A 144,179-nucleotide genomic window follows, 5' to 3' on the forward strand; every position below is an offset into this window, starting at 1 on the left:
GTAAAAGTAAAATTTATTTTTTTAAACTTAAATAATTGCTTACATTTTATAAAATACTATTTCTCCTTGCAGTTACTGAGTGGCACAATATAGGAATGGGATACCAATACTGATTTGGACTTCCTTAGCTCAGGCTTGCCTTTGAAAAAAATGCCATGTACTGGTATTTAAGAAATGAATAGGACTTGCTGAAGATGTGTTTTTGTAGCGGTTGTGGGAGAATAGGTGTGATGCTCTGGGGCACCTCATACACCTTTAGGTGCCTATATGCAGGGCAATATATCAAAATTTAAGGTTTGTTGAATATAACCGTAACTTTAGACACCACGCACATATACAGGTAGAAACCTGAGTGTAAGTGTCTCCATCTGGAACTGATACCCACCCTAGACACCTTTCTACAAGGACAGTATAGAGCTGATGTAGTTTCCCATACTACTAGTACGTCTAGTACTGTTTCATGTATCTTAGAGTGTTTGACCTGGTTTCTACCTGCCATTCCACAATGGCCTGGATCACCAATGTCATATTTGATGAACATGTTCAATTCTTTCAAATACCCCAGGGAATCTCAAAAAGCTCTGGATGTTTATGTGTGAGCAAGTGAGCAAGGAATATTTTGTGTTTATGAATTCTTTTATGACACAAAATGGCGCAGCAAGCACCTGACACCTGTAATTTTTCCTGGCACTAAGTAGCTTTAAGATCCAATCTTTTATTTAGTTAGTTGGTTTCCCTCTCTTGTGGAATTTCTTACATAGTCTGGTCTCTGCTTTCAGGCAGTTTAAATGGTATTCATCTGACCTATTTTAGACATCTTCATCTGATCAGGTCTCTGTAGACTAATTTTATAGTCAAGGAGACCAAGACACATTTCTAGACTGCAATTAAACTCATCCTAAAGTATGTGGCTAAAATAGGTCAGATGAATCACATGCCCCTTTCTCTTCGTCGTCGATAAAGTATGGCTAGCCTAGATGTAGACATCTAAAGTTAGGTCAGATGAATCATGTTATATGGTATCCCTCAAGGACAGAGTTAGAGGGAGGAGTTACATTCCTTCTAGTGACTTGTTACCACAGTGTCTGGGGATGTCAGAAGTCATAATGATTAATTCTACTCACATATTGGTGTAAAGTATGGCTGTTGTTTCCCAGGTTCTAATGATTTATAAGTCTTAGCATATGAAGAGTTTCACAATGAGACAATAGGTACAAATTGCATATACAAAATTTAGTTGGCTTTATGTCTTTCTGTCATCTTTATGTTGACCATGGGAAAATGGCAAGCATCTGATGCAGCGTAAAGTGGAACAGAGAGACAATGACTTACCCTGCATAAAACCTACCACTGCAAGGTCCACGTTTCAGAAAAGTTAATCAAAGAGATTTGAACTCACACAGATGGTTTATATTAGAATAATGATTACCATCATTTTTCCATGATATTTTGATCTGGCACTAGGAGTTCTAAAACTGAATTTACTATATTGCCTAACCGAAGACTCAGAGTTGAATAAGGCCATGTTGGGATGAGTATTTTACTAAATGCTTAGTTCAGCATAGAAGAGAACTTAAAGAACATCATATTTCTAAAACTCAAGGGGGCGAATAACCAATGACAGAAAAGTCAAAACTCCTTCCCGGATCAATTGAGGAACAAGAAAACCATAAAGAAGGAAAAGACGGGGAGAACTGAGTCTGAATATCCTCCAAAGACAGTTCTGAAGAACTGTACCAGAGTTCAGATCTTGCTCAGCCTCAAGTTTTAATATTGAGGGAGGTACATATCCTTAGCTAGAGGACTGTGAAGCATCCATCAGTTGGCCAGATGAAGGAGAGAAAGCTTTAGAATCTAAATACTACATAAATACATGTGTTCTTATATTTACATTAAAACTGTGTTTAATAAGCTTTTATAGCACTATTGTTTATCTTTGTTCATATGCCTTCATAATGAGAAGACTGCTCTCTTCAGCATCAAACAGTTGGGTGATCTGTTTCTGTTCTCCAACCCCTCAACCTGGAACTTGTAACAACTAAACATTGCAGTAATGGAACAAAGTTGAATTATACTTAACACCTTGCTGTTTCACATGAGTTGAAAACAGAGACCCAGAAGCTGAAGTTTCATAGAAAGGAAAGGTGAGATAGAGAAGACATCTGGTGTTTTGCAGTAGTCAGGGAGGTGTGGATTAGTATTAAAAGAAATTTTACATAGCTTCTTACTTTTTTTTAAGCTCTGTTTTTAAAGCAAATTAGTGATATATTGTAATATGCCTTTTTATTATACCTCCAAACATTCTGTATCATCTATAAGTACTGTAACTCTGGTAAAATTATGAATATTGTAATGTTTTTGCTGTCTTGAATTTTGCATCCAAGATTTTCCAAGACAAACCAAGGGAACAAAGAAAAAAAATAAACAGAAGTATTCAAATGAAAGATGGCTTCTATTAAAAAAATCATTCTGAAATAAGCCAGTAGACCTCCCAGGAATGTTCTTTTACAAATATTGTTGCAGTTGGAATGAATATCTCTTGCAGCCTAATCCTGCTACCATAACTGGATTGACTTCATTACAAGGCATCCCCCCCCCCAAAAAAAAAAAAAAGGTAGCAACATTTTAGACGTTCAATGACTTAATTTAAGAGCTATACTCGTTGACTATGACACAAATATCTAATGTTCCTAGTGTCACTTCCTACAAACAGCACTTTAGTATGTGCAGTGATTATTATTATTTTTTAAAGAAGATCCTATTTCACTAGATCTTTTGTAGGAACTTTTTAGAACTGCTTGCATAACAACTGCCAATACCTATATTTGCCAATTCTTTGGACAGATAAGCCTTCTCTCAAGTGACCTCTGGTTGCAGTTGAGATACCAGCCACACGTTTTGGTACTTTCTTTTTGCACACTTACATACAAAAGCTAAATGAAAGCATGTATCTGTAAAGAATAAAAGCCATGCAGGGCTTGATCAAGACCTGACCTGTATGTTTACAGATGTTTACAAATATTTGACTTGTGGTAGATCCCATGCATAGCTGCAGGCTACATGTGGGTCTCTGAGGCAAAAAGCCATCAGACTCTGTTGATGATTCAGAACAGACTTGTACTGAAAAGGATCATTGGATTTTTAAATATCTGTTAAGAAAATAATTACTATTTTCTGACATAGCCAATGAGAAGACAGGTCAGGATGCTATTCCAGGGAAAAGGAGGCACTCTTGGCTCCCCATGTCCCTGCCCTTTCCCGTCACCCTGTCCCTGCTGCTCCCTGACACCTTATTTGAAGTGCAGAAACTCCCAGTCCTTCCTTCCCCTGGTGTCTTCTGCAGAAGTGAATGAGAAAAGCTCCATACTCCATACCCTTTGAGCAGGACCTCCAAGAGCAGCTTGCTCACAGAGAGCAGCCAGAATAGATTCTGCTTTTTGTTCCTTGCCATTGACATCGATCAGCCCCGCATTGACCATTAGTGCTCCTCACATGACTGAATCAGAGTGCTCAGCAAAGGCTCAAATCAAGGCCTTAGGAAACACTACTGATGAAATTTTGAGGCATCTGTGAAATAAAGTGGGGATTTTGAGAGCTGTTTCCCAAATTAAGCTACCACATATCAGCCTTAGTCCCAATTAAAACAACTTGCATTCATCTCTACAAGCATCACCTGTATGTTTTGAGATGACAGCTGCTATAGAAATGTAAATTTCTATAATGGTGCTACATTTTTCTCAAATATATTGTAATACTTCTTTCTCTTTCTTTATCTTTCTCTTATGCAACACATAACACTTATACAGCTATGTCAATATTCCTGAGCTATTACTGCTTGTCTCAGCAGCTTCTTCAGGCCACGATTGCCATTACAGCTTACTGAATTACACATACTGGAGCACAGTCCTAACAAGTCAGGTTGTAAATGGGAAAGCAGGGATAAAAGCTACATTTTTTCTTCTTGCATGCAGGTAGTGTCTCTGTAATTAAAGCTACCAAAGATGTTCTTCATAAGATTCTTCCATGGCTCCCTGAAGGCCCATTCCTAAACTTCACTAAAACACAATCCATGAAATATTTTTCGTGTGTGCTGTTCCATATAGTGGCATGAATAGATATGTAATGTTAGAGAACAATTCTTTATGAAATGATGATGCTTTGTTGTTCTGTAAGATAGTCCTGATCTTTCTGTATATACATGAACATGGGTTACTTTATACATGAAAGCACTTCACAAGTAGTTCCTTTAATTTTTTTCAGCTACACCAGCTTATGATAAAATGAACAGACCCTTGACAGTACTCTGTAGCTACAGTATTATAAACCCTGTGACTTCAAAGATGAATTGTTATTATTAGAGGTTTTTTACGTTCTATTATATGCAGAAGAAAAGGCTTCAGAGTGAAGGAAAGGAAATCAGAATGCTTGAGCTTATGTAAACTTATAACTATCACTGTAAATTTTCAGCTCTTACTTTACAACTTCATGCTTCATGTTTTTATATAGATCCCCTCTTGGCATATTTGTGACTATTCACAAACACTGCAATCTAAAAGTTCAGTGCCAGCTAACTTTGCCTTGTATTATTTTTTTCAATGACAAGAACGTGTGCACATGTGTTTCCTGTTGGAGGCGAGGTTCATATTTACAGGATATGGAAATTTAGCATGACAAAAGTAATGACTGTGTAGAAGGAAATTCACTTTCATTAACAGGCATCCTATTTACTCTGCTGTCACCTTGCATGATATGCTGCATACCATTTCAGACAGACACCAAAGTAATTTTAGTGAAAACTTCCTGCACAGAAAATGGAAACTTTGACCAAAAAACAAACAAACAAACAAACAAACAAAAAAAAAAAGGCAAAAGAGATACGGCTGAATTTACCCTGAAAAATAAATTCATCAGTTAGATCCTTTCCACAGCTACACCCACTCAAATCCTGCTGCGTCCATTGGTCACACACAAAATTGACCTCAGAAGATGATAGTGAATTGTTTGGTTTAATTAAGAATTTTATTTTAAAATTACTTTATTTTTTTACCCACTGCAACCCACTCACTGAGAGGTCGATCTGTTTTCAAAAACTTTTTTCCAAAATCTTTTAATTGTGGCTGAAGCTTAATTCTTCTGGCAATAACAGAGGAAGGCCTCCCAGTCAGCAGAAAAACATCCAAGGAGACAGACTGAGATTGGACAATGATCTACAGCAGCTATCTATAGGATTACTGGATTACTGTGGGATGAAGATATAAAGAAGTAAGTTTGTATTTATAAATCCTCAAAAAAAAAGGACTGAGAGACCCAATGACCAAGTTAGAAATGCCACATTCAGGCCAGCAGATGGATTCCCAATGACATTCTCTGTTAGTGAGGACCACAAGAAAAACTCAGTTAAAGGAAATTGCTTTCCATGTGTTTAACACTATCACAAGCCCTCCACACTTAAAAACTGTGTTCCACATGATTGCAACACAAAGCATTGAAATCAGAATAAAATCCCATCAACTGGTGTAGAGATTTATATTTTAAAAAAATAAAAAATAAAAAAGTTGCTTACGGTTTCTATAAAAAACAATGGGGGAAAATGTACAAGTGTTGACAGTAATGGTACAATTTGCAATTTTATTTTAAAAATAAAATAATTTGGCTGCTGATTTCATGCAAGATTGTAATCAACTGCAACAGTTCTTTTGCAAAGGCTATAACACTGAAATTTAAAGGATGGAGTTTACCCACATCAGAAATTATATTCTGTGAAGAAAGATTTGACCGTAAGTCAGGTCATATTAATGACTGAATTGAGACCCATGGAATAACATTCTTCTCTGCTCTGTGATGCATTAATTTAATATTGCACCAAAATACTGAAAAATATCATTTCCAGGGTTATGGAAAAGCTTGTTACTGATTAGAAATCATAGACTGGATCTGAATTTAGGAGCAAAAAAAAAGGCTGAAAATCAGTTTAAAGACTTGAAGCTTGGGCTTCTGATAAGATAACATATGTGTGTGTGCATGTGCATGTGCATGTGCGTGTGTGTGAATGGTTCACTGGTTACTGAAATACACCCAGTTTTACAACAGCAAGAGCATGTAGACTTTACTTGTCTAATAAAATATGGGTGGTAACAAATTATGTTGCTTTGAAGAGCAGATCAGGAGAGACACCCACTGAAACCTGATGCTGTCTTTGAACTTTAAAATTTTGACTTAATAAGCTCTGCGCTGGTGCGGCTCAGTACAGAGCTGTCACTAAGGGCAGATTTGTTTCACAGCAGAGCTACTTTATTAAAAATCCTCAGCATTTCCATAAAGTCCTGATTCAGAAACAGAAGGAGGAGTTACATTGAACTTGACTGCTGACCTGACAGTGAGAATGGAGCTATTGTATCCAGAACTGAATATGCAGATCTGTGCTGCTTCTTGCTGAGCTTCACACGGCAGTTACCCTTGGAGAGAGAGGAACCCTTCAGAGGTCTGAAAGTTGCTGACTGCCAGAAACCGAAACCCTGAACAAGACCCTGAAGTCAGTAGGTTTCCAAGTCATTAAGAGGTTAAAATACAACTTTTAACCTCACCCCTTTTTTCTCCGTTTGCTGTAGGCTAATCAATGGATTGCAAACCACGTACAGCAGCATGGCCCATGTCGTCATCTTTGTGCTATTTAGCAAACTGCAAGCTAGATGTGCTCAATTAATAGCAAAGATTGTCAGGGAGGCAGAGCTGGAAATGCCTTTTTGGTACTGCATGAATTGAACCTGCTTGTTTGATTAAAGCACTAATTATCTCGTTGATTCGTTTGCATTAAGCCTTCTTTTTATACTGTGTTTTACTTGGTGAAAAGGCATTAAAAAAATCGTTCAGCACAAAATGTGATACAAACTAAAGCTTGGGAAGGAAAAACTCTAATGGCTTGTTTTATGTTGTTCATTGCATGGCGTTCCCTATCACTGTTGAACCTTCAGGGTAAAGAAAACACCATTTGTAATCACTGGATGCACAAAGCAAACACACAGAGGGGAATTTCATGCCCTCATCCTGAACCTCAGCAAAGGGCAGAGCTCCTCTCTGCTCTGCATGCAGGAAGGCCAGCCTCCACCTAGGTTATGCATAAGATTTTAGCTATATTTCAAACTCTGTGATGAAGAGAGATCTCCTTATGATTTGATCTAGTTATGGTGGCATGAAAAGTTATCTTGTTTGTTTTTTCCACTGCCATATTTGAGTCATAGAGGCTGTCTTATCCAAGAAAATTTTAAATGCTTTTCTCTGTCTTCATCCATGGCTTTCTTCATTTTCATTCTGACAGAATTTGTGGCACAGCTTGACATTTTCTTGTTATGGCTGCACTGAAACAGCTCTTAGCTCAGTCCTACAGCTCCTTTTAAAGGTGCTACCTGCAGCAGGAAGCCATCTCTTGTATGCAAAGAAATGCAGAAAATGCAGTGAAAGACTTAAAGCAGAGTATGCTTCAGCCTTACTATGAGATCTGTAAGGATCTGAAAAAAAGCTTTTTATATATTTCATTTTTATGCAAAATTAATTGTTTTATAAGTCAATGCTCAGTTCCTTCTAACAACTGAATGAACATGTTTGTTATCATAGGAGAAATAGCTTTCTGTTGCCACCTATTAATGAGCTAGAAAAGACTGTTTGCATATCATCTTCTCAGAGAAATACTTGGATTGTTTTGCACCATAGTGACAAAGCTGAAACTGTTCAAAGTAGAACTGTGGTATGTCTAACTAGGACTGTTACAAGAAGCAATGCCAAAGCAATGAGACACTATATCTGGCTCCCAGAAACTTCTGGTCACTACTGGAAAGCAAGGAGCTTCTCTCACTAGAATAAAAGCTCAAGGCAACATCATGATTTAAGATGGCTTTGGGGACTTTGCTATACATGGCTCACAGAAGACATACCGGGGGAGGACAGGGGATTAGGATCTGTGGCTTTATTGGGAAAACAGAGGAAGGTGAGGTAGAGTAAGATATTTATTTCCCATTCATAGTAGCTGATAGGAAAAATGAGGCAAAGACTTACTGTCTATTGTATATCACTATTAGGGAGAAATAATAGAAGCTTTCTAATACCCATGAGAAGGTTATCCAGGATAGAGACAAGTTCTTCAGAGTGATGTATGGCCGGAGGAAGGGACTCAATGCACATAAGTTGAAAAAAAGGGATGTTCAGACTGGATATAAGGAAAAGTCTTTTCAGCATGAGGACAGTCAGACAGTAAGCTCAGAGAGGCTGTACAGTTTCCATTCTTGGAGGTTTTCAAGAACTGATTGGATAAATACCAGAGCAACTTGGTCTCAGAGCTGACCCTGCTTTGAACAGGAGGTTGGACTAGAAACTGCCTCAGGTCCTTTCCAACATTAATAATTTTATGATCCTCTGATCCTATAATTGTTCAATATATTGTGGAAACAGGTCTTTTTCCACCCATGTAAATAAACTTTCAATTTATCCTCATAAATGACTTGGTGTTAATTGCTGTTCATTTTTAACATCTTCTTGACTGCTGACTACTGACTTTTCATAATTACGGCTGCATTTATCTTTCAGATAAGTAATACTTTCTTATATTTGTGGATAGATTCAATGCTTGAAAGAAGAAATATAATGGTTATTTAGAGAACTCATGAAAATGTGCTTAGCTTTCCTTGTTCAAATGCAAGAAAAGGCACAGGTAGTTTACTAATAATAATGATATTTACCTTTTTTAATTACTTTTGACATTATCTAGCAGGAAGATAGTATATGGCCTATAACTATTCTAACTCTAGTAAGACAGCAAAAGAGTAATGCACTTTTGGGCAGTGAAGAAAGCATTATCTCAATGTTCCTAGCACTTCTGTTGCTGTGCTGTTTGTATTATAAACTAGACAAGTGATAGACTAAGCTCGGAATGCCTAGATTATAGAGGAATTAATTTTGTTTGTGTGTCTTTGTGTGTTGGCACCCTCTCAAATGGAGTTTTTACCGATGCTGTTATACTTAAATTGTCTTTGAATGTTCAACTAAAAGGCAGAAGCACTTCTTTCTAAAGAGGTAATTTTGATTTTTAAGATCTCAGGTAAAAAAAAAAAAAAGATTTTTTTTTATTTTTTTTCTTTTGTCTGACTAAAACATATAAGACAGTTTTAAACTACTTTATCCTACTTGTTCTCAAATAAAACCAGAAAAGAAAACCGAGATGAGCCAGTCTTCTACTGACTTTCATGTATTATGGGTCATCTACAATTAGTGAAACATGGGTAAATAGAAAAAAACACATGCAAGAAAATCATTAGATTTACACATAGTGATTTACATCTACACTGAGATTTGTTTTGACACAGCAAACAGATAAATCCCGGTGACTTTAGTAAAACTTACAGCATGTGCTTTAAGTTTTCTGTTGTATCAAAAGAACCAAACAATTGTAGAAGGGAGGACTCAGTTTTGAATTCCTCAAGTTTGCTGAGTGATAAGCAGAAGTGCATTCTAGGAACAACCTGCCCACCTCTCTCCACTTTATGCTGGACATTGTCACATTTACTCATGTTTTCTTGCAGAGGTGACAGGGTGAGAATATCCTAGTACGGTTCAGTCAAAATGTGATGACCCAGCAAAGACCTACTTTTTAAACTGTTTCATCTAACCTGTCTCATTTTGACTATATTAGCAAGTCATCCCAGCAATAAGATGGGGAACAATAATCACAGGCAAAAAGTTGACAAGCAGCTGGGAGTGGTAATGTCCTTTATTAACACAGTGGAACCAAGAAGGTAACATCCATTCACAACTTAATGCTTCTGCAAAGGAGAAAACCAATCCTGCAAATCCTTTCCAAACACTCTATGCAAGACAAGGTATTGGATCTTGTTTGGTTTGATGTGTTCCATAAACAATTGTGCTGTATACATAAAGAACGCATTCAATACGGTATTCCATAGAATCGTGGAATGGTTTGGGTTGAAAGGGACCTTAAAGATCACCTAGTTCCTACCCCCCTGCCATGGGCAGGGACACTTCCCACCAGACCAGGTTGCTCAAAGCCCCATCCAGCCTGGCCTTAAACACTTCCAGGGTTGGGGCATCCACAGCTTCTCTGAGCAACCTATTCCAGTTCCTCATATCCCTCGTAGTGAAGAATTTCTTCATTATACCTAATCTGAATCTACCCTATTTCAATTTAAAACCACTACCCCTTGTTCTATCACTACATGCCCTTGTAAAAAGTCCCTCCCCAGCTTTCCTGGGGGCCCCCTTTAGGTATTGGAAGGCCACTATAAGGTCTTGCTGAAGCCTTCTCTTCTCCAGGCTAAACAATCCCAACTCTATCAGCCTTTCTTCATGAAAGAGGTGCTCCAGCCCTCTGATCATCTTCACAACCCTCTTCTGGACTCACTTCCATGTCCTTCTTGGGCTGGGGGCCCCAGAGCTGAACACAGTACTTCAGGTGGGGTCTCACAAGAGTAGAGTATAAGGGGAGAATCACCTCCCTCAACCTGCCGGCCACGATTCTTTTGATGCAGCCCAGGATGTGGTTGGCTTTCTGGGCTGCAAGCACACATTAGCGTGCATACAGTTCTTATTGAACTTCTCATCAACCAAAACCTCCAGGTCCAACACCACCCTCTGGGTGAAGAATTTCCTCCTAACATTTAATCTAAATCTCCCTCTTAGTTTAAAACCATTCTCCTTTGTCCTATCACTATCTGCCCATGTAAAAAGTTGCTCTTCATCTTTTTTATAAGCCCCTTTAAGTATTGAAAGGTTGCAATGAAGTCTCCTTGGAGCCTTCTCTTCTCCAGACTGAACATCCCCAGCTCTCTCAAAATTACTTCACAGGAGAGATGCTCCAGCCCTCTGTTCAACTTCTTTGCCCTCCTGTGGACCCACTCTAATAGGTCATGTCCTGCTCATGCTGGGTGTCCCAGACCTGGATGCATTGCTTCAAGTGGGGCCTCACAAGGGCAGAGCAGAGTGGGACAGTCACCTCCTTCCACCTGCTGGCCACACCTTTGTTGATGCAGCCCAGGATGCAGTTGGCCTTCTGGAATGCAAGTGCACACCGCTGGCTCATGTCGACCTCTTTGTCCACCAGAACCCCCAAGTCTTTCTCTGCAGGGCTGCTCTTAATGAGTTCTCCCAGTCTGTACTCCTGTCTGGGATTGCCCCAGCCCAGGTGCAGAATCTTGGACTTGGACTTGTTGAACCTCATTAGGTTCATTTGGGCCCACTTCTCAAGCTTGTCCAGGTCCCTTTGGATGGCACCCCTTACTTCAGTTGGATCAACCGCACCACTCAGGTTAGTGTCATCTGCAAACTTGCCGAGGGTGCACTCGATCCCACTATGTCATTGATAAAGATATTAAACAGCACCAGTCCCAGGACAGACCCCTGAGGGATGCCACTCATCACCAGCCTCCATCCGGACATAGAGCTGTTGAATGCAACTCTCTGGCTGAGGCCATCCAGACACTTCCTTATCCACTGACTGGTGCACCCATCAAATCCATATCTGTCCAATTTGGAGACCAGGATGTCATTTGGGACTGTGTCAAAGGTCTTACAGAAGTCCAGGTAGATGATATCAGTCAGTCTTCTTTTGTCAACTGATGCAGTCACTCCATCATAGAAAGCCAGCAGATTGGTCAGGCATGATCTGCCCTTGGGGAAGCCATGCTGGCTGTCTTAGATCACCTCCTTGTCCTTCACGTGCCTTGACATTGGTTCCAAGAGGACCTGTTCCATGATATTCCCAAGTACAGAGTGGAGGCTCACTGGTCTGTAGTTCCTCGGATCTTCATTTCTACCCTTTTTAAAAATGGGAGTGATGTTTCACTTTTTCCAGTCACCAGGGACTTTACCTAACTACCAGGACTTTTTGAATATGATGAAAAGAGTCTTGGCCACTACATCAGCCAGTTCCCTCAGGACCCTGGGATGCATGTCATCGGCCCCATAAACTTGTTCCTGTTCAGTTTCTGCAGGTAGTCTCGAACCTGCTGTTCTTGTACAGTGGGAGGGACTTTGCTACCCCAGCCCCTGCTTAGAGGTTCAGGGACTCTAGAGACGTGGGAAGCCTGACTGGCAGCGAGGACTGAGGCAAAGAACTTGTTGAGTACCTCAGCCTTCTCCATGCCTCTTGCTACAAGTTCTCTCTTCTCCTTTATCAGAGGGGGCACGCTCTCCTTGAGCTTTCTTTTCTGACCAATGTACCTATAGAATCCCTTCTCGTTATTCTTTGCATCCCTTGCTAAGTTCAGGTCCCTCCATGTCTTGGCTTTTAAGGTTACAAAGTCTAAATTTCAACAATTAGAAAATATCAGAGCACAGATTTTAACAATAACTTTCATGCAGTCCCATCAGACACCTACCCTGCTTCCTGATCTAGTCAGAGGTTGTGTGCGTTTGTTTATATATATCACACATCCCTGTTTATGAAGTTTGAAAAGATATCATAATGCATACGGATTGGGATCCATACTGAGACTGTATGTGCAGCTCAAATCCTGACTTTTCCTATCATAAAAGCAAAGAATCTAATTCAGCAAACCAACCTTTACTTTAACATACTTGTGTAACTTCCCATAACAATAGCTCATCAATTCATAGATCATCAAATTGGAGTCCTGACCTTTTAACTCTCTAACAAAGATCTCAGACAAAAATTTCAGTGACTGCCATGTAGCAATAGGGAAAAATCATATTGCTGAAATTACTGTTTTCACCAGCTATGTCCTCCTTTCTTTTTAAAAAGCCTGTTGTACCCAAGGAAGGCTGTACTGATTAGCTCATGAAGCATGTTCTGAACATTGTGTTTTGTCAGTATAAGGTAGGAGTTACTTTGAAAACAGTTCCCTTGCTCTTGCTATAGGTACATTTGACTTTGAAACAACGACAGGAAAAGTGACTGAGGACCATTTCAGTTGCCCAGTTTGAATTTATTCTAGATATAATTGAGTTTCACTGCTCGGTAGTGGAAGATTACTATCTCAGAGTGGAACAACAGTATCTTTTATTCACTGAGGAACATCTAGTAGTATCCAGCTTAGGTCTACCAGCTATGCTGCTACAGAAAGCTTCAGTTGTTGTTGCTTTAGAAGGACTATATAGGTCCAACTTCTGGATTATTCATATTCATTGAGTTTGATCCAGGCTGAAAGCTCTTGAACAACATAGGTAAGAAAAAAGTATTAACTATTTTTATAAGTGTTTTGTTCTTATGATGGCATTATACGCTCTGCATTTTTATAAGCAGAGCTTTGTTCCAGCTGAACACCTTAGATCTCCTCTAATCCAACAAGGTTTTGATGATACTAGAACGCACTGAAGATGCACAGGTTGCTGTAACCTAATCCTATAGCAAATGCATTGAAATCATTCACAGATATGCACCGAAACCAAAAGTTTTCTTATGTGTCCTTTCAATGACATTTGCACATAATAAGATAGAAACTCCATATATAGCTTCAGCTTTGTGTTTGCTCTAGATACTGTGCTAACTTATCAAGTTATCAAGTCAGCATGCATAGATGCGGTCAACGGCTAGAGCCTTTGCTCTTCCTCCTCCCTCCAGCTGATTAAACTCTGTATGAGTCTGGGAAACATGCAGCATTTTCAACCCCAAAAAGAACAAAACAGAAGCATGACTGTGGTGCGTGATAATCATTACTTCACAGGACACAGCTTGGGTTGCTACTTCTTTCTATTTTGGAGTAAAAGTATGTGAATTGTGCAAGATAAACCCCTTAGCTGGGTAGGTACACGGAAAGAAATGTTCAATAGATTGTTAAATATATATATATATTATTCACTTATCACTCCTAGTCATCTATATATAGCTCTGAACGATGTTATCCAAGTTATCCATCTTGAATTCTCATGATTCTTGCAGTATTGGTTACCTCATTTGCATAAAATGAATAGAATAAATTGTTACGAATCCAAAAATATACGGTTGCCAGGATACATCTTGCTAGATGCAAATGAAAATGGGTTTGTGCCGACCAGCTTAAAATAGTTTGGTACTTAGACATTTTCTTATTAACATTAATAGTGATAAATGTAACGTTACATACCCGGTGAGCTATTGCAATTATTGCTATTAATTTTTCATTAGGAATATTATTTCAAGAAAATCTGAGCTTTTTTTGTTTTGTTTTGTACAATATAATTCCACTACTCTGCAGTTTCATTGTAGAAGAAGAATACAGAATGAGTAAATATTCCATGTCAGCTACTTGATAAACTTTTGAATTTAAAAGGTAAGTTTCCTGTTATTAATTTTTATGATTTTCAGTGTTATAGTGTTACCAATAAGCATGTATCAGTGTATAGGGACACAATTATTATGCTTTGCCTGTGTATGTTTGGATAAGTTGTATACAGTTGAGAACCGTGCCCAAAAAATATCCTAGGGTCTTACCATGTTCCTATTCAATTACGTAACCAAAGTCTCTTTATTTAATGTATATTATTCTGACTTGGTAAAAAATGAAAAAAATAAAATTACTTTTTACTTTAAGCAATATATTTCATAAATCTCAACTGTTTTTAAATTGCATGCATGCATATCTATACCTTTAAAAGCCTACACCAGAAGCTTAATCATATCACTTTCTTGAGAAAAGTTGTCTAATTTGTGTAAGACTGACAGTGAAGATTGTCTGCATTGAATGCCTAATGAATATACTTAACATATAAAATAAATACATTTTATTGTATACCTCTTTAAGGTGTGTACATGCATTATAAAGAGGATTATATTTCCAACATATTGAGTTTCAAACAGGTAAACAAATACAAGTCAGATTTCCAGCTGTGTTCAGTGGGGACTCCTATATTTTTGTGATCAGTGTAGCTGCTGTAATCTCCAGTAGTTGGCCCTTTGCCAGCAAAGGGCTGTCTGCCCATGCTTCTGCTAATTTCTTTCATCAGCTGATGCGAGAAATAAACAGGGGATTTCCAATGAAGGCTCAATGCATGTTGAGAAAGCAAGCTCTTCAAGCGGAAGATATCCACAACAACCGAGAAGCAGAAGTTTTCTCTGCCCACTTACTAATAGTTGATTCTTTGCGAGGAGAGAAAATAAGCTGACAAACCACAGCAGCACATTTCTCTGGTAGGAAACATTTTCAGACACAATTCAGACTCATAAAATGACAGATTAACTCCTCCCCTCCACCATCTCTTTATTTATTTATTTGGTTTGTTATGTCTCATCTACGGTTTTTACTCCTAATTTTGAGCAGTATAACTCATAACTCAGAAAATTATGTCCCTAAATTCCAGAACAGTACAGAGGATTGTCTTCATAAGTGATGAACAGCTACAATTCCAAACAGTATCAGTGGTACCATGAATTATGCAAGTGATGACAGGATCATACTGAATATTCATACAATTTACTTTATAGAATATATTAGCCTTATCCTTTTTCTTTTTCTTTTTTTTTTTTTTTTTTTGTTCTGCATTAACCACAAAAATAAAGTACTTCCAGATGGAGGAGGTGATTAAGGGGCTAATTCAATGGCCGCTGAAATTGAAGAGACTCTCCTTTGAATTTGGTAATCTCTGAAGTGGGTGCTAAACCCTTCTTTCATGGCAGTCTGTACAGAGTTAAAATGAATATTAAGAAAGATGTCCTTTTATTCCACAAATCAACCCCTACATTAAATACTTGAGAAAACTGCTAGATAAATCTATTACTTCTTCTTGGCAAGTCAAATATCAAAAGCAGAGAACTCACTTTTCCATCTGTTCCAAGGCCACTGTTTGCATCCAGATGATTGTTAGTGCAATTCTGCCTAAAACTATGAGTTTCAAAACTTTTAAGGCACTGTACTCTCTACAGAAGGCTACACTGTCCTAAGTAGATAGTCATTCAAATATTTGCCAACTTTGTGGATGACTTATCCAAAAGCCTTGACATAAATCTATGACATAAGTCTTATGAGGAGCAGGTGAAGGAACTGGGGTTGTTTAGTCTGGAGAAGAGGAAGCTTAGGGGAGACCTTATTGTTCTCTGCATTTACGTGAAAGAAAGGTGTGGGGAGCTGGGGGTCAGCCTCTTCTCCCAGATAATTAGCAATAGAACTAGAGGGAATGGCCTCAAGTTGTGCCAGGGGAGGTTTAGGTTGGAAATTAGGAGACATTTTTTCTTAGAAAGAGTAGTCAAGCATTGGAATGGGTTGCCCAGGGAAGTGGTGGTGTCAACGCCCCTGGGGGTGTTCAAGGAAAGGTTGGACATCATACTTAGGGACATGGTTTAGTGGGTGACATTGGTGGGAGGTGGGTGGTTAGACTAGATGATCTTAGAGGTCTTTTCCAACCTTAATGATTCTATGATTCTATGACTTTATGACTCAATCATTCCCATTTAAAATAAACAAAAAAACAAACAAACAAAAACCTCTATGTTATCTTTCAAATTACAGACAGCATCTAAAAAATGGGCTATTGATGCTATGCTACAATGTTCCAGTTAAGCCATGACTACTGGTTGCATATACATTGTCATAACTGTGCAACAAAATGTGTTAAATTCCATGAGATTTAAGATAGCAAATTGATTTCGATGGGATTCAATGTGAGACTCAAACTTCCAAATTTTTGTTGTCTGTATGCAGTTGTCTTCAGCTAGGGATCTAAATTTCCATTGCAGTGAAGATAGATTGACTTCTGCAGCAGTGGGCATCTTGAGCTGTCTGAGCTACCTGTATGGGTCATAGGACCTAGAAGAGACCTGCATGCTTCCATAAGAGTGGCAGAAAACAAAGCAAGATAACCAAGGGCATCTTGAAATGCCCTGCATATTCCTGCTTACCCCTTCAGAACTTGGCTCAGTGGAGCCTGGGTAGCTTTGAGCTGTGATAACACAGCTTTGTAGTGGCTGGTCCATATCATCGCTCCCCAGTAGGCACCTGACTGCTTCCTGTGATGCTTGAGACACCCATATGAAAGCACCAGAACCAGACACTACTACTGACTTCAGTGGGAGATTAGACACCTGACCAATGTCTAAGATTATTTAAGTGTCTACATACCTAATTTTAGAGGTACAATTTACCTGCCTAAATGCAAGCACATCCTTAAATCAAAAAAAGTTTAGGGTGTTTGAGGTACTGGCATGCAGCTGGTAGATATGAGACAGAACTTTGTAAGATTCTGCTCCTCTTCTGAGCAAAAGCTGGGCACTATGTAAGACACCTCATAGAGTCCAAATGATAAGAAAGAGCTTTATTTAGGAATCTGAATCCTACCAAATGTGTCCCAAATTGAATTTGTCTCACATCTGCATTGGCATAGCAGTTTCACACAGATAGTTACTGTGGCATGGCCAATATGCAAGTAGCTGACTAAACAATTAATTCCTGGTCTGTAACGTCATTGTCCAAAGTTGAGAATCTGAAATCTATCACTCAACTGCCGTTCCCCCTAAAGGCTGTTCAACTTCAGTCTTACGGCAGTATGTGACGCTAAAGCTGGGTAGATGTTCTACAGTTCATTTCATCAATATATAACAGTCCCTTTGTTTTGGCAGAATTTAAAAGTTGGACATATCTAATTCCTAAATACTATCAGTATCCAGAATCAAAATATTCTTCTGGCTAAGTTCCAGCTGCATTCAGTGCAGGCATTCTGAGAGCATATGTAACACACACTAACAGAACGGGAGTATTTACCAGTGATGGGTGACAGCTCTTTCTTTTTGTAACAGCAGACAGTTAAAGACGTGTCCATTATACAGTGGTCAGAACACATGTCCCAGAAAAATAAGCAAGGAAAAGGGGACATTAAGTTGCTAGCTGTGAATCTGAGGTTCAGTTCTCTCTCCTGGTTCAAGTTTTCCACGTGACCATTCTTCCTGCTTGAAAGTGGAGCAATGCTTTTTACTTCTTTTAAAAGGTACTTTTGAGACTTGTGGATAAAAAATGCAAGCCAGCAGTTTAGTGTTCCACTAAGCTGGGTCCTGTAAGGATAGCTGTATTAAATATGTGCCACTGTAACAGAGACTAAGCCTTTTAATAGACCAGTTCTGTCCCTTGAATTATTTTCTGACCAGAAAATTTGGAATTTTCAGACCAAAAGAGAATAGTTCAAGGATATCTGACCACAGCCTGGGTAAAGAAAATAAGTTTGGGCATGTAAGTGTTGCTGCTCTGGGACGCTGACTTGGTGTGAAAGGCCAGAGGATCAGGTCAGCAGCAGATCCTACATGCTCCCAGCTCTACCGAGCTGCTCTGCTCCAGAGCACTGCAAAACTCACCTTGTTCAAGAGCATCACACCTGCTCAGCGCGCAGAGGCCCTTTTTCTCTGACACGTTTTCCCAAGGCATAGCACAGCTGTGAACTCCTGGGTGCACTGACAGTGTTACAATGGCTTTGTGGTCAGCCTTGCAGCATCTCACATCTACAGAGCTCAGTAAGCAAAACCCCGGTGTGAATAAATAACCTGGTATTTCTATGCTGTACTTCCAATAGTTACTTGTAGGCAATTATTTTTTTTTTCTTTCTTCCTGTAAATGACTCATAGACTGGCTTTTGGGGAAGGGGGAAACCAAGCGCCGCATAGCCACTTTTACAACTTTAACCTTACTTAACCCCCCAAACAGTAAGAGGAAGTACAAAGTATTTTCACGAGCTGTGAATGGGCTCAGATCTGGTTTTGACATCTTGAGGAAGTGCTGCCTTCTGCGAAGTCAGAAATGCACACACACACACACAAAATGTCTTTGCAGCCCTGCTGAACTCAAGCATTCACACACACACACCAAGAGTCAAAAGCCCACAAAGGAGAAGGGGACAGGCTGGGAAATGTGAGAAACGGGGCAGATTTGGGTCGAAACGGAGCAGTTTTTGGTCGAAGCCGCCGTTGCTGAGGGGAATAGGGCGGGTGGGGGCCGCTCTTCAGTGGCTTCAGGGGTAACACCACCGGGTGTGTCTACCCTTCTGGGCTGGGCTGGGGGGTACACGTGGAGCACGAATCACCCTAGGTAAGGTCTGTGGAAAGGCAGGATACCCCCCTCACCCTCCTTCTCCCTCTTCCCCTCATCTCAAACCGCGCCGCCTCCTCTGCCCCCGCGCCCTGCCGTCCCTTCCCCACCCTCCACCGGGGGAGGGAGGCTTCATCCTCTCTTCCTTCTCCCTCTTGTGACCCTACACAGCCCGGTGGGGAGACATTGAGGGACTCTCGGCCCCCCTTCAGCAGCGGGAGGCGGGCCCGGGGGGGGGGAACCGCGCCCGGCCGGGGCCGGCGGCTGGCGGCAGCCGCACGCAGCCACCGCGGGGCGGGCCTGCGAGTGTGGCGCGGGGCTGGGCTGGGCTGGGCCGGGCCGGGCCGCGCCGCCGGCTGTCTCTGAGGCTCGGGGGATGGACGAGGGTCCCCGCAGCGGCCAGCGGCGACGGGTAGCTCAGGTAAGGCGGCTCGGGGGCTGCGGCTGGCCGCCGGTGGGGGCGGGCGGCGCCCCGTCCTCTGGGGGGTGGAAGATTCGGGGGGTAAGGGGGGGAGGGAGGGAGGGAGAAGCCGCCCCCGCAGCGCCCTGCTGGGAGACGGGAGGCTCTGCAGCCCCTGTGTTGTTTTGTGGTGATTTTATTTTTATCTTTTTCATCTCAGCTCGGGGGTTGCCTTCCTCCTCGCCGCCGCCTTTGTGCCCCCCTCCTTCAGCCCCCCTACCCGCGGCCGCCCCCCGTTCCCTGCCCTCCTCCTGCCAGCCTCGGGGGGCAGAGGGGTGGGGGGGATGCCGGTGGGGAGGCGGCCAACTGTTGCCTCAAAAACACCGGCTCCAGCGGCCTCGAGTGGGGTTACGGGGCACCAGGGCCACGCTTTGCTTTCCCTTCCTCCGTGGTAAAACGTTTTGCTGGTAGATCTTAGCCTCCGTTCGGGGAGAGGCTTTTTTCCTCGGCCCCAGAAGGAGCTCCCATCGCAGCCTCGGCCCCAAAAGGACCGTGCCTGAGCTCCTATAACTGCCTCGGCCCCTAAAGGAGCTCCTATGTCTTCCTCAGGGACCCCCATCGGGCTGGTGTGCTGTGGGCACCTGGCTCCCTGTAGGCCCAGGTGCCAGGATGAGCTGTAACAGGGCTGAGGGTATCAGTCAAACAAACAAACAAACAAAAAGGCTGTAGCCCTTCTCTGGGTTAAGTACGCCATTGCTCGAGGCTGGGGATGAGGGGGGTTCAAATTTACAACTTCAGTTATTAGGGAAAACTTTCTATTTCAGCTGCTGGAGATGGTTGGATGCAGGGTGCTGTGAGCACCATTTCTAGAAGGATGTGCCATTGTGAAGGCTAGGCATGAGAGAGAGCAGATGGAAAACACGTTCTGCAATGTTAAATTCATCTCATCGTTTGAATCTCTGAACAGATACCACACAAGCATTTCTGCTTTTTTTTTTTTTCCCTAATTTAATTTCAAGACAGTTGAGCTTCAAATTTATTTATCTGGGTTTTGTTATGCTAAGGCCCTGGTAATATATGATGCCAGTGTATAAAATCAAATGTTCCATAATTCAAGAGAAGCACAGAAAGACTTTTAACTTCCCATTCTTTCAGTGTTGTTGCTAATAACTTGCTGAGGGTTGTGATGTGTGTTGGTTTCCAGCCTGTTCTGGTAGTCCTTGATTTCCATACAGGGAATCTTTGCACTCTGTTTTTATTTACCAGCTCCTAAAGGCAGTTTGTATGTGCATGTGGAAAGGGTAAGTTGAGGGGGATAGGGATGTTTTTGCTTTGCTTTCCTTCTCCTATTCTTGCCATCTGCAAGGTCAGAAAAAAAAATAAAAATGACTTTGACTGTGAACGCTTAGGTGGGGAGATCTGGAATGAAATGCAGTTGTGACAGGAGGTTGCCTTGTGGGCAAAGAATTTTACATGCTCAGCATTGGTCTACAAAAATACCCCAACTCATATTACACAGAGAAGAACTAAGTTGATACTTCCCTTTTCTCAGTTATGCTAACTTTTATATCGTTGTAAGATATAAAGAAGATTTATACATCGGCAAGATATTTTATTTTTTTAGGGAATAAACTTTGTAATTTCTCATGCTGGATTCTCCTTACTGCATTCTTATAAACCACCCCCCACACACACCAGGCCTGAAATAAAAACAAACAAATCATAAAGTTCAACAACTCACAAAATGTTTTAATGAAATTACAGATTGAGACTAGCGTAAAGGGTTTAATTTAAATATATAAAAAGCATAAAGTAGCAACTAAGAATAAGATTCTTAAGCTGCATTTTGAACCACTGTAGTATAGTGTATCTGATCATTAAGGTTTCACTTGAATGTAAACTATGGCAAGCATAAGAGAGGCTTTCTGAATTATTTGCATGGTTTCTTAATGACTGTCCATTATTTTATTGCATACTGCTCTGTACTTTTTATCATCTACTGTTTTTGCAGTCACATATGCCTGTGAACTTCTGTTCTTTATTAAAAACAGAAAATAAACAAGTCACAAGTCATTAAAAAGACAACGTATGCCAGTAATTAGAATGAAAAATACTTGGTTAATTCACAAAAGAAAAATGGTGAAGATCTTGGGTACTACTGTATAGTTACTGTCAGCAGATGTCATTTTGCCATAATAGTGAGCCTGTTAGTGAATTTTACAGTGCTGGGAAGGTAATTCATTATTAGTGTGCTTCGCTTGTCTTCATGACATCGTTTTTGACACTGTTTTGTCAGCCTAAAATATCTTGTCCTCAGCACTATGGTAGTCTCACAAAGATGTCAGGGATTTGCATATGCAGTGTGTTGCAGATTTACATGGGTTATGTGTTATACAAAATGAGTGGTTAAAATGTATATAAAAATACTAGACATTATTTAGATGAATAACAATTCTCCTACCTTAACGGAAACTATATTTCATAGGTGTACAGATACTATAAATAAGACTTCTTGAATTGATCATATGTATTTCCAAATACCCTTTTGGTTGGAGTTTTTAGAGAAACTGTAAAATAGTTTTGTGGAATCACTGACATTCTTTAGTACTAGATGCAGTAGCACATTAACTTGATCATTCAGTTCACATTATATACAAAACAGAAAAATATATTCTAAATCCAAAACCTGCATACAATCCAGACATCATTAGGTCGCCTATTAAATCCTTGGAAACAAACTTACTATGTCAATGTGAGCTATAGTATCAGTGGGCAGAGGAATGTGCATAGTAATAGTATGTATCAATTTGAAGGAGCCAAAACCTCATAGTATTTCCTGTGTACTGAATTCAGTATGTATTTGGATCTGTTTCAGTATTATCAATCATTCTTTTAGCAGTGCATTCTACTTACGTTATCTATGAATGCAAAACAGTAACATTAAATCTGAGAAAACAGTTTGAGAGACATGAATTAAAATATTTAAAATACAGGACAGCTTGAGAGCTGCAAAAAATGGAGTCATAAATTTGAATTTTGCTGTTTAAATTAAAATTGTAATAGAAGCTGCTATGCATTCATGTATGAATGATGATGAGAGCAATGTGAATGATGGGAGTTGTATAGGTCCTAATTCTTGTGAAGTACTGATTTTACCATTCTTCTGTTTTCACAAAATTCCAATCTACACTTGCAATTAAAATGAAATATGTGTGTCTTATTTTCCGTCCGTATATACTGTTTGATACAAATTCTTGATTTGGTAACAGTAGTTGCTTGTACATGAAAAATAGCAGATACAAGACAAATATAGGATGGATATGAACTAGGGCAGCAGTGACACGCAGGTGCTTAAAAGATTTGTATTTATTATTATGGATTTAAAATGTTTAGAAATAGTCTCATGAGTGGTATCTTCACATCTTCCATATCTTATGGACTTAATTTAGGAACCGTTACCTTTGCTTACCAACAGCTGAAATATTCTTGTCTACTTTACCAACTTGTCCATAGAGTACATAACTAGTGCGCTATGGGAACTTTCTGTGTGTTTTGGCCTGTTTTTTTCCCCTGTCAATGATAATACTTCCGAAGGAAGGCCTGTTTGAAGTGGCAGTGTACAAGTTGACTTTTAAGATCATGAGTTGGATGAATGGCAGTGGAACAGGTGAAGCTAATGCCTAAGTCTGAGAGTTATTTTTTTCAATAAATCTGTGTAAGGAATTTATCAAGTTTGTAAAATGTGAAAAATTCATTTTGAAGGTTCCACTAGCAATGCAACTTGTGGTGTTATCTATGCCTATCGCAACTGCCAATGTTTTTGTCAGAGTTTTGAGTTAATAAATGTGATTCATAAACTTGTTGCCCTCAGATCTGTTGAATAGCATTGACATGTCCTGGGAGGTGTCATATATGGAACACGGAATGGAATATATTGGGATGTTGCGTTTGGTCACCTGTTTATCTGTGGTGAGCTCTGAAAGATTGAGTCATATCTGGGCATCGGAGTTTGCACAATTTAATAATGCTGTGGAGGTAGTTTGGTGTTTTTAAAGGGATCTGTGGACTTACGCTAACATTTTAGATAACAGCTGTTCTGTACTGTCCTATAGCTCTCTGATATACATAGGCTTTACTTAAAATTTAAGTAGCTGTTAGAAGCTTTGTATTTATATATATGTATAATTTATGGTATTTTGGAGGGAAAATCTTTCTCCCTATTGAATTGCAGCCTGAATTCATAAATTATTTGAGTGGCCTATTTTACAATTAGATGCCTCAAAGCCAACTATGGTGTTCTTAAAACTCATTTCTGAAAGCGCACTGCTGTCTGTATTTTTACTGTAGGGAAAATTAGGTACACTGAGCTACACGTCTGCATCCATCCAGCACTGTTACTCCCGTGACTGTTCAGTAGAGTGGCATCTCTCTTGTGCCTAACTGTCTTTGGCATCCTTAGACAGGAATGATCCCCCTGGATTTGAAAACCTTGTTTTGCTTATAAATAAATAAGAAGTGTAAACTATTTATTCAAACTCAGGGAAGAAATGTTTGCAGTGATGTTTCTCTCTCCCTCTTCTCTTTATATTCAATGGTGCATTAGTTGCATCAATTACCTGTGAAGCAGGAAGCTTGTTTCTATGTCCCCTTGTCAGCTTGAAGTAACTTAAGCTCACATCTCTCTCTCCCCAGGAGAGTACAACAGTCAGCATCTCATAAAGTGTCCCGTAGTGGTAGGAAACCTTTATTTCACCTGCAATTGTGTTACTTGGGGAAAAAAAATTAATTAGGCCGAAGGGAGGGCGACTCCTGCCCTGTGATCAAGACATTCATCTGAGGTGAGGGAAATCTGATTTCTATCGGTGTTTCATTCTTTCATCCAGTAAATATTCTTCAATTTCATACCTTCACTGGGAATGGTCTGGGAGAGACTAGTCTGTTGGCTAGGGCAGTTCCCTGTCAAGTGGAGGTGTGGTTGTGAGCCAGCATTTTAGCCTGAAAAGAGCTTACCACCCAGCTCTTTTACTTCCTCGTGGTTGCCTTACTGATGCTCTTGAATTGCTAAATGGTGCTCGGGGGTGTGCTCTCGTCTTCTCATCCGAAACTTCAAAATTGCGTGACTCCTTCCCTCATCTCTTTGTGAAAGGGATGTCTTTGTATTTTGCTCCCGGGGAGGCTTGAAGGTTTTAAAACCCTTCTTAATAACATAGGCATCTCTTGAGCTTCCAGGATAATGATGTTTAAGGTATCGACTTCTCAACGTTGTTTCCTATTAGGTTAGAGGGCTTCCTGGTTACTATCCCAGTTACTTTAAGTTCCTAACTATTGTAGCCATCTTCAGAATTTTCATGGGAATCCAATTTTGTGCTTCTGTTCTCATATGAAGTGGTAAATCTAAGGAAAGAGTAGATTTCTGGGGGGATGAAGTCCAGAATTTGGCAAGAGTGGACTGCAGTTGCCTTCCAAAGAACATCTTTATTTGGGGATTAGGACACAATGGAGCATGGTTTGATGGAATTGCCCAACACAGGCATCATGTCCTATCCCAGATGCCCTACGACTTCCACTGCACCTGTGCTTCACTGGCAGATGCAAGATGTACAAAGACCCATGCCCTGCCTGGAGTAATGTCTGCGGGGAATGCAGGGGGGTCGAAGTTGGTGCTGAGAACAGCTGGTTCTAGTATACAACTGAACTGAGCCCAGTAGTGTACCAAGATTTCTGTTGTTTAGGCTGAATGTGTTTAGGTTGAGAAGTGAGGGGAAGAGGTGTTTTTCTTACTTCTCAAAGGCGTTTCAAAGAAAACCTACTTTCTGTTTTCCTTTCTTAATTGCCAAAGTATTTGGTACATAACCTGATCATCCTCATTTTCATTTTGCAGCAACCCCACATTAAGTCTGGGAGGTTAGCTGGAGTTAATGGCTTCCTGGGAGGGGAGCAGAAAGTACATCTTTGGGTTTCTCTTATGCATATTAACGGCGGTGTGGAGCTGTGGGGCAGAAATTCATTACTGTCAGCTGTTAGCTGGTACGGAAATGCTGAGTGATGGTGCCACTGATGGAGCTGGATTGGTTTTGGAGAATAAGGAAAACTCTCCCTGGTAACTGATCCGTATGATCCTATCTCAAGTAAATTGATTCCAGAATTGTGTTTAAATAGCCATCATAAGAGATGTGCAGTGGTATTTATCATTTGGTTTGTTATTTGGTACAGATGATTTGCTGTCCCTAATTTTTGGGGAGGTTCTTCTAATGCTGTGGAAATTGGGAGAGGGGAAACATTTATAATAATATTTCTCTAGGTTGTTCAAACCTCTTTCTATTTTAGAAGTCTAGATTGTTAAATTTGTTACGCTTCATTTCAAGAACAGTCTTGATTTTTTTATCAGTTACAATTTTTCCCACCCGCATATACGTAGTCTGACTTCTTTTACTGAATTGTTTGGTAATTTTATGATGTTTTGCTTGAAGGATCGTCTGTAGACTGCTGGTGACTCCTGTAGATAAGGATTTCATGATGGATGTGGGCATCTTTGGAAGTTTCTGGAAATAAGACTTTAGTCATCTCCCTAATAACTGGTTGGGTTTTTCATGGCAGCAGAGGAAATGGGAGCTGATACTTTGCAACTGTTTTTCCTATGTTTTTATTATTAAAGCATAAATACCCTGTAGGACTGGAACACTTTCCTCACCCTCTCAGAAGACCGTATTACAGCAGAGCGCTGTAATATCAATTACTGTGGGAACGGTTTGCGAGTCCAAATGAGATCATGATTGGGAAGCTGGAAAATGAGTCTCTCTTAAAATGTGTTTCATGCTCTGAATACATGAAAGATTTTGTTGGGAGTGCAATACTTAGGTCTACAGGGTTTATATTTTTAATTAGGGAAGGTGTTAAAAAATCCACTTACTGTTTTGTATGAACACCTCTTGTACTCAAGAGGAAAATAGAAAATAATTCCTGATCTTGAAGTATTCTGGGGATATGCTGCCTGCAGAACAGATTTGTAGTTCTGCAACTAGATAATTTTACTACTTTTATTGTTTTTTGTATCCAAAAGACGTTGAGAGAGCATACATATTAGAGGCCTTAGAAGTATAGATAATCTTCTTGTCCATTTTTATACCGTGAGACAAAAATTATTGTGGTCTGACTACTTACGCCTGTGTTTAACTGAGGTTTTGATTCATTATGGCACAGACAGTATCATGTTGTCCTTTACTGAACCAAAAGAAAATCCGCCTAAAAAATCCCCTTTTGTTCTGCTGCTGAGGAACACTGTGGGCTGCCAAATCCTGGCAGTCTGACTCACCACAATTGTAATAAAGTGTTTGTACTTTTGCAATTGCAGTTATTCAGTGCTTTCTAATTTATTTATAAGGCAAAGGGACACCTACAGGTTAAAGTACTACTTTTTAAAGAAATATCCCTTGTTTATACTGAAATAACATTTGTCAAAAGAGAGTTAAAGACCCACTGGTAACAGTTGAAAGCTTCCCAGGAGCAAATCATAATCTTTACCGATAACAAATACAGAGATATATAGATATATATATTTAATGAATTTGATTTTCCATGTAATAGCAATGCTAGACTTCAAAAAATGGTGGGATTATTTTAAACTCCTTCCAGAGCTCTGCTGTTTTGGCCATCTAATCTGACCCGATAATGATCTGATAAGTGGGAAGACTGTTTCCTTCCTTTAAAAAAAATGCCTTGAGGACAGAGACTCTGACCAGGCCAGTGATTATCTGTGTTTTAACTTTGATGCGTGGGTTGCAACCCAGCAAGCGTAACTCATGTAATTGAATTTAGTTGTTTGCAGGATGAGTCCCAAAGCAGTCGAATATTAAGTTGCAGCACTCAAATAAAATGCTGAATGACTGCGCATCAGCAGCTGAGGAAAAGCAAGGTGGCTCTTGATCAATGATAGGTATCTATACGGCTGACAGATAAGTACCTAGTTCGTGCAAGGTGTCTGCAGGTGCCCTGCAGGTCGCTGTATGTATGTGCATACATTGTGTGTGGTCTGGCTGATGCGTCTGACCGCCTGTCATTGGAGAGGAAATGGGAATTCTTACAATGTTGTCGTCCCATCACCTGTGCATGGTGAGGAAAAGGGCTTTCTTGTCTCTCGATTCTTTAGCTTTTTATAGGTAGGAGTCCCCTCATATGATTTAGGGGTTTAACTATTGAGGCAGAAACAATGATTTCTTTCTTCCTATTGATAAAAGAACAACAAGGCTTTTATTCTTTTTTGCCTGATACATAGGGAATTTTCTATATCATTTACCTTTCCCGAGTTTTGAGCTAATGACGTTCTGACAGTTTTCTTGAAAAGGCCAAGGTATGTTAAGTTAGATCGTTTGTAACTTTCTCTGACTGTCTTGTAGACCACAGCTTGGTGCTGAACAAAAAATAAACTCCCACGGTACTGGGAGTGGGTGCTGGGCACCGAGGCAGCGTGCAACTGGCAGAGAAATATATGCAGGAGAAAGTACTATAGTTCACAGGAGTGCATTTTAATTGCTGCTCTGAGTCATACTATCACTACAGCTGCTTCCAAAAGAAGAGATTCGCATCTAGTGATAGGCCATTCACATAAAGAAAGAAGATGTTAGATAAGCAAATACAAATATGTTACATGCCCTTTCTCCTTTGGTTTTTAGTACGTTCTCTAGTTCAGCAGGCATGAAATATTTCGTGACATAATTATATACGCAGTAAGTGCCTGCCAACTGATTCATGGTATCCCTCTTCCAGGGTGTGTGTTCTCATTTCACCAAGGTAGGCACGAGCATGTAGTCTTACAGCTTTGAGCTGCTCGATTCACGTGGCAATGCAGTCCTGCTCGTGGTGCTGACTTCCTTTCTCCTTTTTTTTTGCCCATAAAAGGAGAAAAGTGCTGCCATATGACTTGTTTTGGAGCGGATCTCAAAGGGGAGCACGGGGAGAGGTTACTTAGGTAGCTATTTCTTGCACTAACTCTTCCACACGGCATTAGACATTCTGCTCTCTGCGTTTAATTTGATATAACTGTCAGAGTATGTGGTAGTACTTCCTTCAACTGACATTGAAGTAAAACATTTCATTCTTAGAATAACTTTTTTTTTTCTTTTCTGCTACATGGATGAGAGATTCTGAAGGGAGGCTGGATATAAACGAATTTGGAATAAAGAAAAAAAAAATACCAGTTCTCTGGGATTAGGCTGTCCTCCAAACCTGCAGAAACTTTCCTGCTGGTGATTAAAAGAATGACTGTGTGTGGTATTCTCCCATCTTGTGCCAGTGACTGTAAATATGCAGGATAAGTTTAGTGCTTGATGTTGCACTGTTAAAAAGTTTCTTCTCCAGTTTTCAAGAAACAGACTATTCAGGTGATTCTCTGAAGGCTTGCCCAGAAATCAAATCTGGAAGTCTCGGTGCTTTTCCATGACTGGGGGCCTCGTGCCCACTTGCTCTGCAGTTGTAATTGCTGTACAATGAAAGACACTGTAAAGCACGAGTGTCCTGACTTTCTTTTGACATATTCTGACAAAAAGCATTGTCCTCGCATTGGTGAGTGTCACATTTTTTCCACAGAGTGAAGACAATTAACAGCTCTAAATAAGTGCCACCCGGCTTCTACCATGGCTTACCAGGTAGCGTGCAACTGGTTTATGTTTCAGCATCAAAGTGTGCAGCCAGCACCAGGACAGTCTTAATCTGTCAGATCCAGCCATGCTCGCTGCTGATGTCCTGAACACACCTTCAAAACCATCTCCAAGTCAATCCACAGTAATGATGAATTTGGTTTTAGTCAGTCTTCTACATTCCCTACTTACTGATGCTATGAAACAATGTGACTTGGAGGCATATAAATCAGCTGTCTCTCTTCCAGCTCAATCTAACACAACAGGTTTTAGAATGATAGCAGAACGTATCTACCTTTGGAAACCAGACTTTTTTTTTTTTTTCTTAAACAACTGTGAAAAGTAGAGATCTTTGATGCAAGAATTTACTTTCATATGAAACGAAGTATTTTGTCAGGGAGTCCAAAGGAAAACGGAGAAAATGGAGATGACAGTATTGACCAGTTATTTCCTAGCTTCATCTTTTTCTAGTGTTACTGTATGTATTCTGGGCAGCATGTCAGAGAAAACAGAGAAAAAGGACCATAGTAATTCTGGATCTAAAGTCATATTTTCTCTTTTCAACAAGCTGGTTTATTACTTTTTTTTTTTTTTTTTCCACATCAGAACTAGGATTTAGGCCAAGATCTGTGCGAAACATATGCTTGTCTCATGCCAGCAATGTTATTGTTGCTGAGAGTTAAGAAGTTTGTTACTTCACTTATGTGGGAGGGCATTTGTATTTTAGTTTTTTTGGTTGTTTTTTTGTTGGCAGATCTGATAGTTTTCTGGTTAACTGGAGTGATCATCTTTATGCATGTGCTCATGTCACTTTTTGAAAGACAGAAATTGCACATATAATTCAAGGGGCTACGATTAAAGTACTCCCAGGCAAATGTGGGTACAAGAGTTCAATGGCTGGGACTGGTACACTGGGCAAGGGACAAGGCAGCATTGTTTGATATTTTAATTTTTCAGAGCTCAGTGGAACAGATCGGCAGCCAATACTCCAACAGTTATCAAAGGCAGGTTGAGGTTTCGCAGAATAATACGCAGTTTTGTCAATACCATTACCTTTTAAGGCTATTTCAAGGTAAGCCTTGGAGAAGCATGTATTGAGATAACTTACAGGTATGCATTTATGAAAGGAGTATATGTTTTTGTACTCAGTTTTAATTTTTCTATTTTTTCATTACCCTGTGACACTGCATAATCACATCTACACGAAGTTTAAGAGACAGTATTTCTTACTAAGTATAAAATTTGCATCCAGTTTACACCAGGGTAGTTATGTTTTCCTTTGGAAAAAAAACACATGCCTTTGTTGTGTGCACAAAGACTTGTTACTTATGTTTATTTTTGTACAAATTAAGTGTAAATTCTTTTGATCTGTGTTTGCAGGAAAAGTAAATAGGTGAGGATTTCTGATTTAGAACAAATTTATGAAGACACAGATGAGTTTGTTAATTACAGAAAGAAAAAAAACACAGAAGACACTAACCTTTTAAAGTATTTGAATTTTGTCCTTGCCCACCACCCTGATGCAGGTAAAGTTTGAGGAAGAGTCTCATCTGCTGTGCATTGGCTACTTGTCACTAGAGCTGTGCCCACTTTATACCAGCTGACAGTCTGGTCCAGTACAATAGCGACAGCAATCCAGGCTTGCTAAAATGAAGAAGTCAGATGACAGATGCTCATCTTCTGTCTATCTGAATACACTAAAAAAAATCTAAAACCTAGAGAGTACAAATTTTCACCAACAGCCTAGTTTAGGATGTGTTATTAAGGCTAGAAGCTCTCGTGCCTGGAAAAGGTGACCTGTTAATTCTGAAATGCATTGGCTACTTATGGAATTCACTTCTTAAAATGATATTCTCCAGAAGCAACTGGGAACTATAATCATGATACATGTTTATAGTAGGAACTAAATAAGGAATGGATATGGCATGCAACTGTCTGTACTGTTACAAATTTAGTACTGTTCGTGACACAGTTTTGTCTTGTGCCAACTAACACTCTCCCACATTATGCCCAAGCATAGTTCTGGGGTTAGTATAGACTGTGGACCATTTCCAAAAGGCTGTCTGGATCTGGCCATGCTGTTTTGGAGGGACAGGATTTTAGTTGTACAGCCACAAGCTATACCATGCTAGCTGGTGCCAAGCCCAGAGTGTGGCCATTTGCCCTGCTCTATTTTATTTTTTATTATATATGCAGCTGCAGATCCTGCTTTTCAGGAAGCTGGGATTCAGGAGCTTATTTGAGAAAGCAAAGGCAGTATTCTCTTTGCGTGCTTAGAAGGGTTGAGAAAAAACATCGATCAAATCTGAAGGTAAGAATCTGTGTCTAGAAAGCTGGAAAAATAATCCTGAGCAACTTAAAATCATAGAATAATTAAGTTTCATATTGTGTGTATGAGAAAAGCCCCAGGGAATACACAGGCAATTACACATTTTGAAAGTTCTATTAAAAATATATATATTTATGATGAATAATGGTCTGGCGTTTTAAATCAAAAAGTAAAATAAAAGAAAACAGATGGCATCTACAGTGTCCTCTGACCAGAGGACATATATCCTGGTACTAGTGTAAAACTTACCCCTTTCCTAAGCTTTGCCTTCTGTTATCAAAAGTAACAGTAGCAACCTGCTAACACCAACCCTAATTGGTATGATCTTTAGGGTTTCCCTGGGGAGTCTGTCTCAAGCAAATATTTCAACCCTCTTTAATTGTCTTACTGCCTACCATCAAGGAGATGTAAGTCTAACTTTATATTTTGCCAAAACTAGTGGGTTGATTTTTTTTTTTTTTTAAAGCAGCATTAAAGCTATTAGCAACCTGATGTCAGTTGAGCCAGACTCTCTTTAGACAACTTAGGGGTTGAATCTGGTCTGTGGAGCGCTCCCATCTGTTTCCCAGCCTCTTCTGTAGGGGATGAGGAATAGGTGTACAGGCCATGCAAGCTGCCTGCTGAACCAGGCGTGTGTCCCTCTGTCTGGGAACAGCCCTGCAATCAGAAACCACGTCCTGGGTTGAGTGGTGGATTGGGCTGGGGATGTCAGGTGCAATCGGTGACGGGTTGTGTGTGAAGGGAACCAAAACCAAGAGCAGGTGCCACTGAAGTTAAAGCTCAGCAAGATCTGCCCTGAACAAAAGAGTCCAGATTTGCCATCTCTCTCTCTCTCTCTCTCTCTCTCTCATCTTTCCACATAATATTTAAATAGTACCAGCTTGGTACTAAACATTTGAACAAGCCTTTGTTTTTCACTATATACATCAATAAGTGTGTTCTGCTGCTTTTCCTTTTTTTTCCCTGTATCTTAAATCGAAATAGAGATTCATAACTTCATTTTGGAATATGTGCCGCCTTCTTTTTGAATAAAAGAGTTCTAAAATGTGAAGTAACATCGTGGTTGCATTGTTATAATTCAGAGTCTGGCCTCTCTATTACACATCACATCTTGCTTAACTCTTGTTTCGCCTTTAGTCTGTTCTGTGATGCAACGTTGCTTAACTCTTCATTTGCAGGTAGAATTAACTTGCCCTCTCTGCTATAAATGCTTTCTTGAATACCGATCATACAGCCTTAATTATTTCTTACACAGCAGGAAACGTTCAAAGTAGCAGCTGTGTTGTGCCTTAGGTTTGAGTTGGTGGTGGGCTGTGATGGCCCAAATCCCTGGGTGTATAATAAGCTTTACTGCCAGCAGGCCCCCCAGCTGACTGCTCTGAGGGTACAGAACTGACTCCTGTGCTTCATTTTCTAAATGCATTTTAACGAGGGATAAGTGGACTTACTAGGTGTTACCGAAGCAGTAACAGAATTGTCTCTTTTACACTAATCTGTGATGGTTTTCCTCCTTGTTGACATCCTTCCTTTAAAGCCGCATTAGGGGTTGAATTTTTTGCTGAGGTTTCCACAGTAAGCAGCAGCGTGTGTATTTGCTTCTGTCCATTTTCATCGCACTGGTGTTTTCCTTGCTGAAAGGTGCCTTTCCTTTCTCCCTGACACAAGAATTCTCAGTTGCTCATAAATGTGTTTGTTCACTCCCTGTCTGGGTCAGTGTTGTAGGGAGTATACTGGTATTTAGTTATTTTATAAATATTTTAAAGTGTCGACCCTCTTGATTCTTCTGGCTCTCCTGTGGAAGACTGATATCAATCTTTGCTTATCTGAACTTTTAAAGGAATATTGTATTAAAGGCTAAGATCTGAAAACTGGAAGCTCTTTCAGTGAGTAGTTTATCTTCTCTGTTCCATGGCACTTGCTTTCCCGCTCAATGGCATCTCACTCAGGCCACGTGTTTTACCTCAGTAAACTTGCCTCCCAGGCCATCCAGGCATTTATTGCTAGCTGAACAAGAAGAGCCTCCCGGCGTCTGGTCGTTGTCTCTTTTAAATGTCTGTTCCATCCCTCTTGGTCGTATCAGCTTTACTAAACTGGGCTGGCATTATTTTTACATGCCATTTGAATTTTGTATATATATGTTTGTTTAAGTTTGAAAGATGTTTGGATATCCAGAATAAGTTTTTTAAAAGGTTAAAAAGACTTCCACAAGGCGATGTACAGTTTTTTAAAAACTAAATCCAGTGTCAGCTGGTAGCTAGGTTGTGTTAGGTTTATACAGAAACAAGTATTCTGTGGAAGTAGCAACGTTTGTGTAGTTTCGTGATTCTGCTGTGCTGGAGCTACTTCTTTATAGTTCATTCTGCTGGGTTTTGTTGCCAAAACTTAGTTTTTTTTCTATATAAAAACATGTAGGACTCCCTAAGTAACTGTGCTAGCCTACTTCCAGACAGTCTATAAGCTTTTTGTGAGTATACTTTACACCTGTTAAAGAAGAGTTTACTCTTGCCCACACTCTTCATTTTTGTCCAAATAAGACAACAAAACAAATCGGTCAAGCATGAACATATGGAAACAATCAATATAATTCAAGAAAATACTCATTTACCTTTCTGTAGATCTACATTAGATTTCAAGTTTTTCATTTAGCGTCACTAATACTATTATAGAAGGCTCACGTGATATGAACAGAGATTTTTTTTAAACAATTCAAATGTCTTGTTTTACAAGATACAAATTCTGAAGTTTCTGTCAAGTATATTTTATCTTTTGTGCTTGCATCATGACATTCAAACTATTTCATTTTTTATAGCAGTTCTTTATTCCATAGAGTTATAGACTGGATTTTTTTCTGTCCCACTCGCAATCTGTTTAAAGGTTTCCAGCAATTCTTTGCCATAATTAAACATGTAAGACTGATTCTACAGTTTGAATTTTGTAGCCCTATTTTCATTTAAAACTTTCAAAAAGGTGGAAATTTAGTAACTTTTCTAGTGCCCTCACTAAGGTATTTTTAGTTCTATTTTCTTTCTTGTGATATTAGATTATGAATTCAGTTAAACTGTATTGCCTCTGGCTTCAATGACTGAAAATTTCTGATCTTTTCAAATTGATTAACTTTTCCTGATTATGGATCAAATAAATTCAGTTCTGCAGATGCCCACTTTGGCATGAGATTTTTAATGGATTAATTCATGTATTTATTTAAAGTTAAAGGTATCTAAAATACTAAAATGCTTTCCTCCCCTTTCTCAAACTGATTTAGGGTCTTTTTTTTTTTTTCAGTTGTGAGCACCCTCCAAAAACAGTTAATATGTGTCAGAATAGTCTGTGCTGGACTTGCTAAACTCCTTTTTTTTTTTTTTTCTTGTTGAAAAGCATCAAGTTTCACAGGCCTTTTTCTTTAGCTGCACTGATATATATATAATTTTTTTAAAATTTCCATCTATTCTGTTCTGTTCTACCAACCTCACTTTCTCTCATTCATTGTAGTAAATCTGCTTTGTTTCTGTTTAATATGAATCTCAGTGCATTGTTGCTTGACCACTCTTTCCAGTTATTAACCAGCTATTAACCCTTAATTACATGAATTTAGAAAAATACCTAGATGCTTAGTAGCTTGGGAGTTAACATGGTGCTGTAAGTGGGATACCCTCTTTGAAACTTTCCCACTGATACTCATTTAATTAGTGCTGAGGTTACTGAATCCTTCAGATTTGTCATTTGTGATGGGTCAAGGGGGAAGAGGTGATGGTTTGATGCATATTTTATCAGTAAATGTTGTAGAAAAGTATGGTAGCCAGTCCTTTGTTTTCCAGGACTGGAGGGTCGAAAATTGTCTGTTGCTATTTCACTACTCTGTAAGAAATCAATAGTTTTCTGGGTTCTTTGGGGTGTTTCCAGTCCTTTTTCCATCCCTCTTTTGCCTGTTCTCTGATGCCTCCTTCTTGGCTTCTTTCCCACGAGTAGTGAAGTTAAAACAGTTGAAAGGTTTTAACAATTCCTTTTCTTCAATTCTTTGTAACTCTCCATAGAGACAGTTAAAGCTGCTGAGAGTCTAGTTAAATTTAACTCTACAGGAGCTTCCTAAGCTGGGTCTGAACTTTCCCTTGCTGTTCTAACCATGGGAACAGTAGTTCACTATCCTGGTGCACTGTACTATGAGATAATTGACCTTTTACTTTGGGCATAATATTAAAGAGAAGATACCTTGCAGCAGTACTCACTGCTTTTTAAAAATGGGAAATTACTATAATGTTTTGAAGGCATTTTGGTAACTTTTCTGATTTTTACTTAGTAATCAAAACTTACATTAATAACAATTTTTCAAACAAATTTTAAAATTCACAGATTGCAGTCTCTCTCTAATTATCAGGAACGCTCTGAATCGTCTTCAGCAAGGTAAGAATCAACCCATGTACTTTTCATCTTGCACAGAACAGCTGTTTAGCAGATTCAGATGTCATAAATAATAAATGAATACTCAGCCTCCCTTGAATGATGTCCTGTGATACAGTTTTACTGTTGCACCTAACTGATGCTTTCAAAATGCTGTGTGGGCGTAATATTCTCACCCTAGGGTTTTTATTTGTTTTCTTATAGAATAAAAGCTGTAAATTCTCCTTCCCTTGTACTTTCTTTCACTTATGCTACTGTTTGAGTCATCTCACTGTTACTGTAACGTGTTTTTTTTGTTTAGACTTTGGGGCAAAATTGGCCTAGATGGAAAATAGGATTTGTTCTCATCCCTTTTGAAGTCCTAATACCACGATTATTTCGGTCTTCCACTGCTACTTTTTTTTTAATCTTGACTATATTCCCAGCAAACTGTCCCAAAATTAAATTCTAAACACCCTCCATTACTACAGAACTAGAGAGAATTTGTAGCCAGCAGCAAAGTAAAGCAATGCTGAAAATAGACATTTTTCCCTAGAGAAAGGGAGTTCCCTGACTTGACCAGCTACTAATTGGTATAAAGGTTTGTTTACTCAAAGGAGTTATTCCTAATTAGTTCCCTATATGGGTGCTCTACTTGAGAAATTAGTGTTTCATTCTAATTTAATTCAATCTGCTTTTATAAGAATTGTTATAATTTGTAGCAAGGGACTTAATTTTAGAAAAAATATCTGCGCCATATCACTCTCTGATTTTCAAAAGAGAATTTCTCTTCAGGAAGTGATTAAACATGCTTACTTTTTTGAAATTAGATGAATAAAAATTCATAGTTAGATTAGGCCCATTTCCTAGTCATATCTTTATAAGTACAGCAGCAGAAACCATGGGATTTTCAGAGCCCAAACTTAAATCAACTGATTTATGAACCTGATGACTTAACCTCTGTTTCTCCATAGTCATGAGAATAGTGAAACAGAATATTTGTGAAGAAGAGTGTTTGCGGAGCCAAACTAGCAGTTCTGAGGATATGGTTGAAAAACAAGTTCACTTCCAATCTTTTCTTTAGCAGATTTAATTCTCTTAAGTTGATTTAACCTTGTTATTGGAGCAAACATGCATCATTATAAGTTCTTTCATTTAGAGAGTTGTAGAAGTGATATAACATCCAGATCTTAAGAACAAGTCTACCTATGGATCCTTATAAAGGGCCTGGTTGGTCTACTTGTGTTTCTCTTAGCTTCCCCCACACACTTCAAGAATGAAATGATCACTGTTAAGCATTTCAATTTCATTCTTTATTTTGGAAGTTTCAGAAGACAGGAAACTTCATTTGTGAACTTAGAATCAATTTCACTAGACTACTTTCGATGTAAATACTGTTTTAAATAAATATAACCATTATAATAAGTAGCTATTATAATGTTTTGGAAATATGTTTACACTTTCGTTATTTCTTTTCATTCTTAATGCAATACATACCGGTACCAGTGAATATTATTTTGCTATGGCTGTACAATCTTGGCAATGCTCAATATAAAAATCAAAATTAAATATAATTTGTTCTGTAGAATTATATGGGATGAAAAATCAGTTTAAATATCTGACCACTTCAATCCAGTGCGATTTTTTTGAATTCAATTACTTTAAAAATTTCTTGGATGATCCAAACTTCACTTTTAAAAGACTCATTTTCAGTTTTCAGTTTATACAATCTGGTGTATTTGCTTCCAAGCAAAAAAGTTTTAACTGATAACTGAAAGAGGAAAAGCACAATGATCTCATGTGTAATCTTAAATGTTTTTCGTGACAGACGGACGGTGAATGTTTAGCATCAACACTTTGGATTTTTAAATGTGAATTGGAACTACTCTATTTCTAGGTAAGACATAAGTAAGTGTTTGTGTTTAAGTATCTCCTCAATTTTGCACTGATTATGAGAAAGCTAAAGAATGCAATATGCTAGACTTTACTGTGTATATAGAGTGTTTATCTTTGTTGAATGAGTCCACTTTTATTTGAGATTGAATAAGAGGTCAGTTGTCCTAAAATTTTATTTTCCTGAGAGAAACTGCATTAGCAACTCTACATGATCTAACTGTGTATAGGATTTAATTTTGTGATCGAGTAAGTAGTTGTTTGGTTAACTTGTTGCTGTAAAAAGTGGTGGTTCAGTTCTGTCTGCCCCTTCTGTTGCATCACCACCTGTATCCATCTTTGTGCTGGTTTGGGGAATTTGCTGCTGAAACTCTGTGGGATTTTAAAGATGTATTGGAGGGTTTTCTGACAGGTTAGACCTCTGGATCAGCCTGCTGTGGAATCCAACAAGTACTGGTGTTGACACACACAAGTAAATCAGTGCAAGTACTTGTGGCAACAAATTGTTGTATCAGCTTTAGTATGTCTTTAAACTTCTTGCTTACTCTGCTCCAAGAACAAATTTGATGCATGAGAAATAAGAAGAAGGATTTGTGAACAGCTGGAGACTTTGGAGACTTCAGTATCCGGGGAGGAAGTAGAGGGTGATAGAGTAGAGCTGGAAGGTTTTAATAGGTATATGTAATTACAACAGTTGTCCCTGGAGATTGCCTTCTTCCTCATAGTGAAATACTCAAGGTCATGCCAATTTGGCTGCTAGTATTTACCACATAGATTATAAAGATGAGAATGGAAAACTCAATGTAACACTTAGCTGACACTAACTTGGCCATATGCTATGATTCCTGAGCCCAAAGGCTACAAGTTGCAGGAAATGGTTCTGTTGGTTCTGACCCAAACACGCTGCTGGTTGCCAGCCCTTTCTAGGCTGTTGGGAAATGCGAAGCAGACATGACATTTGAGCTGTGCTGTTGCAGCATGTAACACTTAAAATCTGAAAGAGACTTAATATCTTAGTTCGTTAAGGGAATTAAGGCCCTGCGAGATGCTACCTTTTTTTTTTTTTCCCAGAAAGTGGTTTCTGGGAGAGAAGGAAATCGTGAAATATGGAGAGGAATCTTGAAGCTGGCCCTGCTTTAGTGAATTCTATCATTAGTTCAGCTGCTGTGAGAGTCATCCAGCAAGGGATGCTGCAGGCAGATGACCACAAAGACTTCAATTTGTTGTACGTAAAAAAGCAAGCCCAACATGGCAGCAGTCTGACTGGCAATTTATCAAAGCAGGTTTGCAGTTCCCAAGTGACCCCAGGAATCTCAATGGCAGTCTATCAAAGTAAAAGTATTTGCTAATCATGTGGATGTTTGTTCAAAAGCAACAAAGCCACTTGCAGAGGACTTCGGATGGTTTAAAGATTCATTAATTTAAGACCACAAAGGTTTCTGCTGAAAGTGGAACCGGTATAGTTGAAAACCAGCAGTATTCCTGTTTTGTTTCACTAGATGGTTGAACAAACCCAGGTCCAAGGAAGAAGTGGATGTAAGGGGTAGACGGAAAGTTAGTTAAGATTGAAGGCTATAATCCTAACTTTGATAACTTCTGTAGTGTAAGTAATTATTCTTTTCTACCTTGTAAGCTAATGAAGTGACGCTTGAGAGGACTACGGACTAAATCAGTGAAGTGTCTGTGTGTATTTTCTTTTTACACTTTTTCCTTTGAAGGGCCTTCCATCCTTCTATTCTATTAAAGGCAAGTGGAATTTAAAATAATTATTATGTATATGATATATATAATATGTACAAATAAATACATTTGTATATGATATACCTATTACATTTTATAAAGATAGAATTTAAATTCAAACTTAGGGCCCATTCAGTTTTTTTAGTCGAAGAAGGTCTTTCTGAGCTGGAGATGAGAGGATCTCAAAAATGACTGCTCTTCATGGTCTTATCTGTCCTAGTGGAGGGAGTCTGAGATGAGCTGAAGCACAGGGCAAGGAGATCTTAAGAGACAGGAAAACTGAAAAGAAAGAATAAAGGGAAAAATGGTAGGAATGCTGATGAAGACTCTAACGTGTTAGAACAAACAGGAAATTATAAGAACCAAGGAATGTAAAATAAAGAAATGGAGATTTACTGAATTAAGGATTTTTTTTTCTTTAAATCTAGTTCATAGAAGGTTAATCATTACTACAATGTAGTTCATTGTTTTTATTAATTCCTTTGCTAGGAACTACAACTGGTAGAAAAAAAAATCGGTAATCTCTTTATTAGCTGATAAATTTTTGAAGTCCTATTTTTTTGCTATTAGAAACCTTTTACAGATATTAAGATTTTTTTTTTTTCAAAACGTGCCATTAATGACCTTAAAGATTGACTGTGGCAAAAGACAATGACAAAACATGGACTATAGAAACATCTAAACACTTTTCCCTAAAATAAGTTTCTTAAAACCATATAACAACAGCAAGCCAAAAAGAATTTCTAAATATTAATGCAGCAGAAGAAATTCTTTGTGTCTTTGTGGTCATAGCTGTGAGCTGTCTGAGCTGTGCTGGAAGTCTTGCATGATAAGATTTTCCACTTCTCTTAGCGCAAAGAGGAAGATTGAGTCTCTTAGGCTGTTTTTAAAATGATCCATATCCCTTAGAAAAGTTTCAAAACGTATGACTTGAAATACTGTTCTAATTCTCTGGAATCAGATTAAACATTTGTATAACTGTTCTCAGAAATGTTTTTGTGTGTATATATTCATGTGTTTGGGGATGTAATAACATTTTCCACGTGGGGTGGGAAGAGAGTAAACTAGTTTTCAATTTCCTGTTTTCAAAGAATACATAATAAATTCTTAATTAAATAGTAACATAATAAGCATATGTTGAAAGATGAACTATGATGATATTGTTCAGGTCTTTGGATGGTAAGTATATTCTTGAAATAGTAGCCAGTTGACAAAACTTAGGCATTATCATTTTCTACCAAAACTAGTGTGAGTTGTCACTAGTGTGAAGAGAGCAATGCAGGGAGAGTACCTTCATAAATTTTGCTTAATTCAGACAATCAAGTTAGATGCCTATAGTACATTTTGGAATCTTCATTCACTGTCTAATGAGTCTGGATTGATGCTTAGGTGCCAAAAATAATATCTAAAACTGAGTATCTGGTGTAAATTTTTGCTTCACATGCAAATGCATTCTTAGCACCTCAAGTATGGTAACTTTCACTGACTTGACAGGTACCATGATAAAAGGAGGGCCAGTAGTCACAGAACTTTAGAATACATTTTAGACATTTTCCACAAAATAATTCAAAGTTCAGAAATAAGGTGATAATGTTTCGTGTCTGTTAGTGTGAAGTCTTTGAGAGATTGTTCTTTATTATGCTAGTGGAATGTCTTGGTGTGTACTGCATCAACAGAATCATGTAATGAATAGTTTTCAACTCAGATTACTTTAATTCGTTGTTGAATATTTGTAAAGCACACGCATGCTTCAGGGAGAAGCGTGAAGAAAGGTACTGTAGAAAACATCATTCATGGTCTTGGGGGTTTTGCCAGATGTGTTTTACAAAGAGGTGGGTGCACTCTCAATCTGGAACTCAGCTTTAGATCTGATTATTGTCAGTAATAATAGAGTATGACTCAGTCAGAGTCCAAAATTTAAATGTCTTTCCTGAATTTTGCATTCTCAAAGGAGGACAGTCTCCCAGCAGGTGTTAATGATGAGGTGTTTGCTAATTTACAGTGATGAAACTTTATGAAATTCCTGAAATTAAGGGTTGAATTTTTTAAATGTAACAAAACCTGAACTCTTTATTGACTTTTCTAGAAACAAAGGTTCTAATATTTCACCACTAGCAAAAAGAAAGGCTTTTTAATACCTTTTTTCTTTAAATAAAAACTGCTTCAAAGATATTTTTCTTATATTAAAAAAAAATGCAAACATCTTTTTGCAATGTTCACCTTCATTAACACAACTTGCTGACTTCCTTCCTCAGCTACAGTTCTTCCTACACTCAGAGGTCAGAAAAGAGCAAGATCAACAAGCCACACATCTGGCTGTCTCTCTTTCCAACTGGAACAAAGAAACAATTTTTTAAATGGCTTTTTGAGTTAATTGTAAACAATTTGGTTTTGGAGTCGCTGACTTGCAGCAAATGTTTGTCGTAGGCGGATGTAGGGAAAAAGGACTATGTCCTAATGCAATTCCTCTGTGACCAGTGAGGAAAAAAAATCCCTTTTTTAAAAAAGAAAAAAAAAGTAAAAGGAAAACAAAAAGAATGTCTTGATTCTTCTAGCATTGTATGTTCACATGAGTACATGTATAGGACATTTCACAAGCTTAAAATACATGCTTTGAAGTGGTAAAGAGAGACAGAAGTAGTTGCTTATTTCATTTTCCTAGACTCTTATACAGTGACACTAGTTTTTTCCTTTTTATTTTCAGCAGTTCTACGTATAAAGTGACAGTGATAAAAGATGAGGGACTAACAACAGGAATAGAATAAACCTATTTTAAAATGAGAGTTTTGATCTAATACATTTTTCTTCTATTTATATTGTTTCTAAATGCTTTTGCTCCAGTAAACTTTTCTCAGAAAGCTATGTTTTCTTTCTTTTATTATTAAGTAATATTTTGAAAACTAACCCTTAAATAATTACTGAAATGTTATAAATACTTTTCTTACTTTCAAATTGTTGGTATTTTTTAAATACCTTTTAGCATTGATTAGCAACAATCAATTAGTTTACCTGATGTATTAGATTTATTTTTTTTTAAAAAAGTATTTCATCTAAAGAAAAATAAACATCTGGAGTGACTTCTGGTGCCTTTGTATTTTACAGTAGGAAGTACTAGAACTGTTGATGCACAACAGTTCTGAAATGCCAGCTACTTTTTAAATACCTTATAATACCTTTATTTATCTAATTTGAGCTCATATTACTGTAATATTTTTGGTTTGTTTAATATGTCTATCATGATAGTTTTATTTCTGACCTGACTATTCTGCTAGATATTTGCAAATGTTCTTGTTTCTATTCTGCTAGATATTTGCATGAAGAATAAGCTGGTAATGTTGGTTTTCTAATATATTTGCCTGTTTGGAACTCTGTCAAAAGATCTGACGAACTTAAATAAAATGAAACATCCAAATAAAATGTTTTCCATGAATTTGTTTCTAGGAGGAAAAACGAACTGTAGTATGATTATTTTTTGTCAAATTTACATGTTTGAGTTGATAATGCCACTTAGTGGATAATAGCCTTAACTACAGTCTTTTGCAAAAACAAATCAAGTAGCATAAAGTTATCCTTTTCTATATTGTAGTTTTCTTCCTGGCTAGAATATGGTGATAGTAGCATGTTTTCAAAGAACCTTCTGTTATCAGTATTTTATGAAGTTCATGATAGTCAGTGCAGGTTCTGGATGAAATGTGTTAAAAAGTTGGAATGTCATTTAATACAGAATGTTAAACTTCTTAGAAGAAAGTAAGGATCTTCTCATTTGTATATTTCACTTGATTTGAAAGAGTAAACATTCTCAGTCTTGTTGCATTGATCCCTTAGGCTAGTGAAATATAATTGTTAGTAAGCTAAAGATAATGGTGGTTCAGGTAATGAGTTCTTTTGGGCATTTATGGTTGAAAGATTGGGTGGCTGGGCAAGCCATGACCTCGAACAAGCCAATTCTTCAAGAACTGAATTGAAGAGGACCTAATTGAAAGTAGTCAGTGCCTTTTCTTGGACGGCACTGAAGAGAGTATATACAAAAGGAGAGAGTATAGCACTGGGCTAGATCCTGTTTTAACTGGAATCTTCTGTAGACTTCAAATAATTCTGCTTTGGAATAACAGAAAGGTGAGATAGATGCAAAAGGTCTATTCAGTCACTACTTTACAGTTACTACTTGAAGTATATTCTTTCCATTCTTTCCAAGGATTTTTTCTTTGCTTAGTAAAGATGACAGTGCTAATAACTTGGTGTATCTGATAGAAAATTTAAATACATAGAAATTCATACTTTGTATCTGACAGAAATAATCTATTTTGATGGAAGAAATGGTTTCCCCTGTGGAAACACACTGGTTTAGGACTGATTTAGGACTCTTTCAGTCTGTAAACTGTGTTCTTTGAACTTTTTATTCCCTAAGTAAATTTCCATTGCTTCCCATCAGCCCCCCAAATCTTCAACCGTCATTTCATTTGAGCATTTTTTTACTAAATCTCTCATTTTTTTCTGAAGTTTTCAGCTGCACTACTTTTATTAATGTCAGTTGAATAAACTACAAGTGAAATACTGATTGGCTCTGAGGAGAAAGAAGAAAACATAATTAAATTTCCTGTCATCTTCTAATGCTTTATTACAGACTGGTTGTACTACTGATGAAGATTGAAAGAAAACATTGATTTTGATTTGCCTAAATAAAACTTTTTTTTTTTTTCCAGAAAATTTATATCTTCCAATCATTATGTTTGTTTATTATGAAATTGGGAATAATTGAGTTTTTTTCTTCTGTCTCACCCCATCCTCTGAAGAACTCACATCATCTAAGTAAGGAGCTGAAATTTACCTGAGTTTTATGACTCTCTTAGAGCTGAAATCACAGAGATATTCTGCTGTGTGCTTTACTGCTGTACAGCGGTTTGTGTCTCTGGACACAGAATAGATAGCTTTGAGTCAACAAATGGAAGGCTTTGGTTAAGTAGATTATTTTAATCTTGATTTACATTATTTTGTTACAATTTAAATCTTAATTCGTATTCTTCCCCTTTAACAAGCAACTAATTCTCAGTTCTAGGTTAAATATGCTGATTTGCAACTTTGTGTGTAGTATCTATGTATATATGTTATGTTACATCTGTGTGCATGTATGACTTACATACTGAATTTAACATTTTTAATGAGTTATGTATCTGTACCTAAAATATTTTTAAATGAACTATTTAAGTAATTTATAGTTGGATTTTTTTGTTAGAGGTAATGACTGATGCCTTTACAAGGGTACTTTTACTTTTGATTTATCTCACCTCTAAGTGTGAATAGAAAATTCTTACATCCTTTTTAGGTAAAAATAAACCATACTAAATTTTGCTGTAAACATAATTATAGTGTCTTTTCTATAGTTTCTAGTTCTAAAACTAGAATTGCCTCTCAAACAGCAGTATTCGACAAAGGCAGTAAAAAACTGTTGGAGCTAACTCTACCTACCTACATCCATTTTCGATTGGCATTTTTAAACTAGTGTATGTCATCCTGTGTATTTATTTTTTAGTCGGACTACAAAGGGAAAACCAGATTTCTTCTTTTTCAGGTTGTAGTCTGCTTCTTAACTTCCAGAGAAAGAGTGGTAATTGAAACTTCTTGAATAACTGTAAACAAAAATGGTGTTTCTGTTCACATAGAGGAAACACAACTGCTGCCAAAGACCAATGTAGCACGTTACGTGCTGGGTTGGGATACCCTGCTCAGAACGCTCACCAGCCTCCCAATTTCATTCTCTTCTAAGCCTGGTTAATAATACACCATTGAACGTCTCAGGAAAAATGATGGTTTCTGTAATTTTAGATGCAAGTTTGCAGTCACTTTTAAACTAAATTTTGAGTTTCAGTGGGAGGAAGGGGAAAACAATGTAATGGTTTTGATACTTGTTCTGAAATTTGGTTATTAAAATACTATCTAGGTTAGCTTGGCTTTAGTTACAAAAGGAAGTAAAGGTAGAGGAGAAATTCACCCACTGATAGTGTAGCTGTATTCCCTGCAAAAATTCAGTTTCATATGTGCATATATAAACTCATGGTTAGATCTAAAGTGCTAGTGCTACTTAAGCATAAAAGTAATAAGCACTTCAGATAAAATATTAATTAACTAGATTTATTTAGAGCATGAATTTTCATGTGTTTTGTGTAAAAGCGCTAGTTTGTGCTTTCCACAGTATCGTACTGTGCAATGTTGGGTAAGCTAAAAACACTCAAAAATGTGTCTCGGTTTGAGATTCCCATACAGACAGCAGATGGCACCACATCACCAGCAAAAGGCTTCGTGAGCTTGTGTTGCAGCTACTACTCGTGTGAAGCCATGTTGAATGAGGAAATGTCTATAGGCTGGTCTGTGAGTTTTAAATGTCTCCTTCACAGGAAATCCACTGAGTAGCATTGTAGGGTTGTCAAAACAACTGTACAATGTTCACTTTTGTGCATATGCTTAACTTGCTCACATCATTGAACAATACTCTGTTTTCTTTGTATAATGGGCCACTATAGGCTTGTGCATCTTTTAATGTGAAGGGAATAAGCTGTCATAAATGGGCTTGTGATTAACCATCATGAAAATTAGTCGATTAAGTAAAAATAGATTTTATAGGAAAGTAGGAGGATATAAAGTCACTACTGTGCATCAATTTTACTGTCTTAATAAAAAGTTATTGTGCAAATTTCATTGCTAAATTAAGAACAGCTTCCAGTAGTGATTTGAATTAATTACTAAGAAGCCTGTCAGGGTCAGTATGTTATTTCAATTTTCATTTGCACCATCTAATACAATTTTTAATTAAAAGGATGATTTTTTAATTCAGTACCATCCACAGTGCTCTTCCCTTATTTGTCATAAGGCAAACAGCAGATTTGTTAATGTTGCCAGAAAAGTTTTGGTGGCTTTTAGTAGCTCATATTGGGGCACAAAAACTTGTTTGGTATTCTTTGTACATGAAACATATTAGTTGGAAATAGATTTATGAGGGGATGTGCTCCTTAAAGTATTAGGCATGATGCAAAATTATGAATCTCTTTATGTTTCCATCATTAAGAGGGCTAATGTGCTTGCCTATTAATGGAATACAATTTTCAAGGCAGGATATTTTGCAGCAATGCCATGGTCCCAAGCTTTCTCTGCAAGTTCTAATGAATTGAGTGTCTAATGGGAAAGAGTGAAAGTTAATAAAATAATATCAGAAAGAAATAAAAAATGACACAAGGCTAATGAAGCTAAAAGGAAGTATTACTGGAATTCATCTTTCTTTAGCTCCCATCTAATTACAGATTACACTAATACATTGGAGAAAATATATTCTTCAATATATGGGCCCCCCTTCCCTTTCCTTGACTATAAGCTCAATCTTTGAAAAAATCTGGAGTTTTAACACCTTTCTAGCTTTATGTTTAATTTATTGTCCAGTATAATGGTGAAGTAATTTTTCCTCAGTCTCTCTGCATTCCAGACCATCTGCATTTGTGACTTTGTTTGTTCTTGTTTTTGTGTTTTGTTAATTGTTGGTGTTTTTTTTTTTTTTTTTTTTCACTTGTTCACTGCAATATATTACATTAGTATTTACTGAATTTCTTTTGGATGTTATCTCTAGTTTATCAAAATGATTTTGAATTGTAATCCTGTTTTCCAGAATATTTTTATTCCATTCTAGTTTATTGCATATTTTAAAATGATATTTTCTGCTTCTTTGTCACTGATTAAAAGTATTGGAGAAAAACAGATCTTTACAACAGATACCAAATACAGTATAAAAATACAATAAAAGTGAAAGTCTAAAATAGCCTTTCTTCTAGTAAATTCCTCCATGTTTGAGAAACAACATTTATTGCTAATCAACTTCAGGAACTGGTACAGGTAAATGGTTAATTAAACCTCCTAAAGCTTCTTGCCCAGTTCTGTTACTCAGATGCCTCCATAGTTCAATAAACCTTCTTGGGCTTAGGGGATCTCTTAGAATGCTGTCTTGATGATACCTGTGCTTTCCTCCTTTACCCTCACCTGGGGAGATATTGGAATTTTTTCTCTTACCCTTTTCTGAATTCAAGAAAATAACATATATATATATATATATATATATATATATACACACATATATATTACCATCCAGCCTATTTACAGTGTGTTTTTTTAATATATTTTTCTTCTTTCTAGTAGAATTGTTGCTATTTTTGACAACAGCATTAATGTAACGCAAATGAGTCAGCAAATTTTCTTATTTTCTGTAAGGAGATATTAAGTATGACCAGTATTACACAAATGGAAGTATTTTAAACTAATAGCAACTAATTCCTAAAAGGTCTACATTTCATCTTTAATTCCCAAAATCTTGAGCAATTGATATATACAGTATGTCAGCTATAGCTATCTTAATATACAGTAAAAAACAGTATCAATATACTTCTTTGATCGAAATTAATTGTCTGCTTAGTGTTGTAAGATATCATTTGATTTCTGACTCCTGTTCTAGAAAGGAATATGTATAAAGACTGATTCAGGTCTGTAACTTGTAGATCAGCCCCCTTCAAACTAGAAATACATATTTAGCAAACAAAATGCACTATGCCCTACGTATTGACACATTCAGAGCAGATCACTAGCAAATATGCAGTAAGAAATCCAGTCACTGTAGGATTTATGTCTGGCTTGACTGAGGTTTTATGTGCTGTTTTGGTATTTAAGTATTAAAAAGAGAAGTAAAATAGATAAAGAACAAAGTTAGCATGCAAAGACTTATTCCCATTATCAACTTTCTCAAGAAATAACTTGAAAATAAAAATCACTTTGAGGAAAATCTTTGCTGTTGCTGTACAAAGAACTAGGATATGTTGGGTTTCAGCTTTTTGTTTCGGACACATACTTTGGATTTTCTATGAGCGTAGTATGAAATGTTATGTATGGCATAGTCAGAAGGTTGAATAATTGGCAGTCATTAAAAGGCAGAAAGAGGAACAACTTTTTTTTTTCTTTCTGATTTTTCATCTGAATTCTGTTTCTGATTCTGTATGCAAGACTGTATAGGATCAGTAGTAGATTTTTTGCTTGTAATATCAACAAATGCTGAAAGCAGATGCCCTTTGAAATGTAAGTTCTAAAGCACTAAGTCAAACTGTACCTGGAAAAAATGGTTTTGTTTTGAAGGAAAAAACACTTAAACTAGCTAAACCTGTTCTGTTTCTGTTAAGGATACTTTTAACAGGTATCAGTTGGGTAGACATTAGAATCTTGTTCAGCTTACCTGATTGAGGCTCTATTTCTTGGGCGAGGGGAGGAATTTAACCCCTGTTGGGTGTGTAAGCATCTGTGGATGTGATGCCAGTAGTCAATGAATTGGATTCAAACTGTACTTACTGTATAGTTAGGTGGAAGCGTCAAGTACAACAGTGGTTCCTTCATTTCAAACATAATTTTCTTCTAATTATTTCATTGGCTTCCATTCTTTTTTATTGTGACCTGTAAGTCAGAATCCCAGTAGTTTGCTTGCCTGGTCTTCATTCTTTCATGATGTCTCTTTTTAACATCATGCACTTTGAAAATATATAGGTATTCTCTTCAAAGTGTGTTCAGGTGTGAGGGTTGGTATGTTGAAAAATCCCCCATTAAATAAGTTTTAAGTTCATCTGAGGTAATCCTTTTCTTTACCTTTTGATTTTAGTGAAACCACGAGCCAAGCTCTTTGCTCCTTGGGGCTACAGGTTCTCATATTGTTGGCCAACTCTTTTAACGTTTTATGATTATTTAAAAATGTATTTGTCATTACAAACCATTTATTAACTCCTGCTGATACGCCTCACCTTTCTTGTAGCTTTCAGTTGTGTCCCACAATCTACCTGTCCGTTGACAGTAAAAGCTCTAGGCTCGAAGCATTGTTTTTCTAGGAACTGTAATAAAATAATTGTTCAAAGCAGAAATTATTTTATCTTTGATTACTTTCACCTTGAGCAACGTTCTTCTGTTGTTCCACTTTTCACTTTTCTACATCTGTTTTGGGGGTTTGAGTTTTGTTGTGTTTTGTGTTGTGTTTTTTGTTGTTGTTTTGTTTGTTTGTTTGGTTTTGTCTGTTTATCCTTCACCTGGGCAAGGAATGTGAGGTACTGGTTTTTCTTCGCTTGTTTGGAAGTACTCCAGTCTCTCTGTGTGCCATCACTCTGTGGATGATTCCAAGAACTGCATCAATTCCAGTTTGCTTGGAGTGTCTTACATTAAGAGAGTAAGTGTTAGTATGTTTGTTGCACAGAAGAAGAAAAAGCAAAAATATTAGTAATAGAGTAGGCAGACGCAGCTAAAAGCAATCTTTTATATCCTCCTTCCTCTCCCAAACAAACAAAAAGAAAACGAATGATACAGGGTTTTCTTCAGAAAATGAACTTGGTTATCATTTTCAAGAAATTTTGATGATGTTCAATCAGCATTTTTTTCATTTTGATTTTATTCCTTAATATAATAAGACTGTTTTCTGAGTCTTGCACTTCTGCTATGTTCCTGTAGAAGTGCCTCAAAAAATTTCATAGGTAAATATCACAACAGTTTGGAATTGTGCTTTTGATCTGAGACATCATTTTGTGTTCAGATGCTGCTGTTTTGTTTTGTTTTGTTTTGAAATCAGAGTTAAGTATTCAGGCAGTAAGGTCAGTTCCATTGCTTTAGTGGTATTAATAGGCTTAGTACAGTACAGTTCCCTCAGACTGTGGACTTGGATGCCTGTCTCTATCGATGTAGATGCACCATTAGAAGTCATCATTCCTAATTACTCCTTGCTGCTTCTGAACTTGGGAGTCTCTGTTTCTCCTGAAACTCCCAGTGGAGCTGCTCATGAGAACACTCCCAGCCCCATTTAGTTAGGGTGATCTAAATGAATTTAAGCAGTAGGTATTTGCTGATCTAGCTCATTTTGACAGAAGCCTTTTAGACTGTGTTTATGTAAGCAAGCAGATTTAGGAAACAAAATTTGGCAAAGGAACGCTTATGATCAGCAAAGGGTTGAGCTGGTGAACATGTCTTTTTTCACCAATACAGTGTTTAAATGTTTGTCTCTCTATGTCTACCTTCAACGTAGCTGTAGTGATAGTGATGTTTTTGAGTTTACACTGATGTAAATTACTCCTGTAAAGGAAGAATAAATACATTTTATAAAGTTATTACTTCTTAGCAGTATATAGAATATTATAGTTATCAATTAGAAATATTACAAAACTCCACACATCAAAATTATATAATGACATAAAACAGCAAATACACAAATATTTTTAAGAAAGATTAAATAACATGTTTTTTAGCGTTTGACATGCAAAATTCAGTTGATAATACCCAGTTAGTGAACTTTGGGGAGTGTTTTACGTATCATTATTCAAAAATATATTGATTGCTTTAGTGTAGGAGAAGGAATTTCTTTACCCATCATAAATAGTAACCTGGAGAATGTCCAAACTAAATTAATGCAATTTTAGGAACAAAGTGATGATGCAATAGAAAACCAGTCTGTGTTATTTTTATTTCAAAGCTCAAGACTTTTTAAATACCAGTGAATAGTGGTATATGAAACACAAAATACTAAATGTACCTTCTTGTTTGCTGCTTTTTTATGGTTTGTTTCTATCTGTGCAACTAATGAAATGTTGAGTATCGAATACGGATTAAACTGTCAACAATACCTTAGTATTTTCTGTATGTTTATGTATATTCTTAGGATAAGCTTTGATGGTTTGGAAAAAGTAGAAAACATGAAAATGCAAACATCATTGTCATGTCATTTTTAAAATATACTGATAAAAGTTGAATTTTTAATGGATTTGGACACTAAGGAGAAGCTGCTGTCATTTAGGATCGCTGCAACAGCAATGTTTTTATGCATGCATTGAGTCTTATTTCAACATTGAACTGATTTTACAGTAAGTAAAGGAAAATGGTTTCCAGTTTAATGAAATGGAATTTTAGACTGAAGATTAAACCTTTCTGGTTCATTACTGTGCATCAGCTGCATATTTGCATTTCTGTCACAACTGTAGTATAAATACTGACCTCTTCAGCATTTATGTCATTAGTTACTTTGAAATCTCATTAAGAAATCATGTTGGAAGTGACTTTTGGTTCCTGAGGTTTGAAAAACTATTAGTTTCCAGGGAAAGACAGTTTGGAAGATCCAAGTCATGGGAAGCAGCAAGCTATAAAGAATAAAATAATTCAGCTTGGGGCACGGCAATATGCTTATCAACACTTCTATTATGGTAAAGGTTGTTCTTCTAATATGGAGTTAAAAACTTAATATTGAATGATGACTTATAGTTAAAACCAAAATTTACTTTGAAGTAGATCTTTCTTTTAGTTTTGCTTTTAGGAAAACACTAAGAAATTATTTCAAAACATAAAAAAATGATGCATATTTATCAAACACCCAAACCATGCCTTCTAGATGTTGGTGTTGAATAATATCACTTATTTTTTTTGGTTTTGTGTGTATTGGAAATAGATGACGTCAAACCAGTGCCTTTAAGACCTCTAGAAAATGCAGTTTGATCCTGAAAATTGGTATAAAGTTTGCAGGAGAGTTCTTGTTTAGTACTTGTGACATGAATAGCTGAATCTATTTTCTAAATGATTGAAGGAGAGGGGAATAAAATGAAAGCAAGCTAAGAAATATAGTAAACGTTCAGGAAAAATATTTAGAAATCTCCACAGCCTTGGTGAGCTATAGTTCTGTAAGAAGGATTAGAAAGCAAAGATTGAGCACATGACCTCAAGCTATTCAATGCAAGTAAGGGCTCATTGCTTCAGTTTTTGGCAAAGGAAACAGCTTTTTTGCTGTTCGAAGCATGCTATCAACTATAACAGTCTCTGGATGCAGTGCTAACTTTGGCAGTAGAAGAAATGGTTGGATTCTCTCTGAAGATTGAAGGCAATGAGGTAAGATACAGCTTAAAATGAGCTGAATGTGAAGAATGCAAACTGAATTTAGATTGTGGTAGTATTTCTTGATAATATAATTGTTTCTTTCTGAGTTCTGAAAAGGAAAATAGCTATATGTGTATTATCTTGTCCCTCTTAAATGATGTTGATAAAATGCAATATTTCAGTGTGATGAGATGTTAAATTACTCAAGATACAAGGTTTAACGATGTATGAAGTCGTTTGCCCTGTTTGCATGTCCTTTCCCCTTTTTAGGCTAATCAGAAACTTAGGTTCAGTTCATAAAGTGTAGATCTTGTTGCGGAAGTAAAACTGTATTTCTTTTTTCTGCATGTAAATGAACATGACTTTATGAATAATGGAGAATGTTTCTTCATGTTTCAATATTGTGTATGCAAGATGATGCTAATTGTAAAGGGCTTGACAGTCTGCTCACTAGATCGGTTCTGGAGATAAAATTTTGAAGAAATACTTTATGCAAAGCATTGTGTAACAAAAACCTGGTTTACAGGAAGCTGCATACTCAGAACGGATTGTTGACTAAATTTATATCATTTTATGGGATGACTATGACTGCTTTGAAATCTCCAAGCCTTACATTACCTTCCTAGGTTTTCCTACTATAGAAATGTATCCTTTATATGCATAAAGCAGTTAGAACTTGTGATACTTTTTCTTCTGTAATGCTTGAGGGAAAATTTGGAAAAAAGCTATGTCTCCTCCAATGAAGTTTTACCCGTATACATGCTTAGAATCATTTTTGTGTGTGTGTTCTGATTTCTTAAGTGGGAAAAGTCTTAAACTGAAAAATAGATGAGCATCAGATGTAAGCCTCAAGAGCCATGGTTTAGAGTACTGAGAATGTTTATCTTTGAGGCAAAAAACAGTTTTCAATCTGACTTTAAATCTAGAATTACATTTTTCTACATCCCTCCAGGCAGACCCTCTTTATTCTAGCTTTTCATGGTTTAATTCCTCTCTTCTGAGGAAAAAAAGATTAAGCTTACCCAAGAAAGCTATACTTTCACATAGTTTTAGAATAATGGATCTTTCTAAGGAGCATACCAGTGGGGGGGGGGGGGGAAAAACTTCAAATCTCCTTCCTACTTTTCTCCTATAGCAACTTGCCTTTTTGAGAATTGGTCACTTTTCCTTTTGGAAGTTTTTCTCAATAACTTCACATGTAAATGTTTTTGAGTTGATAAAAGATAGGAATAACAGATAAAAAGTTGTAGAGTCTGAACTTCAGTATTTCTTTCAAGAATACGTAATTTCTTAAAAGTTAAGAAGTAAACTTTTTAGCTTTCTAATACATTATATAGTAATATTTTTTAAAAAATAATTGAGTCATTTTAATAGTGTGAATTTATGCTTAAGAATCCAAACCAAGGATTAAGACCTTATTTCTTACTCTGGAATGCTATTCAGTAATCTGAGTCCAGCAACTTAGAGGATTTACAAATATAGATGCAGTTCTGAGTTTGTTTCTTTTACAAAGTAAATAAACTCATAAATATCTGTCTGTACTTAGGAATGTTTTACTGTTGTTTAAATTCCAATTTGATGAATAGAATTATTTCTGTATTTATCCAAGGTATTACTCTCTCCGTCCCCATACATAAATATCACTGAACTGACCATCAAAATGTTTCTCATGGTCCAGAACTTGCCATAATATTTAATACATGATGCAGACTGTGTCAAGCCCTTAGTTGTAGTATTCTAACTTTACATATATAACTGTTTATGATTTTGTTGCATTTACTAGGTTTGCTGGGATGGGTAATCTTCTTAAGGTCCTTACCAGGGAAATTGAAAACTATCCACATTTTTTCCTGGATTTTGAAAGTAAGTTCAAACAATTACTAGACAATGAGAGAATCTTTTCCCTGACTTAACAGCAAACTGAGGAAAAACTTTTAAAATCTGATTGCTTGCAGTGTATATTTTCCAGCACAACCAGTCTGTCCAAGTCCTTGTCTCTAAGATCATTTGTTCACTCAGGACTCCTTTTCTCTTCCTTTTCTATTTTTCAGGAACCAAATGGGAAATCTTTTAAAAGTTCTCACTTGCACAGAGCTTGATCAGGGGCCAAATTTTTTCCTTGACTTTGAAAGTGAGCAAAGCTTCTTGCCTGGCTTGCCTTCTTTGCTTTTTACTTCCTAATAAACTGCATGTGCTTACGCATCATAAAGCAATTCAAAAGGGATTTGCAAGCAAATCAAATTACACTTCAGTTGAATATTGTTTTTTGATATTTATAAAACCATATAAAATGATTTAAATTCATTCTGAGCAGAGAAGAGGGCAGAATGATAGACATGCAAGTAAAATCTTACCTTAACTTAGTTTCAGAAGATTTATAAGCCATTTTAAAACTTTTTATAAGCCATTTATAAATAATTTTTTATAAAATTTATTTATAAATTTTTTATATTTATATTCTTTATTTATAAGCCATTTTTTAAACTTGCATATGAATGAACTTGACCTCAGCTTCCTTTAACATTCAGTTATGTTGTTGTTGTTGTTGCTTCATTGAATGCAAATATATATTGGAAATAAAAATCTTTTTAAAATGTCAACAGTGTAGGTGGCACAGTTTTTGCCTGGTTCAGTGATGATTTAACAGGATTATTACCGTTTTTAAAAAGTAATGAAGTGGTCAGAGTGTATGTGCTTGATTGCATCTCTCTTAATTGCATGTTTATCAGTTTGCAAACAGTGTTTCGCTTTCTAATGTCCTTGTTGCATCGGTCTCTGAATCAAAGCTACTTCAGTTCTGCTGGCTACAGTTTTCCTGCATGTACTTCTAGACATTGTCTTAAAAACTGGTCATCGAGTCCTTAAATACGAGTTTAATCTTACTCCATTACTTATGTGAAATGCTTTTTATTTGAAATGCTAATAGTGTGTAATGTTTTCTCTCTTAAAATCTTTAAAGAACAAACAAAAATGTTTTGAGAAAAGTCACTTTTTTAATAACTTCATTTTCAAGAATGGTTTGAGAGAGAATTCCAGATGAGTAGGCATCAATTTTATTACTTTGAAATAGCTTTATTGAATAATGTTTTCTGAAAGTATTTTTTTGAAAAAAAATTACATGATGTGAGATTGTGTGTGTGCACACTCAGAAGCACTGGTTCAAAAAGTCATTTAAGCGCATGTAAATCTTATGAAATTGTTCAAACATGCTTTCTTGGATCAGAACTGGAGTGTATGCATATAACTTTGTACATATCTTAATCTTCTCATCTAGATCTTACCATGTTACGAAGGATCAGTTTTAAATTATGGAAAAAGTTAATTGGTTAGTTGGGGTTTAGAAAAAAGGTACTGCAAGCCATCTATCCCATTTTCACCTCTGTCTATATAATTTGACAATTTTATTGTAAAACTGAGATGTCAAATCTTTGTCCAAAGGATCATGTAGTTTTTACTACCAAACTTCAGAATGCTTTAGCGGAGCACTGTGCCAAGCTATTACAAAGGTTTTCAGCTGCTTTGAGCTTTCAGGTTTAATCAGTCCCATCATGTCCTGTATTGTAAGAAAGTCCTAAGAACCAGGAATGTAGACGTAGCAGGAAACAGGTGGCCTGGTGGTGGGAGGCCTTGTAGGAGGGAGAGGGGAAAATACCTATTTCATTGCCTTTCTAAAAGTGCACTGCCAACAAGAACTGAAGTGGGCCAAAGCACCTTCTCCCAAGGGAAGTGCAAGTGATTGGTGTAAGCACACACAAACACTTGTCAGGCACAGCTACCTAGAGATTGAAATAAAGTCATGAAGTTTTTTATGGAATGAAATCTGTGTTCTGTGAAAGGGATGTGAGAGCAGAGGCCTGTGGTTGCACGCCTTTGTCTCCTTAGACATTGAATAATGTAAAAGCGCTCTCAGTTAATGGCTGTAGACGCCAGTCTGCATACATGCTTGCTGGCTGTGTGACTTTCTGTGGACTTAGTTTTTAGTTCAGTGGGTGAAAGTTGTCACTAGAGTTGGTTATTCAAAGAGCTCTAAAAATCCTTCAGCTTTGTATCTCTAAGGTATAGTTGCTAAAGATACATCCACTGTAGTTCCAGTCAGAAGTTGGCCTCAGTTTTTGATACCTTGTTGAACAAGATAGTTAGGGCTATGCTAAAGTACAGAGATGTTCCTCGTGCATTCTCAAACGTACAGCCAAAAGTTAATGTGTGAGCATGCACTGAAATCTCCAGGTATCTGGTAGACAGTTCTGGTGCTGTGTGTGCTGTATGAGGCACAGAAGTAATTGTAATTGAGAAACCAATTGTAAAGTGACAGTATGCTGATTATAATCAAAAACTTGAAAATTTGTTTTTGTTTGTAAATTCAAATATTTCAAAGTACATTCACCATAGCTAAAAAACTATCAATATATGTATCAAACTTATTGAGAAAAGTCAAATAATTAGCTCTTTTAGTGTTTTTTTTTTCCTCACACTTTTATTCTTACATATCTGATATCAGCAATAAGAAGTATTATTAGAACCTATAGAAGTTACAAATGTTTCCTTGTAAATAAGTTTAAAAAAAACTTTCCGAAGCTTTGGAAAGGTGTTTCATTTAATGTAAAATCAAATTTTGATAGTTTAAGAAGTCTCAGATATTTTGATGTTACCTTTTTGTTATAACACAAATGATAAGCTTAGTCATGTTTTTAAGACTAGAACTGCATTACTTACAGTTCTGTAAAAAACCCTTAGTGTGATGAGCTCCTAACACTGCAGGTTGTAAAACCAGAGGCAGCGTGGTGTAGTGCTTCCTTATAGAACAGGACAGATGCAAGAAATTCTGTTCTTTTCTTTCTCCCTGAAAGACTTAATGTGTCTGCAGGCTGAGTTAGGAGTTTTGTTTCTGCTTTCTCCAAAAGTTTTTTTCCAGTCACTGTAGCTGTTGAATATTGTAGGTATGTGTTAGAAGGTAAAGTTTAGATCTGCTGAATTTAAACAGAGTTAAGGTTACTGTAGAGACAATTGTTTTCTTACACAATTCTTTCCTTTTTTCTCCCCTAAATTATATTAGTCTGTAGAGTCAAGTAGCTTGTGCTTTTCATTGATAGGTAAAAAGCAAAATATGTAGAAATGTTCACACACACATACATGTATATATATATATATATGTATATACACATACAAATAAAATCTCTTATGCAGGTTAATACAGACAGGTTAGGTACCTATTTTAAGGAGGGCAAAAATTCCTTTTCTGTGTCACTAAAGCCTTCAACCAAATGTAGTTTCAAGTGTACTTGTATTATGCTCACGATTCGTATAACAGTATCATAGACTTCCTTCATTCAATTTCAAATATACTGCGTAAAAAAGATTAGCTGCCAGGGTCTTTAAATATTTACTAATTTTCCAGCTATCTTCCAACTAGAAGTGTGATGGATCTTAGATGAGACTTAAAGGAAGAATTAGTGTGACTGTAGAAATGCAGTATCCCTTTCTGTCCACAAGGATTTATTCCGACTGTGCCACATCTGTTCTGACACGTTCATCTGAGAAAGAATCATGCCTGTGTTCATTTCTGCTTTAGACTGTGAAATGACTAAACCAAAGTTAAATAGGTAAAATTATAGTTTCAAGTGTTAGTGAAGGAATTGTTGTTCAGTAACTTGAAAACATTGCTGTGCAAGTATAAGTATCCCAGAGAGGTTTCTGTTGAGTTCAACTGCAAGAATTAATACTGAACGTTATAAAAACACAGGAAATACTCTGGAGAATGTCCCTTTTTAAATGAGAGATATGTTGAGTTGATGCGTTTACTATATTTCATTTTTTGCATCAGGATATTGCTTTTTAGTTTTTGTGCACTTTTTCATTAGCAGTAAGCTGAAATGTCAAAGTAAATCTGTCAGCACTACTTCTGAGCTGTTTACAGAATTTTTGGATATTCCTTCCATAGTACGTTTTGCTGCTCTTCATTTGAAATTTATTGTACCTGAAAAGAGGGTGTGTGACATACTTCTTCCTGCTATGCATACAATGTGCCATACAAATATTGTTAAGAAAAAAAAAAAACACCTTTTTCCTACTATGTAGGAGTAGAACAGATATGATCTGTCTTCATACCTCAAGAGTCAGAGGTGTTACGTGCTGGTGTTGGTCAAAAGTAGTATGAGTGCTTATACAAAGGAAGCACAAGAAGAATGTGAAGGTTTTAAATCCACGTGATAATCAGTTTAAGCTGATCTAGCTCTGTGCTGCTCCAAAGGGGTGATCCCCGATGATTTGTCACGTAGTCTCATATCCTTGTACTAGAATTAACATGTACAAATATGGTTGCACCAGTCATGAATGATAACTATGTGGGAAAATGACCCTGCTAGGAACTAGCTGTTCAAAACAAACAAACAAAAAATCCTACCAGTTTACTTCTTTCCACTTCCTACTAAGTATTCTTTCAGTCATATCAGAGTGATCTGGATGACTGCATGGTTGGAAGAGTCCTAACAGTGTCACATGAATGAGAACAGAAATGCCAGAGGGAACGACGAGCAATTGAACAGATCTAGATATCTTAGGTCAGTTAAGAAACTGCACAATAAGGTCATCGTGGTAGTCAGTAGACTCTTATTTTAGTAGTTTCCCTTATTACCTTTAATTTTTAGGCAACATGTTGTAAGGTTGAGTTGTTCTGTGCAACAGAAATAAATTTTTCTTAGAAATTATGATTTTTCCAGAACAGAATTCTGCTTTAATTAAATCCCAGATTTTTTTTAATTTAATCCCAGAAAGCAAACTGTATTACTCTTCTACACTTTGTGTGAGTATTTGTATTCAAAATGGTAGGTATTTGAATTGATTATATACCACTTTGTCTTAATTCCTCCTTTGCTCTTAACTCAAAAGAGATCTTGTTAGGAAGAGTGAGTACATGACAAATCTTGAGAGTTTATGGTCTTCACAGCTAATGAAAGCTTTCGTTGTTAGCACACAGGGTGAATTCTCTTGAAATTGATTTTGTCCCTTCAAGAACTGTTTTGTTCTTTCGACCTTCACCTTGTTTAAATTAGTAACAGATAAATGAATTCTGAGTATTTGAAGCTCTTTCCATAGTAATTTATGAGTGCTCTTTTTTGCAGAAATCTGTTGTCAAATTACTACTGCCCACTTTTCAGGCAAAGTAAATAAGTATTTCATGAATTCTTGGAAATAATTTGATGGTTGATGGTAACAGCAATTTGTTTTGAACTTAAAAGACTGGAGTTTTATAACATGCTTTGGAAAGCTTGTAAGTTTTTGGCAGGAAATGTCTTTAGTGTCACCTTCAGTCCCATCATCTCCCCAAGTATAACTATCTTTTATAAAACCAAAATGAAGTACTGAGTTATAATTGTTCATATATGATTAAAAGTGTCTATTAATAGAACATGTCTGGCAGCGGAGCAACTGCCCATTTTTTGCACAATAGGGTATTAATTAATTCCCTTGCTCTGCAGGCAGGAAGGCTGGAGATGTAATCTGTATCCAGCCTGAGGGAGATTACATTTGTCTCCTGCACTTTAGAGAGTGCCCTAAGCAAGAAGTTGTGGTTTAGTCTCAGAGGTCACACCGCCTCTTCTCCTCAGGCTGTCCACTCCACATCTGTCACAGAACTGAAGGGAACAGCAAACAAGGAAGCCTCAGACTCAGTTGCTTGGCACAGCATCATGCCCATAGCAGATACTAATGATTTAGAGAGTTTCATTTTGTTCTGGCTAATTTAGAAAGGATGAAATTCAAAAATCCAGTGTACAATGGAACTTTGCCTTATATGATTGGCAGGATGCTGTTTCTACATGGTACCATTCTTTTTAAGGTATGGGATATAGCAGGTTCTCATACCCTCTGAAATACATTATTCACTGTAGTTGAAAGTAATGTTTTTTTTGTCTTTTTCAAGGACATAAGCTAACTTTTTATGTAATCATGTGCCAGATTGGAAGAGGGAAAATCATTGGCATGATGACAGACCTATAAGAGGACTTCAGCAGGATGCAGTAATACATATATATGCTGCACTCTGACTTCCTTTTGGTGGCTGCTGGAATTATTGGCCACATTCAGCCATGGGTAGGACAAGAAAAGGTGAAAGTAGAGCCTTTAAAACACCTTGCTTTACTCACTATTATTTTGTTAGGTTGTCAGAGTCAGCTGACCAGGGTATTTAGTGACAAATCTGATTGCACACTTAATGAAATGCAAGAACTATCCAGCCTCACTGGGAATCCCCTTAGCTTGAAATTACTTTGAGGGTGGAATAAATTTCTGTGCTTTTCGTCTGCATTTCAGATACAGAAATGGTGTATGGATTGGAAGTACTCCTTTTAGTACTGACTTGTTATCTCTTCATAAAAATCAATTGTTGAGATATTGTTACACTTGACTTTGTCTTGGTAAATGGTTCATATCCATTTTTCTATATTTAATCTTGTCCTATGAGAGCTAGTGTCTTACATATGTAGCAGTGTCTATGCTTTTTCTAATGCATAAATGGTGAAGGATGAGGTAGGTACCTTTTCATTGTTAGGAATTTTTTGAAACAAATGACATGTTTTAAGAAAAAATATCGATTCCACGCTGCAACCCTACCAAGTACCTGAAATACATAGTGCATCCACAAATGGACTGAAGTTGGTCCAGAATCCATCTTTTCCCGCTTTCTTTCTTTTTCTTTTCTTTTTTTTTTTTTTTTAAATCAGAAGTCCCATCAAAAATATTGAATAGAGCTTGTATAATGATGAAAGGGTTCATTTGTTCATGGAATGGATGAATTACCATATTCTGGTTAATCCTGATGGAGCCAATGGAATAACTTTTCTCTCCAGAACTAATTTTTTTTGCTTTCTGTATGAAAATTTGCTGGTAGAATCTGTATATAGAAATATACAGATTTCATCGAAACATAGAATGATTTGGGTTGGAATGGACCTTTAAAGATCATCTAGTTCCAACTTCCCACCAGACCAGGTTGCTCAAAGCCTCATCCAACCTGGCCTTGAACACTTCCAGGGGTGGGGCATCCACAGCTTCTCTAAGCAACCTTTTTCAGTGCCTCAACACCCTCTGAGTGAAGAATTTCCTCCTAATATCTAAACCTCCTCTCTTTCAGTTTAAACCATTGCTCCTTGACCTTCACAACACCCCCTGACAAAGAGTCCCTCCCCAGCTGTCCTTTAGCCCCCTTTAGGTACTGGAAGGCCACTGTAAGGTCTCCCCAGAGCCTTCTCTTCTTCAGGCTGAACAACCCCAGCTCTCTCAGCCTGTCCTCACAGGAGAAGCTCTCCAGCCCTCTGATCATCCTCATGGCCCTTCTCTGGACTTGTTCTAGTAGGTCTGTGTCTTTGTGCTGGAGGCCCCAGAGCTGAGCGCAGCACTTCAGGTGGCTCTCACAAGAGCAGAGTAGATGGGGAGAATCACCTCCCTTGACCTGCTGGCCATGCTGCTTTTGATGCAGCCCTGGATACAGCTGGCTTTCCAGCTCACGTTAAGCTTCTCATCAACCACCACCCCCAGGTTCTTCTCCTCAGAGTTGCTCTCAGTCCATTCTCTGCCCAACCTGTATTTGTGCTTGGGATTGCTGTGGCCCAGGTGTAGGACCTTCCACTTGGCCTTGTTGAACTTCATGAGGTTTGCACAGGCTCACCTCTCAGGCCTGTAAGGGTCCCTCTGGATGGCATCCCCTCCCTGCAGCATCTTGACCACACTGTACTTGAATACAGTATATTGAAATAATTGAAGAGGATTTATTCAGTTTTCAGAGAGGTGCAAGGGTTTCCTGTTTTGCCTTGCTAAAGAAAGCATACTCTGAAAGATAATTGTGAATTGTAAAGACTCAGACTTGAGGGTACTCTAAAGACTATTAGACTTGAAATGCAGTAAGTTCAGTGATCATGGTACCTTACTGAGAGGGCTTGCATTCTGTGTGTGTGGATTAGTAGTGGCTACAGTTTTATTTATAACTGTGCTCAAAGTACTTAAGCACGTGCTGGATCTCTAGTAATAGGGCGCAAGAGGTGATACTACCAAGCAATAGTTCCAGGCTGTTACTGTTTGATTCACATATGGTATTTTTTCACTCAGTACAGGGAAATGAGCTTTGGCATTGTTGGAATAGAAAAACAATTTTAAAAGCCAAACTCTCAACCATGAATAATTCTTTATTCCTTTTAATTATTGTTGTTGTTATTGTTTGAAGCAAGCTGTATCTTTTTCAGTGATTGATCACAGCTTTTTAGCTGACCATGTTTGGCAAAATCTTTAAGTAAAATCCCTTTTGAAACACGACCATAATTTTATCAGAGCATCTGTTTGCGTAACATACAGTTCATAAATAAGATGCATGTTTAAAAAAAAAAAGAGCCTGATTCATCCTCCCTGCCTTTGCGTTTAAGCTAAACACTTTCAGCATAAATACAAACTGCTTATGCAAGTGCAAGCTAAGCCTATTGCTCTGTATCTTTTGCAGCCCTTTTCCTCTCCCTTCCCTTTTCCATCCATCTACCTTTCTGCTAGTCCTACTTCCCCAGGTGCTGGGTTGCAAAATAGCTCAGTTGGTTTCAAATGTTCACCCTTACCCCAGCTTCCAAAAGATGAATTAGGAAAATTTGAAAAAGATTAACTACAAAGGATTTCTAAGTTCCAAAATGCTGAGCAGTGTACAAAATTTAAATTTTTATTAGAGGGTAAAACTTTTTAAAGCGAATAAACTGTAAAAGTAACATAGAAGTACTTTGCTAACTAACCCATACTTCTGGTGACCTGTATATGCAAATTTTACACTAGTGATTTGTACTAATAGTTTACTTATTCTCTTTTATGCTGGAAATGCTACTCTAATTAACTTTTATTTAACAATTACAATATAAATACTGATTTATAGGTGACTCCTTCCTTCCCCCTAATTTACTGTTCTATGGTATGTAACTTTTTAGCAAGAGTACCACCCTCCTTGTTAAACTCAAAAATGTTTACTGTTTTGTTCCCCTCTTTTTCACAAGGTCAGAGAACCATTACAGTGTATACGTGAGATTTCTTGCAGCTTGGGGAAGGAATCAGTCAGTATCACTGTAAACTTAATATCACTAAGAGTTCAGTTCAACAGCACTGTCTCAGCTGTGATTTTTGTCTTTGGGGTACTTTTCCCTTTGGTTCTCCCTTCCCTCTGAGATGTTTACAGGAGGTAATATCCCTGGAGGCCTCAGGGAGTGAGCTGAGCCGAAGAAGGTACCAGTTTAATATTTAAACTAAATATTTTAACCTAACCCGAAAAGTCATAAAGTCTTCAAAAGTGTCTGCTCTTTCCATACTCTCCAAGTTGAAATGGTTCATTTGCTTCTAATGGGGGTTGAGTAAATGAACCTCATACTTATTTATAGCTGGAGAACTGTCTCTCGTTTCTTAAGGAGAGTGAGAAACTAAATAGAAAAAGTATTTTTGATATTTCTTGCCTGTTAACATAGAGATGTGTACAGTCACTCTTCCTAATCATTGAAAGTATCTCTTTGCTTTGAATTCAAACAAGTAGGCCTTAACAGTTGTCATAAGATTCACCTTCACAGTATTTTTTTTTTTCTTCTTCCATTAAGATCAAAATACTGTCTTTAGGGGAGAAAAAAAAAAAAGTCTCATTGTAGAAATCTGCTAGGACAGTGTGATTGTTTCTACAACTGCTGACTGCAATTGTAAATGTAGGTCATCCTGTCAAATCAGTGTTGTTAACTTAGTTTCAGAGCAAAAGAAGGGAGATCTCTACCTTGTCTTGCAAATTGACGTTCGAGGTCTGACATCACCACTTGACATCATACTGCTTTAAAAATCCCATCACATGGGATTTTAATTGGAAATTTTATCTTAAAATTGTAGAATGGTTTGGATTAGAAGGGACCCTTATAAGGATCATCTGTTTCCAACCTCTGCTGCCACGGGCAAGGACATCTTTCAGTAGATTAGGCAGCCCAAAGCCCCATCCAACCTGGACTTGAATACTTCCAAGGAGGGAGCATCCTCAACTTCTCTGGGCTGCCTGTTCCAGTGCCTTACCACCAGAGTGATTAATTTGTTATATAATCTAAATCTACCCTCTTTCAGTTAAAAATCATCTCCCCTTGTCCTATCACTACGTGCCTTGCTTGCACTTGTTGAATTTCGTGATGTTCATGCAGGCATTTTAATCTCCTTCAAAATGTCACTTCTCTGAATATAAAGGCCTACAGGCCATTCCCACCCTGAAAACAAACTTATCATTGATGGAACTGGTTTTATTTTAGTAGCAGGAATGGTCTTTGACATACAAAGGAAAAATGTTTAATACTACAGTACCTGTGTTTTTACAAAAGGAGGAAAAATTACCCCAGTTAGGGAAGCCTGGAGGAAGTTTAATATTCTACTGCACCATTCACTGAAAGGTTTGATTTTATCCCCAAGCTGTAAGAAACATGAACAATCCTTTGCTTGAGGATTCAAGCTGTGGATCTCATGAGTGAGAGGCATTTTTACTGAAAGACTGAGGCATTATCCTGTTTTCTAATACTACTGCTTTATGATACTGCTTCACTTCAAAATGCTGCTTTTTGAGAAGAGACATTCTGAGCCAGAGCTTACCAAAACTGTACTGGTTTTCCTTCCTTGGTGTATAGAAAAGAAAAACTTTGATGTTAGCAGAGTGGCAGTGCAATATAATTGTGTGTTTAAAAAATGCATTTAACACATTGTCAAGTTGAATATAATTAAGTAGAACTGAGTAATCTTGCCATTTGTACTGCAGCTACCTTTTGACTTTGTGCTTTTTGCTTTTATGTTTCTTAGATGCACAGCCTACAGATGGAGAAAGGGAGGTATGGAATCAGATCAGTGCAGTTTTGCAGGACTCGGAAAGTATGCTTGCAGATCTTCAGGCTTACAAAGGAGCTGGACAAGAAATTAGAGATGTATGTTCGTTAATGTTAATAACAGTTCTCTGGAAGCAAAATCAAGCAAAACTCAATGTGTTCCTTGCTTCTGTTCTATATCTAAGTATGTTCTGTGGAACTCTATGAAAATCTTCATTAAAATTGTTTTTTGAAAACATGTTACTAATTATGGGTAACATAATAAGCCCTAATGTCACATCATCAAATGATGAAATGACTGTTGGAATTTCTTTTGGGTTTACTATTAGAAATTAGTAATTATTTTTCACTTTGATACACAGTTTCAAATGCCTCATTTCATATCTCTTATGGCAGAAGTCACAGTTGAGAATGTGGAAGAAATAATGCTCAGATGTCAGAAATACATAGGAAAAAAAAGTTGAAAATAGTTGTTCTGTATAAGAGAAATAATGAAACATAGTAAATTATAACTTTATATCAACTTTGCAGGTGTCTTTTTCTGTGAAACTAGTCCTGAACAAAATTCTGAACTGTAACTCAAAATTTGTCTCAACTTATGGAATCTTTTCTTTTATTATGAGCTATTGGTTACTTAAGAACCTGAATATGTTGAAAATTTCAAAAGCGTCAAGACTTAAAAAGAAAAAAAAAAAAGTTTCTTCAACCAGTGCTCAATACAAATGTCTTCCCTTACGCTTTCACAATATTTTTTTAATCATCAAGTTAAAAGGGAGAAGGAAGCTGGAAAAGAATGGTATTTTATTTTTTTATTTAATAATTTTCTATTCCTATACAGTGTAATTTCTTATAATTGCTCTGTGTTTTATTATATTTACTTTCTAAAACTCTGTACTAAAAAACTTCCAAACCACCTTTTGGTATTTACTCATGGATCGCAATTCTTTACTGTGATATTTTCATTTCAGGCAATACAAAACCCCAATGATATCCAGTTGCAAGAAAAAGCATGGAATTCAGTATGTCCTCTGGTTGTAAGGCTGAAGCGCTTTTATGAGTTTTCACTCAGATTAGGTGAGCCTTGTGTTATTTTATCTGTTTTACCAGGTTACTTTAAAGAAATACAAGGTTTCTTTTCCCACAAACTTTTGAAAGGTTATTATTCTTTCTTTTTGATACCAACAGAAATTTGCCTTCAATTACATTTTTCAGGGCATACCTTTTAATCTTTATTAGATTTCAAAATTATTACAGTTTATTAGCTTGTCACTTAAGTCTGTATTATCTAAATAGAGGACAAGCAGAGAGTGTGATTGTAACAATATGACGTTTGATGCCTCCCACTGTTCAGCACATCATTGATCTTTATTGTAGTAATGCAATTTGCTTTTTGTAATTTGGATTCTTGAAGAGAGCGGTTTTAAAATGAATTAAGACTATATATATATTTAAATATATATAAATATAGTAAAATATATAGTAATATATGTTTTTTTTAAGGAGGGAGATAAGAGAAAGAAGGGTATCAATAAAGTCTCTTGTAGGGTGAAAATCCAAGGCTGGGCATATTTTAAACTGATTTTGCCATCCCTGCTCTCCCAAAAAATTATGTAGTTAATCTTTGAATTAGAATTCTGGATGGGAATCAGTGTGCAAAAAATGTATTTGTAAAGTGAGAGAGCTACCAATACAAGGGAATTCTTCTACAACCTCGTAAGTGTATCCCTTTTTGAGTAATGCTAGTAATTATAGCCACAGGAGCTGAACTACATTGCTATCAGTACCTAAGAGTACACTTCTAATAACTGAGATGCCAGAATAATCTCTGTACTGTGTTGATGGCTAATTGAGTAAGATGAAAGAGAGAGGGCAGGATATTTGAATACAGGAAAAAATGCTTTCTCCATACAATTTTTGATAGGGATCCCAGATAAAGGGTGTTAGAAAGGAAAAGAAGAAGTAAGGGAAAGGAGCTCACTGATGCAAAATGGAGAGAAAATAGCAGCTTAAAGAGGCAGGTGTCTTTGACTAATGTTTCTCACCTTAGAATAGAAAGGAAGAGCGTTCGTTTTTGGGCTCTGCATATTCAGAGGGTTCCTTCCTTTCTAACAAAGTATATTTAGATACCTATGTAAAAAATTGTCATAATATGGACTGAATAAAAGCTGTGCTTCTATTATTTTTTTTTTAGAAAAAGCCCTGCAGAGCTTATTAGAATCCTTGACTTGCCCACCATATACTCCAACTCAACACCTGGAACGGGAACAGGCTCTGGCTAAAGAGTTTGCAGAAATCTTACATTTTACTCTTCGTTTTGATGAACTTAAGGTAAATAAAATCTTTTATTACATGCTATTTTTTTCCATATATTTTGAATTGAAACTGATTATTTCCTATTTGTCTTTCTCTAAGATGAGAAACCCAGCAATTCAGAATGACTTCAGTTATTATAGACGGACAATAAGTCGTAACAGAATAAACAACATGCATGTAAGTACATAAAATCTGATCTGCTGTTCATGCACATGTATTTGTCATTTTGTGCACATTTACACCATTTGTGGTAATATTTTTTCTTCTGATTAGCTAGCTGTCATGTTCTGTCCTTCACACTGAGAGTTAATCAGCAGTGATTAGGCTGGAACTATTCATGCGGCAATCTGCTTGCTGATATGAGCATCTTGCTGCTGCCAAGATTTTTGAGAGTTTTACTAACTATTTTTTTCTCATGTTTTCATCAGCTAGACATTGAGAATGAAGTAAACAATGAAATGGCCAATAGGATGTCCCTGTTTTATGCTGAAGCCACACCAATGCTGAAAACACTCAGTAATGCAACTACACACTTTGTATCAGAAGTAGGTAATGGGGGAGAAAACGGAGAAATGCATAGACATTCTTAATTTTAATTTTACAAGACAATTTACTGAATAATGTCTATTTTTAACCCTTCTAGAACAAAACATTGCCAATTGAAAATACAACGGACTGTCTAAGTACTATGGCTAGTGTATGTAAAGTCATGTTGGAAACACCGTAAGTTTTACCTTAAATCTTGTTTTTCTTCTATGAGTGAATTTGTACCATACGTATTTGTTTATTTGCACCAGTAATAAACATTTTTTTCCAGATGAATTGCTGTTTACCTTAAGTTGTTATCATATTGGTATACAAAGCATTATCTGTTTTAGAAAGCCTTGCCTCCTATTTTAACCGTCTTAGGATATTTTTCATCAATCAGCATTAAATTTTGTTAGGTTGGGATTACATGGTCAGCCTGTATTACAACAAAGGTTAACATACAAGTGTAATCTTAAGTGCATAGGTTTCAATATCTGTGTCTTGTCTAACCAGAGTCATAGGCTGACTGCCATCTCTCGATTGGCCATTCTGCTGAATTATTAGCAGTCCAGGTTTTGGCTCTTCCAAGTGGCATTTTTGCAGGTGATACACAGGGACTATTTTGAAGATAATTTGAATAGGTCTTTCGTGGATGCAGCCATCTTATTCTGGATATGAGAAAGTTCAACTGTATGGAAACCATATAGTTGCTTTCGTATTTATTTGCATAATTATAGCCAATGGAGTTACTATTGTTTAGCTGTGCTTTTGGCCAAGTATTTTTTAGGTTAGAGGTCTCCTCTGAGTGAAAAACACATACAAGCTAGATTCACAGTAGTCTTCTTGTCTTTGAATTGTTTGCTCATAATGCTATATAAAGGGTAGAATGCCTGAAGTTATTGTGATTGTTCATGAAGATTCTGGAGAAGTGTATATAGGAGGTGGGGCTCATCTCACAATACTTGGACATATTAGAATGAGTCATTGAAAACTAACCTTGTGTTAGCTCATTTTTTGGCAAAATTAGAGTAACGGTAAGTAAAGTGTTGTCTACCAAAACATAAAATTGACTTGAGTATCCAGTTCTTGGGTCTAATTGTGGGATAATCAAACATTTTCACATGTAAATGTCTGTAGCCTTTAAATCAGGTCATGTTATGATGCTGTGTTAATAGTTGTAAACTAAAGAATAAAATCTGAAGTCATTGTAAACTGAGAGATAGTACAGTAAAGCTTTTGGTGTTTTTAATGTTTAAGTATTTTTTTATATGGAAAGCCAATGAATGACAGTAGATGTCTACGTATTATCTATTCAAAATAATACTTGTTAGAAAAATAGCAGTGATTACTGTTTTTCAGACTTTCTAGTTTTCTCTACCGTAGTTAATTCTTTCTTTCTTTGTGATGATTTCAGGTATGGGAGCTGTTAGGGACTGACTTAACTGTGCCATCCATACTCCTATTTTGCAGTTCAAAAGTCACAGAAAATCTCTTTGGAATGAGTTCGGTCAAGTCCCACATAGTGTGCCTCTACATTTTAGATGTTTACAGAACCTGGGTTGTTGAAGTTGCCTATGTACTTAGAAGAGAGCAATGGCTATGATTCACCTAGGTGAAGCCCTAAGCTTCCTAGCTGCTAAAATTAGATCCCACCTAAACGTTAGTTGTTTCAAACTAAGCAAAAAGAGTAGCTTTCCTTTGAGGTCCCAATATGTTGTATTTCTAAGATTAAACAGAAGCTTATTTTTTCTTCATTATATTACATTAAGTATGGAAGTCTTCTGTAAAATTGATGGTCCTAAGTTGATTGCTTCACAGTAGTGAGAATCTGAGCTGTGAAGAGTCAATAGGACAGATTTACATATCTCTGTGCTTTCTGAACTTTTTTCCAAATTGACATGGATTTATGCAATTTAAAGATCTTTAAAATTTTGCTAAAATTCTTCTTCTTACACTATCTTTAAGTACAGTGTTAAGGTTTCACACATTCATAGTCTAGTTTGGAAAGCTATCAAGCTAAAAACGTTCAAGACTTTTTGTTTCTTTTGTTCTGTTTTCAGTGAGTACAGGAGTAGATTCACCAGTGAAGAGACTCTTATGTTCTGCATGCGTGTAATGGTGGGAGTTATTATTCTGTATGATCATGTTCATCCTGTGGGAGCTTTCTCAAAGACATCAAAGATTGATGTAAGAATTACTTTTTTTAATATTCCATAAGTTTGAAAACTCGTTTGCAGATTTTTTTCAGCACAAGCTTACGACTTTGTATAAATCATTTTAATTACTTTTGAATGGCAAAACTTAAAATTTATGCTACCTGCATACTTTCATATATCAGTTTGTTTGAAATTAAAGTAAGGATCGGTATTTTCTCTCAGACACAGATACTCATTTGTCTTTGTTAGCTCCGCTTTTCTACCAACTGTACAGTTACACTAAAATAATTTTGTATTATAGCTAACCTTGAATGAGTTCTGTGGTCATAATTTTTTATTAATCATGTAATCTCTTTATACTGAAATGCTTATCTTTGGCTGTAGCTCTGTTGTAAATAAGCAGATATTCTCCATTGTCTCTGCTTTGTCTGTTATCTAAAGTAACAGAACTGAAATGCTACTGTTGTAATGTTGATAATGAGCCTTCAGTTCTAGTTTTGGCATGAACAGTCACAGCAAAATCAACCTTTTTTTTTTTTTATCTGAGATATTGCAAGCACATACAAAAAAGTGCTCTATTGGTGCTACATGTTTTTACAAGCCTAAATCTCATGAACTACATCTTTCAGAAGAAATAATCTGTAATTCATTAATTCATGAAAAAAGCTAAATGTTTCCTTTTACAAGACAGTCTACTTCAAAAGAAAAAATATATATATATATGTATGTATATATATATATGATGTTGTTGTGCTCCATGACACTGAGTGTTAGCATTTTTTATTTGCGGATACCAATATTTTACTGGATCTCTTTGACTGTGCTTAACAGAGGGAAAGGGATTTCACAAAGAGGTGAATTGATTTGCTCAAGGTCATGCAGCAGATAAAGTCTGGGAATTAAATTCAGACTTCCTGACTTCTAATTCAGTCTCTTGCCTTCAAAGAATACACAAGTAGAAATTTTCACAGGACCAAATATACAGTGTGTGTACTTTGTTTATCATATTTATCCTAAAGCCCTGTAATCTTACAGGATAGTCAGTGTAAATGGGAGGCAGGAAATGTACAACTCAGTTTTTAAAAATTAGTATATGACCTCAACTATTAATTTGCTTAATTAGTTTAGAGATTCTTTAAAAAAAAGTCAACATCAGGGACTTCTCATCTCAGATGAAGTTAGAAACCACTAGTTATGAAACAAACCGTAAGCTATCACCATTTACAACTGTAAATGGAATACTGAAAATTACTTTCGTGTGCAAGTATAAAAATAGAAGTCAAAGTTAAAACATCTCTTTTGATAGTTCCTAACAGCAGTGATATGGAATTCTCTCTCAATCTCTTTGATTTTTTTAGCTTATATCAGCTATTCTTGAATTCTTTTTAAGTTGGAATTGGAGAAATTGTGTGTGAGTTAAAATAAACACTTTTGATTTATAATTTAGTATCAGCAGTTACTTACTGAAGTAGGTGTTTTCTCTAATTTGAAATAAGATACACTTTTCATTGTGCCCTATAAAGCAGCATTAACACTCAGTAGGAAAAAAAAATGCCTATCTTTGGTGAAATTTTTCCTTGCTTTCAGATAGTGCAATTCATATATTATTGTTCAATAGTGGCATGCTTCTGTTCCCAGATGAAGGGATGCATAAAAGTTTTAAAGGAACAACCACCTGACACTGTGGAAGGACTTCTGAATGCTCTCAGGTACGTATCAATTAATTGTTAGATTCAGCCTTAACAAATTCCTCCTTTTTTTTTCCCCTCCCAATTTCTTCATGTTTAAGACTCTTCACCCTAGAAGATTGTTTTATTAAGAAAATTTTACTTTCAGGTATGCGTTCATCACCTGGGATTTTCTTAAGTAATATTAATTTCTCTCAATTCCATTTCACTTTGATAGTCAATGACAATTAATACTGGAAGTCGTAATGTCCTACGTCAGTGATACTTAAGTAAAAGTTCATTTAATTGCCTAAAAATTAGCTATCTAAAAAGTAAACAATATAGTTAAGTGTGTTTTCTATGCTCAGTTAATATTCAGTGGAAAAAAATGGGCGTTTCTGTCTTTGTTGCTTACAAGCATCATCAGAACACTCAAATTAGATAACTGACTTTTATATAAGTAAAGTTAGGTGACATGAATGTGAACTGTTCGCTCTACCACAATCTTCTTGAGACATCTCCAATTGTCTAGAACTATATTAAAAACTTGAATGGTACAGTGCTTCAACAAGCACTTTCTAGAGCCGACTTCAGAGTTGAAGTGACTGCTAGAAATGCAGAGCTAGGTTCCTCAAAGCTGTTTGCAGATAACCAGCAGCCTGTGCAGAGACAGTAAAGGAGAACAGCAGGAAGTCTGAGGACGGGGCAAGAGAGAGACTGCGAATTTCAGGAAAGTTGCAATTTAGAGCACTGATCTACTGCATCTACTCCTGCATTGGACTGTCAGTTTGAGTAGACAGTTTGAGCTTTACTTTAAGGCACAGCTAGAGAAAGATTTTTTTATATAAAATATCTCAGTGGTTAGTACACTCAGAAACAAAGAATTAGAATAGAATATAGAATAGAATTGAGTAGAATAGAATTTCTGTTTCTCAAGCCATTGTTACTTCCCTTTTCTCTTTCCTTGTGATCTAATAAATCATTTTATTTTAATGTTGCTAAATGGTACAACTTAAAGAAGACATCTAACCTAAATCCCAATATTGTAACTGAGCATTCGAGGCGCTGTCTCAGAAAGCAAGACACAATGATCTGACCTCTCTGAAACTGAGAAAGGCATCACAGTAACAAATCTTTTACAGCTGTTTTGAATTTTTTAGCTGTAGAGGACTAGGATAGAGCGAGAACTACAGCCATAACCACCTCCATTTTTGCTTATGTCTTTTGAATTGAAATTGATACGGATTTAAATCCTACAGGTGTCAGTTGTCTTTTGAGCTTAGGTGGTAATTGATTTCCCAACAAACATACATAGTGTCAAATATGTTTAGGCATAAATGGAAGAAACACACTAAAGCTCTTTCAGACCTCCTAGGATATTCATAATAGTGTAACTCAGCACCAAACAAACCCCTGGTTTAAAAATAAATAAATAAATAAAGATTCTCTGTGTGATGGTACATCATAAGAAGCAAGTGTAGAGTACCTTTAAAAAAGCTTCTTAAACTTTTAGGTTCTGCCAAAATTCAATCTAGATTCCTAAATCCTATTTAGGATTCCTCTAGATTCCTATTTTTATCCTATTTCTTATTTCTTTCCATGTGTTATATTTCTTTTGAGGCTTTTAACTGGATAAAAAAAAAATGAAGATGAGCCTGCCAAAAAAAAATAAGATAATGTCATTGACAGTATCAGGAGCTGTTCTTGAAATATGATGATTTGGCTTCAGTTTCCTGCCAGATCGCAGGCACTGTATTTGATTGCGGACCCATCTTTTAAATTAAAACACTTGCTACACTGAAGTTACTATGATTGTTGGCTTGAGGCCAGGATTTATTCACAATTCTCCACCTTTTAACAAGGAATAATTTATTGCAAAGGGTAACTGAAAGATAAAGAGCACCAGACTAATAGTAATTAAATTCCAGTGATCAGTGAGTAAAGGAATATACAAGGGTCTTTGTGTAATTGACCTGTATTGATATCAGAAAAAAAAACAATGAAGTTTTCAGACTTTTATTATCCGTGTTTATTTTATTATACTTACTGTTTTATTTACTGTTTTAACTTGTAATTTCTAGGTTCACTACAAAACACCTGAATGATGAATCTACTTCAAAACAAATCCGAGCTATGCTGCAGTAGTATCCTGAGACAAGTAGATGTTTGTATTGACCACAGAAGATGTGTATGTTTACATAATTTAATACAGTTGGTGTTAATACTTGTGTGTATTTACATAACCATTTTCTTCGCACTGCTAAAATATATGAATCTGTAGTCATAACCTGACTGACTTTATATAGTGCAGCCTAAGTTTTTATGCTAGCCTTTATCTTTTGACTTTTAAAATACCTTTTTTACTTAGATACTTCAGCTACAACAGTTTATCTGTGTACTTTAATCCTTAAATGCCTTCTCTTCCAGAGAAGTAGGTAGTAATGAAGACAAAACAGAAATCAGATAAACTGGAATATCAGAGATGCCATAGAAAAATGAACTTTAAAGGAGAAATTTAGTAAAAGAGAAAGTAAAATTGTATGAATAGAAGAATACCTGAATGATCATTATCCTCATTAAATATGTTGTCTTTCCTGTAATGAGTGGACGTCTGATTTTAAGGATTATTTGCTGGCTGACATCCAAAAATGCATTGCAAAAGAGGTCGCCTTACCTCTAATAAATATAGCCTATACCTTTCCACCATTGAGGAAATTAATACCTGTTTTCAGATTCAATATAAACATGAAGTGTGTTTCAAGACCATTGCTAGATTTTGAAAATTCTGTATAATTTTATTAGATTTAGAAAGGTAAGGGAAAATGCTGATGCCTTGACTTGAGAAGAAAGAGTTTGTCAGTGTAAATATATCATGGTAAACATTATCTGTTAGAGACAGCTCTTCCTGGTAAATAATTTTTTTGCTGATACAAAACTGTATAAAGCAGAACACTCTTCTGTAGCAGTAAAATTCCCTAGTGTCAAATTGCACTCATCAGACTAGGGATGAAATAAAGGAGTTTCAAGACCTGAGCTGTTCTTAGGCACTCCATCAATTTCCTGGATAATAATATTCATCAGCTGATTCAGAATCCACACAGAGGTATGTTTCAGCTGACTGCTCTTCATTGTTTTTCTAGATGTGATTGATGCTTCAAGGGCTTGAGTTCCTTGCTGAGTTGTTTGTTCTTTCTTTCTAGTAATTTTTCCAGTAAATGGAATAGAAATATTTTGCCAAAAGCAGCAAAATGTTCATGCTCTGTTAAGTGTCTTTTCTGAGTGATCTGCAGTTGCTGTACATATTCTTGCACAGGTCACGTTGTGAAAATGTGTTCAATTGTGTACTTTGCTTGCATGTATGTATGAAAACTCCAGTGCTTGTGCACAGATTCAGATTTGTATTTGTTTATTCTTGTGTACATCAATCAGGGTTTGTGTGCTGTCACTGGAATTTTCATGCATTTCACTTCTGAAACATTACCCATAAGACTTTGAAGATGCATTTGGTCTGCTAAAACTCAGCTGCGCTGTTACAAATTTAGTCATTGAACTTGGTCCTTAAACAGTATTACTATCATAAGTTCTTTGGAATAGGAATTGCCTTAGAGTTTATTTCTGAGCAGAACTGCCACAATGAGGTTTCTCAAATCTTAGGAGAACCCGCAGAAGCTAGCGTTACACATGTAATGTTACAAGATACCACTGCAACTGTAGAGTTCATTTCAGAGATCTGCGGTTGTAGCAGATCACTATGTTGTTGTCAGGAACAGAATTAGAAATTGCTAGTAGTTTTTCTTTTTCTGGAAGCAGTGATCACACTGCTATTTTATAGTAGTAAATCCACGGTTTACAAACTCCATTTTTAATGGGGGGACATTTACAAATGTGTATTAGGGAAAATCCTGTTTTGTTCATAACCACTTTCAGTTAGATAAATTTAGGTGGATTAAAGGTAATTCTGTTGAGTTTTGGTAACAAAAGTTGATAGATGCTTACCTGCAATTATTTGTCAAACAATGAAGTCTTTAAGTAGCCCGGAGGAAACTATTTGTCACTTGTATAATAAAAATGTAAACTTTAAAGCATTCTGCGAGTTGTCCTGTGCTGTTTGCTGAAGCCACTGAATTTCTTTGCCTGCTGTGACGTTTTTGTACAGAAGTTTGTTTGAAATAATAAAAAGTTTGGTACAGTAAGCATTGGCGCTGTCTGTATTTAGGGACAACATTTAAAAGTTGAAAAGGATTTTATTAAAGTTTTGAATCTGAGATATAGTAGGCTCACCTTTATGTATCCAGTTTAGTTTCTTTAAAAAGCATTTAAAATGTTTCACTTGCATGCCAGAACAATACAACCTCAAGTCAGTTAAACGGTTCCTGGATTTTTTGACAGATACTATCATTTGTCATCATGTCCAGGGGAAATTGTTGATACTACTTTACAAAGAAGAGTTGAATTCCTTCCATGAAATTTATAACTGTACATTAGTTACCCAAGGCTGTGGTGGCTGTCTCAGGCTGCCTTTATAATCAATAATTACCAGAGGATGATTCATTTAATCTTAAGATAAGTGCAAATGAATTGCTTTCAGAAGAGAAGCTGTATAGACTAATAGTCAAAATTATTGATTTCCATTTTCTCAGTGCTTCTTGTTGTTTTGGTTCATCATTACGTAAGAATACATATTTTGTAGTATGGTAAATATTTAAGCCTCATAACAAGAGCATTGTAAAATGTGCATAAATATGTGTGACTAGTTTGGGACAGAATAGCCCAAAAAAAGCTAAGCTTTCTGCTACTACTAAGTGGCTGTCACAAAGCATAGTTGCTAAGATTATATTTGCTGGTATGTGATAGGCCACAGATAAGCTATCTAATGTTTTCCATGTATACAGACATTTACAAAGCAATAAAAAGTCATCTCTTTGTTGCTTTCTCTGTTGTATTTCAGACAAACTTAAACTGGAAATGCAGTGTAAGTAATATATAAGATGACTCGTGGTTCTTACATTTACTCTGAATTAAACAAAGTAGGCTACATGAAATGATCTTTTCCCCCTCTCCTGTTTCCTTCTTGAGAAGTTTAATGGAATCAATATATTCCTACAAAATACAGCACCAGTAGATGTATGCAAACATTTGGTAAAATACTGCATCTTTCTTTCATCTCACACCTGGTTCTAGCTATATAGAGCTCTGCATTCATGTTTAAATATCTCTACAACCCTTACAGAAAACCTATTTGGATGTAGGCAAGCCTCTCTCTCTCCTTTTTTTTTTTTTTTTTTCCCTTCAGTTTCCAAGTTTGCAAAACAGGTCTTCAAAGATCAATAAGAAATACAAAAGAACAAAACTGTTTAAATAACAATATGATTCAAGGGCTTCATGGAGTCAGAGTAGTTGAGGTTGAGGGGACCTCTGAAGATTTAGTCCAACTCCCCCGCTCAAAGCAGATTCAGCTAGAGCAGGTTTTTCAGGGTCATGTCTGTGTGGGATTTGAATATTTTCAGGGATGGAAACTCACAACTTCTGTGGGAAATCTGTTCCAGTGTTTGACTACACTTACAGGGAAAAAAAAATGTTTTTCATATATTTAGGCACAATTTCGTGGATTTTGATTTGTGTTCATTGCCTCTTGCCCAACACTGGACACCACTGAGAAAAGTGTGTCTCTGTCTTCTTTGTTACCACCCATCTGATGTTTGTACACTTTGGTAAGAGTCCCTTGAGCTTTCTCTTCTCCAGGCTGAACAGTCCCTGCCTTCTCAGCCTGTACTCATATGACAGATTCTCCAATCTCCTAATCATCTTCATGACCCTTTACTGGACTCACTCCAGTAAGTCCATGTCTTTTTTTACTGGGGAGCCTGGACCTTGTACTAGCAGCCCAGATGTGTCACCAGTGCTGAGGAGATGGGATCACTTCCTCAGCTTGCTCATGGTATTATTCCTCATGCAGCCCAGGATGCTGTTGGCCTTTTTTGCTGTAAGGACACATTGCTGATTTATGGTCATCTTCCTGTCCACCAGGTGCCTCAGTTTTATTTTGTTTTCTGACAAGCTGTTTTGCAGCTACTTGGCCCCCAACCTGTACTGGTGGAAGGGGTTATTGCTCCCCAGGTGCAGGACTTGGCAATTCCCGTTGTTGAAATTCATGATATTCTTGTTGGCAACACAAATATCTGGTGTATCGACCACTCCTCCCAGTTTTGTATCTTCTGCAAAATTCCTGTGGGTGTATGCTGTCCCACCCTCCAAATTATTAATGAAGATGTTAAACAGTAGTGGCCCCAGTATCAGCCACTGGGGTGTACCACTAGTGACTGGTATACAGGTGGATTTTGTGCTACTAATCAAAACCCCTTTGAGCCTGGCTGTTCAGCTATTTTTCAGTATAATTCTCTGTCTTTTGATCTCATCCATATTTCATCAGTTTGTCTATGAAGATGTTATGGGAGGTACTGTCGACAACCCTGCTGAAGTAAAGATAAATAGCATCCACTGATCTTCCCTCATTCACCAGGCCAGTCATCTTGTCAAAGAAGGTTATCAAGTTTATCAGACGTGGTATAAGGAAGAAATTCTTTACTCTGAAGGGGGTGAGGCACTGGAGCTGGTTGCCCAGAGAAGCTGTGGATGCCCCATCCCTGGAAGTGTTCAAGACCAGGTTGGATGGGACTTTGGGCAACCTGGTCTAGAGGAGGGTGTCCCAGACCTTGACAGGGGGGTGGCATTAGATAATCTGGAAGGTCCCTTCCAACCCAACCCAAACCATTCTGTGATTCAATGCTTTCCTTATCATCAGTCAATGCTGACTACTCCCAAGCAATTTCTTGTCCTTTTTTATGTTTGGAAATAGTTTGTAGGACTAGTCCCATCAGATTCACGTGGATTTAGGTGAAGCTGACTAGCCTGTAGTTAACTAAAGTCTTTTTGTCCTGCTTGAATTAAGGACTTACACCTGCCTTCATCCAGTCTTCAGTGACATTAGCCAGCTCTCAGCACTCTGTGCTTCCTAGCAGGTCACGTGGGCATGTGTACGTCCAATTTGTTTAAATGCTCCCTAACCTGAACCTTCTCTAGCAAGAGTAAGTCTTTTCTCCAGACATTCTGTCTGGTCTCAGGGGCCTGGGATTCCTGAAGGCAAATCCTACCATTAAAAAGCGAGGTAAAGAAAACATTCATTTCCTTGACTGCATTCTTTATCACTAGGTCCCTTACCCCATTTAGCAGTGGGCACGCATTTTCTGTAGCCTTCCTGTTGCTGTTGATACACTGGTAGGAGCCCTTTTTGTTGCTATTCATGTCCTTCACCAGATTTAACTCCAGAGAGGATTTGGTCTTCCTAACCCTAACCCTGCATGCTCAGACAGTGTCTATATTCTCCCTAGGTCACTTGTCCCTGTTCCCATTTCTTGCATGCTACCTCTTTCTATGTGAGTTTAGTCAAGAATGCCATGTTCATCCATGTAAGCATCCTGCCACATTTGCTTGGCTTTCTGCTCATCAGATGGTCCATTCTTCAGCTTGGATGAGGTGATCCTTGAAAATCAACAAGCTTTTCCTGGGGTCCTCTTCAGGACTGTATCCCATGCAATTCTTCCAATCAGAACCCTGTAAAAAATTGAAGTTCCCAAATTTAATCTTTCCTGGAAGCCATTTTGTGGTTCTATAGTTGGGGATATGCTTTAAAACTTACATGTGTTCTAGAACTATTAGAAGTGCATGATTCAATGAACATAAAAAGTCAAGAAATGTAAAATCTTGCTTATCCGGAAAGTTTGTTGACAGTTTCAGATATTTTTGAAGGCTTTTTTTTTTTTTTAAATTATTATTATTTCCTTGAAAAGTAGGACAGTAGTTACTATTCTCTTGCCTCAGATGAAATCTCTGATGCAAAATTCTAGAATCTACAGACATGAGGCACATTAGATAATGTAATGGAAGCCAGTGAACTGAAACAGTAACACAATTTTTATTCATCAGTAAGTGAATAAAGCCTTGTTTGGTTAAAAAAACACATCTAATAGATTTAGTATTTTAACCTAGTACTCTGTAGTGCTTCCTGCTGTAGACCAATAAAGGTGAATTCCTGACTGCCAAATAATCCAAATTCTGCAAACCTGATTCTTCTTTGCATCAATTTGACATAAATGTAACTCAGTTGATTGCAAAAGATCTGTTTCTGATTGACGTGGGTGTAAATGATACTCTTTGAGTTTTTTTCAGTGGTGGCCTTTGACCCAAGTTGCTTATTACTGAGTAAATTGAGTCTTCTGCTAGTGCAGATCAATGACGTAACCCGATAATCTTGCAGAGATCTGGCTCTTGACTGCTTTGAAATTAAAACTAAAAAAGAACAGTGCAGTAGGTGTTACAGAAAATCAATAAGTATATAGTTAAAAAATAGACCAACCAAGCACTAATCCCTACTTTAACAGGATGATACATCATGAATTTTCAGCTGATCTTAATTTGGAATCCAGATGGAATTATCAAACTCTTGTCTTGCATATTTAGACTGTGACAAATGTACAGACTTGGGTATTAACTTATTGACATTACTCATGCAATTCTAAAATTGCTAAGAGAATTTAAAGTTTAGAAAATTTTTATGTGACTTGGATCAAAACTGCTATTACAGCCCATGTGATTTTTCTTATTCTGATGCTGCATTCACTTCAGAGCAATCCTAGGACTTAAAGAATATTTCCATGAATTTTAGTGAAATGGCAAAGAGATACTTCCTTAGTGCCTTGAAAATTGTGGAAGATTGTCTATCTTTAGATGCACAAAAGAAGTTGGAGGATAGCAGTAGATGATCAACCTCAACAGGTGTTAAGTTGTCCATAGTGAAAAGAGGACAAAGTATAAGACTTGGCATGTGTGCAGGCAATATGCAGTTCAGAAATTACCTTGCCACATGGGTTGTGTGACATGGCAATGTCCCAGGGTCAGATCATGTCATATGGAGATGGGACTTCTTAAGGGCTTGGCGAGGAAAAGACTCTACCCCAAATGAAGAACTTTGTCTCTTTACAGTCATGATTTTAGGATGCCAAGGTTTAAGAAGCTTAAGGGCTTAACTAACCTTACCTCCCTTTCTGTGACAGCAGCACAGCACTGTGTGGAACCTCAGTTTCCTCTCCATTTGCTGCCTGAGGGCCCACCTCAGGCTACAACCTCTGCTACTTGATGCTTAGCCTTATTGTGTGTAAAGCTGCCTGTGAGGGAATGCAAGGTGGCTCACCTTAGCTCACCCATAAACAGCCTCCATCTGCCCTCTATTGTTGTAAATGAAGTCTTCCCAGTGAATTCAGAGACATGGGAACTAAACAGTTTGTTAATTTTTATGAGAAGGTTATTGAAAAAAGTGACCTTGTACAATTTTTACAGCAGAGATAAATGTTTGATAATTTCAGATATATTTCTAAATCAAATGCTATGTTTATATGTTTTTGTTTGCTTCTTGTCAGAATTTTCTATGCATTTCTTAGTTGTGTCTTTGGTTTAGGGTATCTGGGAACAAAATTGTTATAATCCTTTTCATGTATTTTGTTTTGTTTTGTTTTTGCACGCAAGGCTGTGGTTAATTATAAGTATTTTAACTATGAAACTCAGGCTTAAATAGCATGCAGCATCATAGCTCAAAGGCTTTTTAATAGAAACCTTCCCAAATATGATTCCTTACAGTGGACTTGAATTAGGATTCTTAGATGAACTTCACTGAGCAGGTATACATGGTCCTAGCTACTGAGATATTGAATGTACCAATATAAGACCAAACCACAAAGTACATCTCTATTAAAAAAAATATATATATTTAGATAAAGAAAACTTGTTATCTAGCCAACCTTATTAAAGGATTTTGTGGAGATTTGTGTTATGTATATCAGATGAAACATACATATTTGTTCTTCTGATTAATTTTGGATCACACATACTCAGGCATACATTCATAATACTATCTATAATATTTATACAGCGAAAGATTATTTCTAACTAGTGACTTATGCAAGTCTTTCTAACTACTGACTTATGCAATTCTTTGCAGCTGTGTTTTAAAACTTCAAGGTGAATGCCACATTTGTTTTACGTAGTCTGTCAAAGTGACATTTGCTTTATAAAATTTGAAAGCTTAAAAACCTAATGAAGATTTCTTTTGTTCACTAGTTTCACACTGACATTGAGACCCACTATTCTGATTATATGTTGTACAACTGTAGTTACTTTAATTGAGACCAAATAAGACAAATATTTTTGCTTTTTTTTTTTTTTTTTTTTTTTTTTTTTTTTTTTTTTTTTTGCCATTCATGATATAATTGGCCAGGTCTTTAAATAATACAATCCAGCACAGGTTAAATGAAGTCAATAAAAACAGTCAAATGTATGCTATCTGGAAAACAGTTTAAATTAATTTATTGGAAAATATTACTTCTGAAACAAGATTACTTTTCAAACAAAGTCCCTTATCGTATGTATGTTCCAAATGGAAAATGGAGTTTTACTATACATGAATTATAAAAGTATGCAAATAAATTGAATCCGGAGGTATGGTGTAACAGAACGGAGAAAACACAGAACAATTTTGGTAGAGTTTTACATAGCCCAAGCTACTGATAATTGTTCACGTTGGAAAGTTTGATATTCCTCACTTTTTTCATACTTATGAAATAGAATTAAACAAACAAAGAAACAAACTGTCCTCTCTTTAACTCTGACCCCAAGAACAATTTTGAAATGTCATACTTAATAAAAATCAACCAACAAAAGACTAACAAGCAAACATTTTTGGGGTTTTAGCTCTGAAAGGTACAGTCTTCAATTTGATTCAGATTATTTTTATGCCAGGGCGTAGTTGGGCCAGTTCTGTGTAAAATTAAAGGGCCATGAAATAGGAGGTTTTTTTGGAAAGTCAATCTGTTGGTTTTTGTTTGTGTGTGTTTGGAAAGTTCATTTTTCCTCAGGTGTTCATTCAATTGTATCACATTTGTATTAAAAACTTCTGCTGGAAGAATTCCTCTGAGACATCTTTTATTGACCTCATGGGTCAAGAAGCATAAAAATGAAAGACAGCATTTTAGACTCTGCAGTGACAGGTCATTTACCTCCCTGATCTTGAAAGCAGGATGAAAATAATTCATGGTCAGAGTTGCTAAAAAGACATCATCTCACCTTCTTTTTAATGGCATTAATTATATTTCTTCTTATTATTATTTATTTATTTGTCATCCATTTTAAAATTTAGAAAATACTTTATTTTTTTTTTGTGTTTGAAGCAGATAAATTCTTCCAAAGCTTTGCTCAGCTTGGCCTGCCTGATTTGAAGCATAGATTTTTGAGTTCAGCCTGCCACAGACATCTTGACAAATTAGAGGTGGCAGGTGTTAGAACCTTAATTTTCATTTGGTCTTTCAAGGGGTATCACTTAGAGCAGCCCTGGGCTTTGTCTGAGATAGCAAACTGTGACCTCCTCTATGCAGTCCTCCAAAGACTGGGGAGAGACAGACTGCTGAAGAGCCTCATCCTTTCTTGAGCTCCTATGCACTGAATCAGCCCTTTAGAAGTGTCTTTCAGTCTCTCCACTATGGACCATGGGTTGGACTGAAAGGCCAAGATCCTGGCTTGGATGAAATGCCAACTTTTACACTGGTCAGAAGGAGAGGCAACTGCACATCTAAGTGTTCCCAATATGCAGAAATTTTTGCTTTGAGCAATGCCTAGTGCAGTGTCTGGCTGTCCTGTGCTGGGATTTCTGCAACGATGAAAGACAGGAAACAAAAGCAACAATATAAAATAAATTATTTTGTTTTCATACAGGTTTAGTTGATTTTTGAGGCTCTGATTCAAAGTCTGTTCAAGTCATTAGCCTTTGAATTGACAAGCTGAATACAAAGAAAAAACCCTCTTCATTCCTACAAGCTGTAACTTTTTCTTCATGTGCTCTAATAAATCATCTTTTTTTTTCTAGTAGCACTCAGCTACCTGACAGCATAACCAGCAATGCTAATTTCCACCACAGGGTTCAGCAGTTCAACCTTACTGGGTTACTAGGATCTCCTTTTGACTTACTCTCTGGTCTCTTCCATCTGTATCCACTTTGAACAAATGTCCTTTGAACACTATGTTTTAAGACATGTTAACTTGTGTTTGCTAAAATATGAGTTTTGTGCTTTGCCACAGTAGTGGGGAGTTATCCAAAATTTCCTTCATAACATCTGGGTGTGACTCTGCAGTCATTGTACACTGTAATTACAAGAATCTTAAAAATAAATCTTCCCTTTTATTACCATAAATAACTGTTCAACTGAAAATATTCAATAGCTATTCAAATAAAACATTTGCATCAGCAACAGCATGCAATGATTGGTAAAATCACAGAGCAGTTTTATTACATAGGTTCTAAAAAAAAACTCTACTTTCAAAACTGCAGCATGTATTAAAAAAAACTAAATAATATATGTTTATATTATTATATTCTGGGATTGTACTTGCATTTTAAAATAAATGTCTCCACTATTTTATGCTCTGTATTGTGTTTTCTTTCTTTGACATGTGAAGAGTTTGCTGATATATGTGTATTCTAGAACATATGTAGTAAAGATCTGCTTCTGAATCCAGTCCAGAAGTTTTGCTCATTCGAGCATAGAAAAATGAATATTCACCTCAGCTGGAGATCTGAACATCAGAACAAAGCAATGTCAACTGCTTTCAAAGACATGTTGATATTTTACATTTGGATCCACTGAAGAAAGTCACAAATTACTGATGGGCAACTCAGTAGCAGAAAGGGACCTGGGGATATTGGTCGATAGCTGGCTGAATATAAGATAGAAGTGTGCTCGGGTGGTCAAGGCCAACAGCATCCTGGCTTGTATTATGGAGTTACTCAGTGATCCTTGTGGGTCCCTTCCAAGTCAGGATATTCTATGATTCTATGAATAGTGTGACCAGCAGGACCAGGGAGGTCGTTGTCCCTCTGTACTCAGCCCTGGTGAGGCTGTACCTTAAACACCGTGTTTGGTTTTGGGCCCCTCACTACAAGAAGGATATCGAGGTGCTGGAGTGTGTCCAGAGAAGGGCAACAAAGTTGGTGAAGGGTCTAGAGAGCAAGACTTATGAGGAGTTGTTGGAGGAACTGGGGTTGTTTAGCCTGGAGAAAAGGAGGCTCAGTGGAGACCTTACCACATTCTATAATTACCTTAAAGGAGGCTATAGCAAGGCAGGGGTCAGTCTCTTCTCCCAAGCACCAAGTGATAAGACAAGAGAAAGTGGCCTTTAGTTGCACCAGGGGAGGTTTAGGTTGGATATTAGGAAAAATTTCTTCACTGAAAGGGTTATGAAGTATTGGAACAGGGGAGTGGTTGAGTCCTCACTGTTCATGGAGGTCTTCAAAACACATGTAGATGTAGTGCTTAGCGACATGGTTTAATGGTGGATTTGGCAGTGCTAGGTTAAAGGTTGGACAAGATGATCTTAGAGGTCTTCTCCAACTTAAGTGAACTGCATTCAGTAGAAAGGTTACATGCATCTTGGCTGACTTTGGATCAGGTTTAAACTGACTTTAACGATTACTTTTATTTTGAAGACAGATCAATAGCAAGTAAAAGTCATGGCTATTCACTCTTAGACAAAAGTTCTAGTTTAAAATTTGTTGCAATGGTATCAGTGAGAATTTGTCTGAGTAAAACTGAGTGATTGGGTCATTTACCAGAATTTAATTTGCATTAATTTGAATTTTGTGCATTATTCCCTTAATTAGATTTGGCAACTGTGCACTGTTTAGATCTGCAAACATTCTGAAAAGCATAGGCAAAAATGTCTCGGGTGGCATAGCCCTATTAATACAGATGTCCTAGTCATATAAAAAAAATATATATATATAATGAATATGGTATGCTCACATAAGTAAGCAGTCTGTAATGTGCTATTTATACATCAGGAAATGCAAGACAGTATAGGGAAGGACAGAATTTGGCCCTTAGTCTCATCTTATTAGACATTTCAGTTTTTCTTGGTTTTCATTGTGAAACAGATTTCTCCTTTATTACCAGTGCCACTCCATCAACATTTTTTTTTTCTTGTACTTATACTTTATAGATTTTTATTTTACTTTATTTTTTGCTTCTAGTCAGATCTGCTTTTGTCTTATAGGGAAAGAAATAAAAAGGCTGGTCTGTTATCTCACATTTCAGTTAAGTCTAACATATATTTGCTTAGGGTTTGCAAAAGGTTGAAGAAAAAAGGGAAATGTCAAAAATGAATAATAAATGGCATATAAACAGAAGCAGATTTTCTGTGATATGTTACCCCTGATAAACTCGATAATGTTTCCCAAATGTGTTGCCTTGGTTCAGATCCAAATCTACTGGTCAGGTTTTATGTGCTATTTTTAATTTTACTGCTTAAAAAACTTTACATCATCTTGTAGGAATTCCCTCCTACTGCATAGCTGTATCTAGTTATTTGTAAGTTAAAATTCATCTTAATATAGATTCATATAAAACATGTGTTACCACAGAGGCAGCAAAAAGACAGATCTGGGTGGGTAAAACAAGCTGGATTTGCAAGGAAACTCTTTTTTCTTTTTAATGAAATATGTTTTCCTTTGAGGTCACTCTGCTGTTTGATATTGTAGACTCCAAGGTCTTTCCATTCAGTAAACTTTCCTTGCCCTTTAAACAGTGAAATCAGAATGTGAAAGGCGAATACAAACAACTAGGGACAGGGGGACCTGGAAACGCTTAGGGCTTCACAAAAAGCCTATAGATCTAGGCAATAAAATCAAGAGGTACTGCAAAACAATTTAGCCTTTTGGAATACCTAAAAAGCCTCTTTCTGTCCTACAGGTATTGCTGCACATACTTCAGTGAATCTACTCTGGATTGATATTAGTGGAGATATTTTTAGACAAAGAGTCTTTCTCAGCATAAAATATTAAAGACATGGATGCATTAAAACAGCCTGAGGAGAGAGAGGAATGATGTTTGCAATGGTGCATTGCGCTGACAATACCAATCGGAGAAAACACAGCCCTAGTAACCGAAAAGCATTGCAGTGTCTATCAGCTAGTATTTTTTCATGATTGTCTCATAGCAAGTAGTAGATACACTGGAAGTAATATCCTTAAATACAAGGTTCATGCTTCAATGCCGCAATCTTAACTAACTTCAATACTTGTGGTAAACTGGGCCTAATGAACTTCACCATGGAGTATTTAATGAACTGTCTTAGCACTGACTCTAGTTACATGTGATTACTTCTAAAGCAATGGTAACGCAAGTGGCTGTCCTTAAAAATCAGGACGGGGTGTGAAAATAAGAACCCAGTTAGATAATGGGCCATGTCAGACCATGTCAAAGAAGTGTAGTTTCCTTAACAGAGAGGAAGAAGTAGCAGAGGAGAAGCAGCAATGTCAAGTAATTTGCCTTTGGAAGGTTTTTGATGGTACCTCACATTGATTTCCTGTAAGTGGTTGAAGAAATGTTGTCTAGATAAATCTGCTACAATCTTGCATGCAGAGGCTCCAGCTGTACAGCTGCACAGGGTCAGGGCGCTGAGCCTCAGTCCTGATGTGCATCAGTCTGACCCCATCACCCTGTCCTCAAGGAGGTCCACCTGCAGCTCGGGGTTCTCTCCATCTGGTGGTGGTGCCAGGTGTGACTATGCTGTTTTGGGAGCAGAGAAAGAAGGAACATACAGTTGTAGCCAGACCATGCCAGTCAGCCCACTAGCCAGACACCAGACCTGCTCAATTTATTAGCAGAGATGTAGCCTTGAACTAAACCTGAGTCCTTTTCAGACAACCATGTAGGCACTTTGAATCTTACCCCCCAAAAAGGTGGTCCAAGAAGACTCATATGTTGGTTGGGGAAAGAAAATGGATCTTCATCAGACGTTTGCTTTGTATTACACCTTTTCTGCACTTATTCCTTAAATGAACACATTTGTGTTAAGGAAAATGTATAACTTTATTAAATAATATCATATACAACTGTAGCCAGCTGATGAAATATAAACTCTACCATGGACTTGGAAATATGAGGGTTGCACATCTCATTTCTCATCCCCTTCTGAAACACTGGAACTGATTTCAAATAGAAGAATTTACATTAGAAACTGACTGAAGTTTGTGAACATTAAGATAAAATACTAGCATTCTAACAATAACTTTTAAAGCCTCCATTGAATTAATTGATAAGATATTCTCATGCTGGCTCTCACTAGGAAAGCCACCTTTTTTGCCTGCGTTTACCAGTTCATAAAATAGGGATAATTACAGAAAGCTAGGTTATTTAATCAAAGGGTTAACATGGCTTACATGTGTACACTGGAGCCAGACATTACATTTGTGTGGTTATTTGTTTGTTTTGTTTTGTTTTTTCATTCGAGTGTCCTTTAACTATAAGAGTGGCTTGCTAAAGCCATGAATTATAATTAATATCATCCAAGAAAGATGAAGTGTAGTATAATTGAATATTGGTAAAATGCTACTGTCACTGTCTTATGCCTGCTGTATAGCTATTATCTATTGATAACTATTATCTTATAACTATTATAGTTCAAATAAGAAAAGAACAAAAGAAATTTTAATAGTGATAAAGCTGGATTTAATAAACAATCATGCCAGGCAAAAGCTGAATTTTGTGAACTGTTCTTTATCTCTTCCATCACACCTTGATCTCACCTGGGGAAGAAATATCTTCTCTCTTTTCAACACAAGCTGTTAAATACGATGCTTTGTAAGCAACATTTAATCCAATATTAGATGTTTTGTGTTTTCTTCATGTTTTTTATATGTCTGTAGAATAAAACTGGGGGTGTGTGAGATACTGCTGACACAAGCTAAATGCTGAGCCACCGACTTCACCAGCCTGTGGTCACTGTGTGTGCTGGGACCTGTCCAGGGATGCTCAGTGCTTTGGCCAGTGCTGCAGGCTGCTGTAAGAGGGAGACATGACTCATCTGTGGAGAGGTTGGAGTCCAAGCTCCGCTACATCCTGCAAAGAGGCCAAAGAAAGAAGCAAGACACAGCAGCAGTAAGATGAAAGGAGACAAAATGGGCTGCATACAAGATTTGGGGGAATAAGAAAGCAGTGAAAACACAAAAAGCTCTCTGAGTGAGTAGGAACAGGGAACAATACATCTTTATACAAACCATACTGCATAGAGAATGATCCGTGTACAGCTCAGAGAAGGGGTTTCCTCACTCAAATGCCAATGTAAACATGGCTTAGGAGCCTGAGCCTCTTCTTGTACATATCATTTCTATCCTAGTGCAATTCCATTAGTTTTAATAACATCAGAAGGTAACTCTTAAATAAATACTCCATTTTCCTTTTTTTTTTTTTTCAAATGCAAAGAAAAAGATTTTATTATCCCCCTGGTAAAAGCCTACGCAAAAAAATCTTACATGTTAGCTATACACATTATTGCTGAATTCATAATGGGAAGGTAATGAGGGCAATATACGAAACTATGTCATTTTTTTTACCCTATGGATATATGGAAGGGCACAGGAGCATCTTTGGGCTGCCTATCTATAAAAGGAGATTATTACAAAGCCTAAATATAAGAGTGAGTGGTACCTAGAGAAGGAGCTGAGGTCTCTGGTGTGGTTAAGTGCCTTCTTTCCATAAGGTCCTTGCCTGAGCAAGGACTAGTTTAAGACTGAGTAAAGACCTCAAGCTTTGGTTTAACTGTGGCTATACAACATCAGAGACATTAAAGTTGTCTCACCATATTGTTTAGGTTGTTGACTTTTGCTTGTGAGAGCAGTTTTTTTTTTGTTTGTTTTGTCTTCTGCCTTGTTTGAGAAGACAGAAACTGGAGGCTGTAAGTGAAACATTTGTAGTACACAGGGATTACTGTAGATATTATCTATAGTAAGCATTGGCAGCAGGTTGAGTATCGGCTCACCGACTTGTAGAACAGCTTGCTCTCTGGTTTGCCAGAGTAAACCATAAGCAAGCTATGCCAGAGCATTATAACCAAACTGGAAAGGCAAACCAGATTTCACATAGATAACACAGAGAAGCAAGATCAGGATGGTGCACTCAGAAGTCAGCATGGAAGTAAAATGTACTTCAAAGGGGAAACTGCAATCTTGTAATTCACCTAAAATGGAACCAAAAAGTAAAAAAGTAAAAAAAAAAAATTGCTACCACATTATATTACAACATTTATATATGCACACCATGTGGCTGAATTACACTATTATATCTATCTATAAAGTACTTGCTAAGATGTTCCATATTCTTCCAGTTACAAATAAAAGACGCTTTATACTGTTGGGTGGAGACTTTCTTTAGATGTGTGCTCTGTGACAACTCTGAACACATCTGTAAGAAGGATGGTGTGAGCTGGATGCCCATCCTTGTGCATTCAGAGGTGCTGCTGCAGTAGTGCAGAGAGCAGTATGCACCAGAGTAGAGAAGTGAGCAAGAAGGTGATGCAGAAGAAGCAGCTTTTGCCAACCAGAAAAGCACAGTTATCTAATAAAAACTCAATTGTCCCAGTCTTCATCACAGAAAGATCAGGATTTTGAATGTCAATTTATTCTCCAGCCTACTGCAAACTTGAAATCTTACAAATCCCTTTTAGACTTCATTAGGTTAAAGAACATTATTCTTTATAAATATATCTATATTTAAATCCATTCCTTAAGTGGTACAAATTAGCTCTATTTAAATGAGCAACTCTAATTTATCCATGTAGAGGATGTGACCTCACCAAGCACTGCATTTTGAGGCAAAATCTTTGCTGGCAGTTTATACCTGAACTCCCTTTAACCACAATGTCTCTGTAGAAATGCAGGCTGCAATCTTTGGAGTTTAGGTATAAAACTGGGGGGGTATGGAATATACATATATATAGCGAAGATTTTTCTGTGTGTTAAAGATACAAGACAATGTTTTCCTAATGAAGAGACTATAACATCTGCAGTACTCCCAACATCAGAAACAGTGTGGTTGATAACTATAACATCTGGGCACTGGCATCATCTTCATCGGTGCCAGGAAATCAAAGCAAGTTGAAAAGTATACGGAATCAGCAGTATGGGCTTTAGCTGTACTAGTAATGTGCAAAGATAAGATTTCAGATGCATTGTCTCTGAGTCCCACTGTTAGGTGCTGCAGACATAGGTGTACTCACACCTTCTGTGGTCCGCTCCTTGGAGTAAGAATAATAAAATAAGGGACAGGTACACTGCACAGAATTCCTAAACAGGAATAGCATTTCATCAAAATGTCCTGTTTCACCAGTCTTTGTTAGGCTGTACAAAAAGGCTCTTCTGCTTCAGGAAGTTTCATTGTTTGTATGACAAAGAGCTGTAGTAGCCCGATAGTACTGCTTGTCTGAAGAGCCCGATGAGCAGATGTGATGGATTTTTTTTTTCTTCAAGTCTCATATTAAAACATTAGAGTAAACAACAACAACTAAACAGAAAGAGGATGAGAGATACGTGCAACTTCACTACAAGAGAGCGAGGATTTTACCTGAGTCAACCCTGCTTTTGGAGGGAAGAGAGCTTACGTGCCTGGGTGTAAGCCAGGCTATGATCTTCCATACATTTTATTTTCAGGCATAGACATAGCCTGAGGTCATCAGACAAATACTTCCCACTTTCTTAACATCCAGTCTTCAGATTAAGAGGAAATGTGAGTTGCCTTTACCGTTTCTTCTCTTGCAAATGAGACATTTGCGTGTGGTGGGGCAAGATGGCTGCGGCTTTTTTTGCAAATACAACAAACTAAAAGAGGGGAGATTTAGATTAGAGATTAGGAGGAAATTCTTCACTCAGTGGTGAGGCACTGGAGCAGGTTGCCCAGAGAGGTTGTAGATGCCCCATCCCTGGAGGTGTTCAAGACCAGGTTAGAAGGAGGCCCTGAGCAACCTGATCTAGAGAGAGCTGTCCCTGCCCATGGCAGGGGGGTTGGAACTAGGTGATCTTTAAGGTCCTTTTAAAACCTTAGAGTTCCAGTGTTGTATAATAAAGCATAATCTTAAAGTCTGGTAAAAAAACAAACTCACAGAAAAACCAACTAAATTTGTGCCTGTGTGTTGAGAGGTGCTTCCATTGGAGGTGATTTCACTCAGATGGCTGAGTCAGGACCCAGTTTAGGCTGATCATCCCAAACTGCTAAGAACAATTGGAGGAAACCAAATGTTCTCTCCACTTTTCCCCGTGTTAATTTTCTTGTTCCTTGTAGTTGCTTATGATACTTTCCAGGTGTGGTAGCCTGATAGGGTGAAACAACTGAGAAGTTTTCTGCTGTCAGCAACAACCTGAGCTAATTCTTCTTTACTAGCATTATGCAGGATAATTTCTTGAAGAACTGTAAAGGCTTTCTCACAAATATTTCCAACAAAACTTGCTGGAAGCTGTTTTCATCATGAGATGATGTTTTTTCAAATTATATACTGATTTTTTTCTCTGTCAGAAATATTTAACAGAAAATTAAAACCTCATTAAGCAATCTCAGTAATCCATAATTAATATGTGTATAAAAATTGCTCATATTAATGTTTTTCTTTAGTAACAATGGTAGGGAACAAGTGAGCTGAAGTCTGAAAACATGAACATGAAATGTATATAGAAAGATCAAGCACTATAATTTATGGACACACTAACAAGGCAACTTAAAATAAATATTGTGATACAGTTAATTTTTACCAGGGCAGATACCAAAACATTAATAACACAATGCTATGTAATATGGTAAAGTTTCTTGTATAAATGGGATTAATATTGCTCAGTTACCCTGTGTGAACTGTTTCATCAAAATCATCCAAAACACATGTATGACAAAGCAAGTAGATTCCTAATTTTAATTTAAAATTTTGACTATCCCCAGCAGTGCCCCTGTAAGTCACAGCAAAGAGAGGCATTCCCAGGATTTTTGTTCAGCTCTGTTCATTCATCCAAGCCAAGTTCTCTGGACTAGATCCAGTAACTTTATGCTGAGTGGAAGTTCTGCCTAATGGAAATGTTAACCTGTGATGTCAAAGCAAAACTTTACAGCCCAATTTTCAAAACAGCTCTTATGTTCTGGCAAACAGTTTCGTCCCACAATCCCTACAGCCTTATTAAAGTTACTTTTAGGAATGCAAAAATCATAGCATCAGGAGTGAACACATTTCAGGGGGTGAACCTGTTAAGTACAGTTTGGAGATCTTTACTTGTTTCTTAAAAGTATCTCTATTCACTAGTCATAGTAAAATTTAAAGTGTTTAAACCATTTATCATTTAGATTAGAACCACTCTCACTTTCTACAAAGTATTATTTATTTATTTATTTTTCTTAAGTACCAGCTGATGCCTTAAATTGAGCAAAACAGAGTCTTTGCATCAATTGAATTCATCTAATAGCATGGTGAAAATTTCATCAAAGGCTTGAGAAGGGACAGACCTTACAGGCAATCTAGTTTGTGTATTGCAAGTTATAGAAACAAAGGTGTTTTTGTTGTTGTTTTGTTTTGGTTTGGTTTGTTTGTTTGTTTTAAACATAAATCTGTACAGCTTGCTGCTGGATATTCAATGAGGAGGATAGCGTTTGGTAAGTAATGCCAACCAAAGCTTGAATTTTTCTGAGGGTTTCTGAATATCAAATTCAAATTTGTGTAATTTAATACAGTAGCATTGCTACATAAAATTATTACAATGCTTTTTAAAATATCTATTTATGTGCTATCAAGATATAAATAATATTTGTTTATCAGCAATGTGAAGTGCTTCATGAAATTAATGAGATCAGGTCTGTGCGTTTTCTGAGGTCAGAAAATTGCCAGTCTCAAGAAGAAAACCAGCCTGATAATAAGGTTTACTTTTTTACCTTTAAAACCACCTTTAAAAAAAACCTTTAAAACCTTTAAAAAAAGTACTTCACCTCAGCTTTCTATCTTGCTGCTTTTCTAGTCCGTCTAGCTATCATTTATATTACTTCTTCCTTGTTCAGCCTCATAGTATCGTTATTCAGCTTAATGGCATGCATTTGTCATTGCTCAAGTGAAGTCTGAATTTATAAAACTGTCAGCTGTACAACTCTGTGGACTCAAGGGCCTCCAAATTACTCACTTTTGCTGTGTTTCGCTGAAGTACTAGTTTTTGTGTATTGACTAGTAACATAGGGAATACTGGGGAAATACATGGCACATCAATCAGGGTCTCTCCAGAGCAAGCTCAGACGGTTTCTCATTGCTTCCCCAGCCATTTTTTTATGTCTCTGAATCATCATCTAGAAGTGCAACAACTCCATCGGATGTGCACACCAAAGGCAAAACACTTAGCACTCTCTGATTTATCCTTGAAGAGCACACACACACACACAAGTTGGGTCTGCTCAGTAACTGCATCTGGGAAAGCACACCCTTATGCTGACACACAAAAAAGAGCATGCATATGATATTTCTATACCTATCTGCAGGAAGGCAAATATAAATATTCTAAATTTCATACACATAATACTCCAATAAATTCAGCTCATTTAAAAGATCACTTATTCTTTATTTTATTCTTGCCTCTTCCCTTGCCCAAATAATTACACTATTGTCTTTTTTGTAATGTTTGTACTTAATCCTTCATGATCCTTCTTGTCTCATTGTCTGAAATATAATAGAAAGTGAATTAAAAAAAAAAATCTAGGTTAAACTGCAGGGAATTTCCTGCCTTCTACTCAGAGATTTTTATTTTTTGTAAGCTTACAAAGTGGCACTACTGCTGAGCTGCCCAAAGTTTTTAAAAGTTTTTTTTTTTTTTTAAATTTTATTTAGTAAGTATGAATTTGAAGCACAGATCCGAGAGGACTTTAGATACTTTAAAGCACCTCAGACTTCAGAGAATTTGGAGGGAAGTGATTGAATCAAGGAGTCAAATGTTCATATCACTGGAGTGCTAATCAAGCTGCTGTAAAGGAGTTTAAAGAATAGTTCCTCGTATGACAGCAGCTAGCTGGAAAGGTCTTGACCCACCAAGCAGGTTAGATAGCTTTTATCTTTTTGGACGAGCACCACGTGCAGAGGCTACAGTCTTCCTGGGCTGAAACCTGTGAAGAGCTGGTACAGCCGTCCTGTGAACAGCAGGGCAGGAAGAATGCGTTTTTCCCTTCCACCTCCTGTGCTCTCACTCTTCTCTAAATGTGCCCCTCTGGGAGCCTTGTGGGATATATTCCATAACATTTGTGCAATGCTTACATCTGATGGTAGTTAGGACTGCAAAGCACGGGGTGCCAAAACTGATAGAGGGCTGAAAAGGGGTTTGGTGCTTTTGGTGGTTAAATATGTAACAGAGGCAAAAAAAAAGCAGGATGGCAACAAAGTCCCAGGAAGACAGATGACTAAAAGGTCTTCAGGCTTGGGGGTCCCTGCCACACACATGCACACACACAGAGGGCACACACACACACACACACACACACGGAGCAACACCAACTTCCTGATACAAGAGTTTGGCTGCTTCTCTGTGACCTCAGCAATTTGCTTCTGCCTCTTGCATTTTGGGTTACCCAAAAAGTCCAAATGCCATCTGTCCATCTGTGTCATTGCTCAGGTTGTAGCAGCCAGTCTGTGGCTGTCCCTTCTGCAGGGGCCCTGAAAGCCCTGGAAGACCCAGTGATGTCCTGGGTCAAGTTAGGGGGGGCCAAGACTCTCCCACCTCTCCCTGGGGAGCTCTGTCCTGCCTGTGCTACAGCCCAGCCCCAGACTCAAACAGTAACACTCATAAACACTTGGTGAGGGAGGGGAGTTAAAAAAAAAATAAAGGAAGAGAACAAAAAGAAAAACTGAAGGGGGAAAAAAGAAGGAAAAAAAAAAAAACAGATAAAAGAAAAACAGAAGGAAAAAAAGAAAGGTGGAAAGAAAAAAAGAAGAAAAAACAGAAGGAAAAAGAAAAACAGAAAAAAAAAAAAAAAAAAAAAAAAAAAAAAAAAAAAAAAAAAAAAAAAAAAAAAAAAAAAAAAAAAAAAAAAAAAAAAAGGAAAAAAAAAAAATGGAGGAAAAAAGAAAAGCAGGAGAAAAAGGAAAACCAGAAAGAAAAAAAGAAAAACAGAAGGATAAAGAAAACTGAAAAAAAAAAAAAACAACAACATAAAAACAAAAAAAAAAAAAAAAAAATCAAACAAAAACAAAAAAAAAAAAAAAAAGAAAAACAAAAAAAAAAAACAGAAAAAAAAAAAAAAAAAAAAAAAAAAAAAAACAAGGAAAAAAGAAAAATGGAAGAAAAAAAAGAAAAACAGGAGAAAAAAGAAAACCAGAAGGAAAAAGAGAAACAGAAGGATAAAGAAAGACAGAAGGAAAGAAAGAGAAAACAAGGAAAGAAAAGAAAAACAGAATGAAAAAAAAAAAGAAAAAAAGGAAGGAAAAAAGATAAACAGAAGGAAAAAAAAAAAAAAAAAGAAAAGCAGAAGGAAAAAAAAAAAAAGGAGAAAAGGAGAGAAAGGCCCTCCCCACGGAGGCCCCGTGCCGTGCCCCAAATGATGCCGCTGGGCCCCGCCGCAGCGCACCCGGCTCTAGGTGGTGCTGGTGCTCCGCAGCCCCCCGCACCTCCCCGCCCCGGGTGAGGGCTCCGAGAGGGGGTGGGGGGGTTGGAGGGCGAGAGGAGGGCCGGGGAGAGGCGAGGTGCGGTATAATGGGCGCAGTGTGCTGGGCCATAAACCGCGCAGTGTTGGGGAGGACGCGGAGAAGCCGTGTCGGTTTCTGCTCATCCATCACCTGTCAGGGCGCTGCTCCGGCAGCCCCGAGATGAAAGAGCGCGGTTTTGTCTATTGTCTCTCCCTACGGTCACTCTGGAACCGCTCCTGCGCCGCAGCCTTGATGTTAATCCCACTGAACCGGGGGGCTGTCAGGCCAACACGCCGGCGATTTTGTTAGAAAAAAAGAAAAAAGGGGGAAAAAAGTCATTTTGGGGTAGACGCTCCGCTGAATTATCTTCCCTATCATGTTGCTCCGTGTCTTTGCCAGCCGTGCTAATCTTTTACCCATCAGCGACAGGGCTCCCCTACAGCCCTCCACCCCCCTGTGGGATTGTGGAAATTATGGGCTGTGAAAAGCTGCACAGAACTTCCTGCGAGGTTAGAAGGGGGCAACTTTTAACTGAACCGGCAGCAAATGGCTCCTTTCTGAGCAGGCAGAGCTGAGAAATGAATGTCGTGTCCTCGCTGTGTGACCCATGCAGTTTCCCTCTTTGCGTTTATTATTCCCCTCTTCACATTTATTACTTTTGCTGAACACTTTTATCATTAATAAATGAGGAACCCACTCTGCCTCACAGCATCTGTTTTTGCTAGGGCTTGCAATTTCCTTTACGTTTAACACTAAAAGCTTGGCAACTTTGTCTTTATCTCATGAATCTTAATTAAAAAGTAGAAATAGCCTCTCCACCTTGGTGAATCAAAGCTCAGTGTTACAGAGAAGTTGTAGTTGCGTAAATGCTACCCCCAGTCTTGGTAACTAGTTTAGGGCTTTTTCTTGTCTCTCCTTAGCAGATGAAGAGGTTTGCCCTAGCTATGCTATGGATAAATACCAATGCAACAGTTTTTTTGTTGTCTGTGAAGCAGACAATAAACTTCAAAATAATTTGTTAGGAAAGTGTCAGGAGATGCATCTGGACACTGGAGCTCGATCGTCTGTATCTTTAGGCCTGAGTCTGTCGTAGGCTCCCAAATGAAGACAAAGAACAGCCTGTCCCAGCTGCGGCTTGAGTGCAGGTGACCTGCTTTGGGAGTACCAGCAGCTTGGTGCTCTGGACACGGTCTGCTCGTGCCGATTGGCCTGGGAGCCCAGGGAATGGGTTTCAGTGTGGTTCAATTTCTAAGTACAGACACCCTCTGGTGCCAATAATAAAAAAGACATAAGATTTTTGGCTAATGATTCTTTGGGTTATTTATTAATTTATTTATCTCCTCTGAAAATCTCGCTTTGCCATAGCTCTACTCTTGCTGGAGTTTTTCCAGTGACTTTGGTATGTGCAGAATCCAGTTAATGAAATTGAGATTTTAATGGGAAATATGTAAGGTGGACAGAATGCTAGCAGTGCATATATAACAAGAGAAGATGTGGGTTTTGTGGTTTTGTTGTTGTTGTTGTTGTTTGTTCATTGAATTATATTTTACAGGACCTAGGAAAGAATGGACTTGCAGAGATTTCCGCACTGCATATGGTGTCAGCACAAACTAATCCTATCACAGGAAATTTTGGAGATCAGTGCAGAGACAGTCCAGGTGCACAGACATCACGTATTTCAAGGAAGAAACTTTGAAAGCAATAACCCAAAGGATCTTAGACTGCAACACCTGGTGGCCCATAGGAACTTCCATCCTAGCATTTATGTTCATTGGTTTTACATGACCATTGTAGCTTAATGTATTTACTTGACTACCGTAGCAACGTCATTTTTAAAGTGTTCAGTGGCTTCTGCCTCCTGAGACCATGCAAAATATCAATTGCCCACTAATATTTTTGTTTTTTCCCTGCAACTGGCTGGTATTATTTAAAAGCAAAACACTTCTTGCAGGTAGATCCCATGTGACATTTTTTTTTTTCAGTAACACAAAGAAGCAAACAAAAATACAAATGAAAAAGATCAAAAAGGCCACTTTTCTCAATAATCTGAAAGGCTTGATTGATATGTTTGTGTACATAAACTTGAAAATATATTTTTTAAAGCTAAACTATTCAGCACAGTCAATAGGATCAATAGGAGAAGACCAGAGGCAACCTACTCAAATGGGTCTGCACTGGTCCACAAACATCCTCTTGTCATGAACATGGTGGCCATGGCCATTTCTGGTGAGAAATGAACTCTTTTGGGGTGAAGTACAAACTCTTGGGGTGGACAGGGAGCTTAAGAACAGAGCCACTGTGCAGGCAAAATGTAAGCCATGTTCAACTTATCATTTCGTTGTTCTCCTGACAGCTGAAGGATGTCTTTTTTCAAGTCAGGAGATATTTGCTAGTGCTTTTTCTACCATATTGACATTTGACATGACATTTCAGGAGTGCATGAGAACCTTTGATGAACCTGACTACTCATTTCCCTATATCCCCTGTGACCATAGTTTCATGAGTTACCACGTCAGCTGAGTGGCAGTGACTGACTCTGTGAGTGCTTTTAGCTTGTAACAAATGCAGATAAAATGAGTCACACCAGTCCTCAGTGTAAAAGGTAATTCTTTAATGTTATCTGTGGCAATAGCAATGGGCTAAGATTAAGCATGCAGTGAGCTTCTGTGGTTCAGCTGATGCCTGGTAACTCATTAATATTCAATAACCTGATCATGTGTCAGAGCTCTCGGTTTTCTTCAGCTCCTTTGAAAAGTCTTAGGCAGGGATTGTGCTGTGGAAAGCACCTTCCACCTCAGACAGCTGGGGGATGTTCTGCCCTTGAGACTCTGTTGTGGATCCCATTCAAGAAAAAAAAAAATCAAATCCTACCTTGGTCTCTGGCTGGTATAGTAAATCTGTAAAAATCACTCATGCTGAGAGGTATGGATCCACATAGATCTAGGCAGAATGTAAATAACATAATCCTAAGAAAACTGCCTGGGTTGCAAGGGAGAGGAACTGTAGCATGCACAGAATACATAAGAGGGACAAGTGCAGAGGCAGACTTTTTTCCTCCTTTTTTAACTTGTGAGAGTTAATATTCATTTTGTGAGAGGCTTTAATGGTGTGTTCTTACCCTTCAGACTGGTAAAATCCAGGGGAAGATACAAGACTGGAACGAAGATTGTTCCTCGCAGCATCAAAGAAGCTGGGTGGCCCAAGCAAAAATAAGTTTTATGAAGCATAGTTTTAAAAGTAGGCATTTAAAACCAGGGTATTGTGTTGTAACCTTTCTGTCAGCTAAAGTGGCTTTTTATGGATATCAACTCAGGAGGCTTGACTGAAGATATGCCAGGAATGTTGGATAGGTCAGCTGGATGCTGAACTGACATGTCCTAAAAGAGTGAGACATGATCCAAGAGCAACGCCAGCATTAGGGTGTGTCGGGACAGAAAATGACCAGTACCTGGTACTTTTAATAGTCCTCAGTTCTGCAAAGCAGCAGTGAGCATTCCATGAGACATTTTATTGATGACACCGTTGGCTGTGAGACAAACTCCATAGATAAAGATTTTCAGATTTACTTTATGGCCTTTTCAATAAAAAGCAATCTTTTTTTTTTTTTTTTCTTCATTAAGATAAGAATTATTAGCAATACTTTAGATTATAACAAATGCCTGAAATATACCTTAGCTAATTTAGCTTTAATAGGAAACTAATTATAAAACCAATACAAACCTATTGATTGCTACACTTACATCTACAGGACTTCATCATGTACCTACTATTATGTGCACCCAGTCTGCTAAATCTTTCAAATAATATGTTGAAGTCTTAGAGGTGTACCTGTATCTTGTTAAGGTTAAAGGCATTATTGCTTGTAGGAATACATTTGCAGTTGTTTAGAATCTCCTTTTTTTTTTTTTCCTGGGTTGTTATTTTTTAGACAAAACATCTGCCTTGTATGGAATTCTGTGTATGCGCATAGAAAATTTTTTCCAAAATTCTTCATCTGTTTCAGAGAATTAATACATCACTTTTGAGAAAAGAATATTATTTTGTCCACATGACAGAGGTGATTACCTTAAGTAATCCGATTACCCACATACCAGGAGGCTTTAAATTTGGCAGGGGGGATTGTACATTTTGGAATATCTCAGTCCTTGTCTTCCCATAGAGGCACTATATCTCTCCCTGTAAATTCATTCCCTTTTCTCATTTCAGTGCTTGCACTGTTACAGACTGACCAGTTCTATTTTGTGCCTGAGCAGGCATTTTGGCCAGAGACCTCCCAGAGTCCCCACCCAGCCAGCTGGTTCCATCTCTGATTCTCCATCCAGCCTCAGTTCCTTCACATCTTGCTTGCATTTTCCTCCCTGTCTCTTGCCACATGCCTTTTTTTTTTTTTTTTTTTTCTCACAGAAGCTCAGTGTCAAGTTCAGTCCCTCATTTCATATTTCTAAAGCTTTGCTATTCCTGAACTTCACTGTGAACTCCTTTTCCCTACCAATAAAAAAAAAAAAAAAAAAAAAAGATTTTTTTTTCCTTTTCTGAAGCACGCTGAACCCTGCCTGAATGCCTCCAAATTCCAGTAAAAATACAGCCTGTTCCCTACAGGGGGACCAAAAAGATTACAGGGGCTGTAGAAGCTCCATGTAACTTCACCCACACACCTGTGCAGGGGTGAGGCTCCACTTGCTTCCTCCAGGCTCACTCCTCATGACCTCATTCAAAATCCTGACTCAGATAAAACTCCCCTTGAAATCAATGACTATATAGGCTAATTAAGAACTTCTGGACTGGAACCAAACATCTTGTTGGAAGTCTAATTAGGGATGATTATAAGTTGATTGTCTACAGTAAATAAAATAGGCTTTCTTGATTTTCTTTTCTGCTCTTCTTGGAAAGTTGAGAGGGACTGTAGGAAAAAAGTTCATGTTGATGTATTTTGTGCACTGTTGTAAGAAGGTGGCAGCTCAGACTGAATGTTAAACCCTGTACAAATCTTGCTAAATAATAATAATAATAATAAAAATCCTAAACAATCCATATGCTAAAAATCACAAATTCCCACACAGTGAATATGCCTGTGCTCATTTCTGAAGAGGTAGAAAATCCATTGCTTTATCCAGCTGTAACTTAAAAGTCCTTTTGAAGAGAATGGTAGCAAAATTATTACCCAAGTCCTCCATGAGATTGTAACCCTGAGCTCATGCTTCATTTCCATTACTTTTTAAATTTGTTGAATTATATACTATATATAATATATAATATATATTATATATAGTATATATATTATATAATAGAATGTTAGTTTTAGTTTACGAATGGGATCTGATCAAGCGTCACTGCAATATCACTGAAAAACTCACAGGGAATTTCAATGAGGATTAAAACAGTTTATGGATATTTTACTTTTTGTTAGGTTTTGGGAAATAAGATTTTATCATGAATTCACAAATAACAACATAAACAGACATATGTGAGGATTCAATACTAAATGTGTGCAGTATGGTATAGTTCCTGTAAATATAAGAATTCCATATCTAGACCTGGGATTATTATTTAAGAAAATTGTTGTTCTTCAGTACCAACAAATTAAAGTAGTTTGTGTTGAGGCTTGTGTTGTAGAGTCCTGACTGATGATCAGGCCAGGCAAGCTAGCTTGAATATATACACTACAATACGAAATACACAGATTGTGTGACAAATTATCCAAAGAACAGTCACACAACTGAAAATTATCGATTATAACTTTTTTCTTTTCTCCTTCCGTGACCTGTAGAATTTCATTCATGCTTTAACATTCGTGGACAGTAATTTTCCAAAAATAAGCACTGTAGGATTTTGTTCACTATATTTTAGATGTAGTAATTTTTCTTTGACTCAATTTCTTTCCTTGACCAGGTGGGGGTGTTCTTGGCATAACATTCCTCAAGAATAAGATCCATGAATATATGGTAATTCTCTGCTGACATCTGGGAAGAATTGGTTTTACTCTATGTTCCAGCTCTGACTGCAAGCAGATGGGATCACCATTTTGACTCGATCATAGAAATGGTCTTATTCTGAGAGTCCTATTACACCAATATCCACAACAATGAATCTGGGCTGATGGTTCTGGAGCAAGGCAGTGCAATAGTATTTTAATTAATATAACCATTGGGCATGGTATGGAATAATCACCTAATCACCCTTACAAAAATATTCTACTTAGTGTTTAAGTGTTTAGCTGGGGGAAAAAACAAAAACAAAAACAAAAAAAAACTTGCTTTTTTGCTTTTGTTAAAATTCCAGAACAAAATAAGAATTCCACAAATAGTTTTCTATAGTAAAAAGTTTTTTTTTTTTTTTAATTCAGCTGCTTATCCTATCTTTGTGAGGTATTAAGTACCTCCAGAACTGCATTAATATTCTTAATATTTATATGTATATACATAGGCTTCTCTATATATATATGCTTTAGTACCTTTACACCTAAAAAGAGGAAGAAGTAGTAGTTTACAAAGACCGTATTAGACAGTGAAACATTTTACAAGGTGAAAGATGATACAAGATTTCAGCTCACACTGAAAGGCTGCAGCCAAGTCAGGAAATGAAGCCAGCGCAGTTCTAAATATAAGATCATCTTTCCTATTTTATTGTCACTCCTGAAGTTTACTAAAAATAGAAGTTTAGTAAGTAGCTCAGAGAACTGGTCCACTTGTTCCAATGCCAATAAGAACTGAGTGTTAAGAAAATCCTTCCAAATTTTGCTAAGATTTTGCAGACCTTTACATTAGAGCTTTGGACTTTCTCTTGAAGGTGACTTCTGCTTCCCATAAAAGAAAGTGCTGTCACCTGAAATAGCTGCTACCTGGCCACACAAGTAAGGATACTACCAATTAATAACCATTACCATCACCATCATAAAAATTGAGTTTTGCTTTGCTTAAGAGGTATTAGTTGATGAAAATGTGGTATTAAATTAATGAAGAAGATACCACTATAGTTGGAAGGGTTCACTAGTCTCCTCTTACAAGCAGGAAAACTTAGAGCTGAAGTTGCTTTCCCAAAATTACCCCCATCAAGTTAGATTCTGTACTTCCTTTGTCCCATGCAGTGATCTACTCACTAGTCTGTACTGACTCTTGCTAAGTCAAAAGGCACGTGTCTTCAAAACCACTTCAGTACTCCCTGTTACCTTAGTAAACAATGTCACCTTGGTAGAAGACATGTTTCAGCTTTTATTATTTAATTCACAAGCCAGTGTTACCCAGGAGATAGTTTCATAAATCCATATACATACGTTCACATCATATGATGATCACAGTAAAATGAACAGTATGAGATCACAGTGCATTTGTGCACATACAGAAATATGCACATAGGTCTGCTCATCATTTCCATTTACATCCCAATAACTCCTGAATCACTTAACTAGTTTCAACCCAGCATGCCCGCAGAATTTTAAAGGAATTAAATATCTAATTTTGTAGGAACAAGTGAGCAGAAAGGAGAGAGGTCATTAGTGGTCTAATCAAGTTATACCGTCTCTGATCACAAGGTTCAGCATGCTCTCCACCCACTGGAGAATTCACACAGGAGACAACTATTATGGCTGCTCCAACCACAGGAAAAGTTTTAATTGGTACTCACACCAGAGAATGCAACCACAAGACACAAATCCATAAAAAAATATTTAAAAAGTCAGGCTTCATTAGTTCTGCTGCAGATGGAGTTGCTTGTCTCTCCAGGAACCTCTCTTTACTGTATTTGTGGCAATTCACCAGTTTTCATCTTTCATTTCTTCTGAGCTGATCTCTCTCGATTGCAGCTGGCCTGCTGAGCTCTGAGAAACAGATGTGTGAGGTCCCTGACTGCTGCTTGGTGAACTCATCTTGTGCCATTTCAGTGCTAGTGCTGTGCTGCTTGATTCCTCCACATCCACTCCCTTTCCAATCTCTGCTCACTTTGAGCTATCACACCCTCCACAGCCCAATCACAATGCAGCCGTGGATCAGTGAATGTGTCAAAGGGAATCCTCTGATGTGTGTGAGGGGGGAAAAATGTTTGCATTTCCCTTCTTACTCATCTTTTTCCAAAAAGACCACCTCCAGCTTTCCAATGTTGGCTAATGGGCTCAGTGAGTTGGTATTGCAGTAATCACTTTTCATCTCCAAACAAACTTCAGTCATCTGAATGAGCTTGGTATATCCCTTTTATCAGTTAAGTGTTTCTCCTGTCTCTGTAAAGCCCAGGCTAGGATTCATGTCCCTTGACTTTTCCTGTCTTTATGAATTGCCTAGAGGATCAGCCTCCACAGAGAAAGGCAGGCAGCTCTGAAGAAAGACATTCATGCCAACTACTTCTTAGGACAGAATGAATCACTCTTTGGAAGTGACTACAAGTTTCACTGATATGGGGGGTGGGGAGTGAGGGAGATGTCTAGATAAATAAATTAGATTAGATTTCTAAACTGGAACATGGCTGAAGATGTCAGAGAGAAACCTTATTCAAAATATATAGACCATAATCAATCACGAAAATAACAAAGAAGAATATAATATTCAATTAAAAAAACAGATCTGGAAGTTAAGTGATTTGTTGATGACAGCCCAATCCTCATTTGGAATAAACTGGCATCAGCAGCCATCAGAATCAATAAGATCATGTTACAAAACACCAGCTAAGGATGTGGACTTAAAATGACATGATCTTATTTTCACTAAATAGAAAATGCTAGAGAGGCAGCTGTGCTCTTAAGAAGAGCCAAGCAACTTGCCATACTTTTTCTATGACCACCTCCTCTCCCAGCAGGGGAAGAAATGCTGACACACAAATGTTTTGTAAAATTTAACATGCTAGAGAGAGAAAAAAAAATCTAAACAGACGTAGTGTTCTGTCAAGTAAGGGCTTTTATAACAGCAATCCAAACAAGAAATATTCCAGTGGACTCAGCCCATTTCTACCCCAGTGGGGAGCTCCACATTCACTCTGCCAAGAGTGAACATGGAGATATAGTCCTGCTTGATGACCACAGGCTCACAGATATGTCAGCTGCCCTTCACTTTTACTCTGCCGTGCTATCTACCTGTGGAAGAAGGGAAACCTTTAAACTGTTGTCCGTCTGGAGTATAATCACTCTTAGGTTCAAATCAGATGTGCTGGTTTAATCAGTAAGTTCTTAAAAGTCTCCAAATGCTCAGGCATTTTACGTAAGTTGCAAGGAAATGGAAACACAATAGTTAATTGGTTTCGAAAGTTATATCTTACCTTTATGGGATCATGGGATAACAACCTGATGAATCCCTTAAATCTCCAATTATGATAAATCCTATTTTATATTAACATATAAGGCTTTTTGCTTCAGATTACTTTTTTATAGTCATTATAAAAATGACCTCTTTATCTATCTTTAATATAAAATTCTGCAGCATTTTATGAGTGAATGGCAGTATTACTAGACTGTGAGGTAGACTATAGGAGGAAAACTATAATATACCGAGTTTGATGACAAATTTCAGAAGAGAGTCTATCCCCAAACAAGGTTGGCTACAGATTAATATACTTTTCCTTTTGAAAATCTGCCATGGGAAAAATATACAAAAGCCTTAGTCACATTTACATATTTCAACCAAGAACAACAGCATGGAAAGCACGCTTTCCTTTTTAAAGGAAAGCATCATCAGCCTTTTCTGAAAGATTTGTACTCTAAACCCAGTTATGGAAGTCTCTGATTTAGTTTATAGACCTGACAGGATGGGTGAATATAGTGGAACATAATCTGTCTTTGGTGACACATGCTCTTCTTTCATAAAATCAGCTAAATGGAAAGATGGAACAAAAGCTACCACAGTAGCCCACCAGGAATCTTTCATGAGCTATCCATGCATACACCTATTTTGTTTTAGTTTTCTGAAAACCTCAGAATACCAGGATTTCTCTTTTGACATCTTCATGTGAATGTCAAAAAGGAAAGGACCACTACTGGCAGACAAATGCTAATATTTTTCTACCTCCAGTGGCTACTTTTGTACCTCCCAAAAACGTGCACGCGATCTTGGCAAAAGTCCAGATGTTTCCATTCTGTTCTGCTGAAGCACTGGCAAAAAGCCAAGAAATCAGCAGTTTGAGTTTCCAAAAGGGGGAAAAAATTCTTCCCAGAGATTTCGGATGTGATGGGATTTTAATGTAATCCAGGATGTTCCTTAGGTACACCTGCTCAGTGAGTCTATTCTAGGTGGCAAAAGGAAGCATTCTAAAGTGGATGGTACAGCTTTGTACAGAGGAAGCCCTAAAAACCTGGCATCCAGAACATTTTTCAAGGTAATTCTACCCCTGCTCTTGGCGTGGTGCCCCTCACTGCATGCAGCGAAGCTGTATTGAGTTAACTATATCCATAGCTGAGGACATAGAGTTGTGACAAATGCAGCTGATTGTTTTTCTCAGGCTTTGCTTCCTCTTGTTTTCAAGTGCAGAACAGCTGCTAGAAAATGGTATATCAATTGTTGCTGCAAGCCACAGCTCTTAATAGCAAGGTGCTCCTGCAGCCTTTTCTGAGAACACCAGTTTCCCCAGACTGAAACTACTGACACTGTACTGGGGCATTTGATTCATTTTGTTGTGTATTTTGAGCATTATCTGTTAACATCCAAATTATTCTCAGTTTTCTGCAATGCTCCCTAAGAAACGAGTGGTTCAAGAATGTATGTTCATGTGTTTGTGGTAATTAAACCATCATAAAAGTTGCAATGTCAGGAAATACATGGTTTTCTACTCTTTTTTCTTTTCCTTCTTTCCCTCTCACTTTATTTTTTTTTTTTATTTTTTTTCCCCAGCTACTTGTCTATTTATAGAAATATGCCTCACCATTTACTTAAGAGGCAGTGACATGGAGAAGCAGACATTTAGTGGAAGTCCATTTGCTTGACAAAAAAAATCCATTACCTTTATCACCAGTGGAGACTAAAAAAGAATCAATTACAATACTTCACTTGGGAATGACTAATGGAAATGTGAAATACACTGACACTCTGAAATCACTGAGGTAAGCTAAATACTGATACTCGTAAAAGGCAGGAAGCGTTGTTGATACATTGCTGATTCACTTGATTTGAGACTAGAATGCACTTTCAGTTTGTGTTGATGATGTGAGCTTGTCTAATTTCTACCAACTCTTATTAATCAAGGGTCAGGGAATTAGCTCAGAGGAGAGAGATGCAGAGGATTTGCACCTGCTTAGTTTAACTACGCAATTAGCACAGAGTGTTAAATACATTGCATCCTGTCCTACAGTCAGAGATCAGTTGTCAACTCCTTATACAATCTAAGAAGCACTTAAATTAGCTATTTGACTGGCTTTAATGGTGCATCTGTCATAGGTGCTCTATGACTCTCCTCTGGGTGTGTTAGCACCTTCAAGTCCTGCAGGCCGTGGCAGAGAACATAGGCTAGTGTATGGCCAGATGACATAACTGGGGGTGTGCTCTGTGTCTTCATTCTGTGGCTCTTTGACTGTATCATATATATCTGTACACTGAGTAGCTCCACTGAACATCCCTGTGGACTGGAACTTCATCATCTCTGCTGTCGAATTGTTTGAAAGATCCTTGGCATGTCAACCTTCATATCCCAGATGTACCTCAGAATTGGTTCAAAAGCTAGCATGGGATGAATACGCTCCATTTGGGCATTCACACTGAGCGCAGTTTTCTCAGTGCAGGATTTTCTGTGCAGTTTGACCTCAGTGATGGAGAACAATATGGGATATGTTTAATTTACTCATGTAGACGTTGCTTCTGTATTGTAACAGATAACTGTTTGACATATAACACAACCCACAAAGTCTAACCCAAGAAATTGAATTTTATATATAATACATTTATTTGATATATATTAATACTATTCAGTTAATTCAGATTAAAAAGCTGCACACATTATATAATTATCATCTTACTTATTGTCTTACTTAGCAAAAGCACATGGTTTGTTATTGAAGGAGATTTGCATTACTCATGGGATCCTCTTTTTCTCATTTTCCCTCAGGTCAAGGAAGGAGGGGGTGACGTTCCTGCCTTGACGGAATCCACCTTACAGACACTTCCAAATCAAAAAGGGCTTTCTGAAAAGATTCTGAAAAGGAAAATTCTTTGGTCATTGCAATGTCCTAGGGACCTGATCCAAGCACTTTGTGAGCAAAGAGAATTGTTGAGTTTGCTACAGAGGGTGAAAGTTCAGTGTCATTGAAATAAATGCCATGGTCCCCTTGATCCACTGAAGTTAGGATTTCAGTCCATAATATTTAAGAAATATCTTTTGATATCTGACAGCTTTTAACTCTCTGAATAACAGTATGTCCTGGTTTCAGTTAGGACAGAGTTAATTTTCCTCCTAGTAGCTGGTAGGGTGCTATGTTTTGGATTAGGATGAGAAGAACGCTGATAACATGCTGATGTTTTAATTGTTGCAGAGCAGTGCTTACACCAAGCCAAGGACTTTTCAGCTTCTCACTCTGTCCTGCCAGCGAGCAGGCTAGGGATGCAGCAAGAGCTGGGAGGGGACAGACCCAGGACAGCTGACCCAAACTGGCCAAAGGGGTATTCCATACCATCTGACCTCATGCTAAACAATATATAGGGGTGGCTAGCCGGGGTGGGGGGCCGGCTGCTCGGGGATAGGCTGGGCATCGGTCAGCGGGTGGTGAGCAATTGCATTGTGCATCACTTGTTTCGTACACATTATTACTAGTAATACTATTATCATTATTATTATTATTGTTATTATTATTTTCCTGTCTTAATAAACTGTCTTTATCTCAGAGGGTGAGCAAACGGCTGTGTGGTGTTTAGCTGCCGGCCGGGTTAAACCACATCACAGTAGTTCAGCAACATACTTCAGAGGTAAGATATTCAAAACTCTTTTATACACAAACAGAGTACAAACACATTCTACAGGTACACAATCAAAACTAGCTTACTAATTGATTTTTTTTCCCTATATATCTTATTTATATGCTAAGAGATGTCCTTGTTTACAAAATGAAATAAACTATTAATTTTTCTGGATTCTCTCTCTCAAATTAACTCAGTCTCATTGTGTGAACAATTCATGATTCATCACAGTGTCAGGAAGGTATGTCCCTGTTGAACTAGTCAGGTTATTCACTACAGCAGAAGTACTTCATGAAAGAAATGTGTGTTTATGACCTGTGATCTGAAGAAAAGACGCGTGTTGAGTAGGAAGTAAGATGTGGTTTCTACTAGGCTCAAGGTAGAGGTGGAGGGAAAAGAAGGAAGAGGAGGAGAAGTAAAAAGGGCAATTTGCTGCATATTTTCAGTGCATGTTTACTTTGCTAGATGCTTTGATCCTGGACATCCCATGAGAAATTGTGTTTTAGGTATAGGCTATCAGTGTGGAATAACTGACATAAGAACTTTTCATGTTTCAGGTAGGATCACAGTGTGTTTTTACATAATAAACATTGAATAGCAGGAACATGCCCATCTGGAGGGCACAGAATCAATCATAGAATCATAGAATCATTTAGGTTGGAAAAGACCTTCAAGATCACCAAGTCCAACTATCAACCTGACCTACAGAATTCCATCACTAAACATGTCCTTTAGTGTCACTTACACACATCTCTTAAATACCTCCAGGGATGGGGATTCCATCATTTCCCTGGGCAACCCCTTCCAACGCAATCACCCTCTTCATGAAGAAATTCTTCCTAATATTCAATCTAAACCTCACCTGGTAGAACTTGATGCCATTTCTTTATGTAGTATCACTTGTCACCTGAGAAAAGATTCTGACACCCTCCTCACTGCAACCTCCTTTCAAAGAGTCTTAGAGAGCAATAAGATCTCTCCTCAGCCTCCTCTTCTCCAAACTAAACAGCCCCAGTTCCCTTAGCTGCTCCTCATAAGTCTTGTTTTTCAGTTCCTTCACCAGCTTTTTTGCTCTTTCCTGCACATGCTCAAGCAACTCAATATTTTTCTTATAGTGAGGAGACCAAAACTGGACATCATATCCCAGGTGTATTCTGACCAGAGCCACGTACAGAGGGACAATTACTTCCCTAGTCCTACTGGACACACTATTTCTGATACAAGCCAGGATGCCATTGGCATTCTTAGCCATCTGGGCACACAGGTGGTTGATGTTCAGCCGGCTATTGATCACCCCAAGGTGACTGAAGGTCTTTTTCTGCTGAGAAACATTCCAGTAGCTCTTCCGCAAGCTTGCATGGATTCCATATCAGTTTAAGACATGCTTTCCATATCAGTTTAAGGTAAAGCTTTTACCTAAAGAATGACTTCCTATCCAAACTGATTGCTTTAAACCTAATTTAAGTAAGATTTGAATTAAGCATATTATGAGTTCATGCCAGATAATTTATTTTCAGTTTTTATTTCTGCTTGTGTGTGAGATGTAATATGTTCGTTAATATAAGGACAAAGCTTAATGGGACAAAATGGACCTTCAGAAAAATAACAAATACAGACATGTTAAATATATATTGCAAGTCATTTGTGCACAAAAACATGGGATACATAGCAATTCTGTATTTAAAAAAACAGATTTTCACATATGATTTAGATGTTTAAATACATATGTCTTAAAGCTCTTGAAATTCACCAAGTTAGAAAACTTTGATGTCATCCTAAAATTTTTATTTTTTTTTGCAAAGAAGTTCTTAAAGTGTGTACAAGAAAACATGCATGCTTTTTTTTATTCATGTCACACATAAAAAATGATGTGCACTCCCATTTCATTTTTAAGGTTTTACACCACATATTTTCAGTGCACCTGTTATGCAAATAAAAATTGCACTTCCTACTGGAATTTAACTGACCATGGCCACATTCTGTAGCAAAAGTTGTCACATTACTGAAAAGTCAAACACCAGAGTTGAAGGATTGTACCAAAGAAATGTTAACACAGATCCTCACTTTTCCCACTTTTTCAATTAAGTTGAGGATGAACTTCATAAATGAACTTCATTTTGTACAAAAAGTCAGTCATGAATACAGATACACTGTGGGAAAAGGAGTTTGGCTAATGAACTGGAATGAGATGGCAAGGAATGCAAAAAATTCCTGCAAACTCCTTTGGCAGTATCTAGTTATAAGTTTATCACAAGACAGGAATGATGTTTGCCACAGGAAGGTCTGTCTGTTTCTGTTCTCTTCCTGACAATCCTTATTCCAGCATCAATTTGCAACACTTCCATTTCCTGAAAAATTACCTTCAGTAATCTCATCTGGGAATTATATCCATGTCAGTATCAACATATTTTATATTGCCCATAAGGGATGGCAAATGTACCGTGTGCAGAGACCTCAACAACTGCTTAGGGCCTTGACAACTGCAAAACAAAGATGTTCTGTGCTGGCCTAAGCTTGTGAGAATGAGAGAAGTGCTGGAGCCAACCGCATGCTTTGGTAGCTTTCCAACTCTGGCAGGAAAACTATTTTTTTTTTTTGTGGTAACAAATGGCACTAATGAGAACAATGGATTTCAGTAATTAGGTTAAGAGGCTTAAACAAACAATCTAACTAGAACAATGAAAGATGGAGATGGGAATGTAGATTATTGTAAGCTTATTGTCGTTATAGACTGATAAAGGTTTAGTGGTCTATCTGGAATTATTATAAATTATTTCATCATGAGCTTCATTCCAGAGCTGTCCATTTCTCTATCTGCTGTTCAGATTTAGAAACAGATAAGCTATGTAATAGAACTGGAAGAAAGTAAATCTGAGAACTGCTGGGGGTGAGCTGACTGCACAGGAAGTAAATTCCTTGTTCATCCAAACAACAGCTGTAGTTTTTACAGAAAGGGAGATCAGTACATGAGTTAATGTCTCTAAGCTTTTGGAGAACAGCATTCAAATCCCTGCTCTGCTGCACATTTCGCATAAGATCTTGAGCACTTCATTTGAACTTCATTTTCCATTAATGAAAAACTACAGTAAAAGGCAGAGAATTTTGTTGTTGTTGTTGAGTTGCAAAGCTTATGACGTGCTCAGATAAGAGATAATGAGTTAGTTTAAATGTCTTATGAACCACTGTAATATTTTGCAAATTACCCTACTAATTGGATTCAGCTGAAAGCTGAGGGATGCTCAATAGAAAGCCTGCCCTTGCATTGAGGTTGGTGTTTTTGATGAGGAATCAGGTTCTTTTGTTACACTCTTTGATGGTTCTTTAGATGCGAAGTTACTTTAGCTTTTCCAAGTTGCCCCGTTCTTTGGGATACAGTTGGTCGTGACAAACATTTTTACAAAGAGATTTCATTTTTACAAGTTAGTAGAGAAACCAAGAGGGACATCATTTGGCTGAAGTGAAGACGTGTGGAACAACTTCACCTTATTCTTCAGGACAGAGTCTGCTATGATCATAAAAGTCAGCTTTACTCATAACTTTCTTTAGGAACAAGTGGAGCTTCTTTTCACGCTTTCAAGCTTCTACAGCAGTGTGAAAGATTGGGTTAAGTGACATAGCAGTAAGAGTGGTGTTGGACTGGAAATTTGTTTCTTAAAGACTATTGATTGCAGTTTGTCTACATTTAAGGTGAGAAAAGAGAAGTTATATCTCAAATATTAATTTTGTATTTATTAATTATTTCAAAATTTACTTCACAACCAAGTCTCTAAGTTGTTTATATATATATGTATGTATATATAAAGCCTAGTTTCAGGAAGAAAAGAAAACACAATGGGTACAATATGTAGAAATACCTATGTATTATAATTTTGAGGTTAAAAGATACCCAGAAGAGGATGTGAGAAGCTAAAAGTAATGAGGGAAGATGTTGGCATGACATAATGTATTTTTTAATGAATACTAGAAGAAAAGTATGACCTAATATGGAATTGTCTTAATCTTGGATGTAAACAATCTGATTCTTATTAGAAAACATTAAATAGTTAAAATTCATAAAATAACTGAATTTGTAGAAAAAAAATACATTTGATATACTTCTGCCATATGGGAACAGTAAACATTCTAGCTTCTTATGATCTGGGGAATGCAAAACAACTTTCAGTAGAAATGAAAACTTTTAATTCAGTGGACACAGATGTTTTACACGCAAATTGCTTTAGGAAATTTTTAATCCTCATTTTTAAACAAATTCTGGAATACTAAGGAAGCTTCAGCTGACTGAAAATAAACTGCTAGTGTGTTAATATTCCAAAAAGTCTGACAAGATGACTGGAGTAAGTGTAGGTCAATGAGTCTGATATCTGTTCCAGAAAATATAACAGAAAAACTGCGAAGAGAAATAATTAAAGGATAGAAATAAAATTAATTCCTGACAACATAGTTTTATGAAAAGCTCATGTCAAAAGATCTCACTTTATTCTTTGATGAAATTGCAACCTTGTTTGAATAATTAGATTTCTGTAAAATATTTGAATTTAGCAACACAGGATGTTCTGATTTAAACATTTATACATATACTATTAATAAAGTAAATGTTTTATGAATTAAGAACTGGTTAAGTGATAGATCTTAAAAAGAGATTGTCTCCAGGAAATTATCAACAGCTGAACATACTTATAATGGAGTTTCATGGGGGATCAGTAGCAGTCCTGATACCATTCAGAGACTTCACTGATTATTTTTGAAAGTAAACAATAAATCACTTATGATAACATTTGTAATTAAAAGACGGGGAAAAAATACTTCATAAAGTAGTAAATAAGGATAAATCATTCAGGCAGGATGATCTGGATCTTTTCATAAACAGGACTTTAAAAAGGACATAGTGATCAAAGTGAAGGAGCAACCTAATGTGAGGTCTCAGCATGCTAAGAGTACAGATAATTAACTTTAATTGTAGCCTGCCTGCAAATGCAACTATGCTGTTCTCTGGATTTTGGCTCTTTAATGTGCAGTCAGCTCTGGTGGCTCAGTACTGTGCTGCTCTACTCTTCTTCTTCTGCTGGCTAGGATAAACCGAGACAGCTCAGATGCCTCTGCCACCATGATGTCGGTTTGCCCTTGGTCACAATCACAGTACTTTCACAGGGGAATGCAATGGGTACTAAATAACCCTTCAGTCTAGGAGGAAGGAAATAACAGGAAGCGATGACTGGAAGTTTAAGTCATGTACTTTTAAGCTAAAGGGTATTACTGTTAATATATGTACCTCACTGGAAGAAATCATCATGGGAACTTCTGCCTTTAGTCAGCACTGTACCTTTGGATGCACATCGTGTTGTGTGAGGGGCTGTCAGTCGCTTCCTATAAGACATAGCTAAAAAGTGTTGTGCAACTATCTTATTATTGCTTTTAAGAATAGTGACCAGGTAGCAATTTTTGTTTACTGCTCAGAACGATCAGATTATAACACTCGTTTTAGACTGGAAGAAGCTGAAACATCATACTCACAGGCAGAAGAATATAGTAAGTATAGAAGAATTTGTGAAGCAAAAGAAAGTTTAAAATAGAAAGTACTAACAAGTCAAATCTAAAACTGTGCTTCCAGGCAGCATGCCTGCCAGTTGAAAAAAAAGGCCTAGAGTGGCCCATGGTTAATGCTTTTCAGATGACAGAAAGGGTATGACCTTGAGAGGTCATCCCCTATCTTAAGTCAAGATCAATTCCACTGAAAGCTGATTAAGAGAAAAATGAAATGCTAGTAATGTTAAGCACACAGGTATAAAAAATGTCCCTGCTTCAACAATGTAACATGGCTTCTAATCCAACTCCCCCCCTAACCCCGGCATTTCGGAAGAAATAGTAGGAGTTTCTCATACAACCTGTGAATGTATGACCCTTCCAGAAGAATCCATAAAATCCTCCAAATGTGCTGTGTTCTCAGAGGCTTCAGGCTAGAAGCCCAGAAAGCACTGCAGCTATATCTGTGTGCTGGTAAACTAGTTTGGGTCAAGGATTAAAGAGTGTCCTGACCCTGATTCAGCCTGGCTAGTGTGGAAGTGCAGAACAGGTTGTATTTCAAGAGCAGCAGAACAATATGATCAATTACAAGTGACTGAACTTCTCAGGAGAGACAAGGCTCCTTATTCAGGAATATGCTCTTTTAAATTCAGATTTATACAGGGATTCTATAATCAGTACCTTAACCTGTCTATAACCCTCCTGCCCACTGCTGAAACAATAAACCTTCAGGACTCTATTTCTTGTAGAATCACTTTTTGTATCTGATAACAGTATAAAGGATCTTTAATTTAAAGGCCTTTGTTTTGGGGAAAAATGAATTTAAAGAGTGGTATTGAAATAATTTCGTGGTAAAAATGACCCTAAAAATCCTACTTCTTCAGCACTTTTTTAGTTAGTGTATGTTTGTGCTGTATACATCACCAGTACAATTTATTTCAGGGACTATTACTGTAAATTGGGTTAACTAGAGGAACCTGCTGCAGGCAGTGTTCTGTGTGTTTCTATGGCATTATTTTGGGATGTAGGTTAGTGCTCTCCCATTAAGGATCTTCAAAATTGAATACAGTAAATATTGGAAGAAATATCTTCTAGATAAAATGGTATAAGAATTGACAGACTTCTGATAAAATTTCTTTGGAAAATATCTGAAGAGTTACCTGCATAAGAAAATCAGTTTCAGAATCTACTAGAATTACATCTTAAAAACCCCAGCCACAGGTCCTGAAGTTGCACAGGCTAAAGAAATGTAGAATTTGTTCAAGGATACATACATTAGATCAATTTAAATAGACAAGACTTGACCTGAAAATAGTTAATGCAATAGGCTCATTCTGTTCCCACATGCTATCAGCCATACTGGTGTCAGTCCAGAATAATGAATTTGGCTCCATGGGTTTCAGTTTACAAAAACTAAGGCATTGAAATGACTTTTCTACATTTGATATTTATTGTAGGTGAGAACAATGTTTGAAACAAGGAATGAAGATCATATTGTAACAGCACTTGCAACTAGCACAAGAGATTAGGTGGGAACAAGAAGTCGGGGTAGGGAGGGAGCAGGATTAGCCTTCAAGCACAAATATAGTTTAGCTCATATTGAGTATGAAACCTCACCTGAAGTCCCTCTTGTCATGATAGTTTGCACTACAGCCCAAACTCCATCATGGCCTGTCTCTTGTCCCAAGCAAGTGGAGTAGGTCCGTGGGCAGGGGCCCTGGCTTCCGTAAGATCTCTGGCCGTGTGTCTGATATAGGCACCGTTGTCTTAACCTTTAACAGCTCCAAAAAGTGCTGCAGACTTCAAAGTGCTTCAAGGATCATGCTCCTTGGGCTGTGTGTGATGCAAAAATACAATGAAAATATTGTGCCTGATAATTTTAAGGATCTTAAAGTAAAAGACAGGAGGTGGCAGAAACAAACAGACACAGCACAAACAATGAAATGAAATGCATGGGAATAGCCATAGGAATACCAGATAACCTCTCCTTCTATTAACAGCTATTTTATGCAGAAGGTGAGAATTTGGCTTTAAAAGTGCAAAATGCAGTATGCAAATCATTTTTTTTCAGACTCAGCTTACATAGATGGCATTGTTCTTTCCCATGTGCAAGGGCAGTACGGCAGCAACATGTGTCTCCACAGTGTTTTCTCTGATGGACATGAGAGCGTTTTCCCTTTGGGATGATATCCACATCTCCTACTGCTTGCTTTGCAGTGCCAACCACACTAATGCCACTCAATGAACAACACTGGGGTGGCAGGCTGTAAACCATTTATAATGATCTATGGGCACTGCTTGATGAGAAATGTTAAGAAGGTCATGAATTTACTATCCAAATTCCATATCTGGGTGATCAGGAGGATGGACAGCAGCTAAAATAGCCACTCCCCAGCACCTGTGGTGTATTACTTCTGCTGTTTTGTGAGCTCAGTGAGTTGTCTTCCCGAGGATAAAGGCTGGGGAGATCAAATTGGTGAAGATGGAGAAGAATTTAAATAGTCTCGCTGAAGTCTCTCTGAGAGATACATTGGTTTTGCTCAAACAAAGCAAATCCTAGAGCCTGATGTATCAAAATGGAGCAATATGCAAAAGATCTCATGTAGAAGATAGAAGCTTTCTATAGATTTTTATTTCAGCAACTCCTCTCCTTATATGTAGATGTTATATTAACCCTTTCCATTGTAACACTGTGTTACTTTTGTGGAGAATAAATTACCTCTTGCTTTAGGAAAAAATTGTTGGATCATTAATGACAGGCTCTGAAAGGAAGCCTTTACGCTGACTCAGGACATTTTCAGTAAGCATATTTCCCAGTCCTCTGCAGTGGGACTGGGAAAATTTACCACTCTCCTCCTCTACACAGAGGTCACCCAAGATATATTCCTTAATATTTCTGTTGGAAAGCTATTCATGATACACTATAAGAACAAGTTTATATTGCCATTTATGTTGTTATAACTTCTTAAGGAGTTTATTCCAGCAAAAACTCACCTACGTGTTGGGTTACATGAGATCACAGTATCAGTGTATTCTTGTACCTACACTAGCTAAACACCTCTGTCACGGGTATGTCTTCATTTTAAATTTTTGTTAATTTAATTGTTTTAAATTGTAGCCCTTCATTGCTTTAAATTGTAGCCATACTGTGCTGAATACAGCACTGTATGCTAGGCTGCTGTCTTGCCCAAAGCAAGAATTAACCTTGATTTTTTGACTTAAACCATTTAAATCAAAAGGTGTTGGAATTGCAGAATGATGTATTTTCATTTATTCCTCCAACCATCTGCATCACACTTAGCTTTAGAGGAGTCTTTGAAATTATGGTGTAATGCTTTTCTTTCAATGTAATGCTCAAGTAAAAAAAAAAAAAAAAAAAAAAAAAAAAAAAAAAAAAAGAAGCCTTCTGCTCTGAGTTTTCTTAAATTTGCAGACTTAATCAGTCCTGAATGTTTAAATGTTACTAAAAGTTATGTTGTTTATTTACTTTACCTTTATCTTTAATGAATATATACATATAGATTCTGTAGTAAGATCTTGTCACAGAACATTTGCATTTTCAGTGTAGCCTTAGAGCTTTGGTACTCAGACATAATCATTACGAAACCAAAAGGCAATTTCCAACTCAGAAAATGAAGAAGTGGACATCAAGTTAAAGGCCACTGGCCAGCAGAACATGAGAAAAGAATTAACACATTTTGAGAGGAGAGCTGCTGGCCCCTGGGGGATGATATGCAGTTCAGTGTTTCTGTCACTGCTCCAACTGGCTGACCTACAGATTGGCTCCAGACCTGGGAACAGCTTGCCCAGTTATCAGCACAAATGAATACTTCAGCAACTGAGCTTGTGAAATAGAGAATGAAGAAAGAAATGTGCTAATGAGGTTTTATATAGAATTTTGTGAGTGGAATATAGAAATAATGAAATAACTCTTCAAAAGTGGTGGGACCCAGGAGGAAAAAAAAAAAAAAAAAAAAAACAACGAAATTTTTTGGCTGGGTTTGGAAAGTGCTAAAGTTAAGAATTTAGAATGTAGCAGTTATTAAGTAAATAAATAAAAAGAACAACATGGATTTGTGGTCCAAGATATGAAAAATGGATACACTTTCCAGACTTACATCATCCAACACACTAGCGTAAGTGTTAGTAATTATTAAATATACCTGCTGATTAATTGGTGGCCTGTTTGGATCTGTGTCTTTGGGAAATTTAGAATCTCATTCGAAATCAGAATAAGGTGGCAAAGAACCAAGGAGAAATTTGGAGTGTAGACTCATGAACGAATAATCTGGAAAGGCAAAATATGCCAGGAATATATGAAAGGTTGGATATGCCAGTTCTGTTGGCATAGGAAGGAATAAGCACCAGTTTCCTCAGTTAGTGGTGGGTGTTGCAGTAGATATCTCATGAATGTAGGTTGAACACTGCTGCATCTTCAGGGCTTCATCTTTAAATTCCATTCAGTAGGAACCTGGAGCACTGATGTGCTCAGTAAATAGATCCTGGATGATGTTTGCCTCAGTCTTTTGGGGGCTGCATTAGTGTCTTTAGGTCTTCGCTTCCATCACCCTAGTTTTGACTGAAGTTATGACAGCATTTGCTGCCTCAAGTCCTATAGTCATCTCTGCCATAGCCCACACTGGTGCCCTGTGAGTTCTAGTTGGAGGACTGAGCATAAATCTGCTTTAAGCAGTCTTTTCCCTCTGTGACCCTGCAATAGCACAACAGAAGTGGACAGGAGTAAGGAGAAGGAAATATGAAAATTCTGAGCACATCCAGAAATAAAGCAATTCTTGCAGGATGTATAAAATATGAATGTGCAAACAAAACTATAGTACTCAAACACCTGCAGTGAGAAAGGCTCTTTTGCAAATATACTTTTCAATATTTAAATAGCTGTTTCTTGTAGCCTTTGGGGTAAAAATACAGCTTGATTGCTGGCCATTTCCTACAATGGAAAGTTAAGGGACACCCACTATAATTTTACTGTAGTAAATAGCATCTGAAAAATAAAATGTAACTCTGCAAAAGCAGGCTGTTTTCCTGAACTGCTTTGCCCTCTGAAATATTTTGATGGCATGACATGCAATGTTTATTGTTTTAGATGTCTTCCTAGCCTTCAGCCTCTCTCTCCGTCAACACATTACTCTTCAGCTTCACTGTGCTCTTCTTTCTTCTCTGGTGCCGTGGGAACATAAAGCAAATGTTTCTACTGTTCTCAGTTAGAAATTGTTTTTCATTATAATTTCAAGAGGGGCTTTGAAGTATCTACTTAAGCTCTCACAGCTAATAAGAGACAAGGCAGTTGCTATGCTACTTGTTGATTAAATGAAAAACAGACCTGATAACATGTGAAATCTTCTTAAGGGAGGTGTTTCTCTTATGGAGATGAGTACAAAGCTGTTAAGACCTGAATTGCAAACTTATATGTCTAAGGTTAAATGCTTAAATGGTCACTTAAAGTTCCCAAAGTGATCGGTTGGCTATCTGTAGCAGGAGTGTCAGCTGGTGTAAATCATCATTGACACTAGCTAAGAATTTGAGCACTAGGAGCTCTGAGGCCAAAATGTCTATTTGTATTTCTGATAGTTAAAAATTCTAAATTTTCAATGAAGAAGTAATCAAAAGAGATTTGATTTTTCTGAGGTGCAGTGTGACAGAAAATTCTAGTGACACTCGAGAGAAGGTTCTCAGCTCTGCCAAAACCAAGATAGTACATTTAAGGCCATAAATAACATGTAGTTTCATACCTCTTAGTCACAGTTTAAGAATGAGTTTCTAGGGAAAGCTCTGAAATAGAATTTATGTTTCTAAAATAGAATATAGATCTCTAAATTAAGGACAGCAGTCTAATTTAAAGCTCTGAATCTGTTTAGACGTTGGAAGTCTTTTAAATATGCTCTACTCCTTAACAATATCTGAGAGAATTCAGTTCAGTATAAAATATAAAAGTCAAAATTGCTTTCACTGTGAAACACTGTTTCATGTGAAACATGACGAAAGGAGGTTACAGAACAGTTGATTCATTAAAGATTTTGCACAGGTAATAGGGTATATATAATTTAAAATTACATACAGAAAACTATAACTTCCATTTTTCCCCTTACCCTTGAAAATAGACGTCTCTGCAGCAAAGGATGTAACAGCCATTATGTTGTAGAAAGAACAGGTAGAAAAAAAAGAAAAAACAAAACAAAACAAAACAAAACGTAATTTTGTAGTCCAGTGACTTAAACACTGGTGGAAGAGAGCAGACTGCTCCCTGCACTGTTTCATTTTGTGCATTTGTCTTTTTAAATTGAAATGCAGAAGCAATCCACAGCAGCAGAACAGAAAACGCTGATATACTTTGTCTTACTTTCCGTAGTTTTGGTCCCACACTTGTGGTTGCTGTGTTAACTATTTGAGGAGTGGTGAATGACTCAATCTAGTGTACGTATATGCTATCTTTTCATAGTAGATGAGGCCTGAGTTTATCTCCCTTAAACTAAGAAGGGTTTTCTTCTGTTCCAGTTATTGGCAGCAAACCAATTTTGTACCTGCTCAGAAATGAACAGATAGCAGGGGTCTGCATTCTGGTTTAACTGAGGAGCTAACATCAACTATGCATATACAGTGGATGTCAAAGCTTAAGACAGAGACAGATGCATAGTTTCAGATACTTTTCTATCTTTATTTTTTGTTTTCTCCTGGCCGAAAGAACAAAATAGCTACCATTGGCTCTCTTCTGCTTGAGTGCTTTCCACCCATATTCCAAGGAGTCTAGATTTTAGGTGCCACCTTATGTGTTGCAATAAATGTCATTCTTTGAAATGGGTCCTACACAGATGTGATCAAGATCTATTATCCACCATCATTATTTCAGGCATATGGCATAATAACATTTCAGTTGCATATGGCATAATAACATTTCAGTTATTGCCTTAATAACATATCCTAGTTGAAGAAGTAAATCTTACAGATCAACATATTTTTTGACAGTAATGATGGACTTTTTCTGGATATATCAGTTTCTGAAAACAAAGATACTTAAGATGTTAGAATAATTGGGAAAATATTCTTTTTCTGTGTGTGTGTGTTTTCTGGAGAGGAGGTAAAAGTAGGGAGATTCTTCTAGGGCAGCAGTGTCCATAGATACTTTCCATTTTTAGTCATAGAATCATAGAATGGTTTGGGTTGGATGGGACCCTAAAAGATCATCTTGTTCCAATCCCCCTGCTGTGGGCATGGACACCTTCCACTAGATCAGGTTTCTCAAGGTCCCATCCAACCTGGCCTAAACACCTCCAGGGAAGTGTTCCTGGGCCTCACCACCATCATAGAGAAGAATTTCTTCATATCTAATCTGAATCTACCTCTTTCAGTTTAAAGCCATTAATCCTTGTCCTATCACTACACTCCCTGACAAAAAGTTCCTCTCCAGCTTTCCTGTAGGCCACCTTCAGGTACTGGAAGGCCACTGTAAAGGCTCCCTGGAGCCTTCTCTTCTCCAGGCTAAACAACCCCAACTTGTCTTCACAGGAGAGGTGCTCCAGTCCTTTGATCATCTTCACGGCCCTCCTCTTGACACGCTCCAACAGGCCCCACCTCTCAAGCCTGTTGATGTCCCTTTTGATAGCATCTCTTCCCTCCAGCATGTCAACTACACCACTCAGCTTGGTGTCATCTGTAAACTTGCTGAGGGTGCGCTCGATCCCACTGTCTGTGACACCATTGAAAATATTAAATAGTACAAGTCCCAAAACAGATCTTGGAGGAACACCGCTCATCAGTGGTCTCTACCTGGACATCGAGCTATTGACCTATCGAGCTATTGAGCTCTTTGGATGCACCATCTAGCTAACTCCTTTTGTACCAAAAACTCCATCCATCAAATACATCTCTGTAATTTAGAGACAAGTAGGTTGTGTTTTGCACCTTTATTTTACCTTTCTTTTTGTTTTCTATTTTTTAGTATTATGTGGGGTCAGATTGTTGTTATATTTTTGTTTCATTATTTTTCATTATTTTATTTATTTGTATGTGTGTTTTTCTTTGAACAACTTGCTTTTTTTTTTTTTTTTTTTTTAAACATGCACATCCTTTAGCAGTTACAGACACAGAGAACAGTGATTTCAAGCACATAAAAGGAAATTATGTGCAGGGATAATTTTTTGTTTCAGATTTTCATTATTGCATTTGGCAATTTCATCCGATCTATGCTCTCAAAAAAGAAGTTTTGTATTTCCAAAACAAACAAAAAAATCCAGTTGCATGGTAACCAGCCCACATACTAAGCCCTAGAAATATCAGATCCAGAGTGCTCAGCACTTTGCCAAATAATTGAGGTGCCTTCAACAGATTTCTTTATATGATAAAAACTGCAATAGGGATTTTAATGGCTACAGTACAAAAAATGATCCCGTAGTCAAATTATTTGCTGTCATTGAAGTCAAAGGGGTTACACCATTGGAGAAGAGGACTCTAGCTCTTCACAAGCAGCTTGTATTTGTGCAGCCTGCAGAGGAAAGTTTTCCTCCATGAGAAAAGGGAATTTCCATCAGGCAACATGCTCTGTCTGTCAAAAGGAAACTTTAAAGACATTGTGGACTTTAGATCTACAAAGAATCCATAAGAATAATGGTATGGGAATGGGGATGGGAGGGTGTGGGGAGAGGGGCAGGAAGGCCCCTCAATATTTGCCATCTTTCTAATGTTACAGGAGAAAAAGACAGACACAAAATTGCAAGTTTTTCCTCTGTTTTGCATTAACCTGATAATTTCAAAGATTGTAGCTACTGTGACATGCATGATGATGTGGGACTACTGGAGATATATTCAAGATTGAATAGCTGGAAGAAAGTCCTGAAGCTGGTGTAAATGCCATGCTAAGGGTCATGATATAGATAACTAGGGTCAAAAATATCTTCACTGTTCCCTTGATCAATGAGAAAAGATCTCAAACAAAAAATGTCCTCCCCACAGTTCAGTTCTTCACTTTCACAAAGAACAAGTGAACATAGATTCTTATTCATAACTTGATTTCTCCAAAATCATGGACTTAAGCAAAAGTGAGCTGATGTCAAAGCACTAATTTAGATATTCTTGTTTTTCTGTCTAACATTGAATGTACTTCAGAGTGGGCTTTTCTCCTCAATGTTACTTCCAATTAAAGTTTTTAATACAATTAAATCCTTAATCTTTCATCCTTGAACAGTGGTAGGTAGGATGTTGGGTAAAAAGAGTAGTGTCTATGGCAATGTAGATATTGCATGTTGAAATCTACACTGTTTTTTCAACAGACGTAGCTAGAAATACCTGCCATAATAAAAAATTTTATATAAGAAAAAGATCAACATTTTTGCTGAATTCACATTTGAGTGGGAAGGGAACACCTGACTTTCACTGTTAAAATTTGGAGGCAGTTTGATTCCAAAGTTGCTTCATTTTGAACAATGGAATCAAAGCACCACTTTTCAGCTGTTTTCTCAGCCTGAACACACCCACAGTAATGATAGGGTACACCTCTTCACAAGCGTATGGACTCCAGAAGAGAACTGATAATTTTTGGCAGCGCTGGCAATTCAGAAGACTGATAGTGGTGAATCTGCAGAAATTAACCATGTTTCACTCATGTTGGTTTGCTCTTTACATCCTCCTGGCTGTGTGAGCAGTACTGAGTCCTCAGATTTCACAAAGTTCGGTCTGACCCAGCAGCTTGTTGCAATCCAGCCTATGTGGTGTTTCTCACTGCCTCTTCTTTTCTCATTCTTGTACTGAATACTTCAGTCACATGATTTTTAGCTCTGTAGATGTAACAGAATGATTGCTCCATCAACATCTCTTTTCATATGCTCAGACCTCCAAATCTATCTTTTAATTTAAATCTGGATGGCACAAGGGTAATCCTCTTCTATTCCATGTTTGCCACTGAAGGAAATAACTTACCTTCCAGGACAGACTAACAGGCTTCTAATGGTCCAGTTTCAACTGGTAGGATTTCTTGATCTGAAAAATTAATGGATAAATCACAGAATTCCTGATCTAGGTATTGTACTCTTGGAGCAGATCTACCATTGGAATGAGACAGAATTCAGGAGAAGCAGTTGGAGTCTGGTATGCAAGATTTTCTGGACTAAAGCCAGAGAGCTTAGTAAAAACTTGTCAAGACAGACTGCTCCATCTTCTAATTGGCTGACAACCTGCAGCCCTTTGTGCCCAGTTATTCATACTGGGACCAGTAAAACTGGAAAAGATCTGTATCTGTTACAACATACATAGGTGATAAATTCTGTCAAAAGTGGATGAATTAATAGGACTTTATGCAGACAAAACACTGTTTTAAAGTGGCTTGTGGGCTGCAGAACCTCTGGATCAAACCATTAATCTATCTCACTGAGCAGCTTGGTCTTTATATACAACCTCTGTGAAGTTCTGTGTTGCTTTCTCAAGATGGTATCAGACCTGAGGTCCAGAAGGTCTTCTGCAGTGTCTCTGTTGTAGTCTTTATACCTTAGAGACAAAAGGCATATGTAATATTAGACAAGAATAATGCTGTTCTGCAAAAAATTCTATACTTAGCAGTTGCAAACGACCAACACATTGTAAAAGACAACTGTATCTGACTATAAGTTTTTGTTCGTTTGTTTTGTTTTGTTTTTAGGTCCATACCTTAGATTATTTTGTTTCAGAATTATCTCTGAGTTGAAACCTCAGCTAAAACCAGCAGCCTATAAGATCTATAAATAATATCCAGTTAAACATTGCAACCAGATGGCCAGATCTGTAGAAAATCTCCTGCAAGGCACACACATCAAAACAATGTCCATGTGATGTTCCTGTTGACAAAAGGATTTGGGAGAATGCTAGGAGAGAAGCATGTGTGCACAGGACACTGAAGTGGGAAAAACAAACACTGAGGAAAGAAACATTGGTGCCTCTTCAAACAAGTGCTGAGAACATGACCCTCAAGACAAACAAACAAACAGAGCTCATCAGGAATTACTTTTTGGGGGGTAAGTGGCTAGCTGAAAGAGGCATGAAACGTTCTAAGAGGAAGCAGGGTCTTGTTTGCTTCCTCCTAGGTTCAGTTGAATCGGGCTTTGTACAGTCTTTGTAAGTAAAATAAAAAAAATAAAAAATAAAATAAAAAAAGGTTGATTAAAACACCTGATTTTAACACTCATATCTCCTCCAAACCTGAAACAATCTTAATGGTTCATTTGTTTTGCTAGCCAGGAAGCCCACAGAGGCACAGTAGAAAGTCCCTCTACGGAACTGAATTGAGGAGGGACACAAAATCTTGAGCAGACCATGGACTTTCAAACAGAGAAGGATATATTGATACCCTATGAGACATTCTGGCACTGAGGAACAGAGCAATGAACAAGAAAAGAAAGCCACTGACGGCAGTGGCAGAAAACGCCTGCAGCTAATATCAAATTATGTGGATGGGAGATTGTGGTAGTCTAGAAAAGAAATTATCCCCAATATATAATATGTCCTAGTATCACGAGTGGTGAGAGAGATTAATTTTATAAGTACTGTAGAGAAAGAAGCAGCAGGCATTGGGGGGGGAAAAGGAGTGACAGAAATGAAAAGTGACATGTAGATGGTGAGCCTGAAGAGAAAATGTTTCAGTTTCCAAACTTCCAACCCGTGATTATGCAGCTGTCAGTCCTGCCCCTTTAATTAAGTAATTGAATTAATTAAAATAAAGCACTTAATCTCTCCATTTACATATTATGCCTCCACTAACCAGCACTGACTGTGGGGGTCCTCATCAGAAAGCTCCTTCCTATTTGAATTTGTGTTGGTTCCCCAAACATATTACTTTGTAAATAGGAAATGACAACATTGGCTCAGTGCCCCAGTATCGTCGCAACATTGCCATATGTCAGTATCATGCTAAACATAGTAAGCAGAAGACCCCAACATATAATATTGAGGACATCTGTCAGCAGCACAAGCTACATCTGGATTAGTAGCCTGTAATACTGGAAAGACCTATAAGAAGCAGAGAGGAAAGTCCTTTTGTGTTGGCTTGGATTTCAAAAATAGGAGCCAGATCCTCATATGGTGTAAATTTAAGCCATTCAAAGAAGCTAATGAATCCAGCCATCAGCTGATACTAGCTAAGAATCTGACACTAAAATAAGGCCAACATCATTAAGTACAAGATTTAATATTTTCTATGTAAATCTGAGTTTACAACACAGAAATCATTTATTAGTGGAGTCAGCAGGTATATTCTGTCTTTCATCTCAGATCTGAAGGACCCGGACAACTTGGAAAGCTTCTGAAGATCAATAAAAATTCTCATTTAATATTCTTTGTATTCAAGCATATAGCAGTATAATGTTATATTTCAAATAAATTATCATAGGCTAATGTATATATATATATTATTTTTTGGTATATTTAACACTTGTTAAAGAATTTTAATCCAGAGCAGAGTAGTCAGTGCACAGACTGAACGTCAGTGATGCATACAGATCATACCTATTCATTAATCTGAGGGCAAGCTCCTGTTGGGAAGCCAAGTAGCTGTATTAGTGAAATGTTGCATTTGAGCTAATGTCCCTTGCAGAAATCTTATAGCCATGTTTGGTGCCATGCTGTGCTCATGCTAACATACCATAGCTCTCAGCAAGACTATTCCAAACACCAGGTTGTTCTAACACTGGTTATATGGCATCTGAGCTGGAGGTTACCCCATTTAAATACATGGCAGAAAGGCTTCACATGTATGTTTGTAGACAAATCTTAAGGGCTTCCAGTCAGTTCACAGCTCTGTAGTTTAAGTTCCAAGTCTAAAATGAGGTTTTGCATCTCACTGTCTTCCACAGAGCAGAGCAGCCAAAGGGATTGCACCTAAGAAACAATGACAAGAAGATTTTGAGCAATAATGAGAAAAGTTGTTTTCCAAAGAAAGAACCTTGTGATGTTGTTGATGAGAAATAAAGGAGAAGAAAGGATAATCTCCCCTGAAGAAAGCTTTTCCTACATGTCACGAAGAGCTTTTCGCCTCATTTATCCTGCAGATTAATGAACAAGGGCATCTTTGCCCCTCGGTAATATTGTAGTCAAGAGAAAATGAGCTTGCATATTGATCTCTCTCTTTACTGTTTTATTTTTTTTTTTTTTGGTTTGAAAGATTTCTTTGAGCCCTAAATCAGCAACCTATATTTAATGAAGGATTACAATAAATAAACTAGACTACATAATTGACAGAATGTAGTGTTGGATTTTTTTTTTTTCTCTAAAACTGAGAAAATGTTCTTCCTAATGTCAACAACAGAAAGTTTCAGTGCATCTGAGAGAGGTATGCCTCTTAATGTGCCTCATTCAACAAGAGTTCACTGAAACACTTGGGCATATGGTTGTTTTTATGTGTGCCTACCTGTGAACTAAGTGTCTAAAACTCTTCTTGTGGTCAGTGAAGATACAGCCCATAAAGTCTGTGGGTCAAGAGAGGGATTCAAGCTGACTGAAGGGTCTACTTTAACCTGATGCCTTGAATTGCCTTCCTGGTGTGTTTATTGTTCTCACCTGACTGTAGTGGAAACACATCAAGTCGTAACATCCCAACTGAAGGTTACTATACATTCCTGCTTCTACTCTCTAACTTTCCCTCTGCAGGCTGGCAGCAAGATAGGCAACTACCTGAGGTTAAATTTTTTTGGTAATTATTATGAGAAATGAAAGAATGAATTCAAAAGAAAAATGATCTGATGCAAACCTTCAACGTACCCAAACAATCAAAATATTTTCATGTAATAAATGTAAGAGCATTTTCTTTCCAGGATTTAGTTGTACCTTTTCCAGATGGGACAGAAGGGAAAAGAGGCATGAACACTGAAATGAAGAGAGTCAGGAGAACTGAATGCACACTTGCTGTGTTTGCTAACGTCAGTGTTCTTCAGGTGAGCTGAACACTGCTTGAACCTTGTGTCAGCGTGATAGATGAGAGCACATTTATTCACCAACTGCATGTAGTTGTCTGTCAAAGGTTTTCTCTGAATGAATCTAGGATTTTTTCCTCGGTTAACTGAAGATTGTTTATTATTATTATATTATTATTATTATTATTATTATTACTACTACTACTACTACTACTACTACTATTTGTATTAAAATGCAAGACAAATATGAATGGCTCAAGCCACTAGACTGATCCTGAACACAAATTTATCTGCATTAGCAAAAACTCTCAGCTTCATTGACATTGCTTACATTTGGAAAATCTCTGTCTTGAATAGTAGTTTGTAGGAACTTTTTCCAAGTGGGGCTGAAGTGAAACTCAGATACACACCCTTAGCTTGGGGGTAGATTTCACTATTAGTGTTAAGGGAAAACACCCAGTTCAAACATTCTCTTTCTTTCTAAAAATAAAAGACAGTTTAAGAAACACAGACATACAGAATGAATAGCTTATTCTTGGCTGGTTGCAGCTCTGTAGTACATTTTCATGGTAGAGTTGAAAATAGTGCTTGGATGAAAAGGAGTCAATAATGGAAACCATGCAGGAGCTTTAGCACTACCAGCAGTGCCAGTAAGTGCTCTGCCCAGAGAACTCATAAGAACAACAGTCATGGGGAGAACTATGCACCTATTGGACTTGTTCACCAGAAAGATTACATGCAAAATATATAGCCTCAATTTCATCAGTTTAACTGTGTTTGAATGATTCTGTGAATTTTAGGGATAATGTGTATTTACCATGCATCTCTATAGGACCCTTACAGCTTGTTTTTATTTGCAACATTATAGATGTTATAAGCGTTCACTTAGGTGTAGCATATTTAATTTTTAATGGGCTTAATGCTTGTTCTTTCAGGAGCGTTTCTCTATATACAAAGCAAATTACTTTATTTAACAGTGCTGTTTAGCTCACCTAACCAGAGCAGTCACGTAATCTTAAGTCTTTTCATATCTTGCCAGCATTTTTTATAATGGAATAGGGTTGTTCCGTCTTAAATATCTTTTGCAAATGTTTCCAGGCAGAATAGACTATGAATAACCTAGTGTTCAGCTATGACTTTTGAATAGATACTTATTTTTCTGTCTGATTTGTGATAAGGGAAATACAGTAGCCACCACATAGACCATGTTTATGTCAGTGCACTTGATTTTTGCCTAAGGTAACTAGACAATATTTGTGTTCTTGCAGGGAGGATTTGAAGTAGAAGTAGCAGATGGAGTCAGGAGTTCTCTTTGTTCACATTTCCAAAGCACTCCCCAAAGCTTTTATTATTATTATTATTATTATTATTATTATTATTATTTTCTTTAGGATCATGCTGCAAAGGCCTGGCTGAAATTTTGAATTCCATCTTATTTTCTTAATGTCCTTCTGTGATGTGTTGTTGTTTGGATTTCTTCCACCTTCCCCTTCATGAGGGTACGTGTACCCACAGACATTCACACAACTGTATCAAACAACAGAGTACTCTGATTTAAATCTTTGTTAAACCCCAAACTGCACATCCTAATTCATGACTAGAGTCTTACATGTAACATCTGCTTTTCAGCTACTAGTTTCACAAAGGCATTTCATGAATCCTCATGGCAACTCATTCTTTACTGAATTAAATCAGTTTCACACAACCCTCAGGATAATGAAATTTACTAAAAATAAATGAATAAATAGCATAATTATTCTATTTCTGTATTTGCAAAAACCGGGAATGACTCTCATTTTGGTCAAGCCCAAAACCATAACAATTCTCCTATAACATCAAAGGAACTGTCTTTATGTCAACTGCTGTAAGCTAATAAAGAATTTGGCCAGGCCATTTTATACTGCATGGGAAATATATTATTTGTGATTAAGCTTCACAACCCCTTTTCTACCATACATTCAGTAATCACTCACTCCTGCCTCATCTAAGTCCCTGCCAGGATGCAGTAGAACATGACTAATGTACATTATATATTTGTTTATTCCTCTCCTTCCTTGGCAATAATCATGTGCAGTGACCAGTGGAGTATTTAGAATATACCCTATATAGTTACAATGGTCAAGGTAAGGTCAAAGATCCGCAGATTGCTTTTGCAGCAGGAGGTGGTGAGGTTTGTTTTAAGTCTTTGTTCCCGTGGGAATTTATTTGCCACTTTGGGTCAACTCTGAGGGAACTCTGTCTCTTGCACTGACACACTTGCAGATGTTTTACCAATGCAGCTGCTCTGGCTAGGAATATTTAATGTGACCATTTTATATGCTTTCTCTCAGGATACGCAAGTGGGCTTGCGTTGCCTTTACCTTTCCCCCATTCACAGAAAACAAAATCTTACTTATTTTTGCTCTTTCCACCTTTAAACTGAACCTAAATCCTTCAAGCTGTATCAGTGGAAATGTTTTTATTTAACATTGCATTGTATTAAAAGCGGTTCCTATAAAGTACTGCTGTTTTCTACCTCATTAATAGAGAAGATGTTCTCAGAAGGCACCACTTGGAGTTTTACAATTGCTGTAAAGTAACCATCTAAAGGCATTAAAAGATGAGGAACATAAAAATATTTCACAGTGGGAAATCAGGGAAAAGGGAAGCAAACAATGCAGAAAAACTGAAGTATACAGGGAAAATCCAGCATAATGGAAGAAATACATTGAAAAAAAGGTTACTTAAAAATAGAAGAACATTCCACATTTGAAAAGTAAAGCAACTGTGATAAAATCTCATTAAAAAAAAAAAAAGTAAATATAAATACAAGATACAGAACTTGAACAAAAAAGATGGCTGAATGGTTAACTTGCTGGACTTTACTCACTATAAGTATTGTTATTTCAAAGTAGCATTGAACAATGCTGCAGTCTAGCTTAGATGAAGATTATAAGGGTTTGATCACTACCTGCCACATAGAAGAACATTATTTTCCAGCAGACTAGGCCCAGGGTCTCATTTTAACAAGAGCACTTGCATAACTTTGAACATGCTTAATTTTTATAGCAACACATTCCCTTCAAATTAGATTAATTATTGCAGTGTTTTACCTTAAAAGCTGTGATGAGATTCTGTAATTAAAAATAATAATAATAATAAAAATATAAGAAAAAAAGATGTTGTTGCTTCAGGTATAGCAGATTTCTTTCATTTTCTTCCACATTGAAATATTTCAGAACAATGGGCTCTGAAAACAACTTTTTCTGTTGACTCCTTTGCATTCTACCTTCATTTGTAGAGGCTCACAAGCAGACATAATAACAGCCTCAAATAAATCTTTCAAAACACACTGCTTCTGAAGTATAAAAGAGATATGTCTCCATTTCTCTCTTATATGTATTTTCTCAAACCTTTTATTTTTCACAAAGGGATGCAGAGGTGACCTGACACAAACAATTTTTCTTGACAGAGTAATCAAAACTATCCTGCCTGAGTAAAGCTGAGAACTCTTTTCCTGAGAACTCTTTTACCTGGGAACATAAAGGCATATATTTTGTTCGTGTCTTTTGGAAAAATAAGGACTACAGTGTAAAATAAGATAGATAATTATATTTACGGCTAGAGTCTTATCAGTCTTCTGATCTTTAAGAGAGGGATATCTTCCGTCTCACATGGAGACCCCATTGAATGTAACCATGAGGGTTTTGAGGATTATAATCGTAATGGGCACAGAGATAATCTGTCATACCCAAGACACCTCAACACCTATCTTCTACCTCAAAAGGTAGCATACTCCCCAGGTTTTGACACCCTCCATGTGTAGCTCCTGCTTGAAGGGCCAAAGCTTGTAAGTGTGCTATGAACTCATTTCCCAGAGTATCACCAGAATGAAGTACAGTCGCTTTTTATGCTTATTCACTTGGAATGAAGAACCTCTGTGATGTAGAGGATTTGCTGTCATCTGCTTTATTACATTCTTATTACTAGGTAAAGACATAAATACTCTGAACTGCACATTTCTACCAGATTGCAGACAAAGAAAGTGGAACTCGGCACAAGAGGGGCAGATAGGCACTTCTGAGGGAATGTGACTACTACAAATGTTTATACTAAGAAAAAAAAAAAATCAACCAATGAAAATCCCCTTTACAGAGAAAAACCTCTCACATTTCTTGGCAGATTCTTGTCAGAATTCATGTTGCACCATCCTCTCCCTCCCCCAATCCCTACCCCCCATCCTGGTCATCCACTTATCCTCAGGTCATCCAAACCTGTCTGGAGCTGCATACCTGTGTTTTCTTTGTATGGAAACCAAGGATGGGAGGGAAGAGCAATCAGGTCTTAGCAAGGGCAAGGCATGCACTTGAGATGGGGATCAGACAAAGTCTAGACAGATTCCATAGCTTTTTTTTTTTTTTCTTCCCAGATCCTTTAATACTAACCATTTGGTCTTTATAAAACATCCAAAATGTGTATGTATTCATATTCTTTGTGTGAAACATAAAAAAAAAAAAAAAAAAAAAAAAAAAATCTGCTGCAGTCTGCTATTCTGTTCTGAGTTTGTTATTGTAATGTATGCAACGTCTTCTCCTGTTTCTTATATTATTTAAATATGTACATTAAAAACATTCAAAAAGACTAATTGGAAAAATACATGTCTGTAAAAATGGTTTTAACTCATTTGAGGGAAGACTGGGAGTTATTCAATGTGTACTTATTTATAAGAAATCAGTAAATGAAGGACTTTCAGATGGTGACTCTCTCTTTCACATCCATTGTTGCCTTATATAAACTGTCTTGTACTTTCCAAGGGACAGAAGTTCCTACAGCTGCACTCATGCAGTGTGACGGGAGTCTCTGTGCCATACACAACCACTGCTGGCCACCTTCCCTGCACAAATCAGACAACAGCTCCATGGTAATGTGAAAGGTAGTAAAGTTGATCAGCAGAACTTTGATCATCTGTTCTAACAATGCTGTTTTAAATGTTATACTATTAAACCAGTTATATATTAAAAAAAAAAAAAAAAAAAAAAAAAAAAGCTCTATGAGGATAAGCCTGGAAGATAATGGCTTGAATAATGGGTCAATAGTTCCAGAGATTTTGAGAGACATGAGTGTAAGTCTGGAATTTATGCACATTCCTGGTATTTTCCCATCTCATTGGCACAGTAAAGCTTCTTAAATAATATGGAGTGGGAGAAATCAGCCACACCAGATGATTCATGTATGCTTCTGCCTCCACTCAGCTCCTATTTTAAACAACATCTCATTGAAGTTTATAGTCAAATACTTATACATTCTCCTTTATGGTATTGGTAAGCAATGGTCCCTTTGTCTACAGTCTGTCTCATAAATATAGTCAACTGTTATTTCAAGTTGTATTAGATCTAGGTATAGAAGACCTTTGTTAACCTAAATAGTTTAAAATTCTCCTAGTTATAACTAATTTTCTTAGAACTCTGCAGTCAAATTTACATTGGCAAATTCACAGATTGCTCTTTGCCAAGAGAAATTTCATATGGAAAAAGACACTTCACATCCACAGAGCTGATGAGTATGTCTGATAAAAAGATTGAATAATATGCTATCCGTAAAATATATACATTATTACTCTGTGAGTAGTAGTAAAGTTTAGGTAGCTTTTGCAGCAAATATCCTTGGGAAATTGGAGGTGCAGAATCATTTTTTTTTTCTAGTCATTTGTTCTTTAATCTTGTTCTCTCTCTGAACAACAAAGACACCAAAAGGTAGCTGTTTTGGATTTAGTTCTCTTTTGAATTTTCCATCTTAAAAATATCACACTTATCAAAATCACTGATTTGAATTTGAGAAAGCTGACTTTCCCAACCTTTTTATATTTTGTCAGAGTCATACAGAACTGTGTTATTGTAGAAATTGTGTAATTGTAGAAATTCAAAAGGATACATATAAGAGACTCCCCCTCTCCCCCAAATATATAGAAAATAGGAAAAATGAAGGGTTATCAATCAAATCTGTGCCAAGCCCAACATAAGAGCTAAGAGAGATTCTACCATCCTTCTCTATGTGGATTTTTTTTTCTGACAAAAATAAAAGTATCAGTGTACCATCCTTACCCTGAAAGTTTCACACAGCCTTGCAGCATTTAAAAGGCAGTTAGAAAGATGTTGATCTGCTATATCTTTTGAATTTCTAGTTTTTACAAAGTTTATTTACATCTGAAGTGTAGATTGGAAGCAAAACTGATTCAAAAATGGGATTTGAGAATAGTTGCAAGTTTGTATAATACTGTGGGAATACAATGTCAGCCAGACGGTACACAGGATGTCTGGCGTAGACGTGAGGAGCCAACCTGGTTGGTCACTTGCAACATCTGCCATACGTTTGGATGGTTTATACCTGGTAAACTCAACCAAAATGCAGCACACTGACCAGTGGTGCTCAGGATGAGTATGCTGTGTGTTTTTGATAGATCTGACAATAACCACCAGAACATCTGCAGTGCCCGCTCCTGTGTGATTTCTGAATGTCAAACAGTCTAACTAGAATCATTATTATGAATGCTGTGTCAAGTCTTTAAACATCTTGGTCAAACATATTTCATCTAACAGGACTGGTAAGGGGCTAGCATACCATTAGTGTCATCAGTCCGTAGATTGACGTCTCAGTCTTGAGTTGGAGATAGCTCTGACTTTATAGAGCTTTAACTGTCTTTCTCAGACTTCTTCCAGGTACTGTTCCACAAAGGCTTGTTAAGAAAGTAGGGCAGTTACCAGATAATCAGGAAATTCATCAAATTCATCCCATTATGAAAGAGTTTTTTCTTCATAATGCCCTCTTGAACTGCTCCAGTTTTATCTTTATGTAGACAGAAAAATAGCCCATCAGTGCTCTGATGTTTATATTATCTGGCTATTTGTGAACTATAGAAATGACTACCACTGTTCAAATATATATAATTTAATTAGCATTTAATGAAATAGGCTTATTATTTCCATAGAACACACATTACTTTTACAGTCAAATAAAGTGCTAATAGTATTTGTTCAAATATCAGTGACTAATTCAATTATCATTTCAGATTTTGGCTAAATGTGAATTTGGTTATTATAAAGTTTATTAATATATATTAATTTTTCATTCAGTTCTTGTGGACCATATATAACATTCTTTACATTCTTTTTTTTTTTTTTTTTTTTTTTTTTTTTTGTTGCCACAGAGCTAGGAATTCTTTTTATTTATTTATTTATCTATCTATATATTTATGTATTTATTAAGTGGGTCCCTCTGGTACACTTGAGATATGTTGAAGAACTCTAGTAATGTATATAATTGTTAACTGTGCTATTATGCTTGAATAACTGAACGGTACTATTAATTCTATTAAACCATTCACAGTTTTAACTGAAATACAATTTACATAATAGATGCAGTTCAGTTATCTACCTCATTCAAGTGTTTGCATCATACCTTTGTAATTTCTCATTAGCTAGCATGTCTGCCTTCTGCCACAAACTGACTTACTTTCCTGCCATCTGTTACAAACCCAATTTAATTATCAGTCACTATTATGAACGCAACAACAAATATTTTATACACCAGGGGTCTGCCCTTTCCCCATTGTCAGAATTATTGTGAGGTAATGTTTTCAAGTATAGCTTTCATAACAGATTAGTTTAAAAGATCTATTTCTATATGCATCAGCTTTTAAATAATATTAGGTTCTAGATCTAGTAAGATTATTTAGTAATTCAAATGAAATCATATTTTCAAAAAGATTTACCTGTCTAATATTTTTACATGGATATTTTCAAAATAAAACATTTTTTCAGAGTATTTCTACAATTTTAAGTCAGAGATAATTGCATTTATTCGATACTACATGTGTTACAACATTGTAAGTTATGAGAACCATCTGAACTAGAAAATCAAAAAGAAATGAGAGATTAATTTAAAAATGGGTAATTGTTACTAAATTAACAGGAAATTAACTAAAACTCAACAGTAAATATATAAGGTGAAAAATAAAGTATATGAAGAACTAAATAATCAATATATTTAGTGGGAAAACAATCTCAAACTGAATTCTAATCTCAGTTAATTGAATATTAATACTAACATTCAAGAACAAAAATCTGAGCTGCATAGAAAGAATCACCACAGTATATTTGTAGCACAGTAAATTTATATCATAATGCTGTTAAAATGGTTATTTTAAAATATACTAGCAACAATTTACAAAACATTTTAAACCTATATTATTATAGACATTGTATTTTAAGGTAAGAATTGCTCATCTTATTTTCCACAGAATATTGGTTAGGAATGTGAGGTTTAATATGTAAATCGTGTTGCCTTTGTATTGTAATTATTTTTGTCACGTTACAATGTGCAAAATGGGAGTGTGACATGGATTTCAACTTGCATTTTTTAACCTGTTTTTCCACTAAAAAATGGAAGAATTAACATTCTCCTCTATTAAGAGAATGATTTAGTTTGATAAGAAAAATACTGAGTTAAATGTTTCATAAAAACTCTTATCCTTTCAGATTGTTCAGGACTCACATATTTTATAGAGATTAAGTTCCCAAATGTCCTGAATTTTCTGAATGTTTTCTTTTAGTCAATGTACAAAACTATCAGAAGACTATAGCTGTAAGACCTGTTTTTTTTTTGTTTGTTTTTTTCCTGTGAGAAAATAGGTCTTCAACAATTTTAAAGAGTAATTGAAAAAAAAAAATCTGTTAGTTTATTAAAAATAAAAACAAAATCCAATAAAAAAAAATTGGAAAGTTGTCACACACAAAAAAATCTATCTATTGGATAACTTGTTTATGAATGGAATTAGGAACTAGCAGAAAATGCAATTTTAAAAAATCACACAAAATGCATGGGAAAAAGATAAAATTGTTACACTCCTTACATGAATATCTTTATGATTGCTTGTTGTCCAGATTAGCTTCGTTTTTTTTCACACATCAACCTCTATTAGATCTAAATATTATTTTCTCAAAACAATTTCCAGAATTGATTTGAGTATTGTGCTTAATTTCACAGAATGCATCCTTGTTTCTGATTGCTATTACTAACAAGTGTTCTTTAATCTTACTTCCTCAAACAGTTCTCAATATACAGGAGGACTTTCAGTGACATACCTGATTCATAAAGATGCCTGACATTGTCTTTTAGACCCTGCATTGTTGTTTGTCACTTGACCAAACTTTATTTGTTATGAGATGTGCTTTATTAGCTTTCTATAGAATAGAATAGAATAGAATACAATAGAATAATAGAATAGAATAATAGAATACAATAATAGAATAATAGAATAATAGAATAGAATAGAACAGAACAGAACAGAACAGGAATAGGAATAGTTCAGTTGGAAGTGACCTTCAAAGATCATCTCGTGCAATTGCATGACTATTTCAGGGATAACCAACAGTTAAAACATATTAACGAGGGCATTGTCCAACTGCCTCTTGAACACTGAGAAAAGGTTTTCTTTCTGGATCCTTGTCCAGCTAAATGTGTTGTCTTGGCCTCATTCAAAATTCTGGTAGACCTTCCTCTGTGATGTTCATAACCCTGCACTAAACTGGTTCAGATGTGAACACTAGCAGAGATTGTAAAGTATCATGTTGATACGGTGGACAAAAAGTGAAATGAGGAATGTGAACTCAGTATAAAGAAGGAGATTGGAGAATATGGTTGGATGTCAGTGGTTGAGGGAAGAGAGAAGTAGACCAGATAGGGATCCAGGACAGGTGTTAGGATAGCAAGAGGCACAAGCAGCTAGACAGGACTGGGAACAATGACTGTGTTGGAGGACTCTGCTAATGGCAAAGCAAGAGGCCTGGGGCTGAAGGTTGTTGTGGGAGGAAAGTAGACATTGGTTATTAGCACTGACAACCAGTATAGCATTTTATCAAAAGTGAATGAAATCTCCTGATGGTCCCTGTTACTGTGTTCTGGTAGAACATGGCAGAATTCCTTTCAGATGAAACTGAGATGCACTACAGACTCTCAGTCACTCTGCTCCCTTCTATGCACCACTAATACTTTCGGCTGAGTAGACTATCTGTGGCCTTTAAGCCTAAGGAGCAAGGTGGCTTGTATTCACATTCTTAGACTTAGCTTCAAGACTCTCTGTATTCACTATGCTGAACACTTGGCCTGGGTATTCTCTGGACTTCAAGTGACTTTAAGTCTTAGTAATTGCTTTTGTGTGATAACAAGAAATAATGTGAGAGTTGGGGTATGGCCTGCCATAATTATAGTTTTGTAGATCCACATGAAAATGTATGATGCAATACATAGCACTAGGAAGTGTATACGAGGACAAGGTCTACAGAGATATGTAGATTGTCCTGGGCAGGGATAGCTAAACCTGGAACATGCTCTATGCTGCACTGCTCTATCACTTCTACCTGGGTTTCCTCTGGGATAAAGATAGCTGGAACATCTTTGACAGCAAAGAGAAGGAGCTGTCACAGGTCCAATATAAATAAACGGGGGATCAGACCTGGAAGCAGCTATCAGATCTGGAAGAGAGCAAAGATGCAAAGGTTTTTGTCTGTTTGATTGTTTTGTTTTTTTTTAATGCATTTTTTTCCACATTTATGTTTCATTGTTCACCTCTCCATTCATGTATTGACAACCTTGTCTTTCAATATATGAGATTGCTCTTATTGGCAAGTTCAAGAGAGGAACAAAAAAGACCTGGTGTCCACTGAGTATGAACTGCATTCCTATCTCTAATCCAGAAAAGGGAAAAAATACTAGTGGTGTGATTGATGTTACGAAAATCCTATTCCACGTAGGACATTCCTAGATAACTCCGTCAGAATATAAAACTTCATAACAACTGATATGAATATTAACTGATTTTTGTTGAATTATTCAACTGACATAAATATTTCTGTGATCAGCATTGTAGCAAATAATACCCTTTAACCTACATTTGACTGATGTTGAGATTTGCAAACTTATCCTTCATCATCATTTGACATATTTGTAAATGTCAAAGAAATGTACAAATAATTCAAGAAGTGGACTGTTTGGACAATACTCTCAAAAACATTATCAGATTTTTTTTTTTTTTTGGGGGGGTGGTGGTAGTGGTGGTGGTATTCCTTTGGGGACCCAGGAGTTGGACTCAATGATCCCTGTGGGTCCCTTCCAACTCAGATATTATGTGATTCTATGATTCTAAATTGTGGGATATTAAAAAGTAGTGTGAGGCAGAGAGGTGATCAGACTTCAATTGCCAATATTCAAGGTTTTTTTTGAGGCACTTTAAAATCCAGTGCAAATCCTACTTGCTCTGGACAAACTACTCTGGAAAGCAGAGTTGGAAAGGACACCTCTTCCTTTAGACAGAAAAAGCTTTTCTTTTGTATATAAATTTCACATCTTGTCTGACCTGATTTCTATATTTGACAACAGTTTGGTTTGAGCTCTGAGGGAGATGCATTTCGAAAGGAGAAAAAAGCTCTGTTTGCAGCTGTTTCAAACCGCATGAACAGATTTCAGCCACCTTAGCTATTCCACTGGCAAATCTACATTTCGTTCATAGAACTTCCACTGAGAATATTGATTGCAATTTCTAATACAGGCCTTGAAATGTCTATGTGTTACACCATCTGGCCTTTATTTGTAGGTTTGCATAATAAAATAATTTTGAAGACCACAAAGTACAACTAGAATTACTCATTTATATTGTTTTAATTTTAAACTTTAGTACATTCTTTTTTTTTGCTTAAATAGCTTTTTGGCAAAATTGCAGTATTTTTGTAAGTGATGACGTTGCCTGTTGCAAACTGGCTGTGCTGTGCTGACACCAGCAAGTCCAAATGCCAGCCAATACTATAAACAGCAGTAGCCCTGGGACAAGGATAGTAAATGAGCATACATCTAATTAAAGTTCTCTGATAGGATTAATCAGTTGACATTTTGCCACATAAATCAATAGCTGGATTTCTCCACCACCAAAAACCTTCCTTTTGCTGAGGAAGCTATTCACCCTTAGCTAGAAAGTCAATGTTTGAGGCAGATGATTGATTTGCCCTACATTTTATGCATTCGGATTCAAAATACAAACAACAGATGGCTTTCTCAACAGTCCTAAACCTAGATTTGATTGGTATAACCCACTCAGCACTGCTGGAATTCAAACCCTGTAAACTTATAATGACCTATGGATTTCTCTTCTATTCCATCTCAAACATAACCTGTCCAATTTAGCAGGTACAATATCAAATGATTTAGACTTCCAAAAGGAGTACTGTAAGACAAGGACTACTCTGTCACTGTTAATAGCTGCCATGGCATTGAAGCAATGGGCAAAATAACTTCTCACTGGGCAGCACCTCATTAGGAGTGACCAGAAGAAACCAGGCTGCTCCCCAGATTACAGCCTTCACCAGTTGGACCCTCCAATTAGTGCATGTTACTCAGAGCTGTTACTTGTTTGAATAGAAACTCTTGGGCTGGGCCTGAAAGGATTTGTCTTTTAATTAGGTAATTATAAATCCCTAATTATGGTCTCATAATCTTTCTAATATCTCTTCTTAACTTTGGCACCAACTAGACCAGATGACTTGGACTTAGCCTCATCCTTGAGGAAAACGAGATTTTTTCTTCCAGAGATAAGAGTTGTTTTCTGTAGATCATGTGTGACTGGATGTAAAGATTACTAGTGTCTCTTAAGCTGCTTAGACAAGGCATTAAGGTGCTTTATATATGTATATATGTATGTATATATAGTAAATAGTGAATAAATTCAAAGATGCTTTCTATAGCTGGATCTGCATCTGTAGAAGAGCAATAACAAAACATGTAAGAACATTAGCATACATGCATTATAACTGTTATATTACACTTTTTTTTTTTTTTCCCATGGTAGGTTGTAGAATTACACAAAGTTCAATAAAATTGATTGTAAACAAGAGGAAAATGGACACTTTTTATCTACAATTCAAATAGCCTTCTGTTTCCTTAGTGAGAGCTGGCACTGGTAAAAGATGTTACGAGACTGTTACACTTCCTCAGTGAAACTTTACTCACAAGATTGGTTTAACTTCAAGAGTTACTTAAATCCAGAACTACATCAGAGAAAATAAAATAAATAAATAAATGAATTTAAGAATTTAAGAATTTAAAAAAGAAAGAAAGAAAGAAAGAAAGGAAGAAAGGAAGAAAGAGAAAACCAAATTCACCTCAAAACTCAAAATGCAATTTAAGGAATACCAAACATATTTGAAAATCTGAGTCAAGTTCCAAGAATAACCATGGAAACAGAAAGGTAAGAGAGATTTTTAAAATAATATTGAGTATTACTCCTTAGAAAAAGTAACCTAAATTAAAAAGAAAACATGGTAAACAATTAGGCTAAGTAATGCCACATTAAATGAATCATATTGTTGGTTAACAAGAACTGTATGACTTTGATATGTGTTTATTTGTTTTTCTGCTTAGATTTTTTCTTCATTCAATAACTGAAAACCCCAGAATTTGGTTCCATGAATACTTTCTGGTGCAACATCTTCTGTAGCATACAGTAACTTTAGACTACAAGTTTATAGATATAGATCTGATACATCAAGGGCTTTGTGTCAATCTCTATGGTTAATCTGAGGCCCTTACTGTTTACAGCATTAATATACATCAGAAGATGATGCTTTTTAATTGTTCTCTCAAAAACACTGAAGAAGTGTTTTCAAATGCTGAGGACAAATAGGCAAAACAGATTTTGGAGTCATCTCCAAAAGAAAGCTGGAGCATTGGATGTGAACTCCACATACAAGACATGGAGAAAAGAAAAAGATATATTCAAGAGAGAAGGTGGTATGATTTAGCACACATTTTCCTCCACACAGATCTCCAATAAATTCTTGTCTTGGGAAAGAAATTTTTCAGTCTTCCATTCTTTTAGTGTTGGGTTCTGGTTATTGTGTGGGTTGAATAGCAAATATTTGGTAGTTCTGGGCCTACTGAAACTATTTGAAAATATAGTGGTTGGAGTAGGAATCGGGTGTCATGAATTGTGTGGAATTTATTTATTCTAAATCAGCTGTGCACTTTGAAATTGGTAAATCCAGTTCTTGACAAATATTACACTTTTACAATTATTTTTGAACTATGAGATGGAAATGCAGAGTTAAGGTCAGTAAATAAAATCAAAATACTGCAGAATTAATTGCATACACCTCATCTAAATCACCAGGAAAGAAAAATGGAAAGACATGGAAATATTCCAAATGAGGGGTCAAATTTGTCTTTGCATCTCCCTGAGGATTCAATTGAATGCACAGAAATAAATTTGAAAGCAAATTCTACTTATAAAACCTCCATTGTACTGATGCATGCATCAGTTATTCTTATGAATAAGGATAGTATGCTATAGCTGTTTCACAGACAACCTAAGAAAATTTATAGCTCCCAAATGAATCAATTTTGGGAATAAGAATTTTTAAATGGTTAAGACTCATTTTTAATTAGGCTTGAGACAGAATTTTGGGTGCCTGAATTCATGAAAACACTATCATTGCCACATATCCAGCTTTTTGAAACAGTCTGTAAAGAAATATTATGAACAGAAAGGTAAACAGAAGATACCTTTTTTCCCCTGGAATAATCTACATCGCAAGGTACACTTTGGGACACCGCTTACAAAAAACTGTATTGCACTTGTCTTTTTTTTTTTTTTTTTTTTTTTTTTTTAATACCTCTTAATGTTTTAGTGTTTAAGATGAGCATTTTATTCTTCACCATTCTTAGAGGAACTCTAACACAGAACAATGATGTGTAAGGGGCAGTCCACAGGCCTCATTTTGTAATTATGTCCATTTTGATATGAGTAGTGTGACATGAAGAATTATTTTAGACCCTTCTCTATAACACTTTTTCCTTTTCCTGTAATTTGAAAATAGAAATGTTTTATAAATATGTGGTTTAAATAAGTGGGTCAGATTATCCAGTGACAAAATTCATCTGTAGCCTTCAGACGTGTCTTGATACCCAGTTTATGATAGCCAAGAAGCTGGCCCACATTTAGATTAAATATATACAACAGTTCTCACCAATTTTCTCAATCTGTTATGTACAAGGTTGTTTCCTAATCATTTCAGTTGGGGGGGGGGGGGGGGTCTGCCTTCTCCCCCCTCCCCCCCCCCCCCCCCGCTCCCCCTCTCCCCCCTTTTTTTTTTTAATCAGTTTTGGACACACTTTCCTCTCTGGTTAACCTAGCTCTGACTAGGATGAAAACGGCATTGTCCTCTGCTGGAAGAGTTATGTGATGAGGAAACCACATTTGCAGGAGACAAGCTTGTGGTCAATTTTCTCCCTGTGTACAGAACAAAGAAAAGGCTTTTTGTAAAGAAGAATTTAAAATAGGGTTTTCATGAATCATTGTTTGCTGGACATGCCAGGGAAGTCTAAATTAAGGAAGACATCTTTTCACTTAGTTAGGGAAAGCCACAGTTCATAATTCTTTCAAAAACACACAATGGCAAACTTTGTATTATTTAGATACTGAAAGCCAAGCCAGATTAGATTAAAAGCTGGCTAGCTATATTTTATAATTCTCTAGGAAGCGTGTTTTATGAGAATTAGATGG

General features: G+C 37.0%; 1 protein-coding gene across 8 annotated transcripts; it reads left to right on the plus strand.

Annotated features, from left to right (window-relative positions):
* Positions 1–19,271: 19,271 nt before the first annotated feature.
* On the plus strand, positions 19,272–75,973 carry CYRIA (CYFIP related Rac1 interactor A). 8 transcript variants are annotated; one of them, XM_040551007.1, is made up of 14 exons: positions 19,273–19,422; positions 35,710–35,760; positions 37,565–37,633; positions 39,263–39,375; positions 54,059–54,138; positions 65,098–65,219; positions 66,089–66,194; positions 67,312–67,448; positions 67,533–67,610; positions 67,862–67,978; positions 68,077–68,156; positions 70,022–70,148; positions 71,756–71,826; positions 73,866–75,973. In XM_040551007.1, exons 5-14 carry the CDS (start codon positions 54,069–54,071, stop codon positions 73,927–73,929), a joined length of 972 nt encoding a protein of 323 aa, XP_040406941.1. In that variant the 5' UTR covers positions 19,273–19,422; positions 35,710–35,760; positions 37,565–37,633; positions 39,263–39,375; positions 54,059–54,068; the 3' UTR covers positions 73,930–75,973. The 8 variants fall into 8 exon arrangements, 7 of the variants coding, with proteins under 7 accessions (XP_040406941.1, XP_040406939.1, XP_040406936.1 ...); XR_005818076.1 differs by lacking the exons at positions 39,263–39,375; positions 54,059–54,138 and adding an exon at positions 54,327–54,406 and having other exon boundaries at positions 19,272–19,422; positions 71,736–71,826; XM_040551005.1 differs by lacking the exon at positions 39,263–39,375.
* Positions 75,974–144,179: the final 68,206 nt, after the last annotated feature.

This window comes from Cygnus olor, chromosome 3, assembly GCF_009769625.2.
Source record: "Cygnus olor isolate bCygOlo1 chromosome 3, bCygOlo1.pri.v2, whole genome shotgun sequence".
Lineage (NCBI taxonomy): Eukaryota > Metazoa > Chordata > Aves > Anseriformes > Anatidae > Cygnus > Cygnus olor.

Excerpts from the sequence above, each read along its gene's own strand:
- CYRIA (XM_040551002.1), top strand. The coding sequence starts at position 54,334 with ATGGGAAATCTTTTAAAAGTTCTCACTTGCACAGAGCTTGATCAGGGG. Across the intron at positions 65,220-66,088 it reads CTGGACAAGAAATTAGAGAT|GCAATACAAAACCCCAATGA; the intron begins GTATGTTCGTTA and ends TTTTCATTTCAG. Across the intron at positions 66,195-67,311 it reads TGAGTTTTCACTCAGATTAG|AAAAAGCCCTGCAGAGCTTA; the intron begins GTGAGCCTTGTG and ends TTTTTTTTTTAG.